A 113073-nucleotide genomic window follows, 5' to 3' on the forward strand; every position below is an offset into this window, starting at 1 on the left:
TTAGTAACATGAAAAGAAACAAACTAAATGTTTAATATCTTTTTCCTTTCATCGATTCACTTAGCAGTCCGCATCACCATTCCACTACAATTTCAATCGACCCGAATTAACATCTAAAAATTTGTAAGAGTGAGTATTCGAAAACATTTAGTAAGATCGTGCAGTTTTCATACACAAATATATAACAAATAAGATCTATACTTCAAACTACTCTGCTCTTATGGAACATATTAGTAACCAAGTGACACACCCATCTTAGATCATCTTATTATCTCGTAGGATTTTATCTCTCTTTTTATAGAATCCGAAGATCCACTGACAATTCATATATATTTAATTGAATATAAAAATATAAGGAAACGAAAACACTTGCACAGAGGTATCTTATCTCATTAAATAAAATGAACTATCGAACAAAATATGAATGCACGTGCCCAAAATCTTTTCTATACTTTAGTGAATAATGGTTGCAGATTGGCTTCTTGTCTTCTAATTCCCAAAAGTATCATCTCTCCCTCTCACGTATGTGTATACATTTTTTGGTGTGGTGAAATATGAGACTCTTGTATAGTATTTATAGTAATAAAAGTGTTTGAGTTATTATAGAAAACGTGTATCACCTATTGGATAAAATTAAGTTTGAGTATTTGGATTATATTTCACTGACAAATTCATAGTCATCCAAATAGAACACTTGGACAATGCTATCACATCAAGCCTATTGGAGTTTGAATTGACTAATTATTTTAATAAAATAAGATAGAATATAATGGAAAAAAATTGTAGTTGTCGCCACTCAAGCATGGTACCAACTACCTAACTAATTAACAAATCTTAATAAAGACAATTTCTTTAAATTTTAATGTTTTTGGCGTAACTGATTCAAATTAACTTTTTCTCGAGCCAAAGATTTCTAATCAATTATGATCTTCGAAATGAGTCCAATATCAATATACCAAATTTTGTTCTATGATCATCTAATTATTAAATCTAACTAAAATGGAAATTAAAAGTCCTATTTCATGTTAGTCCCCAACTTTTAAAGATATAACAATTTGTTTTATTATTATTATTATCATCATCAAGTGCTACAATCCACAAAAGTAAAATTACCTTGGGAGGTACAATTAAGGGTGCATTTGATTGCGATTACAGAAAGAAAATAAAATTTAGGCAATTCAATTGTCCAGAACTTATTTGTATGGAAATTATTAATTAAATGTGTTTGGTTAATTTAGTTCTCAATCTAGAAAATATTATAACTGTCTATTTTTTATTGGTGGGTAGATGATAAATAATGGATTAGAAAATAAAATCTTACTCCCCATAAAAAAATATTTTCTTTGATTTTGAGCAAAATATGGTCACGTGATCAAAAGTAAAAAAATATTTTTCATGGAAAAATGTCAATTAAACAGCACAAAAGTAAAAAATTTGAGTAGAAAAAAATATATTTTTCATGAAAAAAGATTGGCAATTAAACGCACCCTGACAATAACAACGAATGTCATTTTAGCAAAACAATTACGAATTTGACAATTTGTTGGTAAATTATGCACATTTTGTAGGACTTATAATTTATTATTACTTATTATCTATACATTTTGTAGTATCCACAACTTATAAGTAATAACAAATAAGCTATAAGTTGTATGACTCTTGGTGGAACATATGGTTATACATGTCGATAATTGTACTTGTATTTTAGCAATTTTTGTAGGGTTTAACAAAAGGGAATGAAGATTTGCCCTATTTGGTTTGGATAAATTTAATTTTTTTAGTAAATTTTAATAAAAGTTAGTAAAATATATGGTTTAAAATTTGATAAAAGTTATGTATCTCATGAAATATACAAGTGAAAATAGGAAAATTAAGTTTTAATTAATGTTATTGTATTTTTAAAGGAGATTTGACAGTTATTGAAAATAGAATGATATTTATTTGTCAGGGCAATATCAAATTTTAAAGTTAAGGTATTTGTAATGCAAATTCTATATGATTTTCTGCTTTTTTTCAATAAAAGAACGATTAGGAGCCCGTTTGAGCCTCATTAAAGGGCTAAAGATGCAATTTTGAATAGTAGATTGATGAAAAATATGTAATTAAAGAGCAAGAAAAAGCTTTAGGTCTATATATAATACTATTTTATTGAGAATTGTGTTATTGAAGTAAAAAGAGAGAAAAATGTATTTTTAAAATAATGAAGATCAAACAAGGGCTAGATATAGAGACCCATCCCATCGTTTTTTAAAATTACAGAGTCATTATTGAGATTTGTTTTCTATAATATAATTATGAATTTTAAAATTCTTTACAAATAATGTATGCTAAGGTTGTGAATTCATAAAAGAAATGGTTAAAATTGAAAGTTGACACTTGATCGATTGAAAAGCTAGTAAAATTTAGGGATAATTGTAGCAGAGGTCCCAAATGTTTTAAAGAGTTGTAGACTTTTTTATAACATTTCATTCGCCGCAGTCGTCATTTCCAACCTTTTGAAATATTGCGGTTGAAGCCGCAATAGACGGATTTCATCCAAATGTCTATTAGTTTACTAAGAAATTGAGTTTGATCGCCTTTTTTAATAAATGATAAAATAGTAACTTTCCATTTAATAAGATAAGTTGAAAATAAAATAAGAAAAAGAAAAAAATAATAATAATAATAAAAACTGTAGAATAAATTTTTATCTTTGGTATTTATGTAAATTTGGCATGAAATACTATATGGCCTTCGGCTCGAATTATATGTTAAATCCTTCGGGATGGATCGTCAGGTCAAGAAAAGAAGTTAAATCCTATGGGATGGACCTTTGTGTCAATAATATATAAATCCTAGGGAATGTAGGAATTCTTATGAAATTTCTTGAACGATTGGATGTTTCGACCAGTATGCTCTAAATCTAAGAAATGTCGGTGTGCCATGTCATGTCAGTTTTATATTTATATCATGTGAATAAGAATGTGTTCGTATTCTTATTGAGTGTTTTCAAAATACTCACTCTTACAATATTTTCAGATGAGAACGGGTCGTGTGGACACGTGGAAGATTGACAGAGTGATATTAATGGGGTCGTCAAGTAAATTTTCTAGAAAGATAATTGTCCACTTTTATTTGAAGAATATCGCATGCATATTATTTAATATGTTGTTCAAGCATTTGATATGTTATGTTAAATTTTAAATTAATAATTTAAAATCAAGTATTTTCGATATATTTCCGCTTAAATTAGATAGAGAAAAGTTTTGGTAGCACCTCTAGCTTATTTTAATTTAAAAATAATATAATAATATGAAAAAAAGAGTTCGGGATGTTATAGCTTACTTTGTGGCTGTGAGATTGACAGTAGCCTTTTTGTGATCTCCTTACTCGACGAGGTCGAGTTTTTCTCCCATTTTGGGAGAGTTGATGTGGACATCATTCTCATCAGACCATTTGTTGGGCCCTTTACCTTCTATTTATTAAATTTAGACTTTATGTTTCATTGGGCTTGTATATGGGTTGGCTCAAGCCCAAGTTTATTATTTTGTTATTTATGATTGTAATTTGGATTGAAAGATCAGTTTGATGAATGAAATATATTTTGTGATCACGTCTCTCTTCTCTCTCCCAGTTTCCCCTCTCTTCTCCTCTCACCTCCTCCTCCTTCTTCCTCTTCCTCCTGATTATTTCTACATCATGGACTTTCATATAAGAAGTGCAAAATTCCTTGTATATTGTTAGCTAAAACTTGCAGTTGTTGCAAGAAACTGTGCATTTTAAAGGCCCTACATTTTTTTTTCATATTAAGTTGTGCCACTCTGTTTATTTACTTCGAGGATTTGCATTATGGCTCTTGAAGCTGATGAAAGTTTTTTATGTCTTTTTTAATTGGTTAAGAGTCAATCTGGCACAAAAGAACCTGCAGGTGGAAATAGTAGTCATCCAGTAAATCATTCTGACATTGGTGGGATATCTGAGCTTGAGCAACTGTTAAAGCAGAAGACATTCACCGGGTAAGGCTCTGGAAAATTGTCACCGGTCATGAACAGGTTGCTTGCATGTTTACATGCAAGATGTCTATATTGAGAGCCGAATGCTCTAGACAGCTGAAGATTTTGCCAGGGTTTCCTTTAATATAAAAGTTGAGACCCTTTTCTATGTTCATGTTCAAAATTTCAAATCTGGAGCAACTGAGCTTAGCCTTTAGCATAAGCCTCTGAAAATCGATTTGCAAGTCTTCAAGGCATTGGATGTGTGGTGTTTAAACCTTGAGTGGTGTACGCCTTAAGCATATGCCTCAATTAACTCCTTAAATCACTAGGGCACCATTTGATTGGCAAAACATTTCCATGGAAAATAGAATTTGGGTGGCATTTTCCAACTTTGGTGTGTTTGATAGGGGTTTATATTTCATGAAATAGAAATTCTTGGATTTCTTGGGAGCTGCACTATTCTTCATTTTGTGGAAATATGGTGGGAATTGATTTTCCCGGTTACATTTTTTTTCCTTTTTTTTTTTTAAAAATAAATTCTAAGAATTATTGTAAAAAATATTTTCCTTCAATTTACAATTTTTATATAAAAAAAGTCAAATGAATACCAAAAGATAGATGATTTTCTTGAATTTATTTTATTATTATTATTTTTTTATTTTTTTTTTGCAATGGAAACAAATTTCAACCCTAATACCAGTAAATTCATCCCCTAAAAAACACTTATATATAACATTTTTCACGTGAAGAATTATATCAATCAAACACAATAACTTATAATTCCTAGGAAAATAATTTCTAGATAATTCAATTTCCTGGAATTTGTTTTCTTTCCACCCAAATTTCATCTTTGCAACCAAACGGACCCTAGGTGTAATTTCTTTCACAGTGGTAACTTTGCCTTTCAAGATCTAACGAGATTACATGTTTTTGGGTTACTATCCAATTCCTTTTTTCTAGGGAATCCTCTTTTTGCTTTCTTTTACATGCAAAATCTTAAATGAATTCCTCGAAAGGATATTTTGATGTACATGTCAGGGTGAATGTTTAACTAAGTATGCTATCTTAAGGTCCTGAAGTTTGTATTTCTGTTGAGCTTGAGTCATTAATCATTGATGCAGATCTGAGATTGAACACCTCGTGGAACTATTACATTCACGAGCTGAAGAAGTGCTGGCAGGCGAAAGAACTCAAGAAGCATTACCAGAGCTAGCATCCAGTTTAGGAAGGCATCGACAGTTCTCGAGTAGTCCATTGGAAGAAGATAGAAATGAGAGGGGTAGATATCATGGAGTCAATACTACTATATCCAATTCGAGAGTACGATAGTATACTTATTTTACATGCACAATACTTGTATCATTTGTTAATTTGTATGCAATATTTTCTTGTAGCATCTGCATTAAGATAAGGTACCAGAAGAGTTTTCATTGATATTTATTTGGAAGAAATATTTCCAGGTCCTTGAGGATGATATTGCTTCTCCAGCTGAACTTGCAAAAGCTTACATGGGCAGTGGGCCTTCAAAGATATCGCCTTCAAAGTTGGTGATGCGGGGTCAAATTGGTAGGGATGATGCTAGATTGCTTGGCAATGTTCCGTTTACTCCAAAATCACCTTTCATGTCATCGACAACCAGAGTTGCTGTTAACGTTGGGGTTCCAGAGAATAGTTTTATAACCCCAAGATCTCGAGGCAGATCAGCAATTTACAACATGGCTCGTACTCCATGTCCCAGAGTTAACCCAACAGCCATTCTCAAGGTTCAATTATGTCATTAAATATATGTGTAGTAAATGCTTGCTGTTTCTGGAGTTCAAAATATACCATATTAATGGATGCACATATTATATATATTGGTTAATTTTCATTCAATTCAACTGCAAATATCCTTTCTCAGGGTTATCTTTTTGGTAGTAGCAGTGGATCCCTGGTGTCTGGCACTGTTACCCAAAGCATGCCTATTTCATTTGGATCATCTTTACCATCTTCCAGTATCACTAACAATACATCATTTGCATCTTCATCGGCCAATTCCCGAGTGCCCAGTACAATCATTAATTTTGGTTTCTGTTCTGCCGCTTCCTCATCTAAAAGCAATGCAGCTGGCCTTGGCAGTGGGCCAACAGCCAGTGTATTCAATTTCGGTGTGAGTTCTGCTGTTGCTTCAGATGTTGGCGCCATTAGCTCCAACAGTGGTGCCACTCTTGGACTATATAGTTTTGGTCTCGGTTCTTCCTCCTTCTCTGCCAATGTAGTTGGCTCTAGCAGTGGTGCCACTCCTAGTATATTCAGCTTTGGTAGCAGTTCTGCAGCTTCAACATCGGGAATCAATGCCGCTAGCTCCTTCAGCAGTGGTACTTCTGATATATTCAGTTTTGGTGCAAGTTCATCGGCTTCCTCTTCAGCAACCAACTCCGTTAGCTCTAGCAATCCTACTATCAACTTATTTGGTTCGAGTTGGCAGAGTCCCAAGTCTCCTATTCTTGGTTCTACTTTTACTTCTCTTTCCTCATCTGAAACTAGCAATTCTACTATCAACTTATTTGGTTCGAGTTGGCAGAGTCCCAAGTCTCCTATTCTTGGTTCTACTTTTACTTCTCTTTCCTCATCTGAAACTAGCAATTCTACTATCAACTTATTTGGTTCGAGTTGGCAGAGTCCCAAGTCTCCTATTCTTGGTTCTACTTTTACTTCTCTTTCCTCATCTGAAACTAGCAATTCTACTATCAACTTATTTGGTTCGAGTTGGCAGAGTCCCAAGTCTCCTATTCTTGGTTCTACTTTTACTTCTCTTTCCTCATCTGAAACTAGCAATTCTACTATCAACTTATTTGGTTCGAGTTGGCAGAGTCCCAAGTCTCCTATTCTTGGTTCTACTTTTACTTCTCTTTCCTCATCTGAAAGCAATGCAGCTGGCCTTGGCAGTGGGCCAACAGCCAGTGTATTCAATTTTGGTGTGAGTTCTGCTGCTGCTTCAGATGTTGGCGCCATTAGCTCCAACAGCGGTGTCACTCTTGGACTATATAGTTTTGGTCTCAGTTCTTCCTCCTCCTCTGCCAATGTAGTTGGCTCTACCAGTGGTGCCACTCCTAGTATATTCAGCTTTGGTAGCAGTTCTGCAGCTTCAACATCGGGAATCAATGCTGCTAGCTCCTTCAGCAGTGGTACTTCTGGTATATTCAGTTTTGGTGCAAGTTCATCGGCTTCCTCTTCAGCAACCAACTCCGTTAGCTCTAGCAATCGTACTACTAACTTATTTGGTCAGCCAACCGTCTCACCTTCTCCCCCTGGCTTCATGTTTGGGTCAACAGTGCCATCTTCTGTTCCTTTATTTGGTCAACCAACCTTCTCACCTTCTCCCTCTGACTTCATACTTGGGTCAACAGTGCCAGCGCAACCTAATTCCTTTCAATTTGCTGGCCAGCAACATCAAGTTGCTCCACAGAGCCCTTCTCCATTTCAGGCATCAGCTAGAACAGAATTCAATACGAGTGGGAGCTTCTCATTGAGAAGTGGTGGTGGTGACAAGTTAGGGCGAAAATATGTGAAAGCTAATGGAAGTAAGAACCAGAAGAAGTAAAGACGGTGAATGGTATAGCTGTTGTATCCTTCATTGAATTTCCGCCCTTTTTTAAAGCAAATATTCTGTAGGCACAGTTTCATCAATTTTGTACCGTGTTAAAAATTGCAATGTACGAGGAGGCGACACTGGGTAACGGGATTGTGTTATTGATGGCGCTTGTGTATTTCTATGTAACATGAAGGAATTGTTCATAAATCTTTCCAAGGAAGCATGTTAAGTTCCATTTCACTATCTTAGCTGTTGTCTTCATCAGCAGATTATCACCCTTGCAGCTTTTGTACATACAAGTCTCCCAGTCGATCCTCTTGTATCTTTTATTTGCAGGGAGAGCCTTTTGTGTTGTAAATGTACTGTTTGTAGACCTTCTTGCTATTGTTGTGCAGTGTTAATCTATAGGTTGTCCAGATTTGTTGTCTTCTGTGTTTAGTTTTTGTTTATGTCGGACTCAAATTTTGTAGTGCTTTTCAGATGAATGCTGGATAAGGATGATTAATTATTTTTGCTTTTTTATTCCTAAGGGATGTTTGTGAATACAAGAAATGCAGCACAATCTTTTAGTAATGATCATTTTGAGAATAAAAAAAATTGAATGAAAGCATGGAGCTTGGTTGAGCTTTAAAAAGTTAGCCCCTATTTGGTATAGCTTAAAATCAAAATTTTAATTTGAGTTAAATTCAACAATTAATCTTAATCACATAGTTTATGCGATCCACAAATTTTCAATCACATATTTCATAAATTTTTATCAAAATCTATTAAGAATCTAATTTTAATATCTATCTGAAAAGGGCTTAATATGTACTTTTTGGATGCATGGTAAAATGACATGGGTTAGTTGTGTGGCGCCAATGAGCAAGAACTATAGTTAAAAAGAAGGATAAAGGATGAAATTAACATTATTCAAAAGTTTAAGGACTAAATTAATGATATTAAAAACTTGGAAGGGTGGAATTAACATTATTAAATAGTATGAGGATGAAATTAACTATAGAGAAAAGTTTATGGATGGAATTAATATTATTTAGAAGTTGAAGGATGAAATTGAAGATATTGAAAATTTGAAGGTAGATATAACATTATTAGATAGTTTGAGGATGAAATAAACATCGCTAAAATGTTGTTGGATTAAATTGATAATCTAGAAAAGTTGAAGGTTGATCTTACATTATTAAATCGTTTGAGGATAAAGTTGAGGATATTGAAATGTTAAAGGATGAAATTAACATTATTAAACAGTTGAAGGATTAAATTTACGATCTAGAAAAGTAGAAGGTTGATTTTACATTATTAAATAGTTTGAGAATGAAGTTGAGGATATTGAAAAGTTAAAGGATTAAATCACATTATTCATAAGTTAAAGAATGAGATTGAGGATATTGAAAAGTTGAAGGATGAAACTCACATTGTAAGAATTTGAAGGATTAAATTGCCGATCTTGAATTGTTGAATGATGGATATAATGTTATTAAATAGTTTGAGGATGAAATTGAGGATATTGAAAAGTTAAAGGATGAAATTCACGTTATTAAGAAGTCGAAGGATTAAATTGATGATATAGAAGAGTTGAAGGACGGATTGTACATTATTAAATAGTTTGAGGATGAAGAAAAAACGAGTAATACATAGAAGAATTTTGAATTAATTGGTTCTCGAATTATTCAAATAGATATAGTCCTTGTTTGAGTCCCATTTTGGGAGAGAAAATGAATTTTTAAATAGTTATTGATGAAAAATATGTAGTTAAAAATTAAGAAAAAATTTTGAATTTACGTGTAATATTATTTTATTGAAAAATATGTAGTTGAAATGATATTGAAATACCGTTGAAAAATGTATTTTTTTAAAATAATGAGGCTCAAACAAATACCTAAAGTATGATCTACATATTTGTGATAAGGATGGCAATGGGTCGAGTCGAGTCGAGCCTGCTCGGCCCTTTAACTCACGAGCTCGGCTCGACTCACGAGTTCGGCTTGACTCACGAACCGCTCGCAAGCTTGTGATTATTATTGTTGTTGTTATTTTTTTTTTATTTTTTTTGCAAATTTGTACATTTTTTACGAGCCCACGAGCTCGTGAACTTGGGCACGAGCCACTCGCGGGCTCGACAGATTAAGCCCCATGTTCAGCTCAGGCTCGGACTTGTTATTTGACGATCTTGAGCCACCCACGAGCTGAATTTTAACGAGCCGCTCGACCTGTTTGACATCCATATTTGTGAACAAGTCAAAATTCGTTGAGAAAATTTGTTTATGCTCAACGGATCACACTTCATAAAAAAAAAAAATTGTTTCGGTACTCCAACAAAATTTGAGGAACGATTTCACCAAATTCAACATTTTCTAACGTTGTCAATATAAAAGCATGTTAGTGTCCTTGCGTTTGGAGATCTTGTATTGGAAAACATTCAATCTTGTAGTATAATTTTTATATCAATTCGTTAGTTTGATGAACGGGAAAAGAAAAAAATTAAAACAAAAAAAACAACAACAAAATGAATCCAATGACAGAGATAATGGTTAGTACTCTCTTTGAATTAAAATTTTACAATTTAATTAAACGGTGAAGATTAGAGGGCATACAAGGAATTAACATTTTTATATGTATGCAATAGATATCGAAATTCCATGTAATGCCCCAAAATTATTATTATTATTATTATTATTATTATTATTATTATTATTATTATTATTATTTATAAAAATTGGAGTGTTATAAAAAACTCAATTTTCTTTTTAATAAATACGTAACAACACAAATTTAAGAAATTCTTTTTTTTTCAACCATAACTATCAATTTAAACACGAGATCTGAGTTTCTAAAATTTAAAGACAATCAATGGACTAATTAAACAAACGAGTATTTGAACAAATAAAACTAATAATTAAATTTAGTAACATGAAAAGAAACAAACTAAATGTTTAATATCTTTTTCCTTTCATCGATTCACTTAGCAGTCCGCATCACCATTCCGCTACAATTTCAATCGACCCGAATTAACATCTAAAAATTTGTAAGAGTGAGTATTCGAAAACATTCAGTAAGATCGTGCAGTTTTCATACACAAATATATAACAAATAAGATCTATACTTCAAACTACTCTGCTCTTATGGAACATATTAGTAACCAAGTGACACACCCATTTTAGATCATCTTATTATCTCGTAGGATTTTATCTCTCTTTTTATAGAATCCGAAGATCCACTGACAATTCATATATATTTAATTGAATATAAAAATATAAGGAAACGAAAACACTTGCACAGAGGTATCTTATCTCATTAAATAAAATGAACTATCGAACAAAATATGAATGCACGTGCCTAAAATCTTTTCTATACTTTAGTGAATAATGGTTGCAGATTGACTTTTTGTCTTCTAATTCCCAAAAGTATCATCTCTCCCTCTCACGTATGTGTATACATTTTTTGTTGTGGTGAAATATGAGACTCTTGTATAGTATTTATAGTAATAAAAGTGTTTGAGTTATTATAGAAAACGTGTATCACCTATTGGATAAAATTAAGTTTGAGTATTTGGATTATATTTCACTGACAAATTCATAGTCATCCAAATAGAACACTTGGACAATGCTATCACATCAAGCCTATTGGAGTTTGAATTGACTAATTATTTTAATAAAATAAGATAGAATATAATGGAAAAAAATTGTAGTTGTCGCCACTCAAGCATGGTACCAACTACCTAACTAATTAACAAATCTTAATAAAGACAATTTCTTTAAATTTTAATGTTTTTGGCGTAACTGATTCAAATTAACTTTTTCTCGAGCCAAAGATTTCTAATCAATTATGATCTTCGAAATGAGTCCAATATCAATATACCAAATTTTGTTCTATGATCATCTAATTATTAAATCTAACTAAAATGGAAATTAAAAGTCCTATTTCATGTTAGTCCCCAACTTTTAAAGATATAACAATTTGTTTTATTATTATTATTATCATCATCAAGTGCTACAATCCACAAAAGTAAAATTACCTTGGGAGGTACAATTAAGGGTGCATTTGATTGCGATTACAGAAAGAAAATAAAATTTAGGCAATTCAATTGTCCAGAACTTATTTGTATGGAAATTATTAATTAAATGTGTTTGGTTAATTTAGTTCTCAATCTAGAAAATATTATAACTGTCTATTTTTTATTGGTGGGTAGATGATAAATAATGGATTAGAAAATAAAATCTTACTCCCCATAAAAAAATATTTTCTTTGATTTTGAGCAAAATATGGTCACGTGATCAAAAGTAAAAAAATATTTTTCATGGAAAAATGTCAATTAAACAGCACAAAAGTAAAAAATTTGAGTAGAAAAAAATATATTTTTCATGAAAAAAGATTGGCAATTAAACGCACCCTGACAATAACAACGAATGTCATTTTAGCAAAACAATTACGAATTTGACAATTTGTTGGTAAATTATGCACATTTTGTAGGACTTATAATTTATTATTACTTATTATCTATACATTTTGTAGTATCCACAACTTATAAGTAATAACAAATAAGCTATAAGTTGTATGACTCTTGGTGGAACATATGGTTATACATGTCGATAATTGTACTTGTATTTTAGCAATTTTTGTAGGGTTTAACAAAAGGGAATGAAGATTTGCCCTGTAATTAAAGAGCAAGAAAAAGCTTTAGGTCTATATATAATACTATTTTATTGAGAATTGTGTTATTGAAGTAAAAAGAGAGAAAAATGTATTTTTAAAATAATGAAGATCAAACAAGGGCTAGATATAGAGACCCATCCCATCGTTTTTTAAAATTACAGAGTCATTATTGAGATTTGTTTTCTATAATATAATTATGAATTTTAAAATTCTTTACAAATAATGTATGCTAAGGTTGTGAATTCATAAAAGAAATGGTTAAAATTGAAAGTTGACACTTGATCGATTGAAAAGCTAGTAAAATTTAGGGATAATTGTAGCAGAGGTCCCAAATGTTTTAAAGAGTTGTAGACTTTTTTATAACATTTCATTCGCCGCAGTCGTCATTTCCAACCTTTTGAAATATTGCGGTTGAAGCCGCAATAGACGGATTTCATCCAAATGTCTATTAGTTTACTAAGAAATTGAGTTTGATCGCCTTTTTTAATAAATGATAAAATAGTAACTTTCCATTTAATAAGATAAGTTGAAAATAAAATAAGAAAAAGAAAATAATAATAATAATAATAAAAACTGTAGATCTTCTTCAACGGTTCAACCTCCTCTAAACCCCAGTGTTACCCGAAAACTTATCCATCTATATTTCCGTGATCCCGTCGATCACGCAAAAACCACCGCCTAACAATTTGCAGTTGCTCTGGCTTTCTCATCTCAACCACTTTCACCCCCAGCCTTCTCAACACGACACCAGCCACACAAACACACAATTGACCATTTTGTCCCTACTCGTTATCGTTGAAGTGCAATGCTTAATTCAAGGGATTATACTAGAATTTTTCGATCTTGCACTGGGCGCTCTTATTGAACCGCCGGATGAATGTCTTCCATTTAGGCCCAGGCACTACCTCCAACCATTTTCTGGCTTTCTTTAATGCTTTTATTCCCCCATCGCACTGATCGCCATTGATAATCTTCTGTTGTTTCTTCAATGTCGAAATCTACCCCAAATATCGGAACCTAAAATTCCAAAAGCGATAGCAGGCACGGCTGGAGGATGCTCGTTCCTGTATATCATCGTTTAAGTCCGTTTCTTTATGTCAAAAATTTGGGGTGGTTTGGTTTCGATTTTGAGGATTTTGGGGTTGGAGTTGGGTTGGGTGTGGCGTAGGTGAAGAAAACTATAGATGATTATTTTATTTACTTTATTAGTTTTTAAAAGATAATATTATAAATATAAAACTATCATTATTCCCTTTTCAAAATTATAAAAAAAAATTGGTCAAACTCAATTTTTTGGCCAACTAACGAATATTTGGATAGAATCGTCCATTGTGGCTTCAATTGAAACATTTTCGAAAAGTGAGGAGTGACGATTGCAATAAATGAAAAGTTATGAAAATGTCTGCAATTATTTGAAAAGTTTAGGGCCTCTACTGCAATTATCAGTAAAATTTAAGGAAAAAAAAAAAAAAAAGGTTGAACCCCAACCTTAAGGGCCCCCACCGACCCTGCCCTAAGCCATCGTGGAGGAGGTAAATTGCAGGATGTGCCTCCCAGGAGTCAGGGTGGAGAGCACGTGGATAGGCCAATGCTGTTAACCCATATGGTAACTCCCGCTTGCAACAAAGTCAATTCCACCTTGCGGGGAATCGAACTCTGCACACTGCCGCGCTGAGCCCTATCCGTCCTCCCCTTTGCCACTGGGAGATATGCCCGTAAAATTTAAGAAAATGTTTTACCCGGCAAGGACTTAGTATGGAACACAAGGAGGTTAAAGATTATAACTCTCATCAAAATGTTCTATAATTATTTTCCCAAAAATAATTTGGTATTATACATTCAAGTGTTTTTTTTTTTTTTTTTTTTTAACCTTCCATATAAAGTTCTAGAAATCTCTATATAAATATGTTTGATGTAGATTTTTGAGAATTTTTTTTTTGTGAAAAGTGCTTTTAATGTATAGTTAAAAAATAATAATGAATCAATGTGAATAATTATTTTATTTGGAGAATTTGTAATTGAAAAAGATTATAAAAAGAATTCTAAAAAAATCCTTACCAAACATGGGCTATTGACGAGCGTGTTTTTATTCACGAGTTTTACACAATTTTAATTTGATTATTTGCTAGATCTTAAGATTATAGAACTTTTTTTATATGTTTGATGTGGGACATGTTCGGGAAAAGGTACTAGTAGAGGGAAAACATCCTAATTTCGGATTGGCCCATAAGATCATTTTGAAAAGAGGACGACGAGATAAACAATACTCACAGCTTTGCTATGCTGTTCGATGAATTTCAGCCATTTGAGTTCGTTTGAGACTTGAAAATTGATTTTTAAAATTTTGGCATTATTTTTGTTATATCAATTATTTTGGTTTTTTTTTTTCCAATTTTAATTTGTTTAAATTTTGTTTCCATTAATCTACCAAAATTCTTGTTTTTTTGCTTGAATTCCTTGTTTTGTGCTGCGTCAATGTTTGTTAGTGTTGTTTTGAATGTTAAGCAGGGTGGAGTAAAAAGAAGTACTAAACTGAACAAAGAAACTAAAATCAACGAATTTAGAGCAACAAGTCAGCACCCAAACACTGGATACCAAGAACTGCAATTCGCAAAAAAAAAGCAGTTTTGGACGAAAATGTAGCGCCCAGGCACTGCACTCATAGCTCTTAGCACTGTCCCTAGCGCTTAGGCATCGCATTTATAGCGCCTAGGCGCTGCCTAGACTAAAGTCACACTTAGGCGCTACATTACAGCACTTAGGCAACGCGCGTCTATTTTATGATTACACGATTTTGGCCTGTAAAAAGTCCATGAAGACTCCAATTTTGGGAAGAACGTGAAGGGGAGTATAAAATAGAGAAATTGAGTGTTTCAAAAAGAGATTCCGCATATTGAGAGACACAATATACAACGTGAAATTTAGAGAAAAAGTCGAAAGAAAGGAAATAAGAATTCAAGATCTAGGTTTTGAATTCAAGATTGGAGGCAAGAAGAGAACTTGGTGCAAGATTTATCCTCTTTCTACATCTAAATTCTAACACATGGTAATGTACTTCATGAAAATTTTTAGTTTTTCTTCCATTATCAAGAGTAGTTAAATTTAATATTAAGGCAAACAATGTAATCTTTTGAGACCCTTTATTTCTTTCATTCAATATTCAAGTTGTTTAAATGAATGTGTTGGTTTTAATTATGTACTTAATGCTTTGAATTTTTAGCCATTCATTTAGCTCCCGTTTGGTCCTCATTAATTTCTATTACATTACATTTTATTATTTCTCTCCTATTTTCAACCACGCAATCTTTTATAAAATAATATTACACGTAAATAAAAAAATTTTCATTTTTTTTCAACTACTCATTTAAAAAAAAAAAAAATACTATTCCATCAATTTTCAACTCTACAATGGGGGCCAAATGGGTGCTTAATGATTTCGTGAGTCTATTACGAATCGAGATATGGGTTTTAGATTGAGACTACATATTAAAATTCGATAAATTAATAGAGATACTTATATTAATTACAAAGGTCTTAGATCAATTCTTAGAAATGATATTTCATTTAACTAAGCTTGATTCGCATCGAGATATGGAGTTGAATCAGTTAAATAGGCTTAATGAAAATTCAATAGAGGTAAATTGGATATAATAGAAGAATCCGATCAAAAACTACATGAGGTGTGAATCTTGAATTACAATTTAAAGGTGACCACTAGATGAAATTATTACGCTTTAATATTCATCCCATATTTGAATCTTCAACCTATCTTTTTGTGCAGTTTTGATATTTTCAAGTATTTACAAAAAAATAATAATTAAAACTGTTTTGTTTATATTTGTTAAATAATATTTAGAGATATTAAAATTAGGCATTAAAGTATAGCTCTTGTGGGAACAATAATTCGCACTCAAAGGTCCATTATATTATTTGTTCGATATTGTATACTTGCTATAGAAAAAACGCAATAGCTATATCTTTTACAATGAGACAATGTATTTATATATCTAATATTAATAAGTTCATCTTTTCCTTTTTAGTCCCCATTTCAAAAGAATTCAAGAACAATTTAATTTATAAATAGATAAAAATGAATAATACTTGCAAAATAATTAAACATGTTGCTGAAATGAAGTTGGATCAATTTACAAATTATTTATAAATTTGTCAATGTAAGGCTCAGGGAATTTCCAACCATACATCAAATCTCTCCACCAATTTGGCGTAACACTTCATTTAGTGTGATTTTAGAGTGTTCATAATTTTTATTTTGTCAATCATTTTATATTACAACACATTTTAATTCCTATTATGTTACTTTTATTATTTAGTGATTTAACTTTATTTTAATTTAATTATTATTTTCAAATAACATTTGATTATTTATTTTAACTTTATTATTTTTAACTGTGATATTAAGGCCTTATTTGTCTATTATTCTACTTCATTTTACTACATTATTTTTTCTACAGTACTCATTTTCAACCACACGTTCTTCATTAAAATAATATTACACATAATAAAAAAATTTCTTTTTTTTCACAACACATTTCAACATCAATCATTATTCTATAATACATTATTCACAAATAATGGGGTACAAACAAGCACTACGTTTAATGTTTTTAGTATATCAATAAACAAAAATATATTTATTTAATTAAATATAAATTTAATACTAATATAATTTTTAATCAAATATTCATTAAAAATAAATTAATTATTGAAAATTAAAATAAGAAAATATTGATCATTTTACGTAATGATTGAAGATATTTTTGTAAAATCTATAATAATAAAAATATATTAAGGGCCGTTTAAGCCACATTATTCCAAAAAAATGTATTCTTAAACAGTGTTTTGACATCATTTCAACCACACATTCTTCAATAAAATAATATTACAAGCAAATAAAAAAATTTCTTATTTTTTAACCACGTATTTCTCATCAATACACTATTCAAAAATGTATTTTTTATGAAAATAATGTGGCTCAAACAAGGGCAAAGTCAATGGATTAGTTTAGCCATGGATATCTAAAATGGTTAAATAATGGTTTAGTGGGGTCTTCTCTAGTTAATAATTGATCAAAGGAAAAGTACTAAAGAAGCAGAACCATTACCACATTTTCTAATACTTCTTGTTTCTTGCCTTTTTTCAATAAGTGATTGCTTCTAAAAGTAGGACAAGAAATTATTATTATTATTATTATTTTTTAAAATTAGGAGGATATAAGCCAAGGCTTTAGGAAACAAATTGAAACTTCATGTTCGAAAATCGTAGTCGATATAATAACAAATCGAAACTTCATGTTCGAAAATCGTAGTCGATATAATTGAACAATAAATGTTTACTTTTTATTTTTTAATACTGTTCAATACTATAGAGTTTAGTTTAAGAAGCTTTTAAATGCACTAAAGTTCCAATAGCGGAGGTCTGGGCAGATGGCATAACAAAAGGTGATTTTGAGATGCAGTACCACGCCACCCCACGCTGGCCCCCAATCCCTACTCCTAATCCTATCATTACTGGCTAAAGGAAAGTAGGTTAGACTTTTACATTATTAAATATTATTAAAACGAAAGAAGTTAAAATTTTATTTATCGAAAAAAGGTTTAACTACAAACAATTTTTTATATGAGTAGATTGCTTGAAAGGAAGAATAATTGAAGATTGAGATTCGATATTTAGAGAATATATTTCCCATATATCGTAAATTCTATAATAAAAAGCAATGACCAATAATAATTAACATAACCCTAATATTCGACTTCTCTTTCTCTCTGTCTTCCTGCATTTTCCCTCTCTAAATTTCATACTCTATACAAGACTTCAATTTCAAATGGCGACGGCGGGCGAAGGAGGAGTCACAACCAACACAGACGGCATCGCTTCCTCTTACGATGGTGGGGGAGGAGAAGGGGTGGGAGGAAGGTCCCGCAGGAGGCCGTTCCGTAGAGCCCATCATACGACGCCGTACGATCGCCCTCTCACTGCTTTCCGAGGAATTACCACCGCAGCGATCAACAATATCAACTCTAGCTGGTTGAATAAGCTCGTGGTGGACCCGGCCTCCAAGCTCATCTCTTATGGGGCTCACCGCTTCTTTGCCTCCGTTCTTCGCAAACGTCTCCCACCTCCTCCCCAACTAACAGGTATACGTTCCAGTTTAATTTTTTTCTCCAGAAAATGGTTTTCTTATTTGGTCTCGCAATTTGGTATATTAGTTTCGTTTTATTCAATTTCGTGTGAAAATTTTGATTCGAGGTTTAATTTTTTATACATTTTGATTTCTTGCTCCTATATTTGCATGTGTTTTGTGGAGTCATTCAGATTGGATTTTTACTCTTGGTCCGATGGTGAATTGGTAGGCTTTGAGTAATATTGGTGAATGATTTTTTGCTTTGAACCCTGTAGCCAACATATAAGTTTCGAGTATCTGAATTAATTTGTTATTTGTTTATTTACACGAAATGAATATTTCTTTTTTAGTTTAAGGTTAATACAATGTAGTATTCATTATATTTATGTGAGTGTCTACTGACTAGAGCTCAGTGTTAATTAGGGAAAATGAAGAAGTTCTAATTTCTGAAGGATTTTAGTTTTTAGAAATTTAGGTTAAAATCAATTTACCAATGAAAAATGAATTAGCCTTTACAATTCCAGCACACCGTTTTCTCTGTCCTTTTATCACTTCTTAAGTGATTCATATTGCACAATCTTATAGATCTGTCAATTCGAAGTTCAATTGCTTAATCTTGCGTGCTTTGCGAAGAAATGACTTTATATTTATTTCTGCACTTGTGTATGGCAATGCTGCTTTTGTCATTTAAGCTATGTTTCACATTCTTATGATCTTTGCAATAGCTGCCACCATATATTTCTATTTCATACATCATCACCGTCACCATCATCATTATTTTTATTATTATTGTATCGAACTAGGTGCAGTTTTTTCACAATAAAGACGTGTCTATTTTGAAGGAGTCGTGATTCAATAATGCAATTTCTATTTCTTTCCATCGGCAAGCACATTCACGGTGACTGTCTGATGCGACTTCTCTTCCTAGGTGGTGGCTTATCATTTCTTTTTATGATCTAAAAGAAGATAATTAAGACATGGGCTATTTATGGGATACATACCTCAGGAGGTGTGAAGTTTATTACTCTGTCTGAGTGAGACCTAATTGATTTTATTATCCGTTACAGAGGCAAATGATGAATCGAGCGACGGGCTTCAGGAGGCGATTCCTAATGTAAGTGTTATTATACATGTTTACTTGTCCTGAAAGTTGTATTTCTTTTGGCTTTTACGCTCTTCTATTTCCATTCTCAAAATATTAATTTATATAGATTGCTAAAATTTTTAACTCAGTATCGTAGTTGAGCTTATTTATACGTTGGTCACACCTGCGCTGATACGGACCATCTACATTCTGTCTTTTTTAAAATGGATAGAAAAGTAATAAAAAAATTTGGGAGTTGGATTTGGAGAAGATGGCTCCTTCACTAGATTGTTTGTTTAGAAAGTTGACCTTGCTATATAGGCCTGCGACCTGATTATTGGATCTACTAATTTTGGTTATTTTAGAATTCTTGATTAAGCTGTCTTGCCTAACTGATGGGAAATGGTGAATTGGGGTTTATTTGAGATCTGAAAGTAATATGTTATTAAAAGATGTTCCGTAATGTTATCACAAACATGCAAGACATTGGACAACAACAAAAAATATAAAAGAAAGAGTGAAATGACTGAAGTCACACTTTGCAATTTGAAACATTGCAACTTCAATCTGTATGTGGATCTGAGTGTGGGGTTCGGAGTATCATACTTAACTTATAGGAGGCTATCACACAAATGATTCTTTATCTGTTCTCTTCTCTAGTCTTAGAATCTTCTCTTTCTAGTTCACTGGTGAGTTTTGTTTACAACAACTCGAAAAACCCTTCAAATCTCTCTGGAATATGAAGCCCAAAAAGCGAAGGCAAAAAATTCCAGAATTGGAAAGAGTAAAAAGCATCTCATACCTCAGGTGGGCCAAAGTTTGTGCACTGAGATGTGCACCTCAGCAAGTCTAGGCATAAAACTTAGCAATTGAACTAAAAGAGTAAACTTTGAGGTTCTTAATGAGCTTTGCATAATTTTGGAGCGCTTTTAAAAAAAAAAATGGAGCGTCACTTGTTATTTAAATGTTATTTACTTATAAGTAGTTTATCCTCAGATGAGGATTCGAAATATGTTCAATCTTTACATAGAGAAGTTGTCAACTTTAGAAGAATGCAAATATAATAAGATAAGTTGGAACTGTGTGAGGAGTGACTTTTGTTCCGAACACACATTCCATGTAGGGCATATTTCACCCCAGTGCATACACGCACCTTCTGTTACTTCCTTGGAAGTCTTATCGCTGAGTTAGCTCCGATTGTCATGAGTTGTAGATATTCCTTCCACCTATGTTATTTAGCCCCTGTTTGTGCCCCATTTTTGTGAGAAATGAGTTTTGTAATGGTAATTTTTTCAGAGAATGTGTTTAAGAAGTAGGAAAAATTTTGGGGATTACAGGGAAAATTATTTTATTGGATGAATGTGTCATTGAAAATGAATTTGAAGAGAAATGAGTTTCTAGAAAATGGGGCTCAAAATGTGGGCTTATCATCTCCTCCTTTTAACCAAGTTTAGGAAAAGAATCCTATTGACACCTCACCACTACAATCTCAAATTTCATCTCTACCCCACATGTTTGTCACATTTACCAAAATGAGTTGCAATATGTTGATTTTTTTCCCCTCAATTTCTACTGCCACCTTTGAATGGACAATTTTTTAGGTGTTGACATCTTACATGAGACATCCAAAATGTGTGAGTAACATGAGACAGAGGAAGTCTAAACTAATCAGATCAATGACGAATGTTGTCCATCAGTATTCACTTTTATGGACTGGTAGAAGAGGCAGAAAAATTCTTCTTGATCAACGTTTATGTGAACTCTCTCTTGATAGTGCCGGGCATTTATATCAATGAACAAATGTTTCAACTCACTATGAAGAGTTGAAAAGAATAAATGTCATTGAGTTGTGATTTGCATCAGTATTCATACATCTTGTAAACCAATATTAATTGCTTATTGAGCTTATGGACGTCTTCAGAAGTATATTTATGAAGGTATTTTTGGGAATTTGAAAAAAAATAGGATGTACAATACGCTTTCCAATTGGGATTTCAGATGCTGGTTCTTATCTCAACAGTTGATAGATTTGGATATGGAAGTAACAATTTTTGTAGAACCAGTTATAGGAAGAAAAGTCTGCTAATGCAGAGCTATGAAGCATGGACATGGAGAGGCCGGAGTGTTGGTGTTTAACACGTGTCGGATAACGACGCGCTGGACAAATGGTGGACACGTGTTGAAAGCACCACCTGATGTGCGCCCCCCCCCCCTCTTCCTTCGTTCATTCAAGCAGTCTTACCGCCGGATACATGGGGCCGACATGTTTCTCAAGAGAAAAAAGGAGAAATTACTAAGGGCATTTCCAATGCATGCCCTATTGTACCAAAATTTGGTGCAAACTTCCTCCAACCATTGCACCAAATTTTGGTGAAAATGGTGCAACATATGGTTCAACACTATTCATTACACCATTTTTTGCACCAAATGGTGTAATGTCCGTTTTGCCTTTATTTTTCATTTTTCAAAGATAATGGTTAAAGGTATTTGTGTCATTTTCGTTCTATAATGATAATGGTAATGGTAATGGTAATGATGATGATGATGATGATGATGATGATTTTATTATTTTTAATAATATAATCAATAATAATTAAAGTAATTGTTAATTTAACGTAAAGTTTAATTCATAAAGTTTACGTTTAAAGTTTATATTATTAAAGTTTATTATTTTTGCAAATTTAACGTAATTTTTTATCATAAATTAATAATATAATCAATTATTCTTGTCAATTTAACATAATATATAAAACATATGAATAATTTAGTAATCAATATATTTGTTAATTTAACGAAGTTATGATTTAGTAATTTATATAGTTCTAAAATAAATAAATAAATAAATAAATAAATAAATAATTTGTTTAAATAAATACATTGTCAAAAATCGAAAGAATGAATAAAATAATAAATTACTGTTCATTTGATATAAGTTTTGTTGTAATGGTTGGAGAAGAATTTTGGTTTGGTGTAAAATTTGGTGCAAAATGGTACAAATTTTAGTGCAGCTTGAAGATGGCCTAAGAATGTAAGATGAGCTAAGCTCGATCAATGAATAAAATGCGAGTAGGGGGAGAGGGAGTGACAGATCTGGGACATGCGAGAGTAGGCAGAAGTGGAGGAGAAGAGGCTGATGGATGATTCTAGAAAAATTGGTTCTTTTGTTTTGATGTCTGTTTTCTTTTTAGGTTAAAGAGGTAATATGTGCTTTTATTCTTTTTGAGTCATAAGGGAAAGTGGTCAGAAAAACAGACTTTTATTAGCCAGATTGAGACCTGTGGGAAGATAACTTTATTTGCAAAAAGGGACATGCAATTTTAAGTTTAATTGCAAAAAAAAACCCATGCAATTATGAAAGATTATAAAAGAATAAAAAAGTGTCCCTACACTATAAAAAATTAGAAGTTAGTATTTCAAAATGTTTAAATATTATTTTAATTGGTGTGTCCGACGTGTCATTTCCTACTTTTGAAATTTGCTAGTCAGCATGTACATGTCTTTGTTTCTTTACATATAAGGTTAAAGAGGTAATATGTGCTTTTATTCTTTTTGAGTCATAAGGGAAAGTGGTCAGAAAAACAGACTTTTATTAGCCAGATTGAGACCTGTGGGAAGATAACTTTATTTGCAAAAGGGACATGCAATTTTAAGTTTAATTGCAAAAAAAAACCCATGCAATTATGAAAGATTATAAAAGAATAAAAAAGTGTCCCTACACTATAAAAAATTAGAAGTTAGTATTTCAAAATGTTTAAATATTATTTTAATTGGTGTGTCCGACGTGTCATTTCCTACTTTTGAAATTTGCTAGTCAGCATGTACATGTCTTTGTTTCTTTACATATGGATATTAGCTGATCTTCGCATATAAATATCCTCACCCTACATTATCTGAATTTGCACTTTGTGCAAGCCTTTAAAATATTTAGAACTGAATAGAAAAGGACCGAGGAAGAAGCTAACACTTGAACTGAGTTGATGCCTTGTAGTCCCGTTTCCACGAGCTTAGGTAATCACAACTTTGTCAAAGTCATGGGGTGTTTATATCTCTACAAATGAAAGAGACTGCTGGATAAAGACAGCTCGTCTGAAAACAAGTTACCTGCAAAATTGGTCACCGAGAGCTCTTGCAGTTACTGCTGTTCAAATAAAACTGAAACAATAATCATAGCAAGCACATGGAGATTGGAGTTGGTTGTGCTTGCTTCTCCTAAAGACCAAATTTCATATCAGTACGGGATCTCACACTGCTATTTGGATAAACTCACTTATTGTTCATCAGGAAAATTGCAATCAAATCTAGATATACTAATTAATTTAGAGAAAGGGAGGTGGAAAGGATCAAATTGCTTTCTAAAACCACAATCTGATGTGGAATGGATAAACGTTTAAGTTGGCAATTAAGCCTCCATTTGGGAAGAAATTTTAAATGGTTCAATTTATAAATAGGTAGAAATGAGTGGTTGATAAGTGAATAGTACTTGTTCCATTTGGGAAGAATTTTTAAATGGTTCAGTTTAACTTTCTACAAAGGGCAGTTCCAATTTCCAGGTCACTGTAAAAAGATTAGGTTCATGAAAAATATATCATCCCAAAATATTTATTAGTAGGCTCCTGGAGGTTGACTTTCATATAAGAAGTGTGGAATTCCTTGCAGATTGTTAGCTGAAATTTGCAGTTGTCGCAAGAAACTGTGCATTTTGAAGCCCTACATTTGTTTATTCATATTAAGTTGTGCCACTCTGTTTCATTTACTTAGGATTTCCATTATGGCTCTTAAACCTGATGAAAGTTTTTTATGTCTTTTGTAATTGGTGAAGAGTCAATCTGGCCCAATAGAACCTGCAGGTGGTAATAGTAGTCATCCAGTAAATCGCTCTGACATTGGTGGGATATCTGAGCTTGAGCAACTGTTAAAGCAGAAGACATTCACCAGGTAAGGCTGTGGAAAAATGTCACCAGTCATGAACAGGTTGTTTGCATGTGTACATGCACGATGTCTATTTTGAGAGCTGAATGCTCTAGACAGCTGAAGTTTTTCCAGGGTTCTCTTTAATATAATAGTTGTGACCCTTTTCCCAGGTCATGTTCAAAATCTCAAATCTGGAGCAACTGAGCTTAGCCTTGAGGCTTAAGCCTCTGAATATCGATTTGCAAGTCTTCAAGGCATTGGATTTGAGGTTTTTAAACCTAGAGTGGTGTATGCCTCAGTTAACTTTTTAAGAGCCTGTTTTGGATTAAAATCCGATTAAACTCTCAATTGAAAGTCAACATTAAATTTTAACTACATATTTCATGGGACCCACAACTTTTGAATCACACATTTCAAAAACTTGTATGAAAAATATAATTTTAATCCCATCAAACACTCTATAAATCACTAGGTGAAATATCTTTCAATATGTGTAACTTTTCCTTTTAAGATTTTGAGTTGACATGTTTACAGGTTATCTCCAATTCCCTTTTTTTTTTTTTTTTTTTAATAGGGAATCCTCCTTTTGCTATATGTTACTTGTGAAATCTTATAATGAATTCCTCGCTTGGATATTTTGATGTACAAGTCAGTGTGAATGTATAAACTAAGTATACCATCTTTAGGTCCTGAAGTTTGCATTTCTGTTGAGCTTGAGTTATCAAAGTGAAGCTAAATTGATGCAGATCTGAGATTGAACGCCTCACGGAACTTTTACATTCACGAGCTGAAGAGGTGCCGGTTGGCGAAAGAACTCAAGAAGCATTACCAGAGCTAGCATCCAGTTTAGGAAGGCATCGACAGTTCTCGAGTAGTCCATTGGAAGAAGATAGAAATGAGAGGGATAGATATCATGGAGTCAATACTACTATAGCCAATTCGAGAGTACGATAGTGTACTTATTTTACATGCACAATACTTGTATCATTTGTTAATTTGTATGCAATATTTTGTAGTATCTGCATTAATATAAGGTACCAGCAGTTTTCATTGATATTTATTTGGAAGAAATATTTCCAGGTCCTTGAGGATGATATTGCTTCTCCAGCTGAACTTGCAAAAGCTTACATGGGCAGTGGGCCTTCAAAGATATCACCATCAAAGTTGGTGATGCGCAGTCAAATTGGTAGGGAAGATGCTAGATTGCTTGGCAATGTTCCATTTACTCCAAAATCACCTGTCATGTATTCGACAACCAAAGTTGCTGTTAACATTGGGGTTCCAGAGAATAGTATTATAACTCCAAGATCTCGAGGCAGATCAGCAATTTACAACATGGCTCGTACTCCTTATCCCAGAGTTAATCCAACAGCCATTCTCAAGGTTCTATCATGTTACTAATTATATGTGTAGTAAATGCATGCATATTCTGCAGTTCAAAATATACCATATTAATGGATGCACATGCTCTACATGTTGGTTAATTTTCAGGGAAATGGATCCACTAATGTTTATGGGGGATCCTCACTTTCAACATCTCGGTCTCTACTGGAGAATGATTTGTCTAAACAAGTGGTATATATCAGTGGTTTGTAATATTTTTAACTTTTAAAGTTTAGATAATTACTTTTTTTAGTTATCTTCAACCTTCTCAGAATTTTCTTTGCATTTCAGAGCTTAAAACGAAGGAGTTCAATATTTGATGATGATCTTGGAGAAGGCGGTCTCATGCGGAGAATCCGACAAAAACCTAATCTCTTGTCTCCTAGAATTCCTCGTTCAGCCGGTGGAGCGGTAATAGATTTTGATGGTGTTCGAGGATCTTCGAAGCAGAAGCTTCCATTAGTGGATGAACCAAAGCATAAGCTTTCAATAACTGTTCGAAAGAATGAGAATGACAGCATTCCAAGCACAAGTTATGCTCATGTTCCTCCTAAGTCCACTGAGGTGGCCTCAAGAATATTGCAGCATCTTGAAAAGCTAAGCCCGAAGGAAAAATCATCGGATCCTCAACTAGTTGCCTTGTGGGAGAAAACACCCAATAAATTGACACCAAATATGCTTCATGGACAAGCTCTGAGGAGCCTGGAGCACGTGGAATCCTCAAAGTTGCTGCAAGATGTCCATGATGACCATAAGTTGGAGGATTGGCCCATTGTTACTTTACATGATGCACATGACTTCTCTTCTCAAACGAAAGGCAGAGTAGAACCAAGAGGACCAAAAGATTTTGCTATCCCTCTTGATAAGTCGACTCTTGCAACGAACAATGATACCACAGGATCATTGAAAGCTTCTGTGCCCAGTGTTGAAGCATTTGATTCTGTTAATAAAAATTTTGCAGCTCAACCTCCTAAAGGAAACAAGCGTTTAGGATGAGTGCACAAGAAGTAAGTGTTATTTAATTGAGTTATGTACAGTAAATACTCCAATCAGTTGTATACTGAATAAATTTGATTTGCTGTTTTTATTGGGTTTAAATTTAGAGATTATAGCAATCCAGTTTCTCTTTGTAAAACATAGTTTAAATTTGTGTGTTTTGAGGATTTATGTGTAGTTGGTTGTGATCGATTGTGCTTATTTCCTTTGTCCTTTGAAAATTGACGACTTGCCTTTGTGAAAATCTAGATGTCCTATTTATATCATTTTCTTTATTTCTGTTTTAATTTCTGTTACTGTTTTTTTACAGGATTCCTTTGCGCTGGATGATGACATAAATTGCAATGGGGTTGGTCCTAAACTATTTTCTGAAGAAAGAGTGACTATGGAAACCTCTCTTAGCAAGCCCTCACCTACTGAAGAACTAAAGCTGGATCAAACTATATCTCTGTCAGAAGAGAAGTCAGTTCTGGATCCTATATCAAGCAAAAGAAGTGACATGGGAAGTGATGGCTCTGCTTTTTCTTCTTTACATGATACCAGCACAGCTTCAGAATCAGTGGTGCTCACTCAACTAGTCTCTGCAACTGACAAACAAAAGGAGGCTAATGATTTGCATCCCTTGTTTAGTTTTAGCTCCAAAACTGTTAATGAGGGTCCATCACCTGCATTTTCATCCTCAACTCCTGGCTTATCAAGCAAAAGACCATTTACTTTGTCAGAATCTAAACCAGAAAACTCCTCTAGGTAAGTCACTGCCTGTCAAATATGTAGCTGACAATTGCTATTGAGTTCCAACCTTTGTTTTGAAAAGGGTTTACTCCTTGAGGCAAGCCTCACACAAGGTTTTTTTGAAGCGCATCAAAGTATATGCCTTAGTACAATTTGCAGAGGGCTTATGCCTGGGTTTACCAAGGTGCACACCTCAAGTCATCCTTGAGGAGGCTGATGTCTGCGCTCTATTATTTTGTCCTTTTTGTCGCGAGCTTCAGCCTTTTGGACTCCTTTTTCATTTTTTAGAACATTTTAAGGGTTTTTTTGGGGCTATCTTAAACTCAACCATAACATTTAGAAAAATGGAATTGTAGAAGATAGCAAGCGAAGCAAGCATGCCTAAACTTCCTACAACTGAAGTGCTATAACCTTTCAGCCAAGTGAAGATGCTACTTTTCTGTGGCAGATGGTTGGTGATGAGACCTACGACACATAATTTCATTCTTTTCGTTCTACATTTCTCTTGTTTTTTTATGTTTTTGTTTCAGTTTCTTCTGTTTCAATTTTTCTTTTCCTTTATAAGGGGAAGACTAGGGAACTGTTGGAAGTGGAGGATGAGGAAAAAGATTTATGCAGCATTATTCAAGTCTTTTTCATACTACTTTTGTTGGTTGATATGTCAGATGAATGCATTATGAGGCTTGTGCTTCTGGGTTACAGTAATAGTTAATTTTAGGGTCCTGTTTGTCACGGACTTGCTAATTTCCTTCAAGAACCGTGCGGCCTTAGTGTCTTTTAACTTCCGCCCCCGCGGTTATTACACTAAGTCAGCCTCCCGATTGGCGTTGATGTTTTAGAAAGGGACTAAGTAGAACACTTTAAGAAAGGGACAAGGAAGGAACACAAGAGCTTACAAAGAATGCTTTGTATTGAAATAAGGAATGCTCTTTACAACTTCACTCTCTTGTTGATGCCTACAAATGAATCCTATCAAGCTATTTATAGTGGTAGCCTCCTCAAATGGATGGCTAGGATCTTTTCTATCCGACGGTCTAGATTACACTTCTAGAATTATCTATACAAATATCTACATCAAAAATATCTATGGACTATCCTAGGATGATCTAGAATAATCTACCAAGTGAGGGGCTTGTAGTTTTCTAGAATGTCCCACCATATTCTAGCAAGCTTCATGCACTTGTGGGAGTCTAGAATATTCCGGTTAGCCCCAACTCGTCAACATTTTAAGTTTCTCGATCTTCTTGCGCCAAGATCGAGCGGGTTGTGACATCCTCCCCTGCCTATTTGGGCGACGCCCTCGTCGCCGCGTAATGCTTTAGTTGGTCTTCGAACTGCCACAAGTCTTCTTGACTTTCCCATGTTGCTTCGGACTCGGGCAATCCCTTCCACTTTATCAAAAATTGTTGGCAAGGAGGCACTCCACGCCTTCGAACAATGCGATCTGCTAGGACCTCATCAACCTCCTTGTCAAATGACTTAGTCACAATCGGAGGTGCCCGTTGTGACTCCCCTCGGCTAGAGTCTTCCATGTCTTCATGATATGGCTTCAACATGCTCACATGGAAGACGGGATGAATCTTTAAAGTGCTAGGTAGGTCAAGGCGATAAGATACCTTGCCAACCTTAGCTATCACCGGGAACGGCCCTTCATATCTCCGTACCAAGCCTTTGTGCACACTTCGGTACGCCTTGAATTGTTGAGGTAATATTTTCACAAGGACTTGGTCACCAACTTTAAATTCCAAAGGCCGTCTCTTCTTATCGGCCCACTTCTTCATGCGCCTCCGTGCTTTGTTTAAACAAGATCGTGCTAAGTCGGCATGCTCTTCCCATGACTTAGCCATCTTGTATGCACCGGGGCTTTTCCCTCCATCACTAGAAGTGGACAAAGTGTGGGGTGTTAGTGGTTGTTGTCCTGTCGCCAACTCGAATGGACTCCTCCCCGTGGCTTCACTCCTTTGTAAATTATAGGAAAATTGTGCAACATCCAGGAGCTTGGCCCAATCTCTCTGATTGGCACTTACAAAGTGCCGGAGATAGCACTCCAACAAAGCATTCACCCTTTCTGTTTGTCCATCCGTCTGAGGGTGAAAGCTTGTAGAGAAGTGTAGGTCTGAGCCTAGGAGTTTGAACAACTCCGTCCATAGCCGACCCGTGAATCGGGGATCACGATCACTTATTATGCTCCGCGGTAACCCCCAATACTTCACAACATTCTTGAAGAATAGCCTTGCGGCTTCCTCCGCGGTGCAATCCTTGGTGACAGGAATGAAGGTGCCATACTTGGAGAATCGATCAACCACTACCATTATTGACCCGAACCCTTCGGATTTAGGCAGGGCACTAATGAAGTCCATGGTGATAGAGTCCCATGGACGCTCCGGGACTGGTAGAGGCTCCAACAAACCTGCTGGTGACCTTGTTTCCACCTTGTCTTGTTGGCACACAAGACAAGTCTTTACATAGAGCTCCACCATGTCTTTCATTTGCGGCCAATAGTAAGCTCGTTCAAGTAGTGCCAAGGTGCGTTTCTGCCCTGGATGACCAGCCCAGCCTTCCCGAATCAAATCAAGCAACGTCCCTTTGGCTTGGCTTATGGCTGCAAGCTCCGCCTTCCTGCTTAATGCATCGGCTACGACATTCGCCTTCCCCGGCTTGTATTCCATCACATAGTCAAACTCCGCTAAGAAATCTTGCCAACGCGCTTGCTTGGGAGTCAGCTTCTTTTGTGATTGGAAATAGCTAGTAGCGACATTATCCGTCTTGATGATGAATTTTGATCCCAACAAGTAATGACGCCACACTCGTAGGCAATGAACAATAGCCGTCATTTCCTTTTCTTGCACCGTATACCGACGCTCAGTGTCGTTGAGCTTGCGACTTTCAAAAGCAATAGGATGCCTTTCTTGCATTAGCACACCCCCGATAGCAAAGTCTGAGGCATCCGTTTGTACTTCAAAGGTCTTGGTGAAATCTGGCAATGCCAAGACCGGTTCCTCCATCACGGCCGCCTTCAGATCGTCAAAGGCCGTTTTACATTTCTCGGACCAATCCCATGTCTTATTCTTCTTCAATAGGTCCGTTAGTGGGGCTGCCCTCGCTGAGTAGCCTTGGATGAACCGCCGATAATAATTAACTAGACCAAGGAAAGAACGAAGTTCGGTTACCTTGGTTGGTGCTTCCCACTCCTTGATTGCTTTTACTTTTGCCTCGTCCATCTTCAAGCGCCCGTGGCCAATGATATGTCCAAGGAAGTGCACCTCCTCCTTGGCAAAGGAACATTTTTCCTTTTTAATGTATAGTTCATTCTCCCGCAATGCTTGGAACACCGTTCGGAGATGTTTTGCGTGATCCTCCAAGTTGTCGCTATAGATGACAATGTCATCCAAGTACACTACCACGAACTTGTCCAAGTAAGGTTGGAAAATCCTATTCATCAATGTGCAAAATGTGGCCGGGGCGTTGGTTAAGCCAAAAGACATTACCAACCATTCGAATGAGCCATATCGAGTGATGCATGCTGTCTTAGGCTCATCCCCTTCTGCAATCCGTACTTGGTAGTATCCCTTTTGTAGATCCACCTTTGTGTAATACTTTGCACTACCAAGTCTATCAAATAAATCGGCAATCAAAGGAATAGGATACTTGTTTTTAATTGTTACCTTGTTGAGCGCCCGGTAATCTACACACATGCGTAACGATCCATCATGCTTCTTTTGGAACAAGACCGGGGCGCTATAAGGTGCCTTCGAAGGTCGTATTCTCCCCGTGTCAAGCAACTCCGTCAATTGCCTTCGAAGTTCTTCCAGCTCCGGCGGTGCCATCCGATAGGGTGCCATGGATGGTGGTTTGGCACCTGATTCCAACTCGATCTTATGATCCACCTCCCTCCTAGGTGGTAATTTCTTGGGTAACTCTGGCGGCATCACGTCCTTATTTTCTTCAAGGACATTCTTGATGACTTCGGGCACATTATCGTCACCCGCAACTTCCTCAACTTGGTCCTCCATTTTTAATGCTGCCAAGTACGTCGCCTCTCCTTTCTTTAGCCCTTTTGCTAGTTGCATGGCCGAAAGCTGCCCTATTGCTTTCGTCCTAGCTACCGTAGGAACCATGCATGGAGAACCCCTCTCCAAGATGCAGACCGAGCCAAAGGAAGGCATAGGAATAGCATTGACCTTCCTCATAAAGTCCAACCCGAGAACCAAGCGAAAATCATCCATTGGAGCCACCGAAAAATCCACTTGGCCATGCCAAGTGCCTAATTGAATTTCCACCCCTCGAACTATGCCACCAAGGGGCGTGGATGGAGAATTTACGGCTTTCATAAGACCACCACTTTTAGTGATTGTGAGGCCCAACCTTCTAGCCTCATCTTCAGTAATGAAGTTGTTGGTAGCTCCCGTATCTACCATTGCTAGTGCGGGCCGACTATTTACTTGAGCTTCCACATACATCAATCCTCGTTCATTATTGGAAGCCGGAACGACCTTAGCATTGAGAGCGCTAAGAAGTTGCAATGAACTAAAATGTTCCGCCCTTTGCTCTTGGCAAGAGGATGAAACCCGTTCCTCCGCCATAGCTGCCAACGTGCCAATTTTAGGGCAATCACGCATTAAGTGTGGCCCCTTGCACACGAAGCATCCACTTTGAGAACCCATTGAGGCCTTCTTCTTTTCCTCATAATTTTTTTCGCGAGAGGGAAGGTTTGTGAGTGTTACCACCTTTGAAGAATGAGGACTTGTGGTAATCTTTCTTCTCTCCCCCGCCTTTAGCCGAGTTACTCTTAAAGCTTTTAGAAGATTTCGATGAATCCGTGCTCCTTTGGAACTCGGTTAAAGATTCGGCCACCACAATAGCCTCGTCTACTGTCTTCACTCCCCGACGTTGAAGTTCTTGCTTCGCCCAATTTTGCAATCCGTCGGTAAAGTGAAACAATAGATCTTCATCTGACATGCTCGGGATTTGAAGCACAAGGGTAGTAAACTCTTTGACATAATCGCGAATAGTGCCCTTATGTTTCAACTCCCTAAGCTTTTTACGGGCCTCATATACTACATTTTCAGGATAAAATTGGCGTTTCAATTCTTTCTTGAAATCGTCCCAACTATCTATCCTACAAGCACCCTTTTCTATGTCGGCGTGCTTACGTCGCCACCATAGAGCCGCGGTGTCCGTAAGATACATAGTCGAAGTACGTACCTTAATAGCTTCATCCAAAATGTTCACGCCCTCAAAGTATATTTCCAATCGCCATAGGAAATCATCCAGCTCTTTTGCATCTCGCCTTCCATCGAACTCCCTAGGCTTTGGATAGTCGATCCTTGGAGCCGCTAGCATCGCGCTAGTACCCGCACTAGTTGACGCCTTCTTACAAGCGTCTAGGCCACTTTGCATATCCGCGCAAAGCTTGTTCACTTGGTCTTGGATTGCTTTGACAGCATCCATGACCTTAGCCTCCAGCCTCGTATATTCTTCCCTTAAAGCGCCTTGGTCTTCCTTGAGATCATCAAGTTGTTCCAAGGTGTGAGCTTCAAGGGTTGAGAGTGAATTCTCCACTACTTCAATGCGTTCCCCCATATTAAGAAATACCTCCTCAAGAGATCCACCGGTAGGGGCTGGTGGTCGGCTCTTACTTCGAGTGTGTCGAGTTTTCTTACTCGTGGTTTGGGGTTCGACCTCTCGACCCCGCTCGTCATGTTCTACTTCCGAAATGCCGGATCCCACAACATCTTTTTCCGCCATGCCAACGATAGTAAGTGAGCAAACCTAGGCTCTGATACCAACTGTCACGGATTTGCTAATTTCCTTCAAGAACCGTGCGGCCTTAGTGTCTTTTAACTTCCGCCCCCGCGGTTTTACACTAAGTCAGCCTCCCGATTGACGTTGATGTCTTAGAAAGGCACTAAGTAGAACACTTTAAGAAAGGGACAAAGAAGGAACACAAGAGCTTACAAAGAATGCTTTGTATTGAAATAAGGAATGCTCTTTACAACTTCACTCTCTTGATCCTTCAAATGAATCCTACCAAGCTATTTATAGTGGTAGCCTCCTCAAATGGATGGCTAGGATCTTTTCTATCCATCTTTGCCATCTTCCAGTATCACTAACAATACATCATTTGCATCTTCATCGGCCAATTCCCAAGTGCCCAGTACAAAAATTAATTTTAGTTTCAGTTCTGCCGCTTCCTCATCTGAAAGCAATGCAGCTGGCCTTGGCAGCGGGCCAACAGCCAGTGTTTTCAATTTCGGTGTGAGTTCTGCTGCTGCTTCAGATGTTGGCGCCATTAGCTCCAACAGCGGTTCCACTCTCGGACTATATAGTTTTGGTCTCAGTTCTTCCTCTTCCTCAGCCAATGTAGTTGGCTCTACCAGTGGTGCCACTCCTAGTATATTCAGCTTTGGTAGCAGTTCTGCAGCTTCAACATCGGGAATCAATGCTGCTAGCTCCTTCAGCAGTGGTACTTCTGGTATATTCAGTTTTGGTGCAAGTTCATCGGCTTCCTCTTCAGCTACCAAGTCGGTTAGCTCTAGCAATCCTACTACTAACTTATTTGGTTCGAGTTGGCAAATTCCCAAGTCTCCTATTCTTGGTTCAACTTTGACTTCTCCGTCTCCATCCACTGGATTTGCCTTCAGTGCGTCATTGTCTTCCTTTGCAGCTACAAGCACTGCACCAGTGGTATTTAATTCGTCTACTGGGGCCTCACCAGTCCCCATTTTCTCATTTAGTACAGCCTCTGCTGCAACCTTATCTTCGCCATCTCTTTCTCATACGCAGCCAGTATTTGGTAATCCTCCTGCTTTTGCTGCCTCGGCTGGTAATGATCAGATGAATGCAGAAGACAGTATGGCCGAGGATACCATGCAGTCATCTGCACCTTCTGTTCCTTTATTTGGTCAACCAACCATCTCACCTTCTCCCCCTGGCTTCATGTTTGGGTCTACAGTGCCATCGCAACCTAATCCCTTTCAATTTGCTGGCCAGCAAAATCAAGTTGCTCCACAGAACCATTCTCCATTTCAGGCATCAGCCAGTTTAGAATTCAATGCGAGCGGGAGCTTCTCATTGGGCAGTGGTGGTGGTGGTGGTGACAAGTCAGGTCGAAAATATGTGAAAGCTAACAGAAGTAAGAACCGGAAGAAGTGAAGGCGGTGAATGATGTAGCTGGTGTATCCCTCATTGATGCCATTAATCATGGATTTGCCCCATTTGGTTGAGATATTATGCGATAACTGATCTTTCGAGTCTCATCTTTGCAACCATGGATGTATTGGTCTCTCTTAACACTAAAAGGCTGGTGATTCTATTTATATCTTTTCTAATTTCGACCCTTTTCTTAAGCAAATCTTCTGTAGGCACAGTCTCATCAATTTTTGGACTGTATTAAGAACAATTGCTTGGCACGAGGGGGCTACGTTGGGTCAGGGGATTGCGTTAATGACTGTGCTTGTGTTTTTCTACATAACAAAGGAAATATTCATAAATCTTTCCGAGGAAGTGTGTTGTGTCAAAAGTTCCATTTCAGTAGCTTAGACGTTGTCCTCATCTGCAGTTTGTCAACCTTGCAGCTTTTGTATACCAGTCGTCCAGTCGATCGGGGGATCTTTCGTGTTGTAAATGTACGGTTTGCAGACCTGCTCGCTATTGCAGGTCATTCTTTAGATTAGATGTCCAGTTTTTGTCTATGTTGGACTCAATTTTGTAGTGCTTTTCAGATCAATGCGTACTAAGAATGAGTAATTATTTTTGCTTTCTTATTTCTCAGAGATGTACAGGAATACGAGAGATGCAGCACAATTCTTTAGTATCGATCATTTTGGGATTATAAAAGTTGTTATTACTCTTTTTATGAATGAAAGCTTTGAGCTTGGTTGATTAAGCTTAAAGAGTTTAGTATGTATTTTTTGGATACATGGTGAAATAACTGGGTTAATTTTGTGGAGCCGATAAGCCAATTGACGGTCTTGAAAAGTTGGAAGGATTTAATTAACGGAATCAATATTCATTCAGAAGTTAAAACGAAAAATTTTGATCTTGAAAAGTTGAAGGACAAATATGACATTGTTAAATAGTTTGAGGATGAAATTGAGGATATTGAAAAGTTTAAAGGATGAAATTGACATTATTAAGAAGTTGAAGGTTTGGATGAGATTGAGGATATTTAAAAGTTGAATGAAATTAACATTGTAAGAATTTGGATGATTAAAGTGTCGTTCTTGAATTGTTGAAGGATATATAGAACATTATTAAATAATTAAAGGATGAAATTCACATCATTAAGAAGTTGAAGGGTTGAATTGATGATCTAGAAAAATTGGATGGAATTTACGTAATTAAATAGTTTGAGGATAAGTTGAGGATATTGAAAAATTAAAGGATGGAATTAACATTATTAAGAAGTTGAAGGATTAAATTCAAAATCAGGAAAAGTTGAAGGATGAATCATTAATTAGTTTGAAGATGAAATTGAGGATATTTAAAGTTAAAGGGGTAAATTAACATTATTCCGAAGTTGAAGAACTAAATTATGATCATAAAAAGTTTAAGGATGGAAATAACGATAATAGTAAGTTGAAGGATGTATTTAACATTTTGAAGAAGATGAAGGATGAAATTGATGATTGTTTAAAGTTTGAGGATGTATAACATTATTAAGAAGTTGAAGGATTAAATTGTTGATTTAGAATAGTTTGAGGATTAAGTTGGAATTCATATCACTGAAAAGTCTACCTCAAATTATACAGATACATCAACTTGGTTCTGACTAATCAAATTCATAATTTCATACCCCAACTTTTAAAAAACATTAATCTCTTCCTCAAACTAAATAGAAGCATCAAATTCATCCTCAAATTAGACGGATACATCACTTTGGTCCTCTGACTAATCAGAATTATCAATTTCATACCTTAACCTTTCGAAAGCATTAATTTTTTTATCCAACTAAGCAGAAGCGTCAAATTCGTCGTCAATGTATACAGATTCATCAATTTTGTCTGAAATTTTATTATGATTGCTTCTTTTTCCATTAAACAAAGAAAAACCCAGAAGAGTAAATTAGGAATTTTTTCCATCTTAGAGAGAAATCTTAGACAAAGACTACGTATATCTTCTATTTTTCTCATTTTTCATCTCAAGAATTGCTATTCAATGGTCACTCAACTATGCTAAATGCTACTATTTAATAATTGAACTTAGAATTGTATTCTTCAAGTCAACTTCGTTTATTGAACCCAACTTATCTTTCCACGTGTCAAATATATTTCTTACGTGGATCGTATTAGACATCCACCCAAATCCACGTGAGCAAAGCATGCTTACAAAATGCAATTGAAGTTGCGATTTTCGACATCTTGTTCGGGAATAATGGGGCCTTTTTCCAGTGACAAGATGTTGAAAATGCGACTTGAATCACATTTTGCAAGAAAGCTTTGATTACGTGGATTTGGGAGGATGTTTAATACGGTCCATGTAAGAAATCCGTTTGATACGTGTGAAGACCCTTTAGGTTCAACAAATGGCATCGACTTGAGTGATAGAAAAATAAAATGAAGCATGATTATTGAGATACAATTTTAAGTATAATTATTAAGTAAATATTATTTGGTGTAGTTCAATGATTAATGAGGCACAAACCAAAAAGACCGAAAGATCGAACCTAAATTCTCTCATGCAGCAATCGAAATCTTATCCTAGCGCTCGCACACTCTCTTGTCCTCCCCCCACCCGCCTCCTTCCCACCCATTGCACGGTGGCAACTCCTCAAATCTATGGTGGTTGATGCTCTTTCTTTGTGGGTTCATTGATTTGTGAAGTCGCAAAGAAGTTAATTTTCTCGGCTCATTATAATTGTAAGTTTGGTTCATACTTCTAAATGTTGGAGGGAGAAAATGAGAGGTTGATGCTAATTCAATTTTTGTCATTGGGGCCTATGTGATTGTTAATTTGGGAAGTTGAGATCTGTTGTTCAAAATATACTATCCACCAATGAATGATTGACACATCATTTTAAATTAAAGTGTTTATCTAATTTTAAGTACAAGTGACCATAAGAGAAAAGTTTGATCTGTTAATTTAAAATGATGTGTCAATCACTCATTAGATGGACAACAAATTTTGGACAGTATATTTCAGTTCTAATTGGGGAGGTTGCTGTGTTTTCAATCACTGAATGGATGATTATAGCATTTTGGAGATTGTGACGGTGCCCAAATTGAATAAACCAAAATAAGCCCATGTTTTGTCGATCATTATTCAACGAAAATGAGTTTTGGAGTAGTATATTTTTTAATAATGAGTAATTAAGTAGGAAAAAATTCTGATTTATGTACAAAATATTTTATTGTGAGAATGAATAGTTAAAAATGAGTTCGAGATTAAAAAAGAACTTTGAAATAATAGTAGACAAATAGGATTAACTCAAGCTGAGACAATTTGATTTGACAGACGATTTTGATCGTGATTGTTTGGAGTTTTACCAAACTATGGTAGATATTGATTTCAAATTATATTCAAAATTGATCCCATTCGATCCAGACCCACCCTTAATTGAAGTGTGTATACAAATATCCGTTTAAAATATCCTATTTTATTATTAGTGCTTTGCTTAGTGAAATAGCGTGACCTACAATTACATTTAGGACATATTTGATTGGTTAATTTTTTTTTTCATGGAAAATGAAATTTATCTTGTATTTTCCAACTTTTAGTTGTTGATATGGTTTAGTTTTCACTGAAATTTAGATTCTTGGTTTTATTGGGAAGTGCAATTTTCTTGCTTTTGTGGGATATGGTGGGAATTGATTTTCTCGATTATTGTTCACGTTTCTTTTTTAATTATTTTTGCAATGGAAACAAATTTTAAGAATTATTGTAAAAAAATATTTTCCTTTAATTGATAATTTTTTCTATAAAACAAAGCCAAACGAACACCAAAAGATAGCTGATTTTCTTGAATTTTTTTTTTTGTTGGTAATGGAAACAAATTTCATTCTCAATACCAATAAAATTTCTCTCTTTAATTGAGAATTTTCATGTAAAACAAAGCCAAACGAATACTAAAAAATATTTTTATTTCCACATTTTCCACGTGAAAAAGTATACCAATTAAACACAGTAATTTATAATTCTTAAAAAAATAATTTCTAAACAATTCAATTTCTTAGAATTCGTTTTCAATTCAATTCAATTTCATCTTTAAAATCAAACTACCCTTATTTCTTTTTAAAATCGTGCGGCGATCGGATCTACTGGCGATGCAAATTGAGTCCAACATAGAGGAAATTGGACTAAACGACAGTGGTTGGTTGCGACTTGTGAGACGGCAAACATAGGATCCGACCACGTTCACCATCCTGTCCCTGTCCGTGTCTTTTAATTAAAACATTAATTTAATTTAAATTTTAACAAAGTAAAAGGTTCATTTGTCATCGTATATCTCTCTCTCTCTCTCACAGCAGTTTCGTTTCGTTTCGTTTCGATTCATCTCCCTCCTCTCACTTGGCCACCCCATTTCTTCTTTCAATCTGATTTCAATTTTGATTTCGATTAACAGTATTTTGGGTTTAGGGATAGGGTGGCTATGTTTAACACACCATTTGTTTTGTCATTTGCTCTTTTGCTTTCATTACCTCTTCTTTTCTTCTTTGCACCCAGATTTCTACCCCCTAAACATGCCCAAATCTCCCTCCCCGACGAGCTTGACGATCTCGCCCTCTTCCGCCGCGCCACACTTGCTTCCATCCGCCCTGGCGGCTCCGCTGTATCCCGTTTAGGAACCACCAAGTCCAAACCCAAAATTGCCTTCTTGTTCCTTACAAATTCAGATATCCATTTTGCCCCGATTTGGCAGCTCTTCTTCAACAACCACCTAGGACTTTACAATATCTATATCCACGCTGATCCCTCCTCCAAAATTACTCCTCCTGGTGGGGTATTTGAAGGTCGTTTCATCGCCGCGAAACGCACTCAACGCGCCACCCCTACTCTCATATCCGCCGAACGCCGCCTCCTCGCCACCGCCCTCCTTGACGACTCTTTAAATTCCTACTTCGCCCTCGTCTCCCCGAGCTGCATCCCGCTCCACTCATTCCAATTTATGTATAATTCTCTATTTATCAAACCCATCACTGAGTCCACGTCATCATCGTCCCAAATTTCTACCCCTTTGTACCGCAGCTTCATCGAAATATTACACGACGATCCATATTTAAAGGATAGATACATCTCCAGGGGCAAAGACGTAATGCTACCGGAGGTACCTTTCAACCGGTTCCGGGTCGGATCTCAGTTCTTCGTCCTGACCCGGCAACACGCATTGGTCGTAATCAAGGACAGGAGGCTGTGGCGGAAGTTTAGGCTGCCATGTCACAATCTAGATTCTTGTTACCCGGAAGAGCATTACTTCCCGACACTTTTGTCAATGGAGGATCCACATGGGTGCACCCATTACACTCTCACTCGGGTCAATTGGACCGGAAGCACGGACGGTCACCCATATACTTATGGACCCGCTGAGATTTCATCGAAACTTATTCGAGAGCTCCGGGTGTCGAATTCTAGTTATTCTTTCATGTTTGCAAGGAAATTTTCTCCGGATTGCTTGCAGCCATTGCTGGATATAGCAGAAAAGGTTATTTTCCGTGACTGAAACGAGTCGGGTAAGCATAATTTTCTTACATTTTGGAATATCCATTTCTCCTAAGTTTCGTCGACTGAGTTGACTCGGTGATTAATGCAAGGGATGAGCGACCTCGGGGATTTGTGATGTTAATAGTAAGGGTATTTTGGGTAATTCGGATTATGAACTGTTACAAAGCCATCTTAAATGTTGCCTCATAATGCGGTTTGACAATTGCTTCAGTTAATAGTAGTCGAGAAGCATTATATTATGTAACAGCAACTGGGGTCTATGTTTCGCGAATTTTTATCAATATATTTTGAGGGACCCACGATTCTTGAAAAATGCTACTCAACCACATTGTTTGACACAAGTGTTGACACACCTCTCACAATCTAGTTGTGAATCCCGTGCGAATAAAATAATGTCGAGCTCCCATGTGTGTGTGATGTGTCAATCCTTGTGTCAACCGATGTGGTCATGTAACACGGCCCACGATTCTTTTAGACCTTAGATGGTGGGCCGACGTGATGATCAACCTTGATGGACTGACCTGTGTACATTTTGAGATGTCCACGACTACCATAAGTATTATAGACCTTAGGTAGTAGGCCCATAAGTAATTTGAGAAACCCACTAGTACTATAAACTTTGGATAGAAGGTCATAATGTATTAGACAAAAACAAACTAGTTCTCAGTTGATGAATGTGTTTTGTTGATTTCTCAGGTTCAAATGTGGAATGGATCTCTTTAATGAAACTTGAAAGGTGAAAGGCTAAGTAGAAAGCCAAGCAAACATGTGGCGGTTCAACATGTACATAGAAAGCAATGTGAATAAAGCGATTCCCACTTGAGTATCAAATGGTGGCATGGGCTTAGAGTGGAGTCGAGGAAAAGAGCAATAAGGAAGCAAAGGCTCGTAGCTCATTTCCCTCGTTTTTCTTTTTGTTGAAGAAAATGAAAAGGAATCTTCCATTTGCTCATCTAGCTGAACTACTACTATGTTTTCTGTATATATCAATTTTAGTTTCCTTTTCTTCTTTCATACTTGTGCTCATGACTTGGATGAGAGATATAACTAACGTTCTACTGGAAGTTCAGGTAGTTCAAGGTCATTCTTAGATGTGTAGAATTCAACCTTAAACGCGTTTTCTAAAGAAAAATAAATCAGATAGTTATAACTCAAGGGTCGAGTTTAAGCTTAACTACATGGAAAGCATTTAGAGTCGATATAGTTATTATGGATATGCTAGCTTCCGACATACTAAACTAGACAAATTAATTGAAGATGTGAATAGCAATTCCAAGAGGAAGATTAAGCCAAGTGAAAAACTTTGGTACAAAGTTGGTGATGTCTACATGAAGTTATTTATTGCTCTCAAGCCATTCAAGAATGCCCTTTTCTGATTCAGAGAGGTCTGTCTTCTGCTTGAGAGATCCTTCTAATAACCCAAAATAATCCCTGTAGTTGCGCTTGTAATAACTATCCAGTCTCTGAGAAGAACATGGAAACAATAAATAGAAATGAATCAGAAAACTAATTTATTAGAGACATAAACGGAACAAGAAATAGAAAACTGCAGTGAGCCAAGAAATTAAGTTCACCTCCTTGTCATTTTTGGCCTTGTTTTCTTGTGATTTCTTCAGATACTCTGAGAACAAAAACCCAAACATCGTTAAGCTCTACATATCAACTATTATCTTATCCAAGTAATGAGAAAAGAAAAATAAGAGCACTGGACAGTTCAATCCAAAAAATTGTAGTTTCTCGTTTCTTCCTAATACTATTTAATTTTGTCAAATCGGCCTTAATAAACATGTCATGGAACAAGAAAGAAGCAGCTGAATGAAGAAGATAAACATACCATCAAGAAGCTGAGTTTTGGAGTCAGTGACCAGCGCAACAGCTGCTGTTTTAACAGTTGAAAGAAGAATCTCTCTCCTTCCTGTCTCTCTGACTCTTCTTGTTCTTTCTCTTGATTCTCTGCTGCCATATGCTTCTACTTTGAAGGAAATCAATGGTCTAAAACTAGCAGATATTGCCATGAATAATTTTGATTATATGTGGATGTTGTTTGTTTGCAAAGCCATTGCTTTACGAATAGATGTTGGAAAATGGCAAATTATTGTGTGGTCCATTTCTTTCATGCCATCCATTTACCACTCTTACATAAACTATTTTCTTTTTTCTATGTTAGGATCTTTCTATGCTCATTAAGCCCCTGTTTGTACCAAGTTCTTTAGAACTCATTTTTTCTCAAATTTATTTTCAACCACACATTCTCCCAATAAAATAAAATTTTCACGTAATCCATTTCTCTATACTTTTTGCAATAAAGCCATGAGTACAGGAAAATTTTAACAGAACTTGTATCGACACTGATGTGGCAAAACATGATTGGACTATTTTTTTCTTTTTTTCTCATCTTCCAAAGATGTCATGCCATGTGTTGTTTGTAAGATTTTTCTGTCAAAAAATTCTGTACTTGTAGCATTGTTCTACTTTTTAACCCCACGTTCTTCAAAAATATCACTTTGACAAAAGCTACATTAAACAGGTCCTAAGTAATATACTTTAAAGTGAAAATAAGTAAAATTGTTAGTAAGAAGAGAAAAATGGCATTAACCAAACATATTCAAAAAGTAATTAATTACTCTAAAGCATGCAACCTAAGAAGGGCCCAAAATGAAATCAGTTGACTTTGGGGTTAAGAGTGGAGAATTGCAAAAGGAATTAAAAAGCTTGCTTTTTGGAGGTCAAAAACACATTACTGACATTCGGAATATGATCAAAATAAGAGGAAGTACTAATGCACATATCCAAAGTGTCACGACTTCGATAAACATAGAGCCTTTATTTCCACTTATATTACCACAAATACAAATTAATTTGACAAACATGAGCATGATTTAAATCATAGCATAAGTCCATATCCCGGACAAATTTGTCATAGGAGAAAATGAGAGCAGACAATCCTACTCAACTCTCCATAACCTGTCTCAAAATTACAAATGAAATTGTGAGTATGTGACTTCAAACAAAGACGTCCGTATTAGCGGTGCAAATTTTTCCATGCTACCTCACAGTGACATAGAAAAGGAAAATGCTATTTGTACATCGAGGTTAACACTCCCCTCACATGAGGGGATGGGCCCCATGACAATAAAAAAAATTTTGGAATCTCCCAGGTGAGGGGAGTGTACACCGGAGTGTCAACCCCGAAGTACGTGTAGTAAAACTCTAATGTAATACAAGAATCTTAGGTGAGTTGATGGCCTTGCATATTTCCCCCAAATCGGCAGAAAAACAGTTCCTTGAACAAAAATCGACCTTTAATGTTCTACTCAAGATGTGGAGAGAAAGTTGTCAAAACTTCCTGATATACAGGCTTCTTGAAACCCACTGCCTGCAAAGAAATAGAAAAAGGTTAAATTTCAGTATTACAGGAAAAGACCAAAAAATTTATTTCAAAACATTTTTAAAGGTTAGATGAGAGGACTGACGACGTTGATTATTTCTTCTGGTGACAGCCATGATCATTCTCCGAATTCAGGCTTCTCAGACCCATCACCCAAAAGATTGATTTCTTCATCCTTTCCAGTGAATTTCAAAAGAAACGTGAAGTTTTGCACATTTCAAAGTCAGATATATCAGCTGAGATACAGTCAGAACAGAAAACAAAGCATCTTCTCATACGTGAATGTATATTAGTTGTGTATTTGTGTGAAGAGGTTGTATAGCAGATATTAAGTAATTAGTAATAATTAATTAAAATCAATATCTAAAACAAGAGAATATTGCAGTCCCATTGTTACTTATACGAGTATGTTGCAGTTAGAAAACATAACAGTAACGAGATTAAAAATTTCTGACCCTCTCCTAGGATTTCATTTACATACCCATTGTACGAAATTGTTAACTCTAATCATTAGTTGCTGAATTCACTATTCAAGTTTGTTTGGATACACTTTCAGATAACAGTAACCTTTGTTCTCTCACGCCCAGGAATGAGGGCTCTTTCTTGTATCATTAATGTTCCTTCTCTCATGCTTTAGCAAATTGCTNTAACCTTTGTTCTCTCACGCCCAGGAATGAGGGCTCTTTCTTGTATCATTAATGTTCCTTCTCTCATGCTTTAGCAAATTGCTCTCCCTCGAACACTAACCTAACATGTACCCATGTAGGGCCAATCAATCCATATTCACAAAGATTGTAGAATCAACAGGAATCTCTATGGAAAATTCTACTTGTACATAATTATTGCACATGATAGTATCCATAATGTGATGTGGCAATCATCTAAGATTTGAATTAAAGGTTGAATCCAGCGCCACGTGTAATTATGAACGCCATTATGTAGACAATCATGTACATGTAGCACTTTCCAATCTCTATTGATGTCCCTGTATAAATAGAGTTTTATCCCTGTCTCTCAATTAGTAGGTTTATCTGGTTTAGTATGGTAACAGCAAATGCGAGAACAGTATGTAACTTAATTGATGGTAGTGGGCCACTAGCACCAGAAGCCAATTTTCAGAATTTTGGGCTTTATAGATAGCTTTACAAATTATAAACTTATCTGTTAAGGCAATGGCTCATACTGCACAATATTTTCACAAAAGGGCAAAATCTACCTCACTTGAACTATCTACAAAGCTGCAGTTTCTATCAAGGATGTAAAATCAAAATATATCAAACGTCTATGAGGAAAAGAAGAAGCATATGTACTCACCATTTTTGTGCTTGACCTTTCCAGTCTGAACCCCATCGATGCCTAAGTTTTTCCCTGGCGTCTTGTGGATAATCATATGTTAACCAACATGGTACCTGCAGAAGGAATCCTCTGTAAGGGATAGCTCAGTAAAACACAATTGGAAAACCACGGTTACAAACAAAGGCTCTGGAAAGGAACCAGGCTCTAATGAAACAAAACAGAAAGCCATTCACACAGTTAATATCTAACTTAGCAAGCAAAAGCTGTCAATGGAAAATTTTGTCATTAAAATCGACGATTTACAATATTTGATAATAACAAATTCAGCAAGCAAAAGATCCAAATGGATTTCTCTTTCTGTCATCCATATCTAAAGCTATGACAAATACAAACCGTGCAATTGCTTTAAACTCTCATGTCACATAAATTCTTTTTGTAAACTATTTCCATCTGTTTCGATACCCCCAGTCAAGAACATATGAGAAAAAAATAATCATACTCTGTCCTAAAACCCCAATATGCAATTTGCTTAAACTTTCAGTCAAGTTTCTAAAAGAAATTGTTTATTAAAGTAACTTAAACTCAATAAACATGCTGATTTTGTATTTTCGAGAACTGGCAAAATAAAATGCACTGCCTAATAGATAAATCATGAATACAGTTTTGCATTGATGTGTTCTACAAATCAACATCTTTGATGCACAACAGTTTTGCAAGTCACACATGCTAATGTACAAAATTTGAGTCACACGTGCATGAACACAAGCATGAGTGACCGGAGGTTCTAATCTTTTGCATGTGTCACAACTATTACCCTCGCTAGCTAGTCATCTAGGTACATTATGGCATCATTATTTGTCCAGCAAAGCCAGTCATCTCCTTCACTCTCTACCTTCATTCATCCTTATCTCTTTCCCTTTCTCAGCCCGCATCACATCATCGACACGTTCCTCAGAATCTTACCACATGGCTTATTCCATTTCCCGACCCTCTTTTATTCGTGGCCCTGAAGGTCCATCGTCAATTAGTAATCCTACACCTCGACCGTCAGGGACGGAGCTAGAAAATAATTATAAAGAGGGCTAAAATTTCAAACTTCTAAATAAACTTATGTTGCAAGAGATCGAATTTAGGAGACTGCTCACCTTAGAAATATAAACCGATAGAAGCATGATAAACATAAGCACATGTAGGGCTGGGCAAATCTCCCGAACCGAACCCGAACCGAACTGAACCGAACCCGACGGTTCTTGTCAAATTAAATACCCAAACGGGTATCTGAATTGAGAACTGATGGGTACGGTTCGGTTCTCGGTTCTAGACCAAGAACCGAAAAATCGAATAAGAACCGAATCTTTCTAATTTTTTTTTATTTTGAGTAAATCAAATTATTTTAATTTTAATTTTTTTTAAAGAAATTAAACATTTTTAAATTCAAATTTTGACCTAATAATTTGTTTTATTTCTAATTTTTTAATTTTTGGCTCAATTACCCATTTTATTGTTTCATTTCTTAACTCAACAAAATACAATCCACTAAATAACCCTAAACACCTACACTAAAGCATATACCGTTGTCTAGACTCTCGCAGCCTCGCTAACATTCCAAAACCTATACAATCATCGGTCGATACTGTGACCTCTGATTGAAGCTATGATCTCCGTCGACCGAAATTTTGACCATAGCGATCATTTGAACAAGGTAGTCTACTAGTCTTTGACATTCCAAAACCATTAAATGTATCATTAGTTGTATTTATATAATGTTGTTATAAATGTTAAAAAATTTAATTATAGTACAAAACCGAACGGAACCGACCCGAACGGAACAGAACCCGAACGACTCCATAATTATATTTGGACCCGACGGTTCCATTTACTAGATACCTGAAAATTTTGGTTCAGTTCGGTTCTGAAGCGCTCACCCCTAAGCACATGTTATATATCATAAGCACATGTTATATATCCACCAATCAAAATTTTTTTTTTAAAAAATTACTTAATGAGTACTATTCTATAGAATTTTACAACCAGCTATATCAAACAACTGAAAGTTTTGACCAGTGCCATACCTGTGCTTCGCGGGGCTTGAGGCGAATTTCAAAATTTGGGCCCTAGGCCCTAAGTCGTAGCAAACAATCCCTTTTTAAAAAAAAATAAAATAAAAAATTAGAAGTTTACGGAATTAAATTTGTTAACTTAAATCGACAATAAAACAACAAATAAAATTTTCGGTGTTCCTTCCTTCTCTTCTCATTAAAGTATTTATTTGTTTATCCAATCTGACTTCGAATTAATGTCTCTACTCTTTCTCTCTCTCTCTCTCTAAATTTTTTTTTTTTGAGCTCCAGATGTAGATTTATGAGCCATAGTATTTGACTCAAGTCACTCGTCAGCTAACAATTACTGAAAAGTGAAAAAAGCAAAGGCAAAAAATAAGCTGTAGGGATCCCAAAGCAGTCCATAAATAATATCCCAGCAAAGGCCATAGAACAAAGGCAAAATGAAAATGATAAAATCTTTATTTTCTTAACTCTCAATTTCTATTTTTATTACTTGGGATTGGGACTAAACCTTGCCACCCCCCTTTTTTGGAATAACCTCACTATTAATCATTTCCATGTAAGAAATAAAAACCTTGGTGACTGCAACATCCTCTTCTTTAAGTGCCACTCCACCACTTTTCTGTGAACAAACAATATCTTGTGAAGTGACATCCTTAAAATTGTCAAGTTGCTCCTCGAGAATAGCATACTCATTACAAAACTGATATAAATCTCTCCGACGAATGAGAAGGATCAAGTCCCAGATTCCTTTAATTCTAGGTTTGGAGCTGTCTCAATAGTTTGGATTATTGTGTCACCTAACTTCCAATATTGTGAAGGATCATGTATATGAGATGCTATCTCTAGATAATTATTTGCTTTCAATAAGGCATCTACAACCAATAACTCGATTGCCTTTCGAACTAGCAAGTATCATTTCCTTTACTCTTTTTATAGCCTCAGATTCTATTTCAATATGATGCACATCCACAATATGATCCACCACGTCTACGGGCATTTGCTCATGAGACCATTCTGATCCCTTGTGAATCATAGGAAGAAACTCATGTTCAAACAAGTGGCTAAAAACTCCAAGGCCTACATCATGCAAAATTTCAGCAAGTTTTCCTTTGTCTTTATGGATTCAATCATAACCAAAGGCTCTGTCCAACTACACTCAAAACAAACATCCTTCTTCTCCCATTTATATTCAGCTAAAAGCAAAATTAAAATAAAATTAAAACCTTCTTGAAAACATTCGTAACTTTTTAAGCAATTGAATTGCTTGTATAAAATTAAGCCAGTGAGCCCTATTCAACTTTGAAATGAAATAAAAACCTTTCACACTCTCTTCTTCTGCTGCAGAGCTTTGCCATCAAAACAGTCCATTATTTTTTCTCCAAATTACATTCAAATATTTGATTAAAAGTTAGGAAAATAAAAAATGCCTTCAAAAGATTCAAATTTTCAAAATCGGAGAAAAAAGAGGAATTTCTAGATGAAGTTGAAGAATAGAGCATAACATCAGATTTTGGAAACCGCAAGAAGAAATCAGCCAATAACATTATAACAACAATTACACCCCAAAATCCCAAAATAAAGGAAAGAGAAAAAGAAAAAAAAAACTGAAATACTATATTATGTACAAGAAAGTGAAAGAAAGAAGAAAAATAAATTTAGATTTTAGACATCACCTAAACAAAAAGGAGCGGTGAATTAAGAGGTGGATTGTTGACAGTGAATTGGTGAGGATGGCCACCACATTAGCTCCGACCACCACCGTTGAACATGTAAGTTTTGCCGTTGATTTCTCTGAGTCTGAAAGTCTTTTCTTTTGAACGCATGGGCATAGTGGGTTTTTTCAAAAAAAAAAAAAATGTAAAAAGTGAAAAAATGGGGCCCCTAAAATTCTGGGCCTGAGGTGGAGGCCTCTTGGGCCTCCCATCAAGTTCGGCTCTGGTTTTGACCAAAAAAGGCAACCGAAATATATTATTGTACGCCACCGTTCTCAAAAGACTATTTCATGAGGATTTCAATCTTTCATACCAACACATTCCACGGTGAGTAAAGAATCCACCCAAAGTGAAAAAAATGACAAGGAATTTCGAGGGTAAAAATATTTGTATCTTCCATGTCCATGTGTTGATCAACTTCTATAATATACATATAATCTTATTATTTATATAGGAATAAATTCTTTTAACTATAAGATTAAATATAAAGTAAGTTTATTTTGATAGTAACATCTATTTCATTGTCAAAATAAATAAGTTTCTTTCTTAAAAGTATGAATAAATTGTTTATAAAAATATTTTTAGAACTAAAAATTTTAATTACTTTAAGCTTAGCCAATTACCTAGTGTCTCCTACTAATAAAATAAGTAATTTATTTTAGCTCTAATCAACACAATTTTATTTATTACAAATGTATAATTAAAATTAAAACGTGCATCAAAGAAAAATCTACTTTGGTAATAAATTGCTCACATTTCATTTCGAGAAAAATTCAAAAGTCAGGCATTGTGTATGAGCAATTTCATTTTCAAGGTTTAAGTTTAAAAATGCAAAACTCAAGTATTAACTAATTAATTAAAAGTATTTTATTAATTAAATATATTAAGGTCACAATTATACAATTAATAGTCACAGGTGCGTACTTATAGATCATAATGTGAAATATCATAAAATTAATTGGTCACAGATTATTTCATGGCCACAATCAAAAATTTTGATAGATCACGATTTATTTATTTGGTAACAAATAAAAAAATTTATATATCACAACTTATTTGTCAATTACAAATTTTCAAATTAATTGATTACAAATTATCGAATTTTTAGGCCACAATTATATATTTGGTCACAGATTAATCAAATAGTTGGTCACATACCACGACCACCATGTCCCTTGCAGCCACCACCACCAAACCACACCACTACCCATTTGCAAAAACACCAACGAGACCATCTAATGGGTTACCCACTCCACAAGCGAAAGCACAATCGTTGCCACCACGGCATCAAATCCAACATCATATCCTCCTTTACCAAACCACAATCACTAACAATACTACACCGGAAAATGCTATTTGTACACCAAGATTGACACTCCGATGTACACTCTTTTCACGTGAGGGGATGAGCCCCACGACAATAAAAAAATTGTGGGATCTCCCCATATGAGGGGAGTGTGAATTCCGGTGTACGTGTAGCAAAACTCATACTACACCACAACATCACCGTGCCGCACCTCTAACAACGATTGCCAGATCTGAAGTTGGACTAATCGTTTCAAAGCTTCGACGTTTACAGCACCACCTATGAGCGTTATCGCCTTCTAAGATGGAGAATTGAGGGCCATTTGTAAAGAGCCAGTTTGTACGAGATCGCTGTACATTGCAGAGGCAACGAAGCTTGTTGCCCACGAGGAGCCAAATTGGGAAAACTGTGAATTGAATGGTGGAGGTTATGAGTGGGGATGGTTCTTTTGATTGCAGGCAGCAACCATTGATGTGGTGGTTATGGTGCTTAGGACTTGGATAAGTCGTTGGTTGTTGGGTGTTATATGTTGTGGGTGTCACCAAGTGGATCGAATGACCCACGAGGGTGATTTTCGTGATCGGGAGTGTAGAGAGATAGATAGAGAGATTGGTGAGATGGGGATGGAAAAATAATTTAGGTTTTGTAGTAGGGATGGGTGCGTGGTTATAATTTGATTAATATCCAATTTTTGCTTAAATAAACCTCATACTTGATTTTTAAATTAAAACTTAAATACCTGTTTATACGTAATTTCCTCTTTCATTAATATCATATTTTGGATAATTGAAATTGGGCTGAAACTCTATATGAAGATGGGCTAATATTGAATTTGGGCCAATTTAACTATAAAAATCCTTTTGCCTTACCATGTGGGTTGTGGCAAGGCTGGGCTTTATCCCAAGCCTGCCCCCTGCTAGATCCGCCTCTGCCTCGACCAACCTGTCACCCTTCCATTTTAGTACCAGCTTACATTTTCATAAAAAATCGAGTTTACATTCAAAGGCTCCTTGCTTGACAACTTTTAATAATCAATATAGACATATGAACTCATCTACATAGAGTTACAAGGAAGGGTAGGATAGCCGCTGGATGTTCTTTCTACGAGTCGAGAACTGTGGAAAATCTATGCTCAATTATGCTAACGTCACATTCTGCAGCCAATACCATGATTGCATTGAGACAAAGCCCTAGTTAAATTCCTAGTCCCCTTCGTTCATTTCACATACATTTATTTCTTTTTGAAATGTTTGAGACAGGTAAAACTGAATCCAACAAATAGTAATTCTACAAGTAAACTTTACTTCCATACCTCGTCAATAATATCAGCAGAAATGAATGATATGATATACAAAGTTTTCCTTCCTTTCTTGTTTAAAATGGTGTTATAAAATTAGCTATCAAACTTTTGTTCCCTAAAATTTTCAAATGTTGTTGACCTTTGTGCTAGAGTCGATGGTTGTTCCCTGGTTCTGGGGTCTGGGGGGAAGAACTCTCGAGGCGAAGTAAGAAATCAAAGAACTCTATAATTTTTCTTCTTCTTCAATATATTATAAATTTACAATGTCATTATATAGCTAATAGCTGTCGCACTAAAAATGAATCAAATTTTCTTACATTTTGTTTTATGAGTCATACCTGGAGGAATGATAGGTTCTTTTATTTTTTCGTGTTGTTTTTATTTTACTAATTCTATAAAAAAATGTGAATGAACCATTTTACTCTAGTAATAATGACTTTCACCCAATTTGCACATGAATGATGAAAGATTGAAGACTAAAATGTCATGTTTTTAAGATTGTAGAGTACCTAACTATAGAGAGCATAAGTTGAGGTTCAACTGTGCAATTTATATGAGGCTTTGTTTTGTTCTAATCCGTATTATGCCTATATTGCTTTTAGCCATTTCTGTAGCTCACTATAAGCAAGGTTTTTAACCCAATGAAAAATTAAAGGGTCCGGGTCAAAACTTCCTGTTCTTACACATATAAGCACAATATGAAAATATTGAAAATATACATAATTTTTCATCAACATAAAGCGAAAATTGTATTAAAACCTAAATATTAAGATTTTAAAATAGCGACAATATTGAAAACAACGTAGTAATCTTTATGCTGATATTGATCTATTCCTAATGAATTTTTATCTCTAAGGCAATCAAGAAACACAATTAATCACTGCTAGTTTTTGGTACAGCCGTCTGGTTGTTCTCTCAAAACTTCAAAAAATATATATATATATATATTAATAATAATAATAAATAAATAAATAAACAAATAAATTATTTTCAATCACATTCTTCCAATAAAATAATTTTACATATAAACCCAAATAAGCTACAAATAACAATCTCGTTCATGCTATTTAACAATTTTATACAATACTACTTACCAAACAGATCCTATAAAAATTAAGAGAGTGATGCTACAATTACAGTGGCCTGATTCATAGGCCCCTGCCAGGGAAGACACAATATGGATCTCACAATAATTTTTTTTTTTTTAAATACGGGTGGGCCCCTCCACACAGTGAGGGGCCTGTAAAGCCCCCGTAAAAGAATGCCCTGTACACATGGCATTCTTCAAATTAGAAATGGGCTTAAGAGCAAGAATTGCAATTACATTTATATGAATAACATCTAACATTATTTTGCCTGCTGAATAAAGCATCTCTTGACATAAAAACTAGACCACGTGCAAGAATATTCATAAAAGTCTTGAAAAGAAATAACGAAATTACAACCCATCGTTACCAGTTAAAAATAATGACAAACTGTATACAAAGACCAAGCCTAGTCAAGAGATACGCAAGGTCAGATACATTTATTCTCTAAAATGTTACAAACCAAGAATTCATAAAGTCGATGTGCACTACAGATGATTCGCTTCAGCTCTTTTGAGCCTATTCTTCAGCCTTCTGGTAGAAGAAGAAAGAAATAACATATGAGTATATCAAGAAGAAAATACATATATTATGGAAAATCATTGCTAATCTGAATTACAAACAAAATTATAAGAAAAAGGAACTTCAATGATTTGAGATTTGATCCATATATGGCCACTATTTCCAAATTGTTTAAAATTGGTAATATCACTTTTTATCTATGTATTTTTAGGGACCCACAAATACTACTCACTAATTCACCAATCATTTCTATCTTTTTTTAATTTATAAACCGTTTATAAACAACTCCGAGACATGCTTTCGTTCATGTGTAAATCAGGCATTCAGCAGTTTGGCAAACCCTTGCCACAGAACCCCCAAGTCAAGAACAAAGTTTAGATATTAGTAATCAACTAATCATCAGTTAGTAACAAAATAAATGTTAAGCCTCTGATCTTGCATCCCATTCTCTGGAAACTAGACGGACTAGTTAAGCGGCTTAGACCTGGCCAATGAGGGCTCCGTATAATATGAGCCAGGCGATTTTGAATCCAAATTGGCCTATTTATCATCCTTACATTAGATAATTACAATTTATTTTGGCATTTGTCAGATGAAAGGCTAAAAGAGCCCTTTTCGAAATACAATGGCACAAAGATAGTAATATAAACTCTATCCCTAATTTATCAGTCAAACCTAAACTGTGAAGGTTTTTGGCTCTCTTTTGGAAGCTTTATTAATTGGAGCTATCCAAACTCCCATGAAGAAGACGGAAAACATTGTCATTGCTGTTAATAGTGAGACCTGATTTTCTGATTCATTGGCACACCCCATCTCGTTAATTGCTTGAACGAATAATGTGATCGACCATTTAAACCAAGAACGATTGAATTAAGATTAATTTACAACAAAGATGGCATACCTTTATCCATTGAATTCTGAGAAACATAATATTTGCGAAGCAGTTGCACAAGAAACTCATTTCTTTCCCTTACCCTAACTTATTGGGTACCAAACTATAAGAATTCAATACGCTCTATACGGATGGAGAGAGGACCAGCTCCTTTGTATTTATAGAATGTCAAAAATGCATTTCCTTTCCATACATTTATTCAGCCCTTGTTTGGTCCCCATTAAATTAAAATTCATCTCTCTCTCTCTCTTTCTTATTAACCACACATTCTTCAATAAAATAATATTACACGTAAATCTAAAAACTTTTCCTTCCTTTTCAACCACACATTCTTCAAAAAATTACTATTCCTTTCATTATAATTTAAAATAATGGGGCCCAAACAAGGGCTCAATACGATAAGAAGCTAAGAATACAATAGTGTCATATCAATTACAAATATATCTAATCTCTCAACTTCTTCAGTGGAATAGCAATTGAAATATCAAATGAAATCAGTAAAGATTGAGTTCTATTTGAAATTAATACCATCAAACTGACATAAGGTAATTTATAAGACAACATCAAAATCCTTCAAACAAAGGAATGTTGGTCTCTAACATATTGAATGAACATATGTGATGGAGATATGTTCTCAAGTCCTATTTCTGCATGCAAGCGCTATACTTGTAGAAGAATTGTAGAAGAAGGAAACGTGGGAGAGAAAGAAGACAGGAAGAGAAGATGGAAGAGAAAGTGAGAAGAGAGAGAGAAAGAGAGGGAAGAAAAGTAGAAGAAGAAAGGCAGAGAGAGAAAAGTTTATTCAATTCTATCAAGTTTGTCTATTTCAAACGATAGCCACTTTGTTCTGTCTAGTACAAAACATTAATGAACTCTAAACAAGGCTTTAGCTTAACCTATCTTAAGTAGGAAATAAAATTAGAGACAAGAAAATTCCTCACAATAAAATCTAACCTCTTTTCCAAAATTAAGCATTTGTTCTTGATAAGTCGTCAATGGAATATTTCTTTAAATCTCCAGCGTTCTCTCTCCAATAGAGAGAACTCAACTCCAATGAGAGAATATAATAGTATTTTCAAGATAGCAAAATTTCTCCATAGCAAATATTTACATTGAACTCGTATGGCAACCTAGCATATCCATCCAAAAGAAAGATCGCTCCTTGATAGATGTTACAGTCTATCTTGCAATGCCATAGTCGAGTTCTAACAATCGAGGAATGATTGAGATTCTTAAAGATATGATATTGAAGACTTGTCAATTTTAGATTACTTTTATTTCGGTTTATTGTTATTTTCTCTTTGACTCAGTTCGAGTTTTCTTTCCCTAGCTAGTTTTCTACTTATATTAGACTAAGTAAAACCATATATAAAGAGCGTCAATGCATTGCATTAGACAGATTTTGATATTGAATAGAACTGGCTTCTCTCTCTCTCTCTCCCTCTATCTCCATCTTTTCTTATTATCTTTTTCTCTTACTCTTTATTTGTTCACCACTTCTTCCTCTCATCTCTACTTCTTCCCTCTTATCTCTTTTTTTAAAGTTACATAGTTTGTTAGCACTTACTGCATCAACTATAAATATAAAGAAGCTGGTCCTCTCTCTACCTATCAAGTGACACACAATTCCATCAATACAATGCTCAATTCCTACTCTGAATTATCTTTTTTCGCTCCCTCTTCTTCTTTTTCTTCCTCCTTTTGCTGACTGATTTTCTTCTTTTCAGTTATTGTTGTGGTTAAATTGATTTTCCAAAAGAAATAACTTGCTCTAATACCAAATTGATGTAGGACGCAACAAACAAGAACAAGATTGAGAAAATGATGAAGAGAGAGGAAGGAGAAGAAAAAAAAAGAGATAATTTAGAGGAAAAATGTGTGCATTACAATTAATAGACCCTCTTTATATAGAGTCTAAGCAAACTAATTTGAGAAGGAAACAATGTAAATAAATCCTAATTTAGTCAAAATAGAAAATCTATCAAAGAATAATCTAATTCTAATATAAAATCTATAATAAATTAATATAAAATAACTAATTTTATTCCCCACCATCTTATCTCTAGGAATTCAATGGACAAAGGCATGTTTACTTTATTGCAAATTAATATGTGAAAAGTCATAAAGTTCTAAAAAAAAATTATTATTGATTATGTAAGGATTAACACTGACAAAACAAGCAATGTATACACCTAATTAAAATTAATTCCTTTCAATTTGTGGATACCTGACGGCGACTAACTCTAACTATATAATCTAGCAAGATTATGTGATTCATGTTGGAATTCCAAGATAATTTTATAGGTGCGAATTGGAAAAGTCTCCAATTGGTGTGATGACTAGTAACGACTCTTCAATTGCAAATGGTGCGAATCAAAGAGGCATGTTGTTTCCTAATATGTATAAAGTATGACTACTCAAAAAGGTCTACATTAAAAGTCATAATATGACTACTCAAAAAGGTCTACAATGAAAAGTCATAATCTTTAGATAAAGTATAATCTATACTATTAAAAATGAAATGGTGCAATCTGTTGAAGATTCCGGAAATTAGGAGCAGATTTGGTGGTCATTTGTCCCATAATTCATGGCTCTAAATAGTTCATTTCTTTATTTATATGATTGACATATATTTAAATTTGGAAGTAATCCCTAGAATAAAGGAATATGTATGTCTCATGACACTATAAATATTTGTACCTTGCTGGAATTAATAACAAGACAGAATTATTGTCCTCCTTCGTGGTTCTCTCATTTGTTTCTCTTCCAACTTTATGGTATAAAAGCTGAGGGCGATCTGAGGAGGTGAAATGGTCAAAACGGCCATGACAAGTACACGCAGAGAGGAGGAATCAAGAGTCTCAACAGGGACCTCTGATCCTATCTCTACAACTGTACCCACCGCTCTGAATCATGCTCCTATGGCTACAATCTCTGAAACTTCCACTCTCCAAATTACCATGACTCGACTAAATGGCAGAAACTTCCTCCAATGGTCTCGAGCTGCCCTAATGGTTATCCGTGGTCGAGGACGTCTGGGATATGTAACTGGAACCACAGTAAAACCAGCAGAAAATGACCCAACCTATGCAACTTGGGACGCTTGTGAATTCAATGGAAGAAGACATTAAAGAATCATATCTATATTATTCTACGGCGAAAGAACTGTGGGATGCTCTCACTGTTGCCTTCTCCGATCTGGAAAATTCTGCCCAACTCTTTGAACTCCGGAATAAGGCACGAAACTTACACCAAGGAGACCTTGATATTACACAATATTACAATACTCTGCAACGGCTATGGAGGGAAATTGATATGTATGTTCAAATCGACTGGGAAACACCAAGAGATGCCGAGAAATACAGAAAACGGGTGGGAAATGGGAGAATTTATGACTTCTTGGCTAGATTGGTACCGGAATTGGATGAAGTAAGGGGTAGACTACTAGGTGTGAAACCAATCCCAGCAATTGATGAAATTTTTGCAGAAGTCAGACGCGAGTCCAGCCAAAGACGCGTCATGCTTGGAGATTCCAAGCAACATCCCATGGAAAACTCAGCTCTCGCCTCTCGTGGTCCAGAACCGCCGCGAGTGACTAGGAAAAATAGTAGTTCATGGTGTGACCATTGCAAAAGGGCGAATCACTCTACCGATCGGTGTTGGGTCCTACACGGTCGACCACCAAACCGAAAGCAATGGATTCGTAATGATGGGAGACCAAATCCAGTCTACCGTGAAAAAAATCTGTCCCGTAATCCCACCGGGTTCTAGAGTACTACCGAACAGGCCCAAAAATTTATGAAAATGTCTCTTTATCTCTCACCAAGGCCCAGCTTGAACAACTTTATAAACTTATTACGCCTACGTCCAGTGGCCAGTCATCTTCGGGTTTATTGACTGAAAAAGGTAGTTTTATTTCAGCATTGACCGGCAGAAGTAATTATGAACATTAGGTTATAGACTCAGGGGCCACTGATCATATGACGGGATGTAAAAAATTATTTCATTCTTATTCACCATGTCCTGGACATTTTAAAATAATTTAAAATAAAAATTGCAGATGGGTCGCTCGCTGCAGTTGCTGGAATGGGAAGTATTAGACTGAGTACATATGTTGAATTAACATCTGTTTTACATGTTTCAAGTCTTGCTTGCAACCTTCTTTCTGTTAGCAGATTAACAAAGGATTTGAATTGTAGCGATAACTTTACTGAGTCATTGTGTATCTTTCAGGACTTGATTTCGGGGAAGAGGATTGGCAATGTTAAAGAGCGTGAGGGGCTATACTATTTTCTGGAAGACGCCTACTTGAATAAACAAGCTCAAACTGCAAGTTGTGAATCTATCCCTACAGAAGAAGAAATAATGCTATGGCATCGTCGTTTAGGTCATCCAAGTTTTTCATATCTTAAATGTTTATTTCCATCCTTGTTTCGCAATAAAAATAATTTTCAATGTGATATCTCTCAACTTGCCAAACATTCTCGTTCTTCATTCCCTTCCCATGATTATAAATCTTCATCTCCCTTTACTTTAATACATAGTAATCTATGGGGCCCTTCCCGGATTAAAATTGTTACTGAAAAACGTTGGTTCATAACATTTACAGATGATCATACGAGGGTATGTTGGGTCTACTTGTTAAAAGATAAGACCGAAACTACACAAATTTTTAAAAAAATTTACTCTATGATCCAAGCTCAATTTGATGCAAAAATAAAAATCTTTAGAACCGACAATGGAAGAGAATGCTTCAATCAAGCCTTAAGAGACTTCCTCACCAAAAAAGGAATCATTCACCAAAGCTCTTGTGTCATTACCCCACAGCAAAATGGAATAGCCAAAAGAAAAAATCGTCACCTCCTTGAAGCTGCTAGGGCACTTATGTTTACCAGTAGAGTTCCAAAACACTTTTAGGGGGATGCAATTCTTACTGCATGTTACCTTATAAACAGAATGCCTTCTCGAATACATAATTTTGCAACTCCTCTAACTGTTCTGTCAAAAGTATACCCACAAATTCGATCTATCTCATCAATACCCCTAAACGTATTTGGATGTACTGCCTTTACTCATATCCACGATCACGAACGTTCCAAGCTAGACCCTAAGGCTCGAAAATGTGTGTTCTTAGGCTACTCACCGACTCAGAAAAGGTTATATATGTTATTCCCCAGATACTCATAAATATTACATATCCATGGATGTCGCTTTCTTTGAATCTGTTCCTTTTTTTCCCCAAAATTCCCCTCAGGGGAAGGAACACAATACCTACGATGGGAATTTTTTGGAAACTTCACCACAGGCACCTATGCCACACATGGAAGAGAACTCTACCTCCATATCCGAACCATCATCTCCCACACTTCCCGATCCACAACATGTTGACCCTCCAGTACAGCCAAGTCCAATGACAGGGGGAGATAAACAATTTGCTGAAACACCAGAGCTACGTGTATATTCAAGGAGAAAAAGTTCAGAAATTGTAGAACATTTCACAGCCCAACAGCAAAGTCATGAGTCTAAACCGAATTCAAGTAGCTTCCTTAACACACATATTGATGATAATAATGATTTGGATGTTCCTATAGCACTCAGGAAGGGAGTTAGATCTTGTACAAAACACCCTATTTCAGACTTCATTGGATATAGTCATCTATCCAGCTCTGTTCAAACACTTGAAACGAACCTCTCATCGATCAAGACTCCAAAGTCTATTCACGAAGCCTTGGCAATCCCTGAATGGAGAAAAGCAGTCAAGGAAGAAATGGAAGCCTTGAATAAAAATAAAACGTGGCAAATTGTGGAAAAGCCTAAGGATAAGCCTACAGTTGGGTGCAAATGGGTGTTTTCAGTAAAATACAAGTCAGATGGTTCGGTAGAACGCTATAAAGCCAGGTTAGTAGCAAGGGGATATTCTCAGACTTATGGAATTGATTACCAAGAAACCTTTGCTCTAGTTGCGAAATTGAACACAATGAGAGTCCTTCTGTCTCTAACAGCTAATCTAGATTGGAAACTACAACAACTGGATGCAAAAAATGCCTTCCTGAATGCCAACCTGGAAGAAGAGGTATTTATGGATCTTCCCCCTGGATTTAATGAGGTTAAAACTGAAGGAAAAGTCTGTAAACTGGAGAAGTCCTTATATGGGTTGAAACAATCCCCATGAGCCTGGTTTGATAGGTTCATGAAAGTTGTATGTCAACAAGAATATAAACAAGCCCAATCTGATCACACCATGTTTTTCAAGCATTCAGGTGGAAAAATTACCATCCTAATAGTTTATGTGGATGATATAGTCTTGACAAGTGATCACCGTGAAGAAATGGAGAGATTGAAAAAGGCTCTTTCGACCAAGTTTGTGATAAAAGATTTAGGTCTCTTACGATACTTTCTAGGACTGAAGGTTGCTAGAAATAGGAGTGCTATCTCTATTTCACAAAGAAAGTACGTCTTGGGTCTCTTAAGAGAAACAGGCATGTTGGGAAGTAAGCCTGCCGATGTCCCTATAAATCCCAATCACAAATTGGGGGATTGCTTGGAAAGTACACCTGTTGGTAAGGGAAGATATCAACGTTTAGTAGGCAAACTTATTTACTTGTCACACACAAGGCCAGACATCGCTTTTGCAGTAGTGTTGTAAGCCAATTCATGCATGCTCCATTCAAAGAGCATATGGAGGTTGTTTATCAAATTTTGAGATATCTGAAAGGGACTCCTGGGTATGGACTTTTCTTCAGAAAGAATTCTGGAAGAACTATTGAAACTTTCACCGACGCTGATTGGGCTGGTACAGTAACAGACAGAAGATCTACAACCGGTTATTGTACCTTCGTGTGGGAAAATCTAGTCACTTGGAAAAGTAAAAAAAAACAGTTGTTGCCAGGAGCAGTGCTGAAACTGAATTCAGAGCTTTGGCATATGGAATCTGTGAAATAATGTGGTTAAAGATACTGTTAAGTGAATTTGGGATTAAAGAGAATACGCCTATGAAAGTTTATTGTGATAACAAGGCGGCCATTGCAATGTTACACAATCCTGTTCATCGTGACAGAACTAAACACGTAGATGTTGATAGACATTTCATCAAGGAGAAGATAGAAGATGAGACAATATGCATGGTATATGTACCTTCATCCGAGCAAGTTGCAGACTTATTAACGAAGGGCTTATTTAAACCCATGTTTGGAAAAATGGTGGACAAGCTGGCGTTATTTAACTTGTACCGGCCAGCTTGAGGGGGAGTGTTGAAGATTCGGAAATTAGGAGCAGATTTGGTGGTCAATTGTCCCATAATTCATGGCTCTAAATAGTTCATTTCTTTATTTATATGATTGACATATATTTAAATTTGGAAGTAATCCCTAGAATAAAGGAATATGTATGTCTCATGACACTATAAATATTTGTACCTTGCTGGAATTAATAACAATACAGAATTACTGTCCTCCTTCGTGGTTCTCTCATTTGTTTCTCTTCCAACTTTACAATCTAATGGTTAAAATTAATTTCGCTAATAAATGTGACCATTAGGAAGAGACACGTTAAAATCTACAAATAGAACCCTCCTAATTCCATTTTCTTTACTCCAAATCAATTCCAAATAATTGATTTCTAATTATTTCCTTTTCCAAACTATGTCAAAATAACTTCAAATTATTTTTGAATTTTTTTCAATATCTAGTATTCGATATCCTCCGTTCTAAAAGAGTACAGTCAAATGTTGGCTCACCCGGTAAAATTAATATTGTGTTATATAATTTTGAATATTAATTTGGAAGAAACTTTGTATCTTGAGAGACGGAACGTCCATTTGATTCTATTAATACCAGTGTAGGGGGCAAAATCTATCTCGTAGGAGATTCGCATTCACATACCTCACTTCATTCTATCTCCTTCGAATTTCTGCAATTTCTACGTCTGAGTAAGTCGTAGTTGGTCATTATTACGCACGTTCCATGGTATCAATAAGTCGTCACTCTATCCTTATTTGTATGCAAGTGTTTTTGTTTACGGAATATAATTCATGCACCAATTTATCCGACGGTTCATTTACACAACTTGGATTTAACTATGATTCCGAAATCATCCTACCAAAATCCACAAACCAAGTAGATTCAATAAATAAAATTTTCTTTTACTATTAACGAATACCCTTTATTCAAACAAAAGTTCTTAGATATGGATGTTAACATGGGTGTAGGAGAGTAAAATGACCCCATTGCACGAAGAAAAATTAGATAAAGTTGTTACTTAAAACGGTTTTCTAGACATGTGTTCAGAAAACAATTTGATCCCAATAGTTGCTTCCGAAAACCTTAAAAAGTGGGGGTCCATTCTATCTATCACTAAAAAGGAGAAGTTCTCTGATAGACCTCCTAGTTATTCATTCAAGTTTGTTATGCCATATTCCAGAGTGTTCCAATTCCAGTTAGTTATCGTGGGTAGTTTGGGAAATAGGGGGGACGTAGTAGTATAAATGTAATAGGAGAGGGAGCATAATGGTTATGCAAATATTGAGTAGTTTGTGAATCTTGTAGGAGAGTTCCAGGCCTCTCAAATGCCTTAGAGGATCTTTCATTTCTGTTCCATTTTATCAGTTCATTTACAGTTGTTGAACTTTCTGCCATTCAGTATATAATACAGTTCATCACACTCCAATTATGAAATCCTGTAGCAATATTTCCGTTAACTGGTCTGCTGTCTAACCAATCTTTGATTAGCAGCATTCACAGGAGTGAACACAGGGCAGCAGCAGCACGCCAGACTACAAGAACTCTAACAGCTACTTCCAGGTTCCGAACATTCTCATAACTGTCTCATTGATGAAAGAACTTCAAGCAAGCAGACCCACCAGTGGTCATGAACAGATGGTCCAGTACATTTCCATTCTTTTATGGTAACAAGGCACTTCTACATATTAAATTTTTTTTTCAAATATGCAAGACCAATAACAATTTATTGTTTGTTAATTTCTTCTGTAGTTTTAAAATCCGTGTACTCTTACTGATGTTGGATAAATTCATTAATACTAGTACACTGCTGCAAATTTGTTTTGCAGAGTTTCCTATCCACAATTATTTTGCATAAATTTGAAAAAAAATAAAACCTAGATAGGTGTTTTACTTCATATTTGTTATAAGTACGACTTCAGGCAATCCTACTGGAAGATGGTAGGGGTTATCATGAAGAATGCTCCCCCACTTCTTCACAATAGAATCTGTAGACAATAATAGTATGAACCAAGGGAGGGTAATGAACAACAAGAAAGAGGTTTCAGTTTGACATTCATAGCGCAACCTGAACTGTATGGTCAAAGACTCGAAAGGTATTTATCCTGCTAACTTGCTTAAATAGATAATATTGATTTATCAAAAATTAGAAGCTCCCATTTTGTTCGGAAGCTGATATAACAAGTAATGTCATCCCACTACAACCTACCTATCCATTATTGGAACAGGGACAAATATGGAGAAGTTAGTAGTATCCCTTGGCGCATCATGTGAGTGCAAGGAAGTATAAACAGCACTACCAAAATTTTAATTCATCACCATTATTTTAAATTTTTAATACATAAATGATCAATATATACCAGGTTATTATAGAGACAGAGACTCCAGAGTTAGCTAGATGCATTAGTGAATTAAATAAGTGATGATAAAGTAGCACGAATTTATGGAAATATATGTTTTGTGTAATATCCGGTCTCATTGAGGTGCTAAGATCTCGTGTAAGATCATCCAGATTTTTCTAAATTTTGATATGTCAGAAAGATTCTACAGTGTTTCTTCATATCTATATCAAAACTAAAACGTTCAACAAAAATGTCAGATCAAAGATGACACCAAAGAGAGAAAAACCAAAATAAGCCTATAATAAATTAAGTAATGAATGTATTAAAATACGTACCTTATCAGATTTATCATTGTCAGCTTTCTCTTGCTCCATCTTTTTTTTCATCTTCTCCGCCCTCTCACGCTCCATTTTCTTCATCGTCACCAAAACCATTACCAATATTGATTCCAAAGAAAGCTTTACAAAAAAATTAAAAAAGCAAAAACCAATATATATACAAGAAAACCTGAACATAGACTGTTTCTTTAGCACGCTCTTCTTCGCTGAGAACACGACCACTGCCATCGCTCGAGTGGCGAAGGCCCAAGGCCGATGACCGCCAGTTGCCTTCCGTCAAAAGACGCACTCCAATGCGGGAAACGACAGATCTCATCGCCCTACGTTCCTTTCCAATTGCAATGGTGTATTTAGTTTGATTCCTTAACAAACACAGCCCCATTGCCGTTTTAGAAACCTACATGTATGTCCTTGATTGGTGATCAAGTTTAAAATGTCCAGATTTGATCATTGAACTTACGTTAATATTTTCGATTAGTCACTGAATTTAAGTCCATATTTTAGATTGCTCAATAAAATTTAAAATATTGAGTTTTGACTACTGAATTTTGAAATATATTGTACCTTACTTACTAATGTAATTGTTGAACTTTGAAAAATATCGAACTTACATTGAGTAATGTACAACATTTTTTAAAGTTCAGTGAGTAATGTACAACATTTTTTAAAGCTCAGCGAATAATGTACAATATTTTTCAAAGTTTAGTGGCCAAAACTCGACATTTTAAATTTCAGTGAGCAATCAAAGACATGAACTTAAGTTTAGTGACCAAAACTTGACATTTTAAAATTTAGTAACCAATCAAAGACGTGAACCTACGTTCAGTGACCATTGGAATAATTAACTCCCTTTTTATGTATTTAATTTTCTGGGTTGGATCTTGGTTGTTGTACTAGGTGAAGATTCGCTCGTGCGCTCTGACTTGCTGACGCGTGAGGACTAATTCGAAATACCAAATGTGACACAAAATTTATTTATGAATCATGCGTACAATCTAATTTAACGATATTGGATGACAACTCATACTTGAAAATATCACATTCATCCATTTCAAAAATTGATTTTTAAATCAATGCTAGGATTTTGACAATACCAACATTGTCAAACATTATTGTCAAGTTTGATTGTACAAATAGTATAATTTTTTATTTTTACCTTGTGAGCTTAAGCTTAACTCAGATTAGCGAAAAATATCCCAGTAATACTCTTAATTCACTATATTGGGAGGGGGGAATTGCGGAAATTGTATGATGTTTGGCCACACTACAGCTTCATGCTCTTGTAAAAATCAGACTACCAATCAAAATCAGGTGGTGGATGTAGTTGCCAAACCAAATCAGGTTGCTGGGAATGGGCTGGTTAATGCCAAAACGGCTGGACAGCTTGCACTTAACAGGTTACCTCAAGCAGACGCAGGTGGACTGGACGTTGGGGACGGACAGGTTCAGGCTGGAATGGCTAGAGCAAGCCCAACATTGCACTAATTCTACCCAACAACAGCAGGAAGGGCTCAATGATGATCTTCAAGGGCAAAATGAGGTCCTAGATGAAACTCCTTTCACTTAAATTATACACAAGAAAAGGGGGATGAATCAAGGGAAGAGAAGTGGGAGAATTACTCCAATTCCGGTGCTTGACAACGTAGACAATAAGTTCACTAAGGTAGGGGCAGGTTGTTCTTCTAATTCAAATGGAACAACATCTATGGCGTCTAGCAATGAAAAGTCGAAAAGGGAGCTTGAGGAGCAAAGAAAGGTGATTGTCGCAAAGGAGAAGAAGAAGGGAATTACCCTTGCCTCATTATCATGAAGATTGGCTTTTGGAACATAAGGGGATTGAACCGTCCCCTCAAACAAAATGGGGTTCAACACTTGATGAGAACGCATAATATTGACGTAATGGGAATTTTAGAGACAAAACTTGGGCCTACTAAGCTACAAAGGATGTTGAGGAATAAGTTTTTGGGACACTTGCAAGTGAATAACTTCACCATCCATCATCCCGGTAGGATTTTGATATTATGGGATCCATTTAAGGTGACGGTGTTGGAGCTAACCGCACAAGCCATACATATTATTACATGCAAGGTAACTTCCATATCTTTTCAGGTTAGTTTTGTATATGATTTCCATATTATTGTTGCTCGCATGTCTCTTTGGAATAATATCATAGAGCTTGGGGCAAATTGCTATTTACCATGGTTGATGATGGATGATTTTAATAAGTTTGATGAAAAGTGTAATGGAGCGGATGTTACACCATATGAAATTAGAGACTTCGAGGATTGTTGTCTTAATGTTGGGCTTACGGATATGAGGTCTATTGGATGTTTCTACACGTGGACCAATAATAAAACTTGGAGTACAATTGATAGACCCATGATTAATGATGTGCGGATGCAATCAGGAATTCATAGCATTGCTGAATTTCTGCCTTCGGGATGTCTCTCGGACCACTCTCCATGTATTGTCACTTTTGCAACAAGATGATAGCAAAGGAAAACCTTTTAAGCTTTTCAACATGTGGGTGGATCATGATGATTTTCTAGACCTTGTTCAAGATTGTTGGTACAAAGATATAGTGGGAACGAAGCAATTTACTCTTTACAAAAGTTACAAAATATTAAAGGGGCACTAAGGAGGCTCAATGATAAGCACTTCTCACATATCTCCTCTGGGGCTGAAATCGCATCTAGAATTTTGAAAGAGGCGCAAGTGGAATTGCATGGTAACCCTATAAATGCTCATCTTCAATATGAAGTGGCTAGTTGAGGAAAGAGGCCATGATTCTTCGTGAAGCGGAAAGACGTTTTTACTACCAAAAAACTAAGTGTACTTACCAAAAAAATAGTGATAAGTGCACTAAGTTTTTCCATTGGGTGGTTAAGAGAAATAACAAGAGGAACTATATTGCTACCATGTTGAAAAGGGATGGGACCTATACTTCCTCTCATAAGGAAGTGGTGGATGAATTCATGTGTTTCTATATGGACTTTTGGGAAAAATTTGTCTTGTTCAACCTATTGAGGCCGACGTTGTAAAGAATGGTCCCGTGCTAAAGGAAGAGCATGCTTTGTCACTTGTTTGTGAAATTTCAGATCAAGAGATTAAAGAAGCTTTGTTTAGTATTGGGGATGATAAAACACCAGGCCAAGATGGATATACATCTTGTTTCTTTTAAAAAGCTTGGTGCATTGTTCGATGTGAGTTTAAGAAGGGAGGAAGAGTTGAGTTTTTCAACTCTTCCTCCCTTCTTAAACAAACAAATCATACGGTGATTGCTTTGATTCCTAAGACAAATTACTCATCCTCCATTGGAGACTATAGGCCAATTACATGTTGTAATGTATTCTACAAAGTCATTACTAAGATTCTCGCTTCTAGATTGGGACCCATACTTGGATCCATTGTTGATCAAACACAAGCAGCTTTTGTGGAGGGAAGAAGTATGATTGAAAACCTTCATCCTGTACAAGAGCTTTTGAAACAATATAATCGGAAAAGAGTTTCCCCAAGATGCCTTTTCAAAATTGATCTAAGGAAAGCATATGATTCTGTGAATTGGAATTTTCTCAAATGTGTACTTGAAGGTTTGGACTTTCCAACTAAGTTTATTGGTTGGATTATGAAATGCATTTCTACTCCTACTTACTCTATTGCACTCAATGGTAGTCTACATGACCTCTTCAAGGGTAGAAAATGGCTTAGACAAGGTGACTTTCTATCTACATTCTTGTTTGTGCTTTGTCTTGAATATTTTTCAAGAATCTTGAAAGGCGATCACTTGTTCAAGGCTTTAAAACTATAATATTTAGTGGCTTCTCGGATGAATTATGGTCTGAATTATTGCATTTCATGTTGAATAGGTAAAATTCAATGATGATACAAGAAATTGAAGGAAATAAGCAAAAGTTGACAAAATTGGATAAAATGGCTAAGTTGTGAGAGATCCAAAGTTCGGGAACTAAAGTGCAAATACTCAAAAGTTGTCTCGGACCTTACGATGAAGATTCAAGAGTGCTCGAAGTCAATTGAATAAAAAATAACATCAAAGGAATGAAATATAATCAAAGTATGATCACACATCAAGTTCCAAACGAAAAAATGTATGCATCATTTTCAGACCCATTTTTGACATAGCAAATGATCTAATTTGAAAATGGTATCTGAAACAAAATTGTAGCCTTTTGAGTTATCTTTCCAGCACATCTAGAATCACCTCAATCGAATAATAGGAGAAAAAGTTATGATAAAAAGATTGAATATTGTGTAGTACGATTGAACTGACGACAGTGCCCAGGCGCTATCCCGTAGTGCTCAAGCGCTATGTTTCTGATTTTTTCCCAAAAGTCAACGGTTAGGCGCCCAATCGCAGTGCCTAGGTGCCACCCTGCCGTCAAATAGGGTTTTCAAGTAAAATTCATCTTTTTAAAAGTCCAACTCAACTAAAACTCTTCCAAAACTTGAAGAAGACATAAATACAACCTGACAAAAGAGGAATTCAAAGGGGGATTCACACATTGGGAGCCTCTATTATTCATAAAAACACCTAATAAACATTGGAGAAAAGGGAGATAATTCAAGGGAACAAAAGATCAAGGGATTGAATCTACTCATTAGGAAGAAGAACACACTTGGAAATTAAAGAGAAGAATTCAAGAAGAAAAACAACAAGTAATTCGAGGGTTGAAACAAAATTTGGAAGAGGAAGAAGATCTTGGTGCAAGATTGGTTTCTTATTCTATATTCTCATTCAAAACCAGGTGATGTCTTCAATAATAACTTCTTGTTTTTCTTTCAATATTATGAGTAGTTAAATTTAATTTCAGGGCAAACAATATAACCTATTTGGGACCATTTATTTCTTTTATTTGAGATTCTTGTTCGTGATGATCATATGTGTGGATTTTAATCATGTTCTCAATACTTTGAATTTTCTGGCCAATTATTCAATAATTTCGTGAACAATAATTGCGTAGAGAGGCGGATTCTTGTTTAGACCACATATTAAAATTCGGTAAATAATATAACATGCAAAGATACCTATATTAATTGCTGGAGTCATAAATGTATTCTCAGAATTATTAGTGCGTTTAACTAAGTTTGATTCGTGATAAGTGTCTTTTTGAACACTTATTGGGCACTTAATTTGATATAATTATTGATGAAAAGAATGAAATTCTACTCATAATTAAGTAATATTTGCTTTTGTAGGTAAAAATCACTCAAAGGAAAGAGAACAAGGCAAAATGAGGAAAAAAGACTAAAATTGTACAAAATTGTGAAGTTGGAGACCAAGGCAAACAAGTCAAAAAGTGGAGAATTTGGGATGCAATTTATGGAGGGCAAAATCGAAATGAAAGTCAAAACTCCGAGGACCAAATTGTACAAAATCAAAGTTGAGGGACCTGACGTGCAATTATTGAGGGACTTAGCTGCAAATTCGCCAAAAACCCATTTCTTGACCTTTTGGACAGAAACCCAGGTGCCCATATTTTTGAACTTCAGGGACCAAGGCTGCAATTTTCCTAGGTTTTAATATAAAAACCAGCAGCTGAGTTTTCATTCTGCAGTCTTCATTCTATCTTCTGCCTGGGACGATTCTACTTCTTTTTCTTTCTTTCATTTACTTTTCTTTTCTTTTCTTTTCATTTTCTTTTCCTTTTTTTTCTTGGTTATTTTGGAGATACAACATAGAGCAACAAGGAGATTACATCAAAGATTTGACAAAGCATTTCGAGAAAATCATAGCCAATCTACAAAAAGGGGTTTTATCTATATCTTTGTATTTTCTCCATTATTTAGCCATATTTGTAATACATTGGATGAATATTCTCCTTGATTATCATTTATTTAACACGAGCTAAGTATTTTGTTGGGATTTATGATAGTAGCTTGACCTAGGTTTAATTGATTTTCAATATTTGCTATTTGATATTAAATTGCCCATTTCGATGTGTTTCTATTATTGTAATTATTGCATTTTCATTTATGTGGCCAATGAATGAATATATTTCGTGAAGTGTACATAGTTCGAGAGAAGATTGTGCATTTTAGACCAAATGGTAGAAACTCTAGGGTTGTGTAGAGGATAGATATATACATTTAGCCCTAGGTAACCCAATGAGCTATTCTCATAACAATTTAATGCGGTTGTTTGGTAATAATCGACATAGAGATATAGTAGGTTAAACCAATTAATTAGGGTTAATTTCATTCGAGAAAGGTAATTAGCTAAAATTGGAAAATCGATTCTAACATCGTAAATGAGTAATTCGTTAATTGGCATGTGGAGAAATTAATTAGGCGACGGTTAAGCGAAACCACGAATCCCAACCATGTTTTCCTCCAAAATTCTCATATTTTCTTAGTTTGTATTTTTTTCCTTATTTTCTAAAATCAACTCTTTATTGTGTGTTTGTTTATTTTCATTATTAGAATTAAATTGATTAAAGTTGTGTGATTATAAGTAAACATTTCTCGGGGGATTGACAACCCAGATTTCAAAGGTCCACTTTATTACTTGAACGCGACCCGTGCACTTGCGGTGGAGGATTTTAGCAAACAATTCACATAGAGGTATATAATTGAAGTAGTTAAATAGGTTCAATGAGAACTCGATGAGGGTAAATTGAATGCAATAGAATAATTCGACTGAACACTACTTTAGATTTTATGAATCTCAACATTATAAGTAAAGGTGACCAATAGATGAAGTTGTTTCGTCCTAACATCCATTTATTATTTGAATTCCAAATCACTAAAATAAGTAAAGTTCCATCATTGAGTGACAGAAAGAGGTAAAGTTTTTGGAACAATAATCGGTCTCTTTATTACATTAGCTAAAACTGGGCCTAACCCTTGGGGATGTGGTAGTACCTCTAAAACCCGTTGTCGAACTTGATTAGTCGCCCTTGAGTTGCGTCGAGATCATTAGACCTTTGGAAGGACTGGTCGACGAAATATTAACCGAAGACTGAACCTTGATATACCCCAGGACAATATATTTTTGTTACAAGAACGTGAGAATGAACTAATGCCCCGTAATAATAGTTGGTTGTATTCGCCAATTTTCGCAACAATAGCTTGGTCCACAGTAGGATTAACTGCATTTTTGAACGAATGGGGCACGCTTTGGAAGAAGCGATCTGATGTTTGGATTTTTCCATTCTCATTTTAATTAGTTAGATCAAAAATTATAATCGATCATCATTTTTGTTTATTTCCATCAAATAGTGGTTAAAGAAAATTGAATTAAGTGCTAAATTATAGTCCTCGTGGGATCAACAACCTGGACTCTTATGTTCACTTTACTACTTCTTACAATCCGCACACTTGCGAGATAAAATTGACAACAGCGATAAGAAGAATAGTGATTTCAATTATCACCCTAAATGTGGCCAGCTAAAGATCACACATCTAGCTTTTGCCGATGACTTGATGCTCTTTGCTAGGGGTGATTTTATGTCCGTTAGAATTTTGATGAATTGTCTTGCTTAGTTCAAAGATGTGTTGGGACTTAGAATGAATGTTAGCAAATCTAGCATGTTTACAGCGAGTATTCATGGCCAAGATTTAGAGGATATTGAGGCATTGACCAACATTCCTAAAGGTTCACTGCCGTTTCGATATTTGGGAATTCCACTTGCCACTGGGAAATTAAAAATCAGCTCATATGATGTGTTTTTTTGATAAATTGTCGAATTACATTTGTGCATGAACTAAATCTTTACTCTCTTATGCAGGTAGGATAGAACTTGTTAGAGCTGTACTACAAGGTGTGGAGTATTTTTGGCTCTCTATACTCCCCATCCCATCTACGATAGCCTCAAGGATTGTTAAACTTTGTCGTAATTTTCTTTGGGGTACTAAAAAATCGTTGGTTGCCAGGATTACTATTTGCTTACCGAAGGAGGAGGGCGGGCTTGGTTTTAAAGATATCAAAAGTTGGGATTCAGTTCTTCTAGCCAAAGTCCTTCGGAATATTCATGCTAAGAAGGACACTTTATAGGTTAAATGGGTTACCCAAGTATACTTTCAAGGGAGGGATTTTTTGGAGCACATCGTAAGAAAAAATGACTCCCTGTTGCTCAAAAGATTGCTGGAAATCAGAGATAGCATTACTAGAATTTTTGGAACTGCCACGTTGTCCAGCTGGAGTAAAGCTGGCCAATTTTGCGTCCGGGACACCTATGAGCATTTTCGGTCGAAGGGAGACAAGAAGGTATGGACAAGGGAGGTTTGGAGATCTTTCATTACTCCAAAACATCAATTTTCGTATCTCAACATTGATAAGAATTGTGTTTTTTGTGGGACGCACTTGGAAACGGGACAACATGTATTTTTCCAATGCTCTTTCACCTCTAGCATATGGATGAAGACCAAATCTTGGATAGGGATTAGAAGATCGATGACTACCATTTCAAGTGCTTTGAAGTAGATCAAGAAAGAGGCTCGATGAACATCTTGGCAAAGTAAATCCAAAAGAATTGCACTTGCGAGCACTGCTTACCATATTTGGATGGCACGGAATAGGAAGATTTTTTAGGGACTAAGTCCGCATGTGTATAGTATTGTTAGACGAATTAAAACACGTGTGTACAAGGTTATATTTGCTTTGTCCCCACATGTTTTGATTCATTTTGAGTCTTTAGCTCTGGGACCTTAGTGCCTATCATTTGTATATTGTTTTCCTTTTTGTTAGCTTGAAGTAGTTGTACTTCACTTGGTTCTTGACTGCTTAGGTATACTTAGTATACTTGTATTTGTACTTGATCTTTGATTGTCCGAATATGTTCGGTATACTTGTAAATAGGTTTTGATATATGAAATTTTACATTTAACGATCAAAAAAGAATAAGAATGAGAAAAATAGCCGTTACGGGGACCCACACAAGAGAGGAAGTCAAATATGGTGACTTGATATGATGGATAACGGTCATATTTTTCATTTTTGTGAGTAAAAAATGGAAACTAAATGGGGCCTAAATCAGTTGTCTTACTTGGACGTCCTTCATTTATACTAGCTCTTGTTAATAAATTGTAAGACGTCATATATATAGTGCATTTTAAGTTTCTGTTTGGTAAAAAATTTAATCAAAGTCAAATTCAATAATTGATTTTAACCATACGTTTCATGAGATTCACAACTTTTCAACCACGCATTTCATCAACTTTTATAAAACTGCTAAAAATTTGATTTTAATCCCTATCAAATAAGAGCTAAGTGGCATCAAAATGTTGTTTTATTAATTGCTAAAAGAACTAAAATAATGAAGTGTTAACATTTAGAAAATGAGACTCAAAAGAGACGACAAATGACAATGGCGAATATGAGCTCCCGTAAAAGGAGGATCGTAGTAAAGTTAGTGTCCACAGGCAATAATTTTGTCGGGTAAAAATACTTGTACAGTCCAGCTCAAACTGTACATGTGAGGGGGCCTAATGCCGAGGTTGGGGCCCTCTCATGTGAAGGAGCTATAAGTCTTGCAGGACACAATCCTTATAATTTTGTGTGACCTTAGATGGTTAGGTGGCACTGTGGCAACAATCACTAATAGTTGAGGGGGCCTAATGCCGAGGTTGGGGCCCTCTCACGTGAAAGGAGCTGTAAGTCTTGCTGTATACAATCCTTGTAATTTTGTTTGACCTTAGACGTTTAGGTGGCAACAATCACTAATAGATGAAGACATATAAGCTCGGCAAAAGCCCAGATCATACCTTGATTGGTCTACAACACAATTTGACTTGCCTCCGTAACCTGTGTGTTTCACTTGACATTCTACTCACATGGCCTTAAACTAAGGCACGTCAATTCAGGTCGTAATTCAGAGCGATCCAATGTAATTAACAGCTCTTACTACTTAAAAATACACAGACAAAATCACATAAAAATCCAAACTTCATAGGGGTGGACACAGTCCAATTCGGTTCTGTTCGATTCGATCGGATTCGAGAATCAAATTGAACTAATAATTACCGGTATCTTATAAATGAAATCGATGGATCCAACTTTAATTATGGAATAGAATCTTCTGTTGGGGTCCAATTTGTTCGATTTCGTACCATAATTAAAATTTTCAATATTATCGTAATTCCAACAATTATTTATATTTTCCTAATGTTTGAAACAACACAACCACCTAACAAACAATATATTCTCTACAAGATAAGAAACACAGTCCAAATTTATAGACATAAATAAAAAGTTGTCAAATAAAATTCATTCACTAATATATACTAATGTACAAAATATTAACAGTGAAACGTGTGCAAATTTTCTTTTAGGGAAAAAAATTTGACATGTTTAATTCAAAAATAAGAAACAAAAAATTTAGAAGGTTGGGTCCTTCAATTTTGGATCAAGAACTGAGAAACAAATCAAATCCATTGATTTTCGTTTCTAATACATGATATCCAATTTAACCTGAGAAAAATGAATTGAATCAAACAGAAATGCTCGGTCGAAACTTTTTTCCATTTGTATAAAAATCAACCCGATCCAGATGATCGAGCTGAAATCCCTATGACCTAAGCCCTAGTTTGGCCAAGTTGGATCATATGATCCAAATGCAACTAGCCCAACAAAGTCTGAATTAACGGGCAATTTTTGAAGGGAAAATTTAGCATATGCATCATTCTATTAAAATATTTTATAATCTACACTATGTCGTTAATAAAATTTAAAAATACTGGATGATATATATTTCATGCCTATAAGCACTTCCTTCCAAAAGTAACCCAGAAAAAAAGAGAAGAAGATGAATTCCCGGTATTTTTATTATTGGTCAAAGATGAAATATGTTTACATTTATAGACACATTACAACAGCACTACAGCTGGACTTCAACAAATTTAACTAACTGCATTTATTCTAACTAACTATATCTAACAGCTTTCTTTGTCAGCTAATCTGCATCGTAAGATCCCCCCTCAAGAGGGGCATGTATGTTAAGAATGCCCATCTTGGAGATATTCATTTTGAACAGTGCAGAACCCAAGGGTTTTGTTAAAACATCTGCTAGCTAATGTTAGGAAGAAACATGGATTATCTTAATCAAACCAGCTTGTAGTTTCTCTTGAACAAGATGACAGTCTATTTGAATGTGCTTGGTTCTTTCGTGTTGAACAGGGTTAGTAGTAATGGAAAGTGCTAACTTGCTATCGGTATAGAGGTGTGCGGGTTGGTCATGATGGAAACCTAAGTCCTGTAGAAGGTAGAGCCATTGGACCTCACAGGTTGTGGAAGCAAGTGCCCTGTACTCAGCTTCAGCGGAAGACCTGCTGACTGTAGCCTGTTTCTTGGATTTCCATGAAATTAAGGATTCACCAAGGAAAATGGAAAAGCCAGTGATGCTGCGCCTAGTGTCAATGCATCCCGCCCAATTGCTGTCATTGTATGCTTTGAGATGCAGATCCAAATTGCTGGGAAAAAATAACCCTTGGCCGGGGGTAGCCTTAATGTATCTAAGAACCCTGTAAGCTGCATCCAAATAAGACTGAGCAAGTTTAGACATAAATTGACTAAGAATTTGCACTGAATAGGACAAGTCAAGTCTAGTGATTGTGAGGTAGATCAATCTGCCAATAAGTCTTCGGTAAAGTGAGGGATCAGTTAGGAAGTTGCAATCTTCAGAACTTAGCTTGAGGGTAGAATCCATTGGGAATGCTACAGGTTTGCAGCCAGAGAAGCTAGTGTCTTCCAGTATATCTAGAACATATTTTCTTTGGCAAAGGCTTATTCCCTTCCGTGATCTAGCAATTTCCAGTCCAAGAATATACTTCAATTTGCCTAAGTCCTTAATTGTGAACTGATCATCCAAAAATTTCTTGAGAGCTTGAATTTCATTGAAATTGTTACTTGCAAGTAAGATATCGTCAACGTAAACTAAGAGCACCATGAATGAATTATTAGTAGTGCGAAGGAATAAGGAAGAATCTGACTTAGCTTGCTGAAAACCATATGAAATGAGGCTGGTAGTGAGCTTCTCAAACCATTGCCTGGATGCTTGTTTTAAGTCCATACAAGCTTTTATTTAGTTTACAAACCAAGGAGGTGTCGTGAATTGGATAACCCTGTGGTGACTCCATATAGACTTCCTCATGTAAGTCACCATGCAAAAAGGCATTATTTACATCTAATTGGTGCAAAAACCAATTGTTTACTGCTGCAATAGCCAGTAGCACACGAATGGAAGTTAATTTTGCAACAGGAGAAAAAGTGTCAAAAAAATTAAGGCCTTCTTGTTGGGTGTATCCCTTAGCAACCAGCCGTGCTTTATATCTTTCCACAGTGCCATCTGCCTTATACTTGACTTTATAAACCCATTTACATCCAATAGTATGTTTGTCATGTGGTAGATGAGTGAGGGTCCAAGTATTATTCTTTTCAAGAGCTTTTATTTCGCTATCCATAGCTTTTTGCCAGTGGGGAAATTTGACAGCTTGGCCATAGAATTTTGGTTCAAAAGTATTAGAAAGTGCTGTAGTAATGTCTTTGTGTTTGGGAGCTAAACGATTAGTGGATATAAAGTAGGATAAAAGATATGGTTTGCCTGGTGCACATGGTCTGACCAGCATTGCAAAAGACTGAATTGCTATGGAAGAGGAGGGCAACTCACACTGATAGTCATTCAGGTAAGCAGGCATAAGTCTGGTTCTGTTAGATCTTCTGAGAGGGGGCTGGAAAGGAGAGATGGGTAGAGTATTTGATAACTCAGGAGAGTTTGAAGGGTTGCTGAATCTGGTATCATTTGGCTCAGAAACTGAATCTGCAGGAACTGTTTTTGGGCTAATTGGGCTATTTGTTTCTGGACTAGGTGGAGCAAGTGGTTGGACTGTTGGTGTAGGATAAAAAATGGGCTCAGGTATAGGAAATACATGTGAATTTGAAGGTGAGTGAGATGAGGACTGTTTGTATGGAAATATGCTTTCATGGAAGATTACATTCCTGCTAATGAAAACTTTGTGGGATTGTAAGTCATATACTTTATAGCCCTTGTATCCAAGATGATACCCAAGGAAAATGCACTTAGATGCTCGAGGAGAAAACTTTGTTCTATGAGCATTGATTGTGGATGCAAAGCGGAGACAACCAAAAGTTCTAAGGTGGTGGTAGTTAGGTGACTTTTGGAAGAGTACTTCATGAGGTGTTTTATTGCCAAGAACGGGTGATGGTATACGATTTATGATGTGTACTGCTGTAAGTACACAATCACTCCACAAGATGAGAGGAACATTCGATTGGAAAAGAAGTGCTCTAGCTACTTGTAGGATATATTGGTGTTTTCTTTCCACTATTCCATTTTATTGGGGTGACTCCACACAACTTTTCTGATGGAGAATACCATGAGATTGATAAAAATCTATCATGAGGAATTCAGCACCATTGTCTGATCTGATGGATTTAATTTTAGTATAGAAGTGAGTAGTGACCATTTGGTAGAAGTTTTTGATATGGTTACGAGTTTCAAATTTTGATTGCATCATGAAAACCCATGTGCATCTAGAATAATCATCAACCAAAGTAAGGAAAAAACTGTAACCATTGAAAGAATGTACACTAAATGGGCCCCAAATGTCACAATGGACTAAATCAAAAATCTTATTTGATATTGATTCACTGATGGGAAAGGGTAATTTCCTTTGTTTTGCTAGGGGACAAACTTCACATATATGCAAACTATTACAAGGTATTTGAGAATTAATCTGTGGGATCTTGGACATTCTTGCGTCAGATATCTGCCCAAGTCTGTGATGCCATAGGTCATAGTTGGGATATTGAGAGGCAAGTGCTGTTGAACTGGTGATAGATTGAGGCATAGGTTGATGATGACTAAACAGTAGATGATCTAAGCCTGCTATTTCCTTAGCAAAACCAGTCATCTTCATGCTGGACAGATCCTGTATGAAACAATAAGAGGCAGAAAATAATACACGCAGGTTAGAAGACTTTGTTAGCTTGGAAACAGAAATAAGGTTGAATGAAAAAGAAGGTACACATAGGACATTGTCAAGAGTTAGGCTGTCAGAAATTTTGACTTTGCCAATGTGACTAACTGGTACAGAGAAGCCGTTTGGTAAGTGAACATTGCTATCTGAGGTTGAATCAATGGAAGTAAAAATGTTTGGTGAACAGATCATGTGATCTGTTGCACCTGTATCTATTATCCAAGAAATATTCATTGGTTTGAAAATGTTATTATAGAAGGAAATACCTGCAGTGATAGTAGCTGCTGTGTGGTTATGTGTTGGTGTTTGCTGGGTTTTGGTAAAAGCTATGAATTGCTGGTAAAGATCGTGATTGAATGAATTACTTGGTCCCCCATCATCTGCAGGTTTACTTGTTGTTACAGCATGGACAGCAGGAGTATCAACCAACTTTCTTGACAATCTAGGACCTTTCCAACCCGAGGGGTAACCTATGAGTTGAAAACACAAATCTGCAGTGTGATTAAGATAACCACAATGAGTACATTTAGGCTTCTTTTTATCCTTCCAAGGTGGAGGTTTGCTTAATGTTTTGGGAGGTTGCCTTGCTACCATTGCAATTGATTCTGGGAGTGAATGAGTTTGTAGATGTCGTTGGCTTTCTTCTTGAATGAGAAGGGCATATACTCGAGCTAATGATGGAAGTGGAGAAGTCAGGAGCAACTAGCTTCTTAGTGCTGAATAGGATTCATTTAGCCCAACGAGAAACATCATAACACCATCTGATTGTTGTCTATCAGATATCGTAGTATATCACAGGTGCAGCTGGAAAGTATTCCACAATTGCATTTTGGAAGTGGTCTGCAGCTGATGTATTCGTCCCAAATGTCCTTGAACGAATTGTAGTATGTGGTTAATGGCTGTGAGCCTTGAGAAATGGAACTGATTGATTTCTCCAAGTGATACACTCTAGGACCATCACTACGAGTATATCTAGTTTTGAGTTCATTCCATACTTCACAGGCAGATGAAATATACAACAAACTTTGACGAATCTCTTTGTTGATTGAATTTAACAACCAAGATAATACCAGATTGTTAGCACGCACCCAACAATTATATACAACACCATTTGGTGGACTTGGAGTTGGTAAGAACCATCAATGAAGGCTGACTTATTCTTGACACTCAGTGCCATAGAAATTGAACGGCTCCAAGAAGTGTAGTTATCTCCATTCAAGACCTCAGAAACAATCAGAGTGCCAGGGTTATTGCTTGGATGCAGGAAATAGTGACTGGTTGGATCATCAGCAGGATTAAAGAGGAAATTCGCCATGGTTTGTTTTTACTCAGGAAGAAGATAAAATGACAGAAATTAAAAGTTCATGAGCTGAAACCAATAGAGGCTAATTTCTGCTGGGAAACAACTTGAGAGTGGCCGGATTTGCAGCCATGGATGGAAGCACATCAGCAGAATCTTGAAGAACTGGAATGCAACTTGTACGTCCAGTTGTTTGCAAGAGTAAGAACTGAAGAATCTTCAGAAAACCAAGAATGATTCCAGTAGAAATCTGGAAAATGAAAGAAAAAAAAACAGCAACGAAAAGCTTATCTTTGCTCTGATACCATGTTAAATTTCAGAATTGAAATCTGCAGTTTGAGCTTAGAGTTTGGAGATGATAAAGAAAAAAAGAGAAGAAGATGAATTCCCGGTATTTTTATTATTGATCAAAGATGAAATGTGTTTACATTTATAGATACATTACAACAGCACTACAGCTGTACTTCAACAGATTTAACTAACTAACTGCATTTATTCTAACTAACTGTATCTAACAGCTTTCTTTGTCAGCTAATCTGCATCGTAAGACATCTAGCCATTTGTAACTGTTCAGTTTCAATTTCATCCTAATTTCACGTGTAGCATTAACACCTTTTTTGACCAGTTTTGAATTTCATCCTAATTTCACGTTTAGCATTAACGCTTTTTCCTAAATGAAGAAGAAATTCATGGAACCGACTATTTTTTATCACAATGATTGCCATTTTGTAGAAAATTCACGGAAAGCATACATTTGCTCTACATCTCGGATCTCGGCGAAAACTTTGTCTAGATTAAAAATATGAAATTTGATGATAAATGTCGCCATCTAAAATTCGAGTTTCGGATGGATATATCATGTACTGGGTTTTCTTTGTATTTGCGTTTTGATAATTCTATCCATTCGTAATTCGACGTCCGATGTCTCATCGCTTGTGGAGCAATATGTCTATGTTTTTTGCTCTTGTAAACTTTGAATGTAGGTTTCCTGCCAGTGATGTCGTGAATCATCCATATGTTACCGTGTATGAATTTCAGAAAGTGGAAATGTGATATGATGAATATGTGAACGATGAAACGGGCTATAGTCACCACAATTAAATAAATTCAGTGACTAGAAAATGCTTCGATGATAAAATAATATATTCACCACATACGCTATTCTCTAGATAATTCGACTTATGTCAACATTTGATTTTGTGTCTATATGCAAAAAAGAAGTCCCTTTGAAATAAATGTTTGGAGTTGATCCTCTTACAAGATGACTTTGATGCTGCATCTGAAACCATCTTTCATCAAATTGTGTGCAAGTTCTTATCTACATAACTTAGATTTATCCAAACTTATTTCTTTTTCATTTGTACAGGAATGAACGCAGCAAATGTATTTGTAGTAAATGGTACGGGTACTTTGCTCTCCTAGTTCCTTGTCAATATGATAGTGAATGAGGCAAGGTCGAAATGTGACGTTCATGTATCAAGATTGGGAATTCTGCAGATGTGGAGATGTTCCCAATCCGAATAACGAATGACAATTCCCTGCAATTCTACTTGAAGTTGAAGCGTAGGGATCCACGTATCACAGCATATGCATTACGTGTCAACTTGGTTGAGATCTTGCAATCCACAGACTCTGTAAAAATTCAGACAGATAACATCAATGGTTCACAACTTTTATCTGCTAATTTGTTAAAAGTAAATTCAGTAGCACATGATTTCACCCACAACTTCTATCCACTAAGTTGTCATCTTCAGCTTGTCGTTCTAAACTCATCATTAACAAATTTTCAAAACCAAAATATGCATTACAAAGAACCAACCAAATTTTGTGCCTCCGAACAAAAATTCTTGACTCCATCTCACCATTGGGATTGAGTTGTTTGACATCCCATTTGCAGATAACTAATTTCTTTTATTTCCAGCTAATACGCATCAGATCATATGCTACCAAAGTTAGATCAAACCATGATGGAAATAAGGAATTAATGCACCACGAAATAGAAAAACAGAAAAGCCATGATGGTCAAATGCAGTTTACAGAAAAGTGTGACGGTTGTTTAAAACTTAATAATTCCTGCTGGCCAGACATATTCACTCAGAATTGAAAGAAAAATAGAAGCATTCATTATAGTCACCAAAAGGGGCATATTTGTTAAAATATCCACACAAATCTGACTGTATAATCACTATAATTGCAGCATTATAAATTATATATTGCACATCTAACATGAGGGGAACAAAGAGTATTGCATAACCCAAAATAATTACCTGTGGATTGTGATGAATCACAAACTTTTTTCTTTTTGTTGTTTGGAAATGCAACTACATCTTCAATTGCCCTCTTGCCTTTGTCCTCCGTGTGGTTCTTCCCCCCATACATTCGAGATCTGGGCGCACGACTTTTGCAAGTGGTGGACTGCTGCCTGAGACTTTTGATTTTGATGATGTATTAATGGAACGAGTAATGCATCGAGACTTTTGTTAACGAGTTCATTCTTGGGTTCGATAATCTTACAGGTTTTGTGTAAATCGCCTACTTGCTGTGTTTTGATGGACCTCGCGGACAAACATCTCTTCTAAGCCACTGCAACTAAAGTCCCTTCGACATTTTGCTATACCCATACGGAGCCGAGAGATGATATGTTTTTATCAGCATCCATGGTAGGAATTTTTCAGAAAAAAATGGATTGTGGTCAGGTGGTGGTGGGTGTGGTACGGCACGCCTCCGACAAGAGATTCTATACAGTGGTAAAGACTTAATTAATTGAAAATGGGAATCAAATGTTGGATTTGTATGAAATGGCATGGAATAAGCTTCTGCGGGAGATCTGTGAATGATCAATTCATGTTGGATTTGTATGGAATGACATGGAATAAGCTTCTGCGGGAGATTTGTGAATGATCAATTCATGTTGGATTTGTATGGAATGACATGGAATAAGCTTATGCGGGAGATCTGTGAATCATCGTGTAGGTTTTGCGTTCTTTTTCTTGGTGGGCGATTTGGAAGAGAGATTCCGAGCAGATGAATTTGATCGCAAAAGGAAATATCACCATTTTAGGGGTTTTTGGGTTAATTTAGTCAGTTAAGGCATGTCTGGCGGAGGAAATACATAGAAATGACATTTGAACTGTAGCAAATTTTAACATTGGCCATTGACCCATTAAATGAAAAAAAAAAAGTTAAAATATAAGTTTACACTAAAAGGGCGATTTTACCCTTCAATATACACCTGACTATTAGAAAAAATCCAAACCGACCGATCGACCTTCGAAGAAAACCGACGCCAACTGCCTGAAGAACGATCGATCAACCACCGGTCGAAAACATCAACATTCAATCCGTACCTGCACGCTACTATTCCGGTTAGTTTTGGCACTCAAAGTTTATTATTACAAGTTCCAATTTTTAGATTCATTATTTTTACGTTTATTCGGTTTAAATTCTTCATCATCATGTAAAGTTGTTAGATTGTGGATGTGAATGAGGTGAAAACTGTGATTTTTTTGTAATTTTTTGACCTCTCTATCATCGACAATGGCGATTTCGCCTGCGGAAAGACGATACCCAACTGTTAACAGTCGGCCCACGACTGTTAAAAGTCATGGGCCTACTGTTAAACAGTCATGGTCCAACTGTTAATAGTCAGTGCAGTGACTGTTTAATTTTTTTTTCAATTTTTATAATTAATTTATTTTTTTATTTGATTAAATAATTATGTTATTTATTTATTTATTTAATTTTTATAATTGTCTTTCATTTTATTTATATAATATAATTATTTAATTTTTATAATTGTCTTTTATTTATATAATTTAATAATTGAATATTATCTAAAATTAACAATTTATTTTATTCCTATTATTTTTGTTTTTATGAAATAATCTTTGAATTTTTTTTCAAATTTATTTAGATAATATATTTGTTTTTTAAATTTTTTAAAAATGTATTTAATTTGAAATTTTTTGTTCGTAAATATATTTTCCAAATGATTACAAGATTAATTTGATTAAATAATAATTATGTTAATTTTTTTTATAATTCCCTTTTTTTATATAATTTAATAATTGAATAGATAATGTTGTCCGAAATTAACAATTTATTTTGTTCCTTTTATTTTTCTTTTATGAAATATTCTTTGGTTTTGTTCTAATTTATTTAAATAATATTTATCTTCTTTATTTTTTTAAAAATATATTTAATTTGAATTTTTTTTTGTAAATATATTTTCCAAATGTAATATACAAGATAAACTAAATTATTTTAATTTTTAAATTTGCATTGAATTTATTTTGTTATTAGCGTCAATGTCTTGCGTATTGTATGATAGTTATAATTTGGTTGCCTTGATTTTTTGAGATTATGCGTTACTTTATTATCTATTGTTCAATGTTCTAACATTTGAATTTGTGCAAATTGGAGTATCATTTAGATGGGGAGTTGAGATTGATGGCGGGGAAAGCTACTTGGAACAGTAACTTTGAGAGTTTTACTACAGTGTTGGACCTGCTTGATGATCATCACGGAGATATGTTGCGACAGTTCTTCTTGTGGCCACTGTACCAGATGCGAGAGGTATAGTACTCGGGACAGATTATCGATACACTTCTATGTCGGCTTTTGAGGCCAGTCGATGGCGATTCCCTCCACTTCGACCTCGGGGGCAAGGTCGTCAGTTTCTCAATTTATGAGTTTAGCTTGATCACTGGACTGAGGATTACAGGCGAAGATGCAGCCATTGAGAGAAGCAATAGGCTGTATGATATGTACTTCCAGGGACATGGGTTAGTGCATCTACCCGAGTTGATAGTCGCGATTAGGGGTGCGACCAGATGCTAGATAGATTGAAGTTTGGACTGGTCTACATCCTCGAGAGTGTGATTAGGTGCCATCACAAGAAGACTGCCATCGACATTTTTCATTTGAAAGTTGTTGACAACATTGATGCGTTCAACGACCATCCATGGGGGCCAGAAATGCTACGAAGACACAGTACATGTTTTCACCATATTACACTCGAGGCCCAGATGGTCAATGCGTAAATACGATACATATGGATTGCCCTTCACGGTACAGGTAAATGTTTAATATAATTAAAGTTAAAGTTTTAGTATATTACATTTATGCATAATAAGTATATGTGTTGCAGATTTAGGTGTATGAGACAGTCCCTGCACTGGGAGCCCGCTTTGCAAAGCGAGGGGAGACACGATGCCCTCAGATGCATCATTGGAGATCGTCGCGAGCGGAGGGATGTCCCACTGGGAAACAGTTATCGGCCCTTCTTGACGATCCTCAAGTAAGTATTATGCATTTGTGATTTATATTATACGTAGTTTAAATCTGTTTACATAATCGTTAACTAGTTCAAATGTCAATAGGTCAACTTGAAGTCATACCTGAGTTGACGCCATCGATGGAAGAGGAGGCTCGGGGTCTTGTGCGGGATGTAGACGTTCTGCACACCGAAGACGAGCAGATGTCTGATCCGAGTGTGGACCGAGATTGGATATGTGAATTAAATATAATTTATTGAATATCGTCGACGTATAAATTTATTGAATAATTTTTAATGTTATTTACGTAGGAAGGCGGTCCAGCTAATCGATGATCACCTCCGCCGAGGGCATCGCCGCCGACATTGGCATCGCCTCCGCCGAAGACATCGTCATCGTCATTGGCATCGCCGCCACCATTGGCATCGACGATATGGGACGAGAGTTGACAAGGAAGGTTGACAATCTATCCCATGATGTTGGAATGCTACGGTCTTGCGTTGTCGATCTTCAGGATGCGGTAGTGACACTTAGAGGAGATTTAGCTGCTAGGCGATGGGGGGACAGAGGGAATGGTAGAGATAATCGAGAGGGTGGCAGAGATGGTGATGGAGAGGGGGGTTGCCCATATTTTTGGCATGACGAGACATTAGAGTCATTCTGATTGTCTATGGAGGGGGATAGGATGGCCCCGATGGGAGAGACGGAGGAGGCGGCGACAGAGGGAGAGGCCCCAATGGGAGGGGCGGAAGAGATGGCGACGGAGGGGAAGGCCCCGATGGGGGGACGGATGAGGTGGCGACGGAGTAGGGGGCCCCAGAGGGCGAGAGGACACCCATCGTGATTGAGGGTAAGGGACATGCTGTGATGAGACGGAGCAGGTGATCGGCAAGAGGTTGAGAGTGCCGTCACAGTATGTTGTTTCTCCCTTCACGGCTGAGGCCAAGAGGAGGACGTTCATCGATGGGACGTACTCGAACTTATTCAGAGAGGTGGACAATGTCAAGTGAAAAGTATTCGAGACAGAGTGGAGGAGAATTATCCCCGAGTAAGTATTGTATGATTTTAATAGAGCACTGTACGCTAACTCGTCTATGCTTATTTTAACATTTCCCTATTTTTTCAGAGCTACTCGCACGATAGGTAATCGGACGGTCTCAGACGCTTACAAGTGGTTCCACGATATCACGACTTCGGGAGCTTGGCTCGTCGATGATGTAAGTGAGCTATTCATTTCGTGTTTTGTATATATACGTCAATTTGTGTTTATTAAATGAATAACAAATAATTTTTTGGTGTTTCTTGATGCTAGCACATCGACCTGACCATGGACTTGCTGCGAGATCGAGCTTAGAGACATCCAAAATCATTAGACGTCCATGGTCAAGTCATATTAAACACCGAGTTCCTGCGTGCTGTTACCATAGAGTATCAATCGCTCCAACTTCTGGGTAATGAGTACAAGGTGCCAGAATATATGCTCGAGTGGGTCATAGGATTGTCGTCGAGTGTCGGGGGAAAATCATGGGAGGGTTGTACACATATGTACATTCCAGCATGCATCAATAAGCACTATGTTATGCTAGAGATCGTTTTTGCTGACACGACTATATATGTGTACGACCCAGATCATTCATATTTGACGCAAGGCCAGTTGGAGCAAAACTTGGAGTACGTAGCTGTAATTGTTCCTATAATGGCCAGACAAGCGGGGATGACTGTACAGGACAAATTGCAGATTGTTCGGAACACGACGACATCGCGACAGTCCATAAGGTAAGTATTTGAACTTTGTTGTTTTCATCTTTCAGATTTAGTTTTTTAGCTACACAGCACTAAACTGATCCATTCTTGTTCAATTGTAGTGGCGACTGTTGCATATTTGCCATTAAGTACGTTAAATTTTTAAGTATAAGACATAAGGTTGATGAAATCAACCAATCGTGGATACAGAACTGGAGAAAGAAGTTAGCATGTGATTTGTTCGAATTTAATGGTAACCCGTAAATTTGTATTAAATATATGTAACATTCGAATTGTAAATTTAATTATTTTTTGTGATTATGAAATAATTGTAAATTTGTGTTCGATATATATAACATTCACATTGTAAATGTAATTTTTTTTTATTATGAAATAATTGTAAATTTGTGTTCAATGTATATAATTATTTTTCTATAAGTTGATTTTTTGTTATTTTACACATATACTGAGAATGGAACTAATTTTTCCATATGAATCATTGTAAATACCGTTTATCAAGAATAAATATATAACATTGAACATTTATGAAGAACAAATATTGAACATACCTGTCTAATTGTCATTTATGGAAATTTGACTGGAACAAAATTGTCGAGTATGCTCTATGGCTCTACACCTGCCATGCCTACGCGGTCGAGGAAACTTTTCGGTAGATGGTATTCTAGATGTACTTGAATGTCCAGGACCACGCGGTTCAACTGCTGGTGGCAACAAATCATTAAACGGGAGAATGTGCTCTGGAACTTCCCACTCTGTTTCATTCGGCAGAGGAATTATAGTCTCCGCATATGCTGTTCTCCAAGACTCAGTCGTATAATACAACAAGCATAATGTTCTCGCTGCAAAGCCTCGATATGGCCACCGCAACTACATGCTCACATGAAACACTCTCCAACTGAAATCTCGTACAAGTGCATGTGTTATCAGTCAAATCCACCATATATGCCGTATTAAGTGCACATTGCATGGAGAAGCGGAACTCGTCTAGTGCTTTCACATTCAACTTCCTCACAACCTCTGCCGCCTTAAAGAGTTTCTCCTCTTGAGCTAGGGCCAGCACACTACTGCAACTCTATGATGCCGCGCGCCGATCGTGAAACCACTGTTGCAGCTTGTTATGAATGTTCTCAATCATTGCGAGAATTGGTAACTCTCGATCATTCTTAAACAATGTATCGAGAGACTCCGCATTATTAGACGTCATCATGTTGTATCGACGTCCTGAAAAGTATGACCGCGCCTAATGTTCGATCCCCATGTTCGTCAGATACTCCAACGCCGGTAATGATTTACTTCCTATCTCAAACATGAACTTATTACACTCTTCAGCACTGTAAGCTTCTGCTGCTCTCCTGAACCATGAAACGATATCTTTGCCCCGATACCTAGTTTTCAAATTACCTTGTATATGGTACATGCAATACCCGTGATATGCCTCTGGAAAAACTTCAGCGATACCGTTTATTATAGACTGTCCCCGACGGTTACAAAGGCAAGGTCTTCGACTTTCCCGATCACTTCCCTCAATTTCGAAAAGAATCAACGCATGGACAGATCATTCTCGCTGTCGACTATGCCGAATGCAATAGGGTAAATTTGGATGTTGGCGTCTTGACATGTAGCAATAATTAATTTGCCTTGATATTTAGCTTTCAGAGTTGTACTATCAACTAGAATTATGGGTTGTATTGCATTTTGAAAACTCCGAATACATTGTCCGAGAGTTATAAAGAAATACTTAAAACAATTATCGCTCCTCATCTCAATAAAAAATGTTGTGCCAGGATTAGTTCTCCCCATGTTATGGCGATACATGGCCAATTTAGCATAGCTCTCCTCAGTCGATCCTATTAAATCCTCCAACGCACATTCTTTGGCCTTCCAAGCTTTCTGGTAGCTCATGACCACTCCATACTCTTGACGGACGTCGTTAATGATGTCTGAAAGTCTGTAGATCGTCCGTGGGTCCTGATACTTGTGCATTATCTGTCAACCAATAAACCATGCTCGGGCTTGCCTGCGATTGTTTCGAAGAATTCCCACTTCGCAAGTATGTTCCCGTGAATACTTGCGAATTACGAAGCACTCATTCGTATCCATCTTAGTTGCTCTCAAGCGCCAATTACAACTGCTTTTGACTCAGGCAACTGTCAACAATGACTTGTTTGATTTCTTTACCTTGAACTCAAAGTTATATTTTAATGTCAGCCGGTGCACAGCTTCCTGCAAATCTTTTTGGGTTTCAAACAGTTGCTCGACATATAAGTCCTCATAATTGGGAGCCACACGGGAAGAATTGGAGGACGGTCCACTTGTTCCAACCTGTGAGCTCCTACCCGGCTCATGTCTTTGTCGGGATAAAGCAATCAAATTCTCATTTGTAAACTCGTTTCTATTCTCATTGTCTTCAACCGTCGACAAAATTCTGCACGTAACAGCGACATCATGATCAAAAGCAACTGTCACAGGAATAACCACATCATCCGCAGGAACTATCTCCACTGTCTCCCAAAAACCTCGATCATTGTCATCCGCCCTATTTGAATCTTCGCGTTCACCTTCGATAACATCCTTCGTAATTAAAGTCACACCAAGAACAGTCGGAGTCCGATGTATTTTATTCAATTCTAATAGATAATTCAATTCAGCATCATTAGTAATGAATACCGCTGACATCGGAATGGATGAATCCCCATAACCGTTGAATAGATATCTCAATTGCATATCATATTGAGATTGATCGACATTCAGCTTATTTTGCAAATCGTGGTACATTTCTAAGTATGGTGTACTCTCTGTTATGAGAATTGCAATACAACCACGTATGTCACTCGTCCATCTCCATTCCCACCGACTATTTTCATTCAATTCAAAATCACCGAAATAACAGACGAGGATTATCATATCTGCATGAGGAAATGAATTTAATCAACTTCATTTATTAATTATAAGAAAAAATAATGTATTACCAACAAAAATCAATGTCAACAGTTAGTTGTTAGCTGTTAAACAGCCAGCAGTCACGTGACTGTTTGGCTGTTTAATAGCCAAACAGTCGACTGCTTTTCTGTTTTCCGTATTATGTAAAAAAAATTATAGATCTATTCAAATATTTTTTTCATACGCTTGATCTGCTAAAAAAAATTAATACTAACTATTACTATGTCGAAATAAATTTTTTCTATTCAAACGTATACTAATTTACTGAAAAAGAAATTAAAAATGCGTAAATATACTTACCGATTTGAAGAAATTGATATGAAAAAAATTTTCGGCTTCAGCGTTTGAACATTTTTTGAGATGTTGAGGTTCAAGCAGATGAAAGACGAGAGTTTTTTCTGTCTTGAAAGCTCGTTTTAAAGTTTTATAAGTGGGGAAGTGTTTGATTTTCAATTATTAACTAAAATGGTAGCAAAGTCTTTTTAACAATACATTTTTGTAATTGTATAATACATTTAAGGGTATCCTTGTCTTTTAACATTCAAGAGGCCAATGTGATAATATTCATGATTTTCAAAGTCAAAGTAGAATTTCCTCCCTTTAACTGGGTCAAACTTAAAAGTACCCCTGTCTGGTGGCCCTTATTTTAAGGGTGCGTATGGTGGAGTAACTTTAGCAACGTAAATGATAGCCTATTTGATTTTGGTTATCTTTTTATGTTTCTATTTTTACTTTATAAAAAATATTATTTATTGATTTTGTATTGCAATTGAGCAGACAATTAAATTTAAATTTTAATTCAAACTTACACAATTCATTTTCTTCTACTAATAATTTTCTCAAATTTTCCCTGAATTCAAGTCAGATTATCCAAATTTTTTTATTTTTTTGGAATTTTTTTTATATTTTTATTAATAGTTTTGTTCTAATAATTGTTGAGCCCCCTAAAGTAAGTCGCTAACATTTGGATGGAGTAGAAGTATTGGATGATTCACAAAAAAGTCACAGTAGTTAAATATTATTGTCTTTGAATTTTTTTATTCATTTTCTTTTATTAGTTATTTTATATCCTTTAACTACAATCAATGAATTCATGTATTGTATTAATATTTATGAAAAGAATAAATTGTCTATTACAATTGCAGATGAACGTCTTTAGTACCGACTAAGAGTTTAAAATATTTATAACATGTTGTTGCATTATAATGATTATAATTATATAACTTTGATTTGTAACATGAGATTTTATACTAGTATTTATGATTTAACTTATTTGATATATATTAATTTTTTCGTTGTTAAACCGTGGTTTTAAATTGAACCAAATCGAAAAAAATGGTTTGGATTGATTTCGTTTGATTTGAAAATTTGTTCCAAATCGTACCGTGTTCACTCCTAAAATTAGTGACAAACGGTAAATATAAGAGAGATAGAAATTCAAAAAAATTGACAAATATTCAAAAAAATAACAAATACTCAAACAAGGTAACAAAACACCAATTAAAACATTGAAATCGGTTCCATAAATTGACTAAACTTTTCATTTAATCCGTTGTTATCTTGTGTGGGGAATATAACGTGGTTTTTCCTTTAAACCAACATTTTTGAGGAACTATTAAATCTTAATCCTTTAAATAGAAAAAAAAAAAAAGAAACGAAAGTGACACACTCAAAAGAGTGACAAAAAAAAAATGTTACAAATACTAAAAAAAAAAAAAAAAGTGATAATAAGAATGCAAAATATCATAATTTAAATACCATCATTGTCTATTTATCAATCCTTTACATTCACCTATCATTGTCTCTTCAAATGCATCCTTATTTCTACCTAAAAAAGGTAACACAAATTCAAAAAAAAGTGAGAAAATAAAGGAAAAAATGACACACATTCAAAGGAAAAAAAAAGTGACAAACAATAACAAGTGATACAAAATGGTGGCACAAGTTCAAAAAGGGACAAAAACTCAAAAAGTGACACAAATTCGAAAAAAGTGACACAAAATAAAAATAAAAAAAGTGACAAACGCTAAAAAACATTAGACAAACAAAAAGAAAATGGAAAAATAATTTCAATGTCCTTTCTCTTCAGCCCTATGCCTCCCACGCCAACCCCCTTTCTACCACGAACACCCCCACCCTCGCATTTTCACCGCCAACTTCCCCATTTCCCCACAGTTACCAGCCATTGCAATGGAAATGTAAGGACATAGTAGTATAAAATGAATTAGAACAAGAGTATGTTTTAAATTGAAACAGAGTAATCTTAATTGCAGCACTACAGAACAAACACAAAAAGAACACTATTCAGATTGAACCTAAACTTGCAATTGCATTGTATATGTATTACTAAAACTGAATTCTAAAACACATCATGTATTTATCTATGGATTTTGCTACATGTACCCGGACGTTTACACACCCCTCACATGGGGGCGAGTCCCACACATTTATTATGCGCGGGCCCTGCCCCCCATGTGAGGGGCGTGTAAACGCCCGGGCACAAATAGTATTTTTCTTTATCTATATGTATAGTGGGAAGACATCCTTTTGGCTAGAACTCAAAATTGAATAGAAAGTTCATAGACCATGAAATATGATAATTGTTAGTATATAATCGCAAAAGAAATTCTGGTTGGTAATAAGGCCACATGTCAAAGACCCATCTCCAAAACACCTAATTATTATTTTGCTGTGCAAAACTCGTCTCCGACATCGGATTCAAGCGAGGGAAAGGCATTTATAGTGAATGAGTAACCATCTTCTTGTTGCACAAGGTTCTTTCATCGAAGGTTTCGGCCAAAAGAGGATTTTGACTAGTTGATAGCGTTGGGAATCGGAGCTGCGACCAGTGACGAATCCAGAATTTTGAGTGAGCACAGGCGAACGTTAACCGTTGGCCTTAATAAAATATTAAAAATTAAATATAATAATTATTTTGAAAAAAAATTGAACATATATATTTTTGTTACATGTTATCAAGGATTACACCAAATGACATAGTGGCAGGGTTTCCTATAATTCAAAGGAAGGAACATTGGTTCGAATCCATTCAATTGCATTAAAACAACTAAAACAAAATATATATTATTCTGTTACACTTAGTATCACAATTCATTTAGTGTCATGGTGGCTAAGCTTTCAATAACATTCATGATATGTTACAGGTTCGAAACTCCTCTCCATTTGCATTAGTTTTAGTAAAAATTGAAGAACTATAAAAATTGTGCAATAAATTTGGTCAAAAAGAGACTCAAACCCTACAACACCAATTTGTAAGTAGAGGCTCTAACCAAATAAGCTGGTAGAGATGTTTAGAGCAAATTTGAATTATCAGATATATATAAAATATTTATCAACTACTATCAACAAAAAAAAAATTCTTGACGGATCCAGTTAGGGCGGCCATCCTAGCTCGCCACTACCTGGATCCTAGCTTGCCACTAGTTGAATCCGCCATTGGCTGCGACTCGATTGCAAATTGGAGTTGGCTGACGATGGCTTGCGGGATTTCGACACTAACTCGCTCCAACTATTCTAGCTTCAAATTCTAATCATCGTCTTCAATGTCCTATAACATACTTTCGATTAATTCAAATCCCTCAACATAAATTTCTGGGTATATAGATGAATTAGTGTTTATATGTGCACATGGAGTAGAGAATACGGGGAATTTCTTGTGCAGGGCAACAAGAAGAAAATAAATCGATTCAAATTTATATTTTATGATTAATGTGAAAGTGTAGTATTTTATACTTAAATAACTACTTTTAACATGATTTAAAAAAAAAAAAGAACTTATGTTTAGGGTATATAGTCTTATTTTCACTTTAATCAATAACCCAATCACCCAATAGCTCAATCCGGTCAATGTCGTGATCCGATCTAATAATAATGTTTTCTCCACAACTAAAGCTGGCTAAGAACTTCCTCCCAAACATGTTATATGTTTACTATAAATATAACATGTGAAAGAAATAATCAATTTAGATAAAGTGTCAAAGTGGTTGAAAATGTGGCATTTGTGTGGGACATCGGCGTTCGGGTTACTCCCCATGCAATTATTACAATTTTTTTATTTATTCTCGAAAATTATTTAATGGGTCATGTTGACCCCAGAATATGTCGCCAACAGATATCGGACCCACCCGCGCACACGTAAGCTTGGTCTAACATGCGAAGACACGTGGACGATCTCAAATGGATAGATTAAGGGTGTGAGAGCGGCTCAAAGGCGCAGGACGAGAACGTTCGGAATTCGACGATATGTTTGCATAACAATTGTACAATAATTACCAATCGATTTTTGTAGAATGTGTGTATGAATTAGTGTATGTTGCAAGAGAGTAGAATGTAAAAAATGTTGTATTTATTTTTGTATTGAATCTTGCACTACCCTTGTGGGAGATACATGGGGAGTATTTATAGTATTACAACTTCGATCGTGACCCTTAGTTGGGAGTACACGTGGTCTCATCTCGTAAGTTTACATGTTCAATTATAGGTGTCACATTTGGCTTTCTAGCCTGCTACACATTAATTAATTGACGACTCTGCCACTACATTGACAAGACAAGGACTTGCACTCTATGATGGGCGTCTCATCAATCACTCAGGAAGGATCCTTGTGTAAGACTGAATAGGGCTGGACAAAACTCCCGAACCGAACCGACCGAACCGAACCCGAACCGAACAGAACCGAACCCGACGGTTCTTCTCAAGTTAAATACCCGAACGGGTATTTGAATCAAGAACCGACGGGTATGGTTCGGTTCTCGGTTCTAGGCCAAGACCCGAAAAACCGAATAAGAACCGAATCTCCATAATTTTTTTAATTAATTTATTTTAAATAAGTAAAATTATTTTATTTTTTCTAAATAAATTTGTTAATTAGTTAATTTAGTTCAAACCACAAAATATGATTTTCCTCTTTCTAATATTCAATTCAAAATCGACTTAATCAAATTGACCTCAATTTTATCTAAATCTGTTATTCTACTGTAGTGTCGTTTCTATCGGAGAAAATCGAATTAAAACTCTACAACATCTCTCTTAATTATTTTGAGATCGCTTTATTTCTCTTTCTGTTATTTTAATAATCGAATTTATAAAGAATTCAGCAAAGAGAGACGTGAAACACATAAGATTGAACTACGTTATTTTGTAAGAGCTAATATTAAATATATCATTAATTAAATTAACATAATTTTGTATATATTAAAAATTTTAATTATAATACGGAACCGAATGGAACCGAACCGGACCGAACCGAACCGAATGGAACCGAACCCGAACGGTTCCGTAATTAAATTTGGACCCGACGGTTCCACTTACTAAATACCCGAAAATTTCGGGTCGGTTCGGTTCTTGTTAGAATCGAACCGAACCGGACCATGTCCAGCCCTAAGACTGAATCTCTGGGGAGCAGTGCTGCTTAGAGCCTCAGGACCTCGGAGAGAAGGGCCTCGGCTATGAGATCTCCTCGGCGGTGGTAGCACTTGGACCATGTCTGATTTTGTTATAGTATGCTGGTGAACCCTTGTTAGGATGGGGGCCTCGAATAAGATGCAACGTGGTTCGACAGAAGTGGGTCATGGGCCCTAGTGAGTCGGCCAAGTGTGTCAACATATAACAATGAAGTGGGCCATGGGCCCCAATGGGTCAGTCAAGTGTGTCAACACGTAACTGGTCAAACTAACCAGTATTTTGTGACATTTTTTTAACAACCCACTACTCACAAAGTCATTAAAATTTACATAGTTTTCTGATTATGGAGGAGACAGTTACATCTAGTTTGTCTATACAAACTCATATCTTGTTTTGGGAAAAACATACAAAAGAAAATAGAAAGTCATCTGAAACGAAATTTGATTATTCTGAATTTTTTTATACTCGAATTTTTACTTATATTCTGAAGTACAATTGAGAGTTCTGAGAATCCATTTGTGATTACTGCACGAGTGGTTTATGATCGTTGTATACTGAGAGTGATTGTCCACGAAAATCGCAGTAGTTATCGACGAGGAATTTCACTTTAGAACACCGTGCTGTCACGAGACTCGATTGGATGATAAGTTTTATTTTTGAAATTCACTGTTCTGCACGTTACTGCAACTGATTATTTTTCTAAAAAGACATACCCTAAATGAAAGTTTTAGTTCCGATAAACGTTCTTTACAAAAAGGGAGAAATGTAGTTGAGGTCTCTAACCTTTCAAATTATTTCAGATTATATTCAAACCATTTATTTTTGTAGTTGGGATCTCAAACATTTCATCTCTATTGCAATTGGAGGATATGTGGACGAAATTCATCCATTTGATTGTCAATTGACAAAATCAATGGTCTGATCGAACGGTTTATTATTTTTTTATTTTTATTTAAATTGTTTGATTATTTTATATGGAATAATTTTGTCATATCGTTGAATTAAATGGAGTCCATCTACATGTCCTTCAATTACACTGAGATAAAAGATTTGGACTCTAAGACAATAGTCTACACATGGATTTATATTATATGAGTTGGCAAGTTTTGATGCATTTATCTTAAGAGCACCTTTTTCAATCATTGACCAAATTATCGACGCAGAAAAATTGTCAATAAAGGTGTAGGCATTTGGGTGGACAAATAGTTTTATCCTGCAATAACATTCTGATTTCAATAAAACTGAAGACAGGATAATATATCATCACTTATTTCCAACTTCCACGTGCCCACTCGGTGAACGACCTTCCGTAATTTTCTGCGCAACACAAGGTGAATTCTCTTCCAGTTGTGCGCGCGCAACGTATTACGTTGGTTAATTCCTCGATTCAGATCGAAGGTTTCTGTTGAAATTTTTCATTCTTTTGAGTCTACGCTTTAGATTTCTTCACTACAATTTTCATCTGATTTCGTGTACTTTTCTTTAACTCATCCTATGCTTGAAAATCTATTTTGCGGTGAGCAGTGATAATTATGGTTTAGTTTATGCTGATAGCCATATCTGTATAAATTTACAGTATTATCATGCTAATATTTGCAATTTCGTTTTTTGACATTGATTTAGGGCATATTCCTGCGTTTTATCGATAAATTCAGTCAAATACACAAACGGAATATGGAAATCGGTTTTGTTTTCGTAAGTTGTGATTCACGGTGTATGAAAAATTCCAAGCTATTTAGTATATACACGAGGAAATAATGATGTGATAAGTATATAGAAGGGAGTGTAAGTGTTTATAAGTGCCCAAGTCTACCTTCAAAATCCACCGCTGTTTTCAGAATCACACGATGGTCCATTTTTGTAGTCAGGTGGCTTCATGGTACCAGCAGGGATACTCTTAAAAGGCTGCCTTCTCTGGTGTGTCATTACAAACATACTGGGTAGACTCACTCTTAAATGTAGGGGAGGGTGGCTAAAAGTGCTTATAAGAACACAATCTAGACTTAAACTTGGTGACATAGGACAATAGAGTCATTATAAATGCAAATGCATTCTGGCAATCGGTAGTCTACTACACCATACGTAGATGCTAATTTGCACACTAGATCCTCTTGGAGTTGTTACTTTCTTATTTCATTTTTCAAAGAATTGGAACTTAGTAGCATTTTCTTAGATTTAGGATTAATTTCAGTAGCCTAATTTTCAATCTTAGGTCAGATTCAGTTGTTCTTTACTGGGGAATATCCGCTTCCAAGGTGAAATTAAGAAATGAGTCGAAGAGGCTTGATTTATAGCTTTGTTGCGAAAGGAACTGTTGTTTTAGCAGAGCACACACCTTATTCTGGAAACTTTAGCACAATCGCTGTCCAGTGCTTGCAAAAGCTTCCTTCTAACAGCAACAAATACACATACTCCTGTGATGGCCATACCTTCAATTTTCTCATTGACAGTGGATTTGGTATTTACCCTTTCTTCAGACATGCTCACACATTTGCGCTATGTAATTATTAATGCTTAAATAAACCATGGCAACTAGTAGTAATTTATTTCTTGTGTAGTTTTCCTTGCCGTTGCGGACGAATCTATTGGAAGAGGTATACCTTTTGTTTTTCTTGAGAGAGTGAAGGATGACTTCAAACAACAATATGGTGACAGCATCAAGACCGATGGCTCTCACCCACTTGCTGATGATGAAGACGAAGATGATGATTTGTTTGAAGATCGGTTTAGCATCGCATACAATCTTGACCGAGAATTTGGGTGTGTGGTCAAGTGTTACTGAAGATGTTTTGATGAATTATATTTCTATGTATGCCAGAATTGTACTAGACTTGATATTATGTTTTGTTTACTAGGCCGAGGCTTAAAGAGCACATGCAATATTGTATGAATCATCCAGATGAAATGAGCAAGCTGTCCAAAGTGAAGGCTCAAATAACAGAGGTCAAAGGAATAATGATGGACAACATTGAGAAGGTAAATTTTATTCCACTGACTGTTTATTGAATTAAATAATGATTATTATCTTGCTGATCTTTGAAGAAATAAAACAAAAAATGAAATCTATATGCATTAAGTAATACTTATATCTCATCTAGTAATTGAAGGCTTTGCTTTTTCCACTCCTGTTTGTCTTTGTTATCTTTATTTCATTGCTGATTTGTTTCATGTATTATTGGTAAGAAACAAATACTCAATTTAGCTAAACGAGTAACGATTTTTGTCTAAGTTTATGATTTTACTGGTGAACGTGTTAGCTAAGGGAGTTCTAGTTATTCTTCAACCAGTTGTATCTAGCTACACTATGAAACCGGTCACAAATTCCCATTGTGAGGTCCAACTAGTTGCACTTTTTTGTCTTTCACTGTTTTTACTTTTTACATTTTATTTTTCCCCTCTCCCTCTCCCCCTCCTTCCCCCTCTCCCCTTTCTGCCATTTACAGTGATATGCATACACACTGCAGTTTCTAACTTCCTGTAGTATCTGTACAGCAATTTCTGCTTACGGCCAACTTCATACTCTCGTATTCTACAGCATTTTGGTTACCTTGGTAGGAGACAACCTCATTGTTTCCGTTCTGATTCCCACTCGTTCCCTCTCAGTAGCTTGTTCCTTTCTTTGTGTGGAGGGTCTCTCTCAACCTTTCTTAGTATGATAGATGATCTGTCTATGAGCTTCTGGGCATACGAGGCTTGACTGAATGCAAAGTGATGTTCTAATGAAGGTTACTTAGGTGCTATAGGATGCCCCCCTGGTAGGATTAGGCGAGCCCGCCTTGGCCCCATATGTGTTTATCTTTCTTGTTGAGTAAGCTGCCCTTTTTGGCTTGGGGATAAGTAAGAAAGGGGAAGGAATGAGAGATCAAGTTCATCCTCATAGCAAGAAAAAGGTGCGTAGCGCTTTTTCATTAGATTTTCTAGATGTGAAGTGAATGTCCATAGTTGATAGCCTGCCCCGGAGTTTAGTTTCGTGTGTCACCTTACCTCTTATTCCACAATGACACTTCTAATTTAAACCTCTCTCATTGAGTCATTGTTTAATTCATATTCTCTATAGGAAGATCTAAAACCAAAATTAAATGAGAGTAGTGATAATATCATTAAAATTATCTTCTTCCCAGGGATGGAACCATAAAATTGCGTTGGAGTGAGTTAAAATTTAAAAATTTCAAACAAGCTCATGTTGCAAGAGATCCGAATTTCACGAAAAAAGTGTCCGACTCAAGCAAGTGCAAGTCTAGACGCCAACTCCAGCATGTCCCACTAGATCTTCATAGATTTTCTAGCCAATTCTAATATTGACCCACCCTAGGGAACGTAAACTAACAGAAGTATGATAGGTAATTACTTACTAAAAATATGAATAAGTAATAGATGAAAACATAAGTAGAACCAAAAAATTACATAAGCTTAGTTAAACATGTGTCAAAATCAATAAACTGTACTTATAGACTTGTAAACGAACTTTTTAGACTTTTCCCATGTTTGTTTTTGATAAAAATTAGATTTCTAGTAGATTTTGATAAAATTTGATGAAATGTGTGGTTGAAAAGTTGATAAAAATTGTGAGTTCCAATAAATATGTGGTTGAAAATGAGTTTAAAAAAAACGAATGTTAAGAAATGGAGGCTAAACAAGGCCTTAGTCGAAATGCCTAGATATAATACCTAATTTTGTACCTAGCTTGTGGAGTAATATTCTGACTAAACTCGGGCAATCGGGCATTGGACATGGGTTTGGGCTGGGCTAATATAGATTTTTGGGCTGGACTAATGCTTAAAGATTTATTTTACAGTTTCTTTTTTGCATCTGAGCTGAGCCCAGGGCTGCCCCCCTCATCCCCCCATAACCATGTGCCTGCTCGTTCTCATTATGGATATCCATGATTTTGATTTAAACTTAGAACCAATTTTTTAAATTATTACGCGAGAGATTTTATTTCTTCAAAAATATGCAGGAGGAGCAATTACAACAAATAGCTGGGCTGGGTAGACTAGGGCCTACAGAATACTCCAAGTTACAATAGGATTCTTGAAACTTCTATTTATTTGTTTATTTGCTTTCTAAAGTTGGGACTTAGGAGAACGACCTAGATCCTAAATGGGTTAAATAGCTAATCAATTTTAAGTTCTATATTAACCTTTTTTTTTTTTTAAACTTTTAAAAGTTCTGTTTGGTTGAGTTCAGCAGCTGGACTGGACTCACTGCTCAGTTGTTGAGAACATCAGGACATACCTAGATATTTTACCGCTGAACTGAATTTCTAGAAAGCTAGTAAAATCGGATTGATTTTGAATCAACAGTTCTTAGACGTGCTATTATTGAGATAAATAGTTTGTCTGTGTTTGACTTTATTGAACTTAACAGAATACCAGTTAAAGCAGCCAATCAGCTACAATAAGCAGAACCACGCATGCTAAACTCAAAATAAATTAAATTGAGATGAACCCAGTATTTATACTATATTTCTGTTCACCCTGATTTCATTGGACACATTGGGTTGATGTTTATGTGTGCGCATTTATGCAAATGCATAATATTGATAATAGCATAACTAGGTATGAGCAGGAGATGAAGGACAATTAATTCATGACAATGTATTCTGTAGGAATGAACTTGACTCTGGAGCCTTCTGGTTGACTTGTATATTAGCATGCGCTCGTGTGTGTGTGTGTGTGTGTGTGTGAGTGAGTGAGAGAGAGAGTTTAAAGGGGACACAGGAAAACTGTAAACGTTAGTTACAATAATTGTGCTTGAATGTGAATTCCGAACATTAATGAACTAAGAAGGGGAAAGCCCTAGAATATCTGGCAGTAGTGGCAAATGGGCATTGCAGTGGATCCAATTGGGGATCCTAAATTAGCAGCTTTGATTTGTCTTACTGTGAGAACTCTTCTAGGCTGTTTTGATATCTTGTTTGCATTTTACCAATTAGTTACTGGTTCTCATTTCCATCACGATTGGAAATGGGGAACTGCAGTATATTTGGTAAAATTACAATGGCTATTTGAGTTTGAGAATCCAACTTATGGCAGATTAATGTTACGAGAAAACTTAAAATGAGATTATCATAACATAATTTTTTTTCTTTTCTTATTTTGGAATTGGAGATTGAAAATGAAATATGTTTGAATATTACCCTCAAGGCAGAATAAGCCCCCGTTTGGCCCCTTTTTCTTTCAATTTTTTCTTCTTACTCTTATTTTAAACCACACAATCTTTTATAAAATAATATTACACGTATACCTAAAACTTTTCCTATGTTTTCAACCAAGAAAAAAGAAAAAGAAATACTCTATACATTAAAAATTGAAAGAAAGCGGGCCAAATGGAGGCTAATTATGCTTTCAGTGGGCGCGTCGTGCCAAATGGACATTGGACAGTTAAGAGATACAGAATTTGGAGATGGTTTATTTTGTTTTGAGTCTAGCATACATATGAAGTAGATATGCTGCCAATAATCTTGTAAGATTAGCATCTTAGAACCTAAAATTTGATTTTTATTAAGGTATTGAATAATTTCATCATATTATCTCTATTAATTTAAGGCAACAGCAATGTTATCAATGCATCTGGTTCTGTAAGCTTTTAAATATTCCCGGTTTAAACATTTTCTGTGCGGCGTGCATTTTAAGACACTTGGTGCTCCTACAGGTTTTGGATCGGGGTGAGAAAATTGAATTGCTGGTAGATAAAACTGAAAACCTTCAGTTCCAGGTAAATACTTCCCCTTTTGCTCTGTGCCCAAAGAAAGAAGACACTTGTTATTCATGTCATCTTGCTTGTGGATAATTGCTCAGGCAGACAATTTTCAAAGGCACGGGAGGCAGTTACGTCGGAAGATGTGGTTGCAAAGTCTCCAAATGAAGCTGATGATTGGGGGAGCTATTCTTATCCTAATATGCATCATCTGGTTTATAGCTCGTTGAGGCTTCAAATGGTGATGGTTCTGGAATTATATTGCAAACAGAAACTAGGAATAAATGTTCTTGTATATTTGTTGTTACTGAAACGTTATCCCTGATAAGTGTCATTGACATCGTCAAGATTTTGAGGCTCTTTAGTTCTATTCAGATCGTGGATGAATGGAATTATGGAATTTAAAAGTAAAAATGTATTAGTATTTGTACGTGGTGTTTTATTTACATACAGGTGAAGAAACTTTCATGACCAAAGACAAGAGAATTTGCTTTAAACAAGAAACTATAATAGAGAAGATAATTTTCTAGAGTTATTCTAATTTTCAATGCTTAAAAACAAGTTTCAAATGACTTTCTATTTTAACTTTATTAAGTGTGTTTTGCTGTCAAAATAATTTGGAGAGTTAAACTCACTCTATATTTTTACTTTATGATGATTATACTAAACCCTTGTTTGAATTTCATTATATAAAATACTCATTGTTTCTCATTATTTTCAACCATACAATCTTCTAGTAAAATAATTTTATACACGCACTCAAATTTTTTTTATATCTTATTAACATACGATCTCCAAAAAATTACTATTGCAAAATATATTCTTCAAAAAAATAAGGTCAGACACACCCTTAACTAGCTAAATATACCAATAGTTTAGTTTTTACATTATTCAAATAATTGAATTGATTGGTCATTGATATACCAAAAATATGCAAAAGAAAATATAAAAAGAATCAATAAATGTTTCGAGAAAAAATAAACAAAAAACCAAAATAAATGGCATTGTTGTAGTGTATAAAAAATTTAACTTTTTAAATATAAAGATGTTCATTATTATGCACAAGATGATCTTTGTAAATAAAGATTATTTTGAAAATGCTCTAACAATATTCTCGGTTTTAACTCTTCATTTTGATTTTTAAAATATTTATTGATTTATCATATTTTATTTAACATATTTTTTAATATGTCAATGACATATCAATTCAAATATGATTCGATTACTTTAAAGAGTAGAGTATTGCAATTTGTAACTTACTAAGTCCTTTGTCTAAGCGACGTTCTTAAAAAAATAATAATAAAATAAATAAATAAATATTTTCAACTACATATTCTTTTAATAAAATACTTTTACATGTAAATTGACCTTTTTTCATACTTTGTAATGGTACATTCCAAAAAAATTCACTATTAAAAAATCCATAATCTGAAAAAGAATTACGCTAATTGTACATTTTTGAATGACATTGTGTGATGTGTGAAAAATTGTGCCGTTGATTTGAGTAAGTAGTGGACTTGAACCATTGACATCTGCTGCAAGGTCCAACGCCTCTTATGCCCCCCCCCCCAACGACTGACTCTACCATAGAGGCCGTTGATCAGTTAAAATTAAAAACATTTATTCGAGTGGACCCCACACCCCATGTGAGGGGGATGTACACCCTTAGATACATTCTATTATGTACCACTAGCATTTTTCATGCACGATTAAATGGACAATGTCAAGATGACGTGACAAAAATTAAAGTGAAGAATGCCAAGATAACTGTCTACATATAGAAAAGCAATTGGAGTGAGAAAGTAAAAGAAAAAGAAAAAGGGCAAAGGATGGTTTTCTCTATCTTATAATAATTAATTTTGGATCATGCTTGGTGTTCACTAAAGTGTGTAAACTTGTGCTTATACTTAGTTACATGGCAAACTATAATTTGATTGTTAAAAAATTTATTTTTTTATTCAATTACTTTTTAATAACAATGTGAATGTCAACAAGAGTGTACAAATTGGATGTACAAATGACAAAGTCCTTAATTTTGAGTAGCGTTTTCAAAATTCATACAAAATAATACTTTTAATTTATAATGTCTCAACGGCTCAAAAGTTAATGTACCAGCATCTTAGATAGGAACATGAAAAATGATAGAAGTACGCCCAAACAACAAAAATTCGAGGCAGATTGATCATTCTAGAAATAAAGATATATTGTGTTAGACATGATATTTTACCAGCATCTTAGCCCTCGCCTGATAGCAATTTTTTACCAAAAAAAAAAAAAAATCAATTTTTTTATTGTTAGTTTATTATTTCAACCGTCATTTTTTACTTCTTCACTTACAAGTGAGACATAATTTTCTCTTTAACAATCAAAAAATCAATTCTCATAATCACTGTTAAACTAACCCTAATATTTTGTCCTTATAATCTAACAATATAAGTTATAGTGAATTTCTAAATGGGATGATTTGACTCGGCTTGCCATGAATATAGGTGGTACCAAATTTAGCCCCTGTTTGGCCCCCATTACGGGGAAAATTTAATGTATAGAATAGTATTTTTTGAAAAATGAGTGGTTGAAAAAGAAAGAAAAATTTTCGATTTACGTGTAATATTATTTTATGGAAGATTGTGTGGTTGAAAATAGAAGAGAGAAAAATAGAATGTAATGTAATGAAAATCAAACAAGGGTTTAAAGCCCTTTTGCCCCTATTTTCAAAATCTCATTTTTTTCAAAGTTATTAATCTCATATTCTTCAATAAATTAATTTTTCACATGCATCCATAATTTTCACTATTTTTTAATTACACTTTCTCCAAAAAATTATTTTTCATAAAATCTCAAAATTTCTACCAAAAAGGGACTCAGCAGACATCAATATAGCCGTGTTTTGACCTTTTGGGTTTTTAAAAAAGCGAAAAATTTGTGGAGCAAGTGATATTTTTGTTATTATTAGTCTCCGTTTGGCTCCTATTTATTGAAAATAAAAATAGGAGGAATAGTATTTTTTAAAAAATAAATAGTTGAAAAAGAAGAATTTTTTTTAATTTATGTATAATATTATTTTATGAAAGATTGTGTAGTTAAAAAAAGAATTGAGAAAAATAGAATGCAATAAAGGGGAATTTAAGGGGGCGGGGGAAACGGGGACTTAGCGGCCAATTAACAAAAGTTCCCCAAAACGCACGCAGCCATCTTCCTAGCAAGTAGCCAAGCCCCTCTTTTGGCGGGAACAGGGAGCCTGAGCGAAAAAAAATACCTCCAATGGAATCGGAGACGGCACTGCCGAAATGGGCATCGAAGCCTTGCATAATGGGCATTGATGAAGCTGGTCGTGGTCCTGTTTTAGGTATACACTGATTCAGTACTTGATTGAAGTTTGACATCTGTATTTTTCCCCTTTCTATAAATACAAATTTATGTTTTACAGGACCAATGGTCTATGGGTGCTTGTACTGTGCTCGCTCCTACCAGAAAACTCTATCCACACTCAAATTTGCAGGTACAAACTTTAAGGCTTGTTTAAATTTTCCCTTTTTTACCCATTTGTGAGATCGGTGTTTTCTTAGCTTTTATCAAATTTTCTGAAGATGTCTTGAATTTTAACTATGATTAAAAGGGTATTAATTCCTGCTATGTTTAGGCGTAATATATCTCGGTAACGAGTTAAGAACAACGGGAATAAACTGAAAGTAGATCACAGAAAATTATAAAATTAGGTAGATAATAAACTTAAATGAATAAGAGGAGAACTGAGGTTAGCTCAAAGAAAATCTGCTTGAACAACATCTCGCACAATTGAACAAGTCATCGACACACTAGGAGGTACAACGACATAACACCGACACATCTTCGACTCGAGTCCAAAACCTCAGGTGGCATATCCGAGTTATTTTTTGGCTTTTTACTTAGAACATATTGTACGACAAGCTAGAAGGTACATTGTTGACAAGCTTGAATTTAATAAAAAAATCTATACATTGTGAATAATAAAAAATGAAAAATTAATATAATTATAATTAGCATATCGGGACGTGTCGTGTTGATACTCTTTTCAAATAATGCGTGTCAACGAATCCGTGTCGTGTCATGTCTGACACTTGTGTCTGTGTCCGCATCGGTGCTTCATAGGATATCATATTTGCATCACATTTGAAAACCTAGAGTTAGCTAATTTCCTTTTCTTGGTTTTTTTGGAGTTTAAATGGGATAAAGCTTTCATTTTCTTGTGGTCTATGCTGTTGGATAATGTACCCAAGAGCACTTTGATCCTTCAATTCTCATATTTAAATTTTTTATAACTGGCCATTGGCTCGTAACATTGCCAATTGATTTATCAGATATAAAAAAATTTCGACTAAATGAAATCTCTACACTTCTTTGTTTGCAGATTCAAAGACGTTAAAAGAAGAAAAGAGGGAAGAGTTGTTTGAGAATTTGAAGGCTGACGAATCAATCGGATGGGCTGTTGATGTGATAGACCCAAGAGAGCTCTCATCCAAAATGTTGAAGAAGTTAGTATTAAAATTTTGCTGTTCTTTACATGCTCCAATGGAGCAGCTTGATTGCATGACTTTACCTGTTTGATTCTTTACAGAAATAAGATAAACCTTAATGAAATATCACACGATTCTGCCATGGGCCTCATTAGAAAGGTGTTGAGCATAGGCATTCTTCTTACTGAGGTAAAAGTTTATTATTTATATCTAATGAATGCTTTTAAAATGATGACAATGGTGATAATCATCGAGGAAATGCCATACTGAGTTTAGGAACAGAATAAACATAGAAGTTTCTACAATCAACTCCATAGCAAACCAACAGAAATGCAATCCTCTCAATCAAAGATTCAGTAAATTTTTTTTTTTTTTTTTTGGTTGTCTGTTTAGAATTTTGTTTTTGAAAATTACATTTAGCTCTTGGGGCAAATTTTCAGGGTTTTTAGATTGCGAAGGCTCATGTTCAATTCCCACTAGTACATGGACCGTATAATTTTGTTAACCCAAACTTCGTTGCTCAGTGCTTATTTGGTTTAAATTATATTCTCATTACAATTTAAAGATTAAAGTCAAAATTTAATTTTAACCGCATACCACTACTACTACCCACTTATCCACCACTCATTTCTATCAATTTTCCATTTCAGCAACGCAAAGTTTCTCCCAAACAAGCACGTATTTGTTGTATTTGGCTAATTTTTCATATTTAGAGGATAGTATGTTACACAGCTGACCTACTCTACATGCTTTATCTGTCATTGTCGTAAAAATAATGAAGAACGGGCAAAAAAAAATGTGGACAAGCATAGATCAAAAAGCTGTAAACAGATTAACATACTCTGTATACCAGGTCTATGTGGATACAGTTGGAGATGCTGAAAAGTATAAAGTAAAACTGTCTGAGAGATTTCCAAATATTAAATTTGTGGTTGCAAAGAAAGCTGACAGTCTTTACCCTGTTGTAAGTGGTGCAAGTATTGTTGCAAAGGTGACTCTTTGTACTTTCTTTTTATGTTGGTTCTTCAGGTTCCTCTATGGTCATATTTTTCTGGATGGTTTGAGGGTCACAATTGTTCTTTCTTTCAGGTCACAAGAGACAGAGCTTTGCGGGATTGGGTGCTTGATGAAACTGCTGCAAACATGCATACAACTTTTGGATCTGGATATCCCGGAGGTAATTCTTTCATTAATTTTTGTTGATTTAGAATATTATGTAGTCAATATATCTTCTCAATATGTAAATTTACATTGATTTCTTGCAGATCCACAGACAAAGGCCTGGTTGGAAGATCATAAACACTCAATCTTCGGATTCCCAACACTGGTGCGCTTCAGTTGGGGAACATGTACATCATATTCCAAAGACATGGTCGAAGTGTTATGGTTAGTCTCTGAAGGAACATAGGATGCCAAATATCTATGCTGCCACTGTAATAATGGCTTGATAGGCTTCTCAAAGTATTTTACAGTGCTTACATCAAAACTTAATAGATCTCCTTTTGATAGGGAAACTGATGACGCTGATGAGGATGGTAGCGATGGAAGAACTGGGAAACGACAATTGAAACTAACTAATGTTGGTTTCACTCCAGTGAAGAGAAAAAGTGAAGAAACTGAATCAAGTGGGAAAGGTCGTTGCAAATTTTTCCAAGCTCGTAAACTTGAGCTACTCTCCCATTTCTGAAGGCAAGTTTTACTTATTACAATGGGTATGATTATTTGTCTGCCTTTAAACCTATCTTTCTTTATCGTTTCTTCCATTATACTAACATAGAAAATACATTTATATGTCGATTATTTGCCTTCATCTGATGACATATATTTATCAGCGAGCGATAATGGGAAAATAAAAAAGAATGCATTTAGTGTAATAAACTAGTGATTAGCAACCGGTTTTAAAAGAGAATCTTTTTGAACAATTTGAAGGTGTCTTGGTGCATTTTCTTTTTGATTTGAACGAGGTAGAAAATTATCCTACTTATTGAAGGTTTTCGGGCAATGAATATGTTGTCTATGGTGCGTCAACTTTTAGCCGAAGTTCTGTTGAGGATGCAGTGTTTGACCCTTGTTTAGCTGGTTTAAATATGAATAATGGTGTAATGATTGAAGTTGTGCAGAAGTTAAATTTTAACACAAGCCTGAAGTCGAAGAATTATGCTCTTGCCAATTAATGTTTGTTTGGCAAAATTTATAAATCATTTATAAATGTCCTAACTTCATTTTCAATCGAGCAATTCACAAGTAATATCCACTTATCCACCACTCGTTTATATATATTTATAAGTTTTTTCCAAACAGAAGGTTTGTGTTTCCCCTACATAAGATGACGTAAATATCCAAATATCATTTAGATGAATGCATGCTTATTTTCCGGCTGAAGAGCAGTCTGAGGTTTGTTTAATACTATTGAGCAATGTCCTGCATTCCAAAGGAAGACAAATATCAAAATGGTGGAGATACAGCTGCATTGCTTGTTTACTTATTTTTCCAACTCGTTGAAGAGTTTGCATAATTTTTTATCTTTGAAATTATAGGTAGCATATGATGAAGAGGCTTCGAGAGGATAAAATTTGAGCCAGTATCATCCTTAAACTATGAAGCAAGTTCAGAAAATATCAATATGAATAACTTGGAAAGAATCTCTAACTCTAGGATTTGATTACCAGGAAGTAAGCTATTCGACCATCACCGAGTGGCTCAGATTTTAATGCTTGTGGTCGATGTCTTTCAGGTAATGAAGATAATCCGTGGATTGTATTATTTCTCACCTTAAATAATATGATGTTTTTGTATAGTTGGAAATGGCATGAATAGAGCCGAATGTATCAAACCTTGTGTGTGCTACTACTGTTTTTCCTTGACTCTTTGATGGCTACATTTATAATACCTAGTGTTATTACCAATTTTTGTGTCCTCGAGCTATTGCGTTGAGGACCATATTCTTCATGCTTTCACCTTCTCATCGTCGGGGATCATTATTCATGTGCATTTTTGCATACTTTTGTTGAGATTCTCATGCTCATTCTCAATCGTGGAGATTCTGTTTGTGCTAATCCTCGGTCGTTGAGTTCGAAATCAACAGGTATGGATTTTTGGTAGCATCACCTAGTAAACTGTTTTTAAATCTTTATTGATCCAAAGAGACATGAGATACCTTGGTGCAATTTCAACACAGATAGAGATGGTATGAGTTGAGCTCTTGTTTTTAAGTGTATGTTCGACTTTTGCAAAAATTGCAACACAGCTAACCAAGGACATATATTACACTCGGTTTGACTTGGCACAACGTAGGCCCATGGACCCAATTGTTCCAAATAAACCCACCGTTAGGGTAAGAAAAAAGACCAAGACGACCTAGCTGAAGAAGTCAAAGCAGATGTTGAGATCTCTCACTAGTCACAAGAAGGTTGAGTTTGATAGGCCAAAGCTTGTGCTCAACTATCAAAAGAGTTGCTAAGATCGAAGGTTGAGCTAAAACCATCCAAAGGTCGAGATTGAGAGGCTAAAGTAAATGCTAAGGAAATGTACTACCACACATGTACATAAAAGAACTCAAACAGAGGCACGCTCCACTAGAAATCTTGTTATTTGTTTTAAACGTGTTAAACACACAAGATAATGTTGTTTTGAGAAGTAGAAAACATAATTTTACCATCAAAAGAAATAAACTTATACCAAGGAAATAGATACAAGAACATGTATGATTTATAGATGTTCGTTTCAATGTGAGATAATGTCGTTTTCAGTTCATGTAAAGTTCTGTCTCAATGTGAGATATCGTTTTCAGTTGATGTAGTGATTCACGATGACGAAAAGTTTATAACAGAAAGTCGTACACCCTATCTTATCTAACTCCCCTCTCGTTGATGGCAATAAATTTTTTTAATGATGATTCCCTATTTATAAGATAAATAAAGACAAAATGAAAATTGGGATGGCTACTTAACGTGTTACGCCTATCAAATGTCAAGAATATCACTATCAATATAAAACTTGACTTCCAACTGATCTTTATTTGCAAGTTCTTGGCAGATTTCAGACTCCAACGCTGGAGAATTGGACGTATGATCGGGTTTAGAAAGTAATACGTTGTCATAAATGAATGAACATGAATCATACTGTCATTATCATATGGATTCCCTGTACCATTTTTCAAACTTCAATTCTGTCCATCCCACTTTGAAAATTCTTCCTCCGTGACTATATGTATATCGATGGAAGGATATAGATACGTATGGCTTCAGAATCCATCGATGTTCTTGACCACCAAAGCTTTTCACATGAAAATCTTATGTCAGATTCTCCAAAAAACCTGTTTGATCTCCCACCTGACTCATTTTGGGTCACCAAAGACAACGAACAAGATTGGTTTAATCGCAATGCAATGATGCAACGTAAAACCTCCATTAAACTCGGTTTTCTTGCTGGTTCAATTCGAAACTCCACGTCATTTTCTCATCGATCTTCACTCTCTTCCAACCTAAAATACAGACCATCTCTCATTGGACTCCCCCGTACTATTCAATCACCTCGATTGGGCATAGCTGGAGATGTTAGTCGACTGCCAAACCATGTGAGACGTTCTTCGTTGTTCAGAAGCCGGTCTGAACCGGGAGGTAAGCCACCAATGCAGCTCTCTGAACCGGGTTCTCCTAGGGTATCTTGTATTGGAAAGGTTGGATTGAAGGATGACGGTCATAGGAAAACCGGCATCTTGCGGTTTTTCAATTCGATTTTTCGCTACTGGTCGAAAGGGCAAATCGCATGTGGATTTGAGATAAAGAATGGACCGGCCAGTAAGGTAGAACCGAAACGGTCCGTCTAAGGTATGTGGTCAGAATAATAAGGCGGAAATAAAAAAAGGATTATTATATCGAACACGTGTTAATTTTATCCATTATTCTTCTGATTTGTTTAAGCATAATGGACGAGTTCGTAATTTGAATATGAAAGGAATGGGACCTTCCAATGATCCATTTTTCTATATATAATCTTATCATATATGCCGACGAGAATTGATGTGGTATATCATTTTATATGTATGAAAAATTCCTGAAAGAAGGCTCAAAAAGTTGATATAGGTACTTCCAGAAAATGCATGGTATTAGGAAGTATATTTTATACTTGTTTCGCGCGAGTTGTCGCTAACAATTAAAAAGGGATCAGACGATTGTGTAAGGAACAAACCTCTTGAAACAAAGTCCCAAATATAGGGGTGTTTTATTGGCGATGACTTTATAATTGGAATTTAAACAGAATGCCTCCAAGGAGCGCAAGCACTCGAGTACTGAAAAGAAATGTTTTAAGTCTAAACTAAGGAATTGAAATTACATATTCTCTGTTTGAGAGTGTTTGATTCGGGGTCCTTTGCTCTATATTTTTTCTTCCTTTTATATTCCTTTGATGATCTCTTCGTGATCAACCGCTTAATTGCTTTATAACTGCCCACTTTTTTCGTAGTGGCCAACTTATCGTGGAACTGCCGTCTCTAACTGCCGTCATTACTTTTTGTCGTTCAACCGTCTTCAACTGAACATCCTTGAATCGTGGAACGTGATAAGATTATTTAATAACTACTTCGATAACTGCACTTTTGGATAACCATAATATCTTATGTTTGCTAAGATCCTGGGCGATTCGAAGGTTTGGGTAAGAACAGGGTCATAACTTTGAGCGACTACAAGGCATTTCATTCCCTCATATCTTGGGCGTCTTGCAAGTTTGGGCGATAGTGTTATCGCGTTCGTGGGCTTCCACTGCATTCATTGATAACCCTATTCGAGCCTTTATCCTGAATTACTCAGTTGGGCTTCATTCTTTGAGCTATTCGATTTAAGCTGCACTTTTAGCGTGTCAACAATACTCAATTTATTTGTAATTTTGTTCTCGAAGTTAACAACAAATTTTCTATAAAGACGTCAAAAACTTGTTAATTTTATTATCTCACAAGTATATGAATAGTAAGCGTTATGAATACTTAATTTGAAGTATATGAATAGTAAGCGTTATGAATACTTAATTTGATAATTTGACAACTTTTATTTAACTTGAAAGATCAACCTTCCTAATATATCTTCTTATCTATTTCGAGTCGAATTAGATCGTCTTCACGTATGATTCGTTAATAATATTCATTAAATACAAGAACATATATTTAGATCATGCAAAGTATAAACAATTTTCCCTATAGTCTATATGACCTCATGATGATTGTTATTACATAATGTTTATTTTTATTCCTTATTTTGAACAACAACAGCAATCACACATTAATTTAATCAGTGGTCAATTAGTTGAAAACATTAAGGTCATAATAAGCATTCAAACAAAACAAACATCTAGCGTCAAAATATAGAATTTAATATAAAGACTTCAAGACATTGGATTCAATATTATCGTAGCATCTATATTTAATAGCCAAGAATCATAATATTTCAATAACACCAATTAAATAGATAGAACATCATCCATAACTAAAGACTAAAAAGAACGATGTAAAATATTCTTGAATCTTGATTTCGTCCGATGGTTCTTGATTTTTCTCATTCGATCTTTTTGTTCTTCAAGCATTGTGTATGAAATAAGTAGGAATATGTGTCTTGTAATGAAAGTTTCTTCAAAGCTTGACAATTCAAATAATATGGAATTTTGTATCAATGGACTCTCTTCTAATCTATGGAATACGTGCACAAAAGCCTCCTGCTTATAATTTTGGGCCAATATCATGTTGGTCCCTCAATTCTTCTCTGGCTTCTGCTTTGGTCATTTTTTTATTTTCAACTTTAGTCCTTCATCTTTACATTTTCATAATTGAATCATCATCATTCCTCAATCATCCGTAATTGATCTGATCCAAGTTTCCAATTACATCCCTAAACTTTTCAAATATTAGATTTAGCTCCCAAAACTTGTGAATCACCTCTGATTGGCCCATTAATGTTTCTGATTGATTAATTACTATCCGATTGGCCTTCAATTGCATCAAATCATCTCAAATTTAGCTCCAAAAATGTATTTTTCATCCCAATTGCATCCAAAATACATTCAAATTTGGGATTTACCTACAATTAATGTATTTACACCTAAACTAGTAGATATCATTGTAATTACCAATAAATAAGCAAGTATAAAGTCCTCAAATAAAGTGCATAATATGCACTTATCAACTCCATTCTTGACTACGCCGTACATGTGCCCATGTTTGATTTAGCTAAAAGAGTCGATAAAAAAAATATTTTAACCACATATTTCGCATATTATATGGAATCCACAACATTTCATTAAGTTTAATTAAAATATTCCAAAAACCAAAATTTTATCAAGACCAAAGATAGGCGAAATGAATTCTCCAGGTGCGAGTAGGAGTTTACAACTTTCATGATCATTAGCAGAGCTATTAAATTTGAAGTAGATAGTTTTAACAAAATAGGCATACAAATTTGTGTCATCCAACAACCATTCTAATTGGCGATCAAGCATGACGGCGTTTAATTTGATGTTGCCTCTAGTTTGGTGCCTGTCCAATTCGCAAACCTATTTATATTCATCAAATTGGACAGAGAAGTAGGCCTCTTATTTTAGGTGACACCACTGAATTGTTCATAGATATTCGATATGAGACCTTAAGTTAGAT

At 35.5% G+C, this 113073-nt stretch overlaps 11 protein-coding genes and 1 long non-coding RNA gene across 20 annotated transcripts; 7 read left to right on the plus strand and 5 right to left on the minus strand.

Annotated features, from left to right (window-relative positions):
• Window positions 1–3558: 3558 nt before the first annotated feature.
• Window positions 3559–8077, plus strand: LOC111380348 (nuclear pore complex protein NUP62-like; the record flags this gene model as incomplete). Its single annotated transcript, XM_023003879.1, has 5 exons — window positions 3559–3711; window positions 3871–3995; window positions 5096–5294; window positions 5435–5737; window positions 5875–8077. Coding segments are annotated over 5 exons (2463 nt in total), but the record flags the coding sequence as incomplete, so codon positions are not given.
• Window positions 8078–17957: 9880 nt separating this feature from the next.
• On the plus strand, window positions 17958–27364 carry LOC111380336 (nuclear pore complex protein NUP1-like). Of its 2 annotated transcripts, none has more exons than XM_023003861.1 (8): window positions 17958–18356; window positions 19411–19457; window positions 24247–24362; window positions 25085–25283; window positions 25407–25721; window positions 25830–25913; window positions 26013–26728; window positions 27028–27364. In XM_023003861.1, exons 1-7 carry the CDS (start codon window positions 18044–18046, stop codon window positions 26715–26717), a joined length of 1779 nt encoding a protein of 592 aa, XP_022859629.1. In that variant the 5' UTR covers window positions 17958–18043; the 3' UTR covers window positions 26718–26728; window positions 27028–27364. The 2 variants fall into 2 exon arrangements, with proteins under 2 accessions (XP_022859629.1, XP_022859630.1); XM_023003862.1 differs by having other exon boundaries at window positions 25419–25721.
• Window positions 27365–34719: 7355 nt separating this feature from the next.
• On the plus strand, window positions 34720–35358 carry LOC111380338. The gene is made up of 3 exons (XM_023003867.1): window positions 34720–34731; window positions 34814–35108; window positions 35224–35358. The coding sequence occupies exons 1-3, from the start codon at window positions 34720–34722 to the stop codon at window positions 35331–35333; spliced, it is 417 nt and encodes a 138-aa protein (XP_022859635.1). The 3' UTR covers window positions 35334–35358.
• Window positions 35359–38892: 3534 nt separating this feature from the next.
• LOC111380342 lies at window positions 38893–41123 on the plus strand. The gene is made up of 2 exons (XM_023003871.1): window positions 38893–40117; window positions 40806–41123. The coding sequence occupies exon 1, from the start codon at window positions 39040–39042 to the stop codon at window positions 40105–40107; it is 1068 nt and encodes a 355-aa protein (XP_022859639.1). The 5' UTR covers window positions 38893–39039; the 3' UTR covers window positions 40108–40117; window positions 40806–41123.
• Window positions 41124–41267: 144 nt separating this feature from the next.
• LOC111380343 lies at window positions 41268–42221 on the minus strand. Its single transcript, XM_023003873.1, has 3 exons — window positions 41944–42221; window positions 41684–41730; window positions 41268–41572 (listed from the first exon to the last, which is right to left on the minus strand). Exons 1-3 carry the CDS (start codon window positions 42122–42124, stop codon window positions 41444–41446), a joined length of 357 nt encoding a protein of 118 aa, XP_022859641.1. The 5' UTR covers window positions 42125–42221; the 3' UTR covers window positions 41268–41443.
• Window positions 42222–42913: 692 nt separating this feature from the next.
• On the minus strand, window positions 42914–50537 carry LOC111380335. Of its 4 annotated transcripts, none has more exons than XR_002700176.1 (5): window positions 49730–50537; window positions 46866–46935; window positions 44812–44906; window positions 43583–43672; window positions 42914–43485 (listed from the first exon to the last, which is right to left on the minus strand). It is a non-coding gene; the product is annotated as an uncharacterized LOC111380335 (long non-coding RNA). The 4 variants fall into 4 exon arrangements; XR_002700174.1 differs by lacking the exon at window positions 46866–46935 and adding an exon at window positions 48533–48669; XR_002700175.1 differs by lacking the exon at window positions 49730–50537 and adding an exon at window positions 48533–49082.
• Window positions 50538–52502: 1965 nt separating this feature from the next.
• On the minus strand, window positions 52503–64004 carry LOC111380345. Its single transcript, XM_023003874.1, has 3 exons — window positions 63761–64004; window positions 63589–63666; window positions 52503–52796 (listed from the first exon to the last, which is right to left on the minus strand). Exons 1-3 carry the CDS (start codon window positions 63971–63973, stop codon window positions 52782–52784), a joined length of 306 nt encoding a protein of 101 aa, XP_022859642.1. The 5' UTR covers window positions 63974–64004; the 3' UTR covers window positions 52503–52781.
• Window positions 64005–77159: 13155 nt separating this feature from the next.
• LOC111380333 lies at window positions 77160–79376 on the minus strand. The gene is made up of 2 exons (XM_023003860.1): window positions 77808–79376; window positions 77160–77493 (listed from the first exon to the last, which is right to left on the minus strand). Exons 1-2 carry the CDS (start codon window positions 78133–78135, stop codon window positions 77459–77461), a joined length of 363 nt encoding a protein of 120 aa, XP_022859628.1. The 5' UTR covers window positions 78136–79376; the 3' UTR covers window positions 77160–77458.
• A 587-nt stretch (window positions 79377–79963) lies between these two features.
• LOC111380347 lies at window positions 79964–81923 on the minus strand. Its single transcript, XM_023003878.1, has 3 exons — window positions 81356–81923; window positions 81109–81269; window positions 79964–80473 (listed from the first exon to the last, which is right to left on the minus strand). The coding sequence occupies exons 1-3, from the start codon at window positions 81460–81462 to the stop codon at window positions 80388–80390; spliced, it is 354 nt and encodes a 117-aa protein (XP_022859646.1). The 5' UTR covers window positions 81463–81923; the 3' UTR covers window positions 79964–80387.
• Window positions 81924–95452: 13529 nt separating this feature from the next.
• On the plus strand, window positions 95453–101374 carry LOC111380337 (vesicle-associated membrane protein 727-like). Of its 4 annotated transcripts, none has more exons than XM_023003865.1 (6): window positions 95453–95576; window positions 96458–96703; window positions 96804–97005; window positions 97101–97221; window positions 100900–100962; window positions 101046–101374. In XM_023003865.1, the coding sequence occupies exons 2-6, from the start codon at window positions 96514–96516 to the stop codon at window positions 101172–101174; spliced, it is 705 nt and encodes a 234-aa protein (XP_022859633.1). In that variant the 5' UTR covers window positions 95453–95576; window positions 96458–96513; the 3' UTR covers window positions 101175–101374. The 4 variants fall into 4 exon arrangements, with proteins under 4 accessions (XP_022859633.1, XP_022859631.1, XP_022859634.1 ...); XM_023003863.1 differs by having other exon boundaries at window positions 95457–95643; XM_023003866.1 differs by having other exon boundaries at window positions 95460–95576; window positions 96463–96703.
• A 2728-nt stretch (window positions 101375–104102) lies between these two features.
• On the plus strand, window positions 104103–108343 carry LOC111380341 (ribonuclease H2 subunit A). Of its 2 annotated transcripts, XM_023003869.1 has the most exons (9): window positions 104103–104290; window positions 104372–104443; window positions 105332–105455; window positions 105539–105626; window positions 106291–106428; window positions 106527–106614; window positions 106703–106823; window positions 106947–107126; window positions 107975–108343. In XM_023003869.1, exons 1-8 carry the CDS (start codon window positions 104206–104208, stop codon window positions 107122–107124), a joined length of 894 nt encoding a protein of 297 aa, XP_022859637.1. In that variant the 5' UTR covers window positions 104103–104205; the 3' UTR covers window positions 107125–107126; window positions 107975–108343. The 2 variants fall into 2 exon arrangements, with proteins under 2 accessions (XP_022859637.1, XP_022859638.1); XM_023003870.1 differs by lacking the exon at window positions 106291–106428.
• Window positions 108344–109674: 1331 nt separating this feature from the next.
• Window positions 109675–110265, plus strand: LOC111380339. Its single transcript, XM_023003868.1, has one exon. The coding sequence runs from the start codon at window positions 109675–109677 to the stop codon at window positions 110263–110265; it is 591 nt and encodes a 196-aa protein (XP_022859636.1).
• Window positions 110266–113073: the final 2808 nt, after the last annotated feature.

This window comes from Olea europaea, unplaced genomic scaffold (assembly GCF_002742605.1).
Source record: "Olea europaea var. sylvestris unplaced genomic scaffold, O_europaea_v1 scaffold2129, whole genome shotgun sequence".
Taxonomy (NCBI): Eukaryota; Viridiplantae; Streptophyta; class Magnoliopsida; order Lamiales; family Oleaceae; genus Olea; species Olea europaea.

Coding starts and splice junctions, on each gene's coding strand:
- LOC111380336 (XM_023003861.1), top strand. CDS start 18,044: ATGGCGACGGCGGGCGAAGGAGGAGTCACAACCAACACAGACGGCATC. Junction 25,284..25,406: donor CTACTATAGCCAATTCGAGA/GTACGATAGTGT, acceptor TTTATTTGGAAG/AAATATTTCCAGGTCCTTGA. Junction 25,722..25,829: donor ATCCAACAGCCATTCTCAAG/GTTCTATCATGT, acceptor GTTAATTTTCAG/GGAAATGGATCCACTAATGT.
- LOC111380338 (XM_023003867.1), top strand. Junction 35,109..35,223: donor AGACCTGCTCGCTATTGCAG/GTCATTCTTTAG, acceptor CTTATTTCTCAG/AGATGTACAGGAATACGAGA.
- LOC111380342 (XM_023003871.1), top strand. CDS start 39,040: ATGTTTAACACACCATTTGTTTTGTCATTTGCTCTTTTGCTTTCATTA.
- LOC111380343 (XM_023003873.1), bottom strand. CDS start 42,124: ATGGCAATATCTGCTAGTTTTAGACCATTGATTTCCTTCAAAGTAGAA. Junction 41,731..41,943: donor CAAAACTCAGCTTCTTGATG/GTATGTTTATCT, acceptor TTTTGTTCTCAG/AGTATCTGAAGAAATCACAA. Junction 41,573..41,683: donor AGGCCAAAAATGACAAGGAG/GTGAACTTAATT, acceptor TGTTCTTCTCAG/AGACTGGATAGTTATTACAA.
- LOC111380345 (XM_023003874.1), bottom strand. CDS start 63,973: ATGGGGCTGTGTTTGTTAAGGAATCAAACTAAATACACCATTGCAATT. Junction 63,667..63,760: donor AAGAAACAGTCTATGTTCAG/GTTTTCTTGTAT, acceptor GTGACGATGAAG/AAAATGGAGCGTGAGAGGGC.
- LOC111380333 (XM_023003860.1), bottom strand. CDS start 78,135: ATGGTAGCAAGGCAACCTCCCAAAACATTAAGCAAACCTCCACCTTGG. Junction 77,494..77,807: donor AGCAGCTACTATCACTGCAG/GTATTTCCTTCT, acceptor TGTTTCATACAG/GATCTGTCCAGCATGAAGAT.
- LOC111380347 (XM_023003878.1), bottom strand. CDS start 81,462: ATGGGTATAGCAAAATGTCGAAGGGACTTTAGTTGCAGTGGCTTAGAA. Junction 81,270..81,355: donor AGGCGATTTACACAAAACCT/GTAAGATTATCG, acceptor CAAAATCAAAAG/TCTCAGGCAGCAGTCCACCA. Junction 80,474..81,108: donor TGATTCATCACAATCCACAG/GTAATTATTTTG, acceptor GAATTTTTACAG/AGTCTGTGGATTGCAAGATC.
- LOC111380337 (XM_023003865.1), top strand. CDS start 96,514: ATGAGTCGAAGAGGCTTGATTTATAGCTTTGTTGCGAAAGGAACTGTT. Junction 97,006..97,100: donor AATCTTGACCGAGAATTTGG/GTGTGTGGTCAA, acceptor TTTGTTTACTAG/GCCGAGGCTTAAAGAGCACA. Junction 100,963..101,045: donor CTGAAAACCTTCAGTTCCAG/GTAAATACTTCC, acceptor ATAATTGCTCAG/GCAGACAATTTTCAAAGGCA.
- LOC111380341 (XM_023003869.1), top strand. CDS start 104,206: ATGGAATCGGAGACGGCACTGCCGAAATGGGCATCGAAGCCTTGCATA. Junction 104,291..104,371: donor TGGTCGTGGTCCTGTTTTAG/GTATACACTGAT, acceptor TATGTTTTACAG/GACCAATGGTCTATGGGTGC. Junction 106,615..106,702: donor TGGATCTGGATATCCCGGAG/GTAATTCTTTCA, acceptor GATTTCTTGCAG/ATCCACAGACAAAGGCCTGG.
- LOC111380339 (XM_023003868.1), top strand. CDS start 109,675: ATGGCTTCAGAATCCATCGATGTTCTTGACCACCAAAGCTTTTCACAT.